Here is a 138,185-nt window from a genome sequence, read left to right on the forward strand (position 1 = left end):
AACCGGGGCTCCCGGGAGGGTGGAGAGGCCGGTGGGGTGACGCTGCTAACCGCCGAGTTGCTGAGGGGCGGTGGGGTTACCACCGTGGCAGGCTGCCCCCCAAACGACCTGCGGAATTGCTCCAGCACCATGTCCAACGTCCGGTCATGGTGTTCAACCAACGTTTGGACCCCCTCCATCAGCCCACAAAGTAATCCCTCGTACATACCAATGGAGGCTCCTTGGGAGGACATGGTGTTGCGCAGCTGGCCCGGGTTGGCTGGGTCAGTCATGGCCAGTTCGTACTATCTGGTATGAAGGGAAGACCCAGATACAGACCACGTTGAATAAACAATAGTTTAATGTTCCAAACAGGGGCAGGCAATAGACAGGTCAAGGCAAGCATGGGTCAGAAAACCCGAGGTGGGGCAACGGTACCAGACGGCTGGCAAGCTCAGGGTGAGGGTAAGGCAGAGATTGGTAATCCAGAGGGGGGGCAGAGGTACCGGTCGGCAGGCAGGCTCAGGGTCAGGCAGAGTGGTCAGGCGGGCAGGCTCGGAGTCAGGACAGGTAAGGGTCAAAACCGGTAGGGCGAGAAAAGAGAGACTGGAGACACAAAACGCTGGTTGACTTGAACAAACAAGTCGAACTGGCACAGACAGACAGAAATCACAGGTATAAATACCCAGGGGATAATGGGGAAGATGGGAGACACCTGGAGGGGGGGTGGAGACAATTACAAAGACAGGTGAAATAGATCAGGGTGTGACAGCAGCGATACGCCATCCCATTTGGTTTGCGCTTAGTGGGACTACTATTTGTTTTTCAACAGGACAATGACCCAACACACCTCCAGGCTGTGTAAGGGCTATTTGGCCAAGAAGACGAGTGATGGAGTTCTGCATCAGATGACTTGACCTCCACAATCACCCGACCTCAACCCAACTGAGATGGTTTGAGATGAGTTGGACCGCATGGTGAAGGAAAAGCAGCAAACAAGTGCTCAGCATTTATGGGAACTCCTTCAAGACTGTTGGAAATGAAGCTGGTTGAGCAAATGCCAAGAGAGTGCAAAGCTGTTATCAAGGCAAAGGGAGGCTACTTTGAAGAATCTAAAATCTAAAATATATTTAGATTTGTTTAACACTTTTTTGGGTTACTACATGATTCCATATGTGTTATTTCATAGTTTTTATGTTTTCACTTTTATTCTAAAATATTACTTCTACAAAAGTCTTCACACAGTGTTTTTTTCTCTCTGCTCTTGTTTTCCTTAACATGATGTCGGCGGGCAGAGCTGGGAGGGTCGTCGGCGAAATTGGACACACCTAGGCTCGGGTGTGTCCCAGGGATAAATACACCTTCCCCTCATACATCAGACACACTTGTTTTGGTTGTGTCATTTTGGGGTTTCTATGTGTTCATTTGTTTTGCCACCTCAACACCCCTCATTTTCACCCTCTATGCACACATCCATTCACTTACACTACCGACTACACTCTCCATTGTTACTTGGATATACAGTAGTTTACTTTATTTAAGAAATATATTTTTGATATTCCGTTATCTCCGTGTTGTCTCCCTCTTTGGAACGGGCTACGAGCAGGTTCGTAACAGTATGTGGATAAACGTCTTATTCTGCAGTGAGAGATTGTTGTAATCCCAGAATTCCTTGACCCACACTGTGAACGCTCCACTGTCCTCGTGTGTCCCTCCCTATTCTGTCACCCATTTTGCCTGTTGATTGACTCGTGAGTGGCACTGTGTTATGGAAGTAGGAGGAGACTAACCAATCCTCCACCACTTCAGTGGCCAGCCAAGTAGAACCACGCTCTACTAGACCCACCAAAACCCATCTAAAGACCACTTACACCCTGCTCAGCACACTAACCCAACACTAACGTTAACATAAGAGGGATGTGGAGAAAAACTTTAATAGACTGAGGTAGCTGCTGTTGCGTGCCACGGAGGCTAGTAGAATCAAATCCCCTGGGTCCTTCAGGTCTGGGAGCATGGTTTAACCTCTGACTCTGGCGATATGCACTCCAACGGCTCGTAAAAATACGGTATGTAAATAAAAGACTAGCTTCGACTGGATGCAGGTGGAGAATATTCCTCCCTGTCTATCTACTTCCCTCTAGTCTCCTTCCTACACTCACCTGGTGGGAGGGAAAGGCCTAGATTCTAGAAGTGTAACTGGTTTATACCTGCATGCAGCCTAAATTACTCCTATATGAAGGGAAAGTATGTATGCCTTGGTCTCCAAATCTCATTTGGCATTTGGAGGCTGAATCACACCAGGGAAGAGAGGCACAGAGGGGAAGAGGAGGAAGAGGGGAAAAGAGGGGATAAGGAGAGAGCCATGGAAAGAGAGAGAAAAAGACGAATCGTGAAAAATGAGTGGAAATTTGTCACGCCCGTTGTTGGAATGAGACCAAGGTGCAGCGTGGTAGGCGTACATTTGACTTTTATTAAAAATGACACCGGAAAAACAACAAAATACAAAAACGAACGGAAAGCTATATGCAGTGCAGAAACTACACACAAACAAGATCCCACAATCACAGATAGGAAAAAGGGCTGCCTAAGTATGATCCCCAATCAGAGACAACGATAAACAGCTGCCTCTGATTGGGAACCATACTAGGCCAACAAAGAAATAGAACCATAGATATGCCCACCCAAGTCACACCCTGACCTAACAAAATAGAGAATAAAAAAGGCTCTCTAAGGTCAGGGCATGACAGTACCCCCCCAAAGGTGCGGACTCCGGCCGCAAACCTGAACCTATAGGGGAGGGTCCGGGTGGGCATCTCCTCTCGGTGGAGGCTCCGGTACGGGACGCAGACACCGCTCCGCTTGAGGCTCCCACCACTTTCGTGGAACCGGACCGTGGATCGTCGCCGGAGGAACTGAACCGTAGATCGCCTCCGGAGGCTCTGGACTGGGAACCCCTGCTGGAGGCTCTGAACTGCCGACCGTCGTTGGAGGCTCTGGACTGCAGACCGTCGCTGGAGGCTCTGGACTGCTGACCGTCGCTGGAGGCTCTGGATTACCGACCGTCGCTCGAGTCTCTGGACTGCCGACCGTCGCTCGAGGCTCTGGACTGCCGACCGTCGCTCGAGGCTCTGGACTACCGACCGTCGCTGGAAGCTCTGGACTGCCGACCGTCGCTCGAGGCTCTGGACTGCCGACCGTCGCTGGAGGCTCTGGACTGCCGACCGTCGCTGGAAGCTCTGGACTGCCGACCGTCGCTGGAGGCTCTGGACGCCGGACCGTCGCTGGAGGCTCTGGACTGCCGACCGTCGCTGGAGGCTCTGGACTGCCGACCGTCGCTGGAGACTCTGGACTGCCGACCGTCGCTGGAAGCTCTGGACTGCCGACCGTCGCTCGAGGCTCTGGACTGCCGACCGTCGCTGGAGGCTCTGGACTGCCGACCGTCGCTGGAAGCTCTGGACTGCCGACCGTCGCTGGAGGCTCTGGACTGCCGACCGTCGCTGGAGGCTCTGGACTACAGACCGTCGCTGGAGGCTCTGTACTGCAGACCGTCGCTGGAGGCTCTGTACTGCAGACCGTCACTGGAGGCTCCGGGCCATGGATTGTCACTGGAGGCTCCGTGCCATGAATCGTCACTGGAGGCTCCGGGCCATGGATCGTCACTGGAGGCTCCGTGCCGTGGATCATCACTGGAGGCTTCGGGCCGTGGATCACCACTGGAGGCTTCGGGCCGTGGATCACCACTGGAGGCTTCGTGCCATGGATCACCACTGGAGGCTTCATGCCATGGATCATCACTGGAGGCTTGGTGCGTGGAGCCGGCACTGGGCGTACCAGGCTGGGGAGATGCACTGGAGACTGGGTGCGTGGAGCAGGCACAGGGCATACCAGGCTGGAGAGATGCACTGGAGGCCGGGTGCGTGGAGCAGGCACAGGACGTACCGGGCTGGGGAGACGCACTGGAGACCGGATGCGCGGAGCTGGCACAGGATATACTGGGCCGTGGAGGTGCACTGGAGGTCTGGAGCGTAGAGCTGGCCCAACCCGTCCTGGTTGAATGCTCACTTTAGCCCGGCAAGTGCGGGGCGCTGGCACAGGACACACTGGGCTGTGAAGGCGCACTGGTGACACAGTGCGTAGAGCCGGCGCAGGATATCCTGGACCGAGGAGGCGTACTGGAGACCAGGAGCGCTGAGCTGGCACAACCCATCCTGGCTTGATGCTCACTTTTGCATGGCAAGTGCGAGGAGCTGGTACAGAGCGCACCGGGCTGTGGATGCGCACTGGAGACACATTGCGTATCTCCGCAAAGCATGGTATCTGAACCGTGACCAACTCCTCATTGTAATTACAGGGAGTTGGTTCTTGTTCCCACCTTTGCTCCACTCGCCACCCCGTGTGCCCCCCCAAAATGTTTTTTTGGAGGCTGCCTCTCGGGTTTCCGTCGTCTCCTTGATTCCTGGTCTCGTCGCCGTTCCTCTCTCGCTGCCTCCGCCTGCTTCCATGGCAGGGTCTTGTCCCCTGCCATTACCTCCTCCCAGGTCCAGGATGTCCTCCATTCCTGAGCACGCTGCTTGGTCACTTGGTGGTGGGATCTTCTGTCACGCCCGTTGTTGGAATGAGACCAAGGTGCAGCGTGGTAGGCGTACATTTTACTTTTATTAAAAATGCCACCAGAAAAAACAACAAAATACAAAAACGAACGTAAAGCTATATGCAGTGCAGAAAGCAACTACACACAAACAAGATCCCACAATCACAGGTGGGAAAAAGGGCTGCCTAAGTATGATCCCCAATCAGAGACAACGATAAGCAGCTGCCTCTGATTGGGAACCATACTAGGCCAACAAAGAAATAGAACCACAGATATGCCCAACCAAGTCACACCCTGACCTAACAAAATAGAGAATAAAAAAGGCTCTCTAAGGTCAGGGCGTGACAAAATTGCTCAAGATTAAATAGAGAGAGAGATGGAGGAAACTGGATATTGCATACTAACTGTAGATGAACTGGGGAAGAGGGGAATGGAAATAAGTATTCAGGAAAAAGAGTTTCAGGGACGGATGTTTTGGGCAGAATGAATCCAGAGAGGTCACAGAGGGATATAGAAAAAAGATAGAGAGTAGTTGTTGGAGGGATGAAGGAAGAGAGAGAGACTAAAGGGAAAGAGACAGGGAAGGAGAAGAGAGAGAGACTAGAGGGAAAGAGACAGGGAAGGAGAAGAGAGAGAGACTAGAGGGAAAGAGACAGGGAAGGAGAAGAGAGAGAGACTAGAGGGAAAGAGACAGGGAAGGAGAAGAGAGAGAGACTAGAGGGAAAGAGACAGGGAAGGAGAAAAGAGAGAGACTAGAGGGAAAGAGACAGGGAAGGAGAAGAGAGAGAGACTAGAGGGAAAGAGACAGGGAAGGAGAAGAGAGAGAGACTAGAGGGAAAGAGACAGGGAAGGAGAAGAGAGAGAGACTAGAGGGAAAGAGACAGGGAAGGAGAAGAGAGAGAGACTAGAGGGAAAGAGACAGGGAAGGAGAAGAGAGAGAGACTAGAGGGAAAGTGACAGGGAAGGAGAAGAGAGAGAGACTAGAGGGAAAGAGAGAGAGGGGAGGAGAAGTGAGAGAGACTAGAGGGAAAGAGATGGGGAAGGAGAAGAGAGAGACTAGAGGGAAAGAGATGGAGAAGGAGAAGAGAGAGAGACTAGAGGGAAAGAGACAGGGAAGGAGAAGAGAGAGAGACTAGAGGGAAAGAGACAGGGAAGGAGAAGAGAGAGAGACTAGAGGGAAAGAGACAGGGAAGGAGAAGAGAGAGAGACTAGAGGGAAAGAGACAGGGAAGGAGAAGAGAGAGAGACTAGAGGGAAAGAGACAGGGAAGGAGAAAAGAGAGAGACTAGAGGGAAAGAGACAGGGAAGGAGAAGAGAGAGAGACTAGAGGGAAAGAGACAGGGAAGGAGAAGAGAGAGAGACTAGAGGGAAAGAGACAGGGAAGGAGAAGAGAGAGAGACTAGAGGGAAAGAGACAGGGAAGGAGAAGAGAGAGAGACTAGAGGGAAAGAGACAGGGAAGGAGAAGAGAGAGAGACTAGAGGGAAAGAGACAGGGAAGGAGAAAAGAGAGAGACTAGAGGGAAAGAGACAGGGAAGGAGAAGAGAGAGAGACTAGAGGGAAAGAGACAGGGAAGGAGAAGAGAGAGAGACTAGAGGGAAAGAGACAGGGAAGGAGAAGAGAGAGAGACTAGAGGGAAAGAGACAGGGAAGGAGAAAAGAGAGAGACTAGAGGGAAAGAGACAGGGAAGGAGAAGAGAGAGAGACTAGAGGGAAAGAGACAGGGAAGGAGAAGAGAGAGAGACTAGAGGGAAAGAGACAGGGAAGGAGAAGAGAGAGAGACTAGAGGGAAAGAGACAGGGAAGGAGAAGAGAGAGAGACTAGAGGGAAAGAGAGAGGGAAGGAGAAGAGAGAGAGACTGATGTAGCAGAGTGAGAAGTAAAAGGTTCCTTTAATACGAGACTGAATAGATCTGAGTACACAGCCCTGAAGGACACACTGTTAGAGGAGAGAAAGAGAGGGGGATGAGGAGAGATGCAGAGAGTTGAAAGAGGGGCAGAGAGGAGGAGAACAAATTCCAATGGTCCTTACTTTCTCTGTTCCTACTGTGACTGATTCAATCTGTATCTCCTCCTCTCCATTCGGTCCTGATGGAACCACAGACCACAAAAGGTTGTTGTGGTGGTTGTCTGTCCTCCTCTCCTTCCATCCATCCATCCATCCCTCCTTCCCCTCCTCTCCCCTCCTATATCCCTTACCCACTGCACTACCTCTTCTCTGTACCTCCCTCCCTCCTGTAACAGGACAGGGCTTGGTTGGCCTGGTGCCCGGCTGGCTGGCTGGCTGGCTGGCTGGCTGAGACAAATGGCCCAGTCTGGCTGGGACTGGGGATGGCGGGCGGGATGGAGGGAGGGAGGGAGAGAGGGAGGGAGGGGTCCTAGGGTGTGGGGAAGTGTGCTGGGGCATTGATTTGCTATTCCAATGATCCCTGCTTACAGTGAATTACACTTGGCTGTACTCAGGCTTAAGTGTGTATAAATAATCACCCAGATTTGCCAGATAATGTATTGTCCACATAACAAAATTACCAAGCCTCTGTCTGCTCCCCCAAAACATCAACAATAAAACAGTAATAAAAGTGCAGTGCATTACGACTGGATGGGAAGTTCCATCGTGTATAGCTGTTTTTGACACACTTGAGTTGAAAAGGCACAGTGAGATACTTAACAGTTAGTTCAAGTGATGACCTTGGTAAAAATTCTGTTGATGCAGAATTTTTGTATTTTCTTTTTCTTACTCTCCGGAATTTCCCTTTTCTCTTTTGAGTGTATCACTTTATTTTTCATTTGGATTGTTTCTCCTCCGTTTGCCAGCCCCTCAATTTAGGGTGGGCATTCTTTCTTTACATCTTTCACAAGTGAATGTAGAGTAAGAACTGTCAGACCAAGCACACATAGCTACAAAACATTGTAATGTTTGTGTGAATATTCAAGAGAGAAGTGAGCTGCATTTGGCAGGTAAAGCGATAGGGACTCAAGCCGTAGTACTAATGTGAGTGTAATCTTCTCTACACAGCACTATATATCATACAGCCTGTGTGTTTGCGAATAGGCCCCTATGGAGCAAGAGGCAGAGATTAGAGCAGGAGAGGCATGTTTAACACAATGAGACACAGAGACAGCAGCCAAACACACACGTACACACACACACACACACACACACATACACAAACACACACACGCACACATACACAAACACACACACATAAACACACACACACACACAGCACTTTATCAGTCTGGATGATGCCAGCCGAGCAGCAGGGGAAAACGGCAGCGGAGGAGAGAGAGAAAAGGAGAGGAGGAGAGGAGAGGAAGAGGAGAGGAGGAAAGGAGGAGAAGAGGAGGAGAGAGGGAGAGCTTGGGGTTTACCTGGTGCCAGGGTAATTGCTTTGGCAACTGCCACTGTAATCACACTAAAAAGCTGCCTCTGGATCTTCATTTGAAAATGCAGAAAGGAGCAAGATCAAAAGAGGGACGAAGGGGTGAGGTAGAAGTGGAGAATAAGAGAAGGGGAGAGAGAGGGGACATAAACAGGTAAGGGGTGAGATAGAGGTGGAGAGTAAGAGGAGGGGGAGAGAGAGGGGACAGAAACAGGTAAGGGGTGAGGTAGAGCTGGAGAATAAGAGGAGGGGGAGAGAGAGGGGACAGAAACAGGTAAGGGGTGAGGTAGAGGTGGAGAATAAGAGGAGGGGGAGAGAGAGGGGACAGAAACAGGTAAGGGGTGAGGTAGAGGTGGAGAATAAGAGGAGGGGGAGAGAGAGGGGACAGAAACAGGGAAGGGGTGAGGTAGAGGTGGAGAATAAGAGGAGGGGGAGAGAGAGGGGACAGAAACAGGTAAGGGGTGAGATAGAGGTGGAGAGTAAGAGGAGGGGGAGAGAGAGGGGACAGAAACAGGTAAGGGGTGAGGTAGAGGAGGAGAATAAGAGGAGGGGGAGAGAGAGGGGACAGAAACAGGTAAGGGGTGAGGTAGAGGTGGAGAATAAGAGGAGGGGGAGAGAGAGGGGACAGAAACAGGGAAGGGGTGAGGTAGAGGTGGAGAATAAGAGGAGGGGGAGAGAGAGGGGACAGAAACAGGTAAGGGGTGAGGTAGAGGTGGAGAATAAGAGGAGGGGGAGAGAGAGGGGACAGAAACAGGTAAGGGGTGAGGTAGAGGTGGAGAATAAGAGGAGGGGGAGAGAGAGGGGACAGAAACAGGTAAGGGGTGAGGTGGAGGTGGAGAATAAGAGGAAGGGGAGAGAGAGGGGACAGAAACAGGGAGAAAGTGGGAAAACAAGACAGGAGAAAGATACGGATGAGAAAAGGTGCAAAGACAACAGGAAGATGGATGAGTGAACCTAAACGACGTCAGTAGGCAATTAATTAACAGTGTGTGTGTGTGTGTGTGTGTGTGTGTGTGTGTGTGTGTGTGTGTGTGTGTGTGTGTGTGTGTGTGTGTGTGTGTGTGTGTGTGTGTGTGTGTGTGTGTTAACAACAGATAGAGGTGTGTTTGTGTCTGGTGATAATCAACCTATCCTCGTGTCAGACACCAGCAACACTAATCACATACAACACTAACTAATGGAAAGATACAGAGAGGAAGCTGGCGGGGGGAAACCTACAGCCTGATATTCTAGTACGCTAAACAATAAACCAAGATCAAAGTAAATTGGTTCTCCTTGAAGGAAAGGTTCTGTCTGCAAAGGAAGGGTTTTCCTTCCTGTCGGTATTATTCCCATGTCAGAACTGTTGAGGGGATGACTATGAATGTCTTGTCCTTCTAACCTGAGAATAGAGCCCCCTCCTCTGACCCCATCTGTTGTCTTTGACTGAGACATTAAGTTCCAGGCACATCGTTGCCTTGTTTTGTATCACATTCCCCACATCCCCAGTGAAAGTTGCACCCTTGATATAATGAGTCTGCAGCACTAAATAGATGTATTGATGGCATTGATTTGATAGGTCATTCAACAAATCTTACAGGTTGTTTAATAGCTGCGTTAAGGTTATGGTGGTAAGTTAACCCCAAACAACAGCATGGAGACACCCTACACTTCCATGTAGGTATTTCAAGGTTGACATCGTTCTCTAAACAAAAATACAGCTCACTCTAAGATTAAATAGGGAAAAACGACATTTAAAAAGTCCTAAACAGAAATTTAAACACACAATCCTAGACAGCTTTTCTCTCTGGAGGCTCATATGAGCTCCCCAAACCAAGACTGCTCTGAAGTGAGTTAGCTCAGAACACAGCCTACCACAGAGGGAACAAAATCAAGTAAATTACTGAATAATTGAATGGCAAAATGAAACTGCCTGTGCTTTGGAGCGGATCGATGGCCGCCGCTCGCCGTTTGGTATTCACAGACGCTCCCCTACCCTCCCCTCACCTCCCCTGTTCTCCCCTCCCCCGTCGAGACTGGGACCATTCTCAAGCTGATGGAGCGGGATGGTGGGAACCAACCGTAACCCACGACGTACACAGTCACTTCCCCCCCGTTGTTGGGTCACTTTGCTGTTCCTTCACCATTCCTTACTATCTCAACCTTCCCATCCTCCCTCCCACTCCTTCTCCACCCTCACACTTCTCCTCCTCACTTCCTCCCTCCCACTCCTCCTCCTCCTTCCCCTCTCACTCCTTCTGCTCCTCCCTCCCACTCCTCCTCCTTCCCTTCCCTTCCCTCCCACTCCTCCTCCTCCTCCCTCCCTCCCACTCTTTCTCCACCCTCACACTTCTCCTCCTCCTCCTTCCCCTCCCACTCCTTCTCCTCCCTCCCACTTCTCCTCCTCCCTCCCACTCCTCCTCCTACCCTGCCCTTCCCTCCCACTCCTCCTCCTCCTTCCCCTCCCTCCCTCCCTCCCTCCCTCCCACTCCTTCTTCTCCTTCCCCTCTCTCACTCCTTTGCCTCCTTCTCCACCCCTCCTCTCCCCTCCACTCCTTCTCCTCCCTATCACTTTTCCTCCTCCCTCCCACTCCTCCATCTCCTCCTCCACCTCCTCCCTTCTACTTCTTCTCCTCCTCCTCCTCCCTTCCACTCCTCCCCTCTCCTCCCATTCATTCTCCTCCTCCTCCCTCTCACTCCATCTCCTCCTCCTCCCAATAATTTGCCTCCTCCCACTCCTCCTCCTCCCTCCTCCCCCTCTTTCTTCTCCTTCTCCTCCTCCTCCTCCCTCCCACTCCTTCTCTTACTCCTCCTCCTCCCTCCCTCCCTCCCTCACACTCATTCTTCTCCTCCTCCCTCCCACTCATTTGCCTTATCCTCCTCCTCCCTCCCACTCCTTCTCCTCCTCTCTCCCACTCCTTCTCCTCCTCCTTCTCCTCCTCACTCCCACTCCTCCCCCTTATCATTCTCCTCATCCTTCTCCTCCTCCTCCTCCTCCTCCTCCTCAGTTCCATTAGCCCATCTCTATGACGTTCCGAGCTAGCGCTTCCTGGCGGAATGTTAGTTTCTCCTAAATAAAGGTGGGGAGCGGCAGCAATCTATCTCTGAGAGGCTTATGGTAGCAATGGCTGGACGGGCTATGAGGTTGAACAAACCTCTGAAAGGAACTAACAGATGAGATATTAAAGGAGGGAGTATTGGAAGAAAGGAGGAGTAGAAGAGAGGAGGGGAGAACGAGAGTGAGTTTAGCTTTTCCCTTGACTGTGAGTGTAAATGCTGTCAGTCTTCATAACTATTCTCATATATCTACTAGAGGCGTCTGTATGCCTGGGTCCTCTGCATAACAAGTAGAATCAGTACTGTATCTCCCCAGCCTAATGCTAGGCTATCACTACATATATCTCACTCTCTGTTTTACATTTGTCTATTGTCCACACGTGCGTGCGTGCGTGCGTGTGTGTGTGTGTGTGTCATACCAGTATGTCTCCGGTTCAGTGTGTTAGGGTGTAAGGGTATTAGTGAGCATGTATCATGTGTAGTCATGCGTAGTTTACCTGTGAGAGGGACCCTGTTTCCATGTACACTGAGAAAAAAAAATAAAGGTTCTTATATGGTTCTTCTTCAGCCCTTAAGGTTCCTTGGAGAGCTCTTGCCCGATAAAGAACCTTTGAGTTAAGTGTGGGGTTCTTGACGTTCTTCAGAATTCTAAAAGGTTCTTGAAATGTATGGAAGCCTGCAGATGTGTCCCTTTCATAGATGTGTCCCTTGCAGAGACCTCCAAGATGGCGTAGCAGTTAGACGTCTTTGTCTTTGTCCTGTCGTGTCCCTTGTATATATCTTTTTACATCTTTTTCTTTGCATATCTTTTTAAAATATTTTCCTAAACCTCCACTTCTAAATACTCTCCTGCAACCCGCCTCACCCAATGTGGCGTGGATCAGTTTTTTTTCTAAAGTATTTGTATTTACTTCGGATCTGGAATCCCTCAACTGAAGCTAGCCAGCTAACTACCTACCAGCTATCAGTCAGCAAACCATTGCTAGCGGTCATCAGCTAACCTTTAGCTCGGAAAGCTCTCGCCAGTTCGAACAACGTGACTCAAACCAGAGCATAACGGACCTATTACCATTTGTATTTTTTCCCCCATATCCCCGGATTCCTACCGCAAACTCTGAATATTTTAATCTGGATCTTTGCAACTAGCTAACCGCAATCCCGGGTGACTACTCATGGCTAGCGTTTCCATCCCGGAGCAAGCACCAATTAGCCTGAAGATAGCCCGGCCAGGGCTCCTGTGCTACCACCGAAGCCCACTCCTGGGCTACAATATCCGGACCCCTTCTACTGCCGGTATGGGGCATGGAACACCGCCAATCCTCTACGACTGAAATACCGACATAATCTGCCCGAGGATTCCAACAGGCCCCTCAGGCGCGACGTCCACTGAAGGCCCATTCTGCTAACCACAGCCTACTAGCTACCTAGAGCTACTTGGAACCCTACTAATTCCACGACTGCTCCATCGACGTCACCGCACGAAGAGGCAAAAACAGACTTACCCCCATCGCGACATCCCCCAAATTCTAACTTGCTAGCCCCGGTCTCTTAACTGCTAGCTTGCGTGCCCCGGTCTCCTAACTGCTAGCTTGCCTGCCCCGGTCTGCTAACTGCTAGCCCCGGTCTGCCAACTGCTTGCTTGCTAACCCGGTCTGCTAACTGCTAGCTTGCCAGCCCCGGTCTGCTAACTGCTAGCTTGTTTAGCCCCGGCCTACTAACTGTTAGCTTGTTAGCATCAGCCTGCTAACTGTCTGAATCGCCGTGTCCCCAGTCAGCCCAACCACTCACTGGATCCATATGTTCACTTGGCTACGCATGCCTCTCTCTAATATCAATATGCCTCGTCCATTACTGTCCTAGTTAGTGATTACTGTCTTATTTCACTGTAGAGCCTCTAGCCCTGCTCAATATGCCTTAACTAACCATGTTATTCCACCTCCTACATATGCGATGACATCACCTGGTTTAAACGTCTCTAGAGACTATATCTCTCTCATCATTACGCAATGCCAAGGTTTACCTCCAATGTTCTCGCATCCTACCTTACCTTTGTCTGGACAATATGCCTTGAATCTATGCTATCGTGCCCAGAAACCTGCTCCTTTTACTCTCTGTTCCGAACGTGCTAGACGGCCAGTTCATATAGCCTTTAGCCGTACCCTTATCCTACTTCTCCTCTGTTCCTCTGGTGATGTGGAGGTTAATCCAGATCCTGCAGTGCCTAGCTCCACTCCCACTCCCCAGGTGCTCTCATTTGTTGACTTCTGTAACCGTAAAAGCCTTGGTTTCATGCATGTTAACATTAGAAGCCTACTCCCTAAGTTTGTTTTGCTCACTGGTTTAGCACACTCTGCCAACCCGGATGTCTTAGCTGTGTCTGAATCCTGGCTTAGGAAAACCACCAAAACCCCTGCAATCTCCATCCCTAACTATAACATTTTCCGCCAAGATAGAACTGCCAAAGGGGGCGGTGTTGCAATTTACTGCAGAGATAGCCTGCAGAGTTCTGTATTACTATCTAAGTCTGTACCCAAACAATTCAAGCTTCTACTTCTAAAAATTCACCTTTCCAGAAACAAGTCTCTCACTGTTGCCACTTGCTATAGACCTCCCTCTGCCCCTAGCTGTGCCCTCAATACCACATGTGAATTGATTGCCCCCCATCTATCTTCTGAGCTCGTGCTACTAGGTGACCTAAACTGGGACATGCTTAACACCCCGGCCATCCTACAATCTAAGCTTGATGCCCTCAATCTCACACAAATTATCAATGAACCTACCAGGTACAACCCCAAATCCATAAACACGGGCACCTTCATAGATGTCATCCTAACTAACTCGCCCTCCAAATACACCTCTGCTGTTTTCAATCAAGATCTCAGCGATCACTGCCTCATTGCCTGCATCCGTAATGGGTCTGCGACCAAACGACCACCCCTCATCACTGTCAAACGCTCCCTAAAACACTTCTGCGAGCAGGCCTTTCTAATCGACCTGGCCGGGGTATCCTGGAATGACATTGACCTCATCCCGTCAGTAGATGATGCCAGGCTATTATTTAAAAGTGCCTTGCTCACCATCTTAAATGAGCATGCCCCACTCCAAAAAAAATGAACTAGGAATAGATATAGTCCTTGGTTCACTCCAGACCTGTCTGCCCTTGACCAGCACAAAAACATCCTGTGGCGTTCTACATTAGCATCGAATAGCCCCCGTGATATGCAACTTTTCAGGAAAGTTAGGAACAAATATACACAGGAAGTTAGAAAAGCTAAGGCTAGCTTTTACAAACAGAAATGTGCATCCTGAGGTACTAACTCAAAAAAGTTCTGGGACACTGTAAAGTCCATGGAGAATAAGAGCACCTCCTCCCAGCTGCCCACTGCTCTGAGGCTAGGAAACACTGTTACCACCGATAAATCCACTATAATTGAGAATTTCAATAAGCATTTCTCTACGGCTGGCCATGCTTTCCACCTGGCTACCCCTACTCCGGTCAACTGCCCTGCACCCTCCACAGCAACCCGCAAATGCCCCCACCATTTCTCCTTCACTCAAATCCAGACAACTGATGCTCTGAAAGAGCTGCAAAATCTGGACCCCTACAAATCAGCCCGGGCTAGACAATCTGGACCCTCTCTTTCTAAAATGATGTGCCAAAATTGTTGCAACCCCTATTACTAGCCTGTTCAACCTCTCTTTCGTATCGTATGAGATTCCCAAAGATTGGAAAGCTGCCGCGGTCATCCTCCTCTTCAAAGGGGGTGACACTCTAGACCCAAACTGCTACAGACCTATATCTATCCTACACTGTCTTTCTAAGGTCTTCGAAAGCCAAGTTAACAAACAGATTACCAACCATTTCGAATCCCACCTTACCTTCTCCGCTATGCAATCTGGTTTCAGAGCTGGTCATGGGTGCACCTCAGCCACGCTCAAGGTCCTAAACAACATCATAACCACCATCGATGAGAGACATTACTGTGCAGCCGTATTCATCGACCTGGCCAAGGCTTTCGACTCTGTCAATCACCACATTCTTATCGGCAGACTTGACAGCCTTGGTTTCTCAAATGATCGCTTCGCCTGGTTTACCAACTACTTCTCTGATAGAGTTCAGTGTGTCAAATCGGAGGGCCTGTTGTCCGGACCTCTGGCAGTCTCTATGGGGGTGCCACAGGGTTCAATTCTCGGGCCGACTCTCTTCTCTGTATGCATCAATGATGTTGCTCTTGCTGCTGGTGATTCTCTGATCCACCTCTACACAGACGACACCATTCTGTATACTTCTGGCCCCTCCAGATGAGCTTCAATGCCATACAACTCTCCTTCCGTGGCCTCCAACTGCTCTTAAACGCAAGTAAAACTAAATGCATGCTATTCAGTCGATCACTGCCCGCACCTGCTCGCTCGTCCAGCATCACTACTCTGGACGGCTCTGACTTAGAATGGACAACTACAAATACCTGGGTGTCTGGTTAGACTGTAAACTCTCCTTCCAGACTTACATTAAGCATCTCCAATCCAAAATTAAATCTAGAATTGGCTTCCTATATCGCAACAAAGCATCCTTCACTCAGCTGCCAAACATATCCTCGCAAAACTGACCATCCTACCGATCTTCGACTTCGGTGATGTCATCCATAAAATAGCCTCCAACACTCTAATCACAGTGCCATCCGTTTTGTCACCAAAGCCCCATACACTACCTACCATTGCAAACTGTACGCTCTCGTTGGTTGGCCCTCGCTTCATACTCGTCACCAAACCCACTGGCTATAGGTCATCTACAAGTCTCTGCTAGGTAAAGCCCCGCCTTATCTCAGCTCACTGGTCACCATAGCAGCATCCACTCGTAGCACGAGCTCCAGCAGGTATATCTCACTGGTCACCCCCAAAGCCAATTCCTCCTTTGGTCATCTTTCCTTCCAGTTCTCTGCTGCCAATGACTGGAACGAACTGCAAAAATCTCTGAAGCTGGAGACTCATATCTCCCTCACTAGCTTTAAGCACCAGCTGTCAGAGCAGCTCACAGATCACTGCACCTGTACATAGCCCATCTGTAAACAGCCCATCTATGTACCTACCTCATCCCCATACTGTATTTATTTATTTATCTTGCTGCTTTGCACCCCAGTATCTATACTTGCACATTCATCTTCTGCACATCTACCATTCCCGTGTTTAATTGCTATATTGTAATTACTTTGCCACCATGGCCTATTTATTGCCTTAACTTACCTCATTTGCACTCAGTGTATGTAGACTTTTTGTTTTCTTTTGTTCTACTGTATTATTGACTGTATGTTTTGTTTATTCCATGTGTAACTCTGTGTTGTTGTATGTGTCGAATTGCTATGCTTTAACTTGGCCAGGTCGCAGTTGCAAATGAGAACTTGTTCTCAACTAGCCTACCTGGTTAAATAAATGTAGGCTATAAAAATAGTATAAAAATAAAATAAAATAGCACACAGCAAATTGGCCAGTGTTAACTAGTGTTTATTTTTCAGTGTAACATTGATAACGTTGATTCAAGAGGTAAATTAATAGTCAGTGGTGTAAAGCAATGGTGTCAAACTCATTACATGGAGGGCCTAGTGTCTGTCGGTTAACGTTTTTTTTCCTTTCAATTAAGACCGAGACAACCAGGTGTGGGGAGTTCCTTATTAATTAGTGACCTTAGTTCATCAATCAAGTCCAAGGGAGGAGCGAAAACCCGCAGACACTCGGCACTCCGTGGAATTAGTTTGACGCCTGTGGTGTAAAGGAACCCCAGTAGTGGTGTTAATAACCAGAGTTGAACCAGGCCACTGCATTAGAGTTAAACTAGGCCCTAAACAGAAAACCTTTTTAAATATGTATTCAATTGTCTTACAGTTGAAGTCGTAAGTTTACATACACCTAGGTTGGAGTCATTAAAACTCGTTTTTCAACCACTCCACAAATTTCTTGTTAACAAACTATAGTCGGTTAGGACATCTACTTTGTGCATGACACAAGTTATTTTCGAACAATTGTTTAAAGACAGATTATTTCACTTATAATTCACTGTACCACAAATCCGGTGGATCAGAAGTTTACATACACTAAGTTCACTGTGCCTTTAAACATCTTAGAAAATTCAAAAAAATTATGTCATGGCTTTAGAAGCTTCTGATAGGCTAATTGACATAATTTGAGTCAATTGGAGGTGTACCTGTGGATGTATTTGAGGCCTACCTTCCAACACAGTGCCTCTTTGCTTGACATCATGGGAAAATTAAAAGAAATCAGCCAAGACCTCAGAAAAAAAAGTTGTAGACCTCCACAAGTCTGGTTCATCCTTGGGAGCAATTTCCAAATGCCTGAAGGTACCACGTTCATCTGTACAAACAATATTACGCAAGTATAAACACCATGGGACCACGCAGCCATCATACCGCTCAGGAAGGAGACGCGTTCTATCTCCTAGAGATGAATGTACTTTGGTGCGAAAAGTGCAAATCAATCCCAGGACAACCGCAATGGACCTTGTGAAGATGCTGGAGGAAACGGGTACAAAAGTATCTATATCCACAATTAAACAAGTCCTATATATCGACATAACCTGAAAGGCCACTCAGCAAGGAAGAAGCCACTGCTCCAAAACCACCATAAAAAAAGCCAGACTACGGTTTGCAACTGCACATGGGGACAAAGATCGTACTTTTTGGAGAAATGTCCTCTGGTCTGATAAAACAAAAATAGAACTGTTTGGCCATAATGACCATCGTTATGTTTGGAGGAAAAGGGGGAGGCTTGCAAGCCGAAGAACACCATCCCAACCGTGAAGCACGGGGGTGGCAGCATCATGTTGTGGGGGTGCTATGCTGCAGGAGGGACTGGTGCACTTCCCAAAATAGATGGCTTCACGAGGAAAGAAAATGATGTGGCTATATTGAAGCAACATCTCAAGACATCAGTCAGGAAGTTAAAGCTTGGTCGCAAATGGGTCTTCCAAATGAATAATGACCCCAGGCATTCTTTCAAAGTTGTGGCAAAATGGCTTAAGGACAACAAAGTCAAGGTATTGGAGTGGCCATCACAAAGCCCTGGCCCCATCCTATAGAAAATTTGTGGGCAGAACTGAAAAAGCGTGTGCGTGGAAGGAGGCCTACAAACCTGATTCAGTTACACCAGCTCTGTCAGGAGGAATGGGCCAAAATTCACCCAACTTATTGTGGGAAACTTGTGGAAGGCTACCCGAAACGTTTGACTCAAGTTAAACAATTTAAAGGCAATGCTACCAAATACTAACTGAGTGTATGTAAACTTCTGACCCACTTGGAATTTGATGAAAGAAATAAAAGCTGAAGTAAATCAATATCTCTACTATTATTCTGACATTTCACATTCTTAAAATAAAGTGGTGATCCTAACTGACCTAAGACAGGGAATTTTCAGTAGGATTAAATGTCAGGAATTGTGAAAAACTGAGTTTAAATGTATTTGGCTAAGGTGTGTGTAGATATTAACATTTTAATGACCACATATTCACTTAGGATCTCACTTCGTAAAGGCCACAGGACTGAAATTGAATGAATGCAACAACCATGTCTCTGTCACCTGCAAACACAGTCATAGGTGGTACTGGTAACAAAAATTCACCCTGGGAATTATGCAAATAAGACTTAAAACCCTACAGCAGGACTATTCAATTCCGGTCTGGAGGGCCAAAACATTTATGGTTTTGGAAGAACTATTTATGGTTCTTCAGAGACACTAAAATGGTTCCCCTATGGCATCACTCTCAATAACCATATTTGGTTCCATCTTGCACCTTTATTTTTAAGAATGTATTATGTATATCAATAATGGGTAGACCCCTCTCCCTCTCTGTCTCAGCGGGATGTAAGCTATGGGCCCCTATCCCTCTCTGTGTCTCTCAGTGAGACAGAAAGTAGGCTGGGGGCCCAGGGCCCTGAGTGTCTGTGTTCTAATTGCTGTTCTGGCGATCCAGTGAGGAGGGCCAGCCAGTACCGAGGGGAGGGCTGTTCCTTTACCACACTGATTTATTGGACAATTTCACAGCAGTGTCTGCAGTAATGGGACAGGATAAATGGCTGACCCCTCTCTGACTGAGATAACTCCAGGGGAAGAGGAGAGCATGCTGGCCTGCCTCCCCACTTGGTGTGTGTGTGGCAACTTTCCTTCCCTACTCTGTCTATATAACCCCCACTAATTCTCCATCTCTCCTTTCTTTATCCCTCCCCTACTATCCTATCATGAGCAATTTGCTCCCACCCCATGTCATCCTCTCTATCTTCCTCTCTCTATCCCTCCGTGTGTGTGTGTCTTTCTTTCACTCTCCACAGTCCACTATCACTCGGTATTTATCTATTTTCTCCCTCCTGTCGGTCCTTTCTTTCTCTCCCCCTTCTCTCCCCCCTGCTGCCCACCCCTTTATTCAACCCTTCCTCCTGGGCGTGTGCGTGAGTGTGTGCGTGCATGTGTGGGGTGATCCCAAGCCTTTTATGGCTTGACCTGTATGGGGGCAGGTAGATTGCAGGTTGCACTACACATTTCCATATCTGTCTGTTCTCTGTCCATCTGTCCTATGCTCTGCTGTGAACAGGCGATGTCTGGCCGCCTCTCAACAGGTCCTTCACTCCGTGTGAACAGGCGATGTCTGGCCGCCTCTCAACAGGTCCTTCACTCCATGTGAACAGGTGATGGCTGGCTGCCTCTCAACAGGTCCTTCACTCCGTGTGAACAGGCAATGTCTGGCCGCCTCTCAACAGGTCCTTCACTCTGTGTGAACAGGAGGTGTCTGGCCGCCTCTCAACAGGTCCTTCACTCCGTGTGAACAGGAGATGTCTGGCTGCCTCTCAACAGGTCCTTCACTCCATGTGAACAGGAGATGTCTGGCCGCCTCTCAACAGGTCCTTCACTCCGTGTGAACAGGAGATGTCTGGCCGCCTCTCAACAGGTCCTTCACTCCGTGTGAACAGGAGATGTCTGGCTGCCTCTCAACAGGTCCTTCACTCCGTGTGAACAGGAGATGTCTGGCTGCCTCTCAACAGGTCCTTCACTCCGTGTGAACAGGAGATGTCTGGCCGCCTCTCAACAGGTCTTTCACTCCGTGTGAACAGGAGATGTCTGGCTGCCTCTCAACAGGTCCTTCACTCTGTGTGAACAGGCGATGTCTGGCCGCCTCTCAACAGGTCCTTCACTCCGTGTGAACAGGCGATGTCTGGCCGCCTCTCAACAGGTCCTTCACTCTGTGTGAACAGGCGATGTCTGGCCGCCTCTCAACAGGTCTTTCACTCCGTGTGAACAGGCGATGTCTGGCCGCCTCTCAACAGGTCCTTCACTCCGTGTGAACAGGCGATGTCTGGCCGCCTCTCAACAGGTCCTTCACTCTGTGTGAACAGGCGATGTCTGGCCGCCTCTCAACAGGTCTTTCACTCCGTGTGAACAGGCGATGTCTGGCTGCCTCTCAACAGGTCCTTCACTCCGTGTGAACAGGCGATGTCTGGCCGCCTCTCAACAGGTCCTTCACTCCGTGTGAACAGGAGATGTCTGGCCGCCTCTCAACAGGTCCTTCACTCCGTGTGAACAGGAGATGTCTGGCTGCCTCTCAACAGGTCCTTCACTCCGTGTGAACAGGAGATGTCTGGCCGCCTCTCAACAGGTCCTTCACTCCGTGTGAACAGGAGATGTCTGGCTGTCTCTTAACAGGTCCTTCACTCCGTGTGAACAGGAGATGTCTGGCTGCCTCTCAACAGGTCCTTCACTCCGTGTGAACAGGCGTTGTCTGGCCGCCTCTCAACGGGCATTTACACTTGGGGTAGTGAAGTGCAGTCTGGGAGGAAGGAAACATGCTCTCACTCCTTATCTCCCTCTCTTCATCCCCACCCCTCTCTCTTTCAGTTTTAATTTACCTCTCATTTTCTCCCTCCCTCCCTCGTCTCTCCTCCTCTCTCTCTTTTCCTCACTTCATCTCCCTCTCTTTCTCTCACTTTAGCCTCTCTCCCCCTCCCCTCCCCTTCCCTCTCTCTGTCTTTTGGCCCAGTGGTTAATGGGAATCAAATGGCATCTCCCGTGGCGTGCGTCAGACTAGCGGGCCGTGAGTGAGGGGCGGTGGGTAGGGGAGTGCCTGTCTGCTTGTGTCTCCACCACGGGACGCCCACGGCAACAGATGACCCATCACTGCAGAGACAGAGCCATGGCAACACATCTTATTAGACCAACAGGGACCATCTGATAGAGCTATTAGTGTAGGAATGACAGGGTAAGGGCCGTTCTGAGCTCTTTATCTGTTGTGGCTCCAACATGGAGGACTGCTGTGCTGAGGAAGTGGTTGTCATGCTGTGGGAACTGGGATGGTCTGGCACTGACTTAACCTACTTAAACTTACTTTACAGTCAACAACCTTATTGTACTAAATTATTAGAGGCCAAATGAGATAATAGATACTGTGTTAAAGTTAGGATATATTGATATGTGTAAAGGATGTGACTTTAGAGAGGGGGGTTCAACAGTGATGATAACTTGTGGTCATTTTTTGAAAAACTCCTCTGGCCTCTGCCAGTATGTAACCTTTGACCCTCCTCCCCAGTCCACACTGCATCTGCCAGCCTTACAAAGCCACACAAATATCCCACACATCACATGTCTCTGCATGGGGACCAGCAGATAGCTGCTTATCTACATCACGTGTCTCTGCATGGGGACCAGCAGATAGCTGCTTATCTACATCACGTGTCTCTGCATGGGGACCAGCAGATAGCTGCTTATCTACATCACGTGTCTCTGCATGGGGACCAGCAGATAGCTGCTTATCTACATCACATGTCTCTGCATGGGGACCAGCAGATAGCTGCTTATCTACATCACGTGTCTCTGCATGGGGACCAGCAGATAGCTGCTTATCTACATCACGTGTCTCTGCATGGGGACCAGCAGATAGCTGCTTATCTTCACTGTTGTGTAAGGGGCTGAAGTCTCCTCTCCCAAAGTGACCAGGAAGGAAATACACTCTGGCCAGGATAAACCTTCTCCCTCCCTCCCTCCCTCCCTCCCTCCCTCCCTCCCTCCCTCCCTCCCTCCCTCCCTCCCTCCCTCCCTCCCTCCAGACAGCCTAAGGGTTGTTAAGGACCTGCTAGTGCTCAGCAATCTGCTGGAACTAAAGGAGCTCCTCCCCACCCCACTGCCCCCTTTAACTCTCATACACGCCTGGAGTCTGACTGCTGCTGCTGGTCATACACACACATGCTGCACACATAACATATCATTAAAATGCTGATATATAAGCATGAAATCAAATATCCTGTTCTCCTGAAATCAAATCTGTTATATACATGTATTTTATAAGGCTTGGTTTCCCCCATAGTGGACGGTAATGAGAGACAGCAGAGGAGACCCGTGGTCAGGTCCCATGATGACATCACACTACTCTCTGATCTTGGCACATACCCATACACACACCCATACACACACGCACAACAACGCACGCACATGCACAACAACGCACGCACGCACAAACGCACGTACGCACACATGCACACACACACACACACACACAAAAACACATTTGATTACAAATATAATCAGCAATGATGATACCATGTTAACATTAATCAGTGTTTCATATGCACAATACCTTAAGTCGTGTGTGTGTGTGTGTGTGTGTGTGTGTGTGTGTGTGTGTGTGTGTGTGTGTGTGTGTGTGTGTGTGTGTGTGTGTGTGTGTGTGTGTGTGTGTGTGTGTGTGTGTGTGTGTTCATCTGGAGTCAATCAAGTCCATACATTCTCTCCACTGACAAACTTCTACAGAAGTGATGTGAGCTTGAGTGATGTACTCACTTTAGCAGACAGCCTTTTACAGGTCTGGTTTCGTTCTACTCACACGCTCTCACACACACACAGCAGGATGTGCGAGCTTAAACTGCAGAATGGATTTCAGTGTTTCTAGTGTTTTATCTCAGCAGGAGTGGAGAGCTGAGGTAAGATGGCCTAACAACATGTCTCTCAGTGTTACCAACACAAAGACCTGGCCAAACCAAGGCCAGCAGCCAAATCAATTACAGACCTGACCAAACCAAGGCCAGCAGCCAAATCAATTACAGACCTGACCAAACCAAGGCCAGCAGCCAAATCAATTACAGACCTGACCAAACCAAGGCCAGAAAATCTAATCAAACCAAATCAATTACAGACAGGACCAAACCAAGTCCAGCTACCAAATCAATTACAGACCTGACCAATCCAAGGCCAGCAGCCAAATCAAGTATAGTACTCTGTACAACAATACAAGTTACTGTACTTGTCAGCGAATGCTAGGAGTGGTGGTAGGAGTCAGGCACAGAGAGCAGAGGTAAGGAAAAATGTATTTATTCCTTAAATACAAAAAAAAACGGTCGACGCCAACACAACCGGCAAGAATAGCGAAGTGCCCAAATACAACGGGTCCACAGTACGCATATAAAACAACACAAGCAGATCGCCAGCACATCCAACAACAAAAACACTCTGACGAAAATAATCCCGCACAAACCTGGGCGGGCTAAACAGGCTTAAATAACCATAAATCAAGAGACACAAATAAGGAACAGGTGCAAACAATAAGACACACCAAACGAAAAAGAAAAAGGGATCAGCGGCAGCTAGTAGGCCGGCGACGACGACCGCCGAGCGCCACCCGAGCAGGCAGGGGAGCCACCTTCGGTGGGATTCGTGACAGTACCCCCCTCCTGACGCGCGGCTCCCGCGGCGCGCCGCCACCAGCCTCGAGGGCGACCCGGAGGACGAGGCGCAGGGCGATCCCCATGAAGGCGGTGGAATTCCCTCAGTAGTGAGGGGTCCAAAATGTCCTTCCTAGGTACCCAGCACCTCTCCTCCGCGCCGTACCCCTCCCAGTCGACGAGGTACTGTAGGCCCCCCACCCGACGTCTGGAGTCCAGAATGGCGCGTATCTTATACGCCGGGGACCCCCAATGTCCAGCCGTCTTGGACGGCTCTCCAAGTGTCCTTCGAGCGCTGCATCCACTCCTCCACCGCAGGAGCCTCGGTCTGGCTCTGGTGCCATGAAGCCAGGACCGGCTGGTAGCCCAACACGCACTGAAACGATGACATATTGGTTGATGAGTGACGTAGGGAGTTTTGGGCTACCTCTGCCCATGGGACGTATCTCGCCCACTCCCTGGGCCGGTCCCGGCAATACGTCCTTAGAAACCTACCCACCTCTTGGTTCACTCTCTCCACCTGCCCATTACTTTCGGGGTGGAAACCCGAGGTCAGGCTGACCGAGACCCCCAACTGTTCCATGAATGCCCTCCAAACTCTGGACGTGAACTGGGGACCCCGATCAGAAACGATGTCCTCGGGCACCCCGTAGTGCCGGAAGACATGGGTAAACAGGGCCTCCGCAGTCTGCAGAGCCGTAGGGAGACCGGGCAACGGGATGAGACGGCAGGACTTCGAGAACCAATCCACAACGACCAGGATTGTGGTGTTCCCCTGAGATAAGGGAAGGTCGGTGAGGAAGTCCACTGACAAGTGCGACCACGGCCGCTGTGGAACGGGGAGGGGGTGTAATTTCCCTCTAGGCAGGTGTCGAGGAGCCTTGCTCTGAGCGCACACCGAGCAGGAGGAAACATAAAACCGCACGTCCTTTACCAAGGTGGGCCACCAGTACTTTCCCCTCAGGTTCCGCACTGTCCTCTCGATCCCAGGGTGACCCGAAGAGGGGAGATTATGGGCCCATCGAATCAATCGATCACGGACACCAAGCGGCATGTACTGAACACCTGCCGGACACTGAGATGGTGCAGGTTCCAACCGTAACGCCCGCTCGATCTCCGCGTCCACCTCCCATACCACCGGAACTACCAAGCACGACGCTGGGAGGATGGGAGTTGGATCGATGGCCCTCTCCTCGGTGTCATATAGGCGGGACAGTGCGTCGGCCTTCGTGTTCTGTGAACCTGGCCGATAAGAGATAGTGAACCGGAAACGGGTAAAGAACATGGCCCACCTGGCCTGACGTGGATTCAGTCTCCTAGCTGCCCGGATGTACTCGAGATTACGGTGGTCAGTCCAGATGAGGAAAGGGTGCTTAGCCCCCTCAAGCCAATGTCTCCACACTTTCAGAGCCTTGACCACAGCTAACAACTCCCGGTCCCCCACGTCATAGTTCCGCCGGCCCGAGCTTCCTAGAAAAGAAAGCGCACGGGCGGAGTTTGAGTGGCGTGCCCGAGCGCTGTGATAGCACGGCCCCCACCCCAGTCTCGGACGCGTCCACCTCCACTATGAATGCCAAAGAGGGGTCCGGATGAGCCAGCACAGGAGCGTCGGTGAACAGCTTCTTCAGGCGACTGAACGCTCTGTTCGCCTCTGCTGACCAGTGCAAGCGCGCCGGACCCCCCTTCAGCAGTGAGGTAATGGGAGCAGCCACTTGACCAAAGCCCCGGATAAACCTCCGGTAGTAATTGGCAAACCCTAAGAACCGCTGCACCTCCTTTACCGTGGTCGGAGTCGACCAATTATGCACGGCTTTAACGCGGTCATCCTCCATCACCACCCCCGAGGTGGAAATGCGATACCCCAGGAAGGAAACGGCTCGTTTGAAAAACACACATTTCTCAGCCTTAATGTACAGGTCATGCTCCAGCAGTCGCCCAAGCACCTTGCGCACCAGGGAGACATGCGCGGCGCGTGTGGCGGAATAGATCAGGTTGTCATCAATATACACCACCACACCCTGCCCGTGCAGGTCCCTGAGAATCTCATCAACAAAGGATTGAAACACGGCTGGAGCATTCTTTAACCCATACGGCATGACGAGGTACTCATAGTGGCCCGATGTGGTACTAAACGCGGTTTTCCACTCGTCTCCTCCCCGGATACGCACCAGATTGTACGTGCTCCTGAGATCCAGTTTCTTGAAAAAACGCGCTCCGTGAAATGATTCCACCGCCGTAGCGATGAGAGGTAGCGGGTAACTAAACCTGTAACGGCTGTCTTCAGAAATGGACCAAAATGCGGCGGAGTTAGTGTTCAACATAATTATTTCAACGGAACACAGTACAATTTAACAAAACAAGAAAACTGACAGCCAACACAGTCCTGTCAGGTGCAACCACTGTGACAAGAACAATTACCCACGAAACACAAAGGAAACGTAGGCAACTTATGTGTGACTCCCAATCAACCACAACCCTCTCTACAGCTGTGCCTGATTGGAAGTCACACGGCCAAAATCAATGAAACAATAAAAAACACACACTCCCTTCTGCCACGTCCTAACCCAACTACACCCTCTACTGGTCAGGACGTGACAGTACCCCCCCCTCAAAGGTGCATACCCCGAAATGCACCTACACAAAACACAGAGAAAAAAAACGACAACAAACAAACAAAAAATCCCCTAAACAAAAAGGGAGGGAACTGTGCTACACCCTCCCTCCCCAACCCACCTATCCTGGAGGTGGCTCAGGTGCGGGACGTGAACCTCGCTCCACCTTCGGCGTCGCCCACTTCGGTGGCGCCGATAGCTGCGCCGGACAGACGGGCCACTCGGGCTGACCCTGGCAGACGGACCACTCTGGCTGGGCCGGAGGACAGGCGGGCCACTCGGGCTGGGCCGGAGGACAGGCGGGCCACTCGGGCTGGGCCGGAGGACAGGCGGGCCACTCGGGCTGGGCCGGAGGACAGGCGGGCCACTTGGGCTGGGCCGGAGGACAGGCTGGGCCACTCTGGCAGATCCGGCACGGCGGGCCACTCTGGCAGATCCGGCACGACGGGCCACTCTGGCAGATCTGGCACGACGGACCACTCTGGCAGATCCGGCACGACGGGCCACTCTGGCAGATCCGGCTCAGGATTCACCAGGCTGGGTAGACAAGAAGGAGGCCTGGCTCTGGGCGCAGGCCCTGGACTCACCAGTCTGGGAAGACCCGCTGGAGGCCTGGTTTGAGGAGGTGGCACGGGTTTGACCAGGATGGGGAGACCCACTTGAGGACTGGTCCGTGGAGGAGGCATGGGCTTGACCAGGATAGGGAGACCCACTGGAGGACTGGTCCGTGGAGGAGACACGGGCTTGACCAGGATAGGGAGACCCACTGGAGGACTGGTCCGTGGAGAAGGCACGGGTTTGACCAGGAAGGGAAGACATGCAGGAGGCCTGGTTCTGGGCGTAGGCACAGGACGTGCAGGGCTGGGAAGACATGCAGGAGGCCTGTTTCTGGGCGCAGGCACAGTCTTTACCAGACAACCAGCACGCACCTCAGGACGAGTATGGAGAGCTGCCTCAGGTGACATCATTCCCACGACACGCTCATTAGGGCGAATGCCGTACTTTATGCACCACACTAGCAGCTCTCTCATCTCTCTCTCTTCATTTCCCCATTAACCCCGTCACAGTCTCTGCCTCATACCCCTCGCTCACCTCCAATGTCATCCCGACTGGCTCTGGTTCCGACCTCAGCTCCACCGACTGTCCCGTGTGCCCCCCCCAAAAAACATTATTGGGGCTGCCTCTCGCGCTCGTTGCGCTCTCTCTCCTCGTAATAGCGCCTCTCCGCTCTCGCCGCTTCAATCTCCCACTGCGGGAGGCGATAATCCCCAGCCTGAGTCCATGGTCCCTCTCCGTCCAGGATTTGTTCCCAAGTCCATTGGTCCATAACGCTGTACTCCTGCTGCTCCTTCCTCCTCCGCCGCTTGGTCCTGGTTTGGTGGGTAATTCTGTAACAACTGTCTTCAGAAATGGACCAAGGCGCAGCGGGTATGTGGATACTCATAGTTTTTTAATAAACATAAGTAAAGCATCCACAGGCAAAACAATAAACAATACTCACAACGACAGGACCAGTCTTGCAGGCACACAAAACGCAATGCAAGAACAACTACCCACAACCCCAAAGAAAAACACACACTCCTATATAGGACTCCCAATCAAAGGCAACTCAACACACCTGCCTTCAATTGGGAGTCCAATCACCCACACAACATTTAACAAACACAAACCCCCTGCCACATCCTGACCAAGACTAACACAATTACACCCTCTGCTGGTCAGGACGTGACAAAACCCTACTGTGATGGAATTTAGACGTCGATAATCAATGCACGGACGCAGACCTCCATCCTTTTTCTTCACGAAAAAGAAACTCGAGGAGACGGGTTACATGGAGGGCCGAATGTACCCCTGTCTCAGAGATTCCGTGACATATGTCTCCATAGCCAACGTTTCCTCTTGTGACAATGGGTACACGTGACTCCTGGGAAGTGTAGCGTTTACCTGGAGGTTTATCACGCAATCCCCTCGTCGATGAGGTGGTAATCGGGTCGCCCTCTTTTTACAGAAGGCAATAGCCAAATCGGCATATTCAGAGGGAATGCGCACAGTGGAAACCTGGTCTGGACTCTCCACCGTCGTCGCACCGATGGAAACTCCTTTACACCTGCCTGAACACTCCTCTGACCACCCTCTGAGAGCCCCCTGTTTCCACAAAATATCAGGATTGTGATTGGCCAGCCAGGGAATCCCCAGCACCACCGGAAACGCAGGCGAATCAAAGAGGAAGAGACTAATCCGTTCCCCATGATCCCCCTGCGTTACCATGTCCAGTGGCACCGTGGCCTCCCTGACCAGCCCTGACCCTAATGGTCGGCTATCTAAGGAGTGCACGGCGAAAGGTTGGGCCAACGACACCAGGGGAATCCCTAGCCTTAACGCGAGCCCACAATCCATAAAGTTTCCAGCTGCGCCTGAATCAACTAGCGCCTTATGCTGGAAAGAGGGAGAAAACTCAGGGAAAGTTACAAGTACAAACATATGACCAACAGGGAGCTCTGTGTGAGGTTGGTGCTTACTCACCTGGGGTGAACGAGGAGTGCTCCGCCTGCAATCCCGATTCCCAGAGGAGCTCCCCCAGCACCGGTCGGCAGCGTGTCCTCTCCGACCACACCGGGTACAGGAGGAGCCTCCTCCTCCGGTTCCCCTCGATGCGGCCCCCCCTAGCTCCATAGGGATGGGAGCTGGAGGGCCTGGAGGTGGAACCAACAGGGCCCGGTCTGGACGCCCACGGGCAGCCAACAGGTTGTCGAGACGAATGGACATGTCAATTAGTTCATCCAGTGAGAGGGTAGTGTCTCGACAGGCTAGCTCCCGGCGGACATCCTCCCGGAGGCTACACCGATAGTGGTCCATCAGGGCCCTGTCATTCCACCCCGCTCCAGCAGCCAAGGTCCGGAACTCCAGAGCAAAGTCCTGTGCACTCCTCGTCTCCTGCCGCAGGTGGAACAGCCGTTCACCTACCGCCCGGCCCTCCGGTGGGTGGTCGAACATGGCCCGGAAACGGCGGGTGAACTCGGGGTAGTGATCCCTTGCCGAGTCTGGGCCATACCACACTGCGTTGGCCCACTCCAGGGCACGTCCCGTTAAGCAGGAGACGAGGACGCTCACGCTCTCCTCTCCCGAGGGAGTCGGACGAACGGTAGCCAGGTACAACTCCAACTGCAGCAGGAACCCCTGGCACCCAGCCGCCGCTCCATCGTACTCCCTGGGGAGAGCCAGGCGTAGGGCCCCGGGTCCGGACGCCGGCGGAGGGGTAGCTGGTGGAGGGGGAGTAGGTGCTGGGGATGCGGTAGGGAGGCCACTCCTCTCCCATCGGTACATCCTCTCCATCATCTGATCCATCGCTGAACCGATTCGGTGGAGAATGCTGGTATAACGGAGGACCCTTTCCTCCATCGATGGGAGAGGAGGTGCGGCTGCTCCTGCTGACTACATAACGGGTGCGGGATTCTGTCAGCGAATGCTAGGAGTGGTGGTAGGAGTCAGGCGCAGAGAGCAGAGGTAAGGAAAAATGTATTTATTCCTTAAATACAAAAAAACGGTCGACGCCAACACAACCGGCGTGAATAGTGAAGTGCCCAAATACAACGGGTCCACAGTACGCATATAAAACAACACAAGCTCTCCAGCACATCCAACAACAAAAACACTCTGACGAAAATAATCCCGCACAAACCTGGGCGGGCTAAACAGGCTTAAATAACCATAAATCAAGAGACACAAATAAGGAACAGGTGCAAACAATAAGACACACCAAACGAAAAGGAAAAAGGGATCAGCGGCGGCTAGTAGGCCGGCGACGACGACCGCCGAGCGCCGCCCGAGCAGGCAGGGGAGCCACCTTCGGTGGGATTCGTGACAGTACTCATTTGACTTCTACCATGGACTATTATGAAACAGTAGCATTCAGATTTTCTCAGGCTCTGAAACCCTCTTTAATGCTTAATTAATGAGAGATTGCATGAAAGAGAGAGAGAGAGCTGCCAATGGCTCACCTAATGGCATTGATTGCGGTTGTTAATTGCCAAGAGCCATGACATCAACACTGAATAGAGAAAAGCACCAGTAATTGTTATAACATCCCAAATTATGGATACCATTATGACATCACAAACAAGTAAGAATCCGTCATGGATACCATTATGACATCACAACGGATATCAAGATGACAACACAGATGTGAGAACAACCAGCATAGCCACCATTATGAAACTGTTGACAACCATGGCCGCTATTATCATGACATCATATTATATGACTCACACTTCACTCAGTCACACACATTGTCACAGCTGATGGCTAAGCAGAATATCAATCAACCAATCGAGCGCATGTAGCCATGATCCTACTTCTCTAATAGAACCAAAGACCTTCCTGCAGGTTTCAGCTTTCATCGTCTTTTACTCTGTTCTGTCCTTCATTTTCCCCCTTTTCTCTCTCCTTTCTCTTCTCTCCAGACTCTGGCACAAAGCTCAAGCCTACAAATCATTTTTTATGCAAAAATAGGTATTGGATTCCTTTAAGACGGGGCAGGAACCAAAGTTTAAAAACAGCCGTATCCTTCCAACAACCTTCACTCAATTAGATTCCCTATAAAAAACCTTGCTAATGGTGCCTAAAGAGCCATCTCTCTTGTATGCACACACACTGTCTCTCTACCACTCCCATCCTCACACGCACTCACACACACACTGTCTCTCTACCACTCCCATCCTCACACTCACTCACACACACACTGTCTCTCTACCACTCCCATACTCTCTCCCTTCTCCCTCCCGCCTCTCTCGCTCTGGCCTGTCTCCCATTCCCTCACACACATGCTCTCTCTTTCTCAAGCGTTCAACCACCACACCTTCAAACACACAGACACTCACGCACACATGCACAGAGGATATGGGCCAGATGCAAGGCTTGGATCAGGGGCAATGTGATGCACTTAACACAGTGGGACCAGGCTGTCTTCTGCCCTTGATGTCAGTGGAGCTGTCCACACTTGAACACACACATCACAACTGACCTCATTGGTTAGTCCTGCACTCTCAACCAATCATTAAAGAGTGATTAAGAGCTGAGAGCCAACCACACAGCACAACTGGCTCTAAAGCTTCATATGTCCACCAATCACAAAACCACTTGAAAAGCAAAGTGATAAGCCTGCTGGAAAGCTTTTTACAATTGTTGAAATGTTAAGTGTGCTGTAGATTGAACATGTGAATAATACTTTGTTGATAGTAAGGTGTTCAGGAACGAGGAACCACCTACATCATCACTCCACTAAATTCCCCTTTCTTTCTCTCTCCATCACTTACCTACTCCCCCCACCCATTTCCTAATTTCTCCTTCTCCATCTGTTTTACCCATTCCACCTCTTTCCAAACCCTCATGCTCCCCTCTATCTTGCTTCATCTTGAAACCAACTCTCATCTTCCTGTAGCCTAATAGTTTAAATGGATCAGATCTCTTTCTCTCCATCTTTCAAAGTTCCGATAGATTAACTTTCACTTCATCTATCTCCTTCTCTCTCCCCCCACTCTCTCTTCCATAGTTCAGATGGAGCCAGCTATTGTTCACTGTGGAGTCTGAGGCCGATAAATTGTGTCCATAAAACACACAAGGGAGAGAACACACTCAGTCACTTACTCACAGAAAAATACATAACACATTGGTAAGTCACCGACACACAAACAAAATGCCCCTATTCATGAGATTCATTTTGTGTGTGTGTGTGTGTATGTGTGTGTGTGTGTGTGTGTGTGTGTGTGTGTGTGTGTGTGTGTGTGTGTGTGTGTGTGTGTGTGTGTGTGTGTTAGAGGTCGACCGATTAATCGGAATGGCCGAATAATTAGGGCCGATTTCAAGTTTTCATAACAATCGGTAATCAGTATTTTTGGCCACCAATTTGCCGATTAAAAAAAATAAAAAAATTGGGAGGACATTTTTTTTTTTACACCTTTATTTATCTAGGCAAGTCAGATTAAGAACACATTCTTATTTTCAATGACGGCCTATGAACGGGGGTTAACTGCCTTGTTCAGGGGGGATTCGGGGATTCGTTTTTGCAACCTTCCGGTTACTAATCCAATCCAACGCACGAGGAGCCTGCATGGCAGGCTGACTACCTGTTACGCGAGGGCAGCAAGAAGCCAAGGTAAGTTGCTAGCTAGCATTACATTTATCTTATAAAAACTATCAATCTTAACATAATCACTAGTTAACTACACATGGTTGATGATATTACTAGTTTATCTAACGTGTCCTGCGTTGCATGTAATCGATGCGGTGCCTGTTAATTTCTCATCGAATCACAGCCTACTTCGACAAACGGGTGATGATTTAACAAGCGCATTTGCGAAAAAAGCACTGTCGTTGCACCAATGTACCTAACCATAAACATCAATGCCTTTCTTTAAAATCAATACACAAGTATATATTTTTAAAGCTGCATATTTAGTTAATATTGCCTGCTAACATGAAATTGTGTCACATCTCTTGCATTCATTGCACGCAGAGTCAGGGTATATGCAACAGTTTGGGCCGCCTGGCTCGTTGCGAACTAATTTGCCAGAATTTTACGTAATTATGACATAACATTGACATAACATAACTCGAAAGCATTCATTCAGACAGCACTTTTGTGCGTTTTGCCAGCAGCTCTTCGCTGTGTTTCAAGCTGTTTATGACTTCAAACCGGGTGGGTATAATTTGTGGAACGTTCCAACAGGAATCTATTCCAAAAACTTCGTAAATAACAAGGTTGCCAAAAAACAACGCATACAAAGTTGTATAACGGCAGAATAAGATATCGGGTAGTGAGTGGTCTATTTCATTGCGTTTTTCACTCATCACGTTTATTCCGAAAAATGTCTGTCCTCACTCTGGTTGCCTATAGACAAACATTAAGAATAAGCTACGTGGTGAGTTGATGCCTATTTGGCAGCTAGTTAGCTAGGTTTGTATGCGTTGCTACTTTGTATGCGTTGTTGGTTGGCAACCTTTTACTTTACATTTTTTGGAACAAATTCCTGTTGGAATGTTCCACAAATTATACCCACCCCTTCAAGCCTGTCAACTCCCAAGATTAGGCTGGTGTAACCGATGTGAAATGGCTAGCTAGTAGAGGAAGGGAAACAACTACTCCAAGTCTCAGAGTGAGTGACGTTTGAAACGCTATTAGCGCGCACCCCGCTAATAGCGTTTCAAACGTCACTCGCTCTGAGACTTGGAGTAGTTGTTTCCCTTCCTCTACATGGGTAACGCTGCTTCGAGGGTGGCTGTTGTCGATGTGTTCCTGGTTCAAGCCCAGGTAGGAGCGAGGAGAGGGACGGAAGCTATACTGTTACACTGGCAATACTAAAGTGCCTATAAGAACATCCAATAGTCAAAGGTATATGAAATACAAATCGTATAGAGAGAAATAGTCCTATAATTCCTATAATAACTCCAACCTAAAACTTACCTGGGAATATTGAAGACTCATGTTAAAAGGAACCACCAGCTTTCATATATTCTCATGTTCTGAGCAAGGAACTTAAACCTTAGCTTTTTTACATGGCACATCTTCTCCAACACTTTGTTTTGCATTATTTAAACCAAATTGAACATGTTTCATTATTTATTTGAGGCTAAATTGATTTTATTGATGTATCATATTAAGTTAAAATAAGTGTTAATTCAGTATTGTTGTAATTATCATTATTATAAATAAAGAAAAAATTTAAAACAATTGTCCGATAAATTGGTATCGTCTGTTTTTGGCCTGCCAATAATCGGTATCGGCGTTGAAAAATCATAATCGGTCGACCTCTAGTGTGTGTGTGTGTGTGTGTGTGTGTGTGTGTGTGTGTGTGTGTGTGTGTGTGTGTGTGTGTGTGTGTGTGTTTTTTTGTGTGTGTGTGTGTGTGTGTGCGTGTGTGTGTGTGTATAGAGATTTTAGTGTCCTCATGGCCATGTCTGCCTTTTTATTAATCATCTATGAATGGACTAACAAGATCAGGGACAATGATTCAGTACTCAATGAATGGACTAACAAGATCAGGGACAATGATTTAGTACTCTATGAATGGACTAACAAGATCAGGGACAGTGATTCAGTACTCTATGAATGGACTAACAAGATCAGGGACAGTGATTTAGTACTCTATGAATGGACTAACAAGATCAGGGACAATGATTTAGTACTCTATGAATGGACTAACAAGATCAGGGACAATGATTTAGTACTCTATGAATGGACTAACAAGATCAGGGACAATGATTCAGTACTCTATGAATGGACTAACAAGATCAGGGACAGTGATTCAGTACTCTATGAATGGACTAACAAGATCAGGGACAATGATTCAGTACTCTATGAATGCCTCTTATCTAACTAGCTGTGATTAATTTCTCTAACATGGATGTCAGGCATCAGGTAACACTCACACAGCATGAGGCCAACTCTTCACCGGGAAACATGAGCACTGACAAACACAGCAACAGCAACATCAACAAAGACATCATCTGTAACTGCAGTAATGCTCCGGTCGTTGGGTCCCTAACTGTGCTCCTATGTGTTTGTGTGTGCGGGTGTTTGTACATGTGCACTTGTACGTGAAGTGCGTGCATGTGGGTGCATGTGCTTGTACGCGCGTAGTGTTTGGTGTGTGTGTGTGTGTGTGTGTGTGTGTGTGTGTGTGTGTGTGTGTGTGTGTGTGTGTGTGTGTGTGTGTGTGTGTGTGTGTGTGTGTGTGTGTGTGTGTGTGTGTGTGTGCGCGTACAGGGACTATGGGGTGCAGGATAAGGGAAGCGGAAGGCTGGCTGTGGGCCAGGGTACCTAGGAGGAAAACATTGGGCTTATCAGAACAAGCACATGGCCCCAGCTCTACTCCCCTCACTCACTGTCAAAGCTGCCATGCCCATACACTAACCTCTGAAAGAGAGGGTGAGGGAGAGTATGGCAGAGGGGGAGGATGAAGGGATATGGGGTCAGAGAGAGGAGGATGGCGGGGAGAGATAGAGGGGGAGAGCAGGAAGGGGGGGTGGAGGTAGATCCAGAGAGATAGAGGGAGAAGGAAGAAGGATAGAGGACAGAGAAAGAGAAGAGGGGGAGGTATGGATGGATAGAGAGATGGAGAAAATAGAAAGATAGAGGGAGAAATGGAAAAGGGCATTAGAAAGGGGGGGAAGGGAAACTAAATGAAAGAGAAGTTGAGTTAGAGAAAATATTAACAGCAAAAGAGAAAAACAAAAGGAGAGGAACTGTGACGATTGTCGTAGAGAGTAGACCAAGGTGCAGCGTGTTAAGTGCTCATGATAAACATTTATTTAAACTCAGAACACTAACGCAAAACAACAAATAACGGAAAACGAACGTCACGTTCTGCAGGCTTTACAGAGCTGTGCACAAACAAGATCCCACAACACCAGTTGGAAAAACCCCTACTTAAGTATGATCTCCAATTAGAGACAACGAGGACCAGCTGCCTCTAATTGGAGATCATCCCAAACAAAACCAACATAGAAATACAAAACTAGAACATGAACATAGAAAACAAAACGTCACGCCCTAACCTACTCTACCATAGAAAATAACAGCTTACCATGGTCAGGACGTGACAGGAACAAAATAAAAAGTCATTCAGTCTGTGAAAGAGTATGTGGAAGGATGAGGTGACTACAAAGACCAAGAGCATCAAGGAGAGAAATAATAAGTGAATGAGAGAGAGAGAGAGAGTGTGAATAAGTGATGAGAGGTCAGGGTTGGTAATGTGTGGCGTAGGGAGTGTCAGCATGTTTCTGTCTAATGAGAAGCCAGGTCAGTGGAGTGTGGAGGTCAGCATGAACTTCCCTAGAGGAGCTTGGACTCTGTGCTAAAGTCACCATATTACCTTACTAATCACTCTGTCTCCATCTCAACTGTCAGAGAGCAAGGGAGGGAGGGAGTGGCTGTATGTGTGTGTGTCCTCGTATAATTGCATGTGTGTGTGTGTGTGTGTGTGTGAATGTGCATTTGTGGATGTGCGTGCATGCGTGTGTGTGCGTTCCTGTGCGTACAACCTCACGTGTATCCTCTGAAGTGGTGTGTATAAATGAGTCAAGCCTGTGCGTTTGTGTCTGCTCAGCCATTGTAAATATTCTGTCTGGATGAGAACAGCTGTCCCAGTCTAACAGATGAAGTCTAGCCGGAGCCACAAACCCAATCTCCAATATTTATACCTGTTCATTTGCAAGTCCCCGCGCAGGTAGCTGCTGTTACTATAGCGACCACCGAAGAGGAGAGTTTGGATTTCTAAAGTCAACTGTCAGTAGGATAAAGGTACTACAGGGAGGCTGGTGGTGTCCATATCTATAGCTGTAAAGACACAGTGACCAACACCTCACTAGGCACAGATGTCAGTTCTACATCTAGTTATGTACATTTGGCTGAGTAGTCAACTAACGTGAATTCAATGTGAAATCCACAAAAAATGTCACCTTGTCATCGGATTTAGTTTAAAAGTTGAGAGAAAAAAATGACGAAATGCCCGTTGATTAGTTTTTGCATAAACAATCATTTTTCCATGTTGATTCAACGTCATCACAGATTTTTGGGGTTGAAATGACGTGGAAATAACATTGATTCAACCAGTTTTTGCCCAGTGTGTAACGGAGACACTGTCAGTCGAGAAGCACAGGCAGGTGAAACGTTTAATAAAACAACCAACATGAAACAAGACAACATAACAATGGCGAAATTGAATGAACACAGGAACAATACCGACTGAGGAAGGAACCCAAGGGAGTGACAGATAAAGGGGAGGTAGTCAGGAAGGTAATGGAGTCCAGGTGAGTATCATAATGATCTGTAGGTGTGCGTAATGATGGATCCCAGGACCGGTGGTTAGTATCCCCGGCGACGTTGAACGCCAGAGGGGAGGAGTGGGAGTAGACGTGACACAGTGGGATAGTGACCCAAAATAGTTTTTTAGATGTTGTTTGGGTGGTTGAAGCAATGGGCTGGGATCCCTTGCAGGTTGAAGGGAAAAGGAGTGGAGACAGGGAAGAGAAGGGTCCTGAGATGGCTGCTATAAACATAAAGGTTTCTTTCATCAAGACATGAGTTACAGCCTCATGAGGCTAGACCAACTTTAATCTTATTCACTCACTCATCCTCCTCTCTTCCTCTCCTCTCTCTCTTTCTAACTTCCTGCTATGTAGAAACAACATTTTATTCACTCTTTTTACTCTCTCCCACCCACCCCCTTCCTCTCTTTTATTTCCCCATCTCTCTGTTTCCCTATTTCATCTCTCTCTCTCCCCCTCCCCTCTCCCTCCCTCCTGCTCCCTCTCTCCATCTCCCCTCTCTCCCTCCCTCTCCCCAGTGTGTCTGGTTTTATGAGTCCAGAGGATATCAGGTGGGCTGATCCTTGATGGCTTCACCATGTGTGAGTGGGCTATAAATCTAGCATCACTAGCCTCTCCACTAGTCAATAGAAGCCCAGGCAAAAACATCCTCACAGGTAACCACATACGCCCTGTGGGATACAGACAGAGAGGGAGAGAGGGATGGAAGGAGGGGGAGAGGGGTAAAAAGAGAGAGGAGGTATGTGTTGAGGAGTACAGCTAAGGGAGTGTATGTTTCTTAAACCCCCTCCAGATCAGTCCCAGAGCAGTGATCCTGTGGTCAGTTAGGGGCTGTGGTAGTGGACGAAGTATCACCTTTCACCAGCAGGGGGCCTCGGCTGTCACTCTGACAGGACCTCAGGGGACCCCACGGATGACAGGGATGACCTGCGGAGCACAGTCAGGCCAGAGAGAGACATAACTGAACACACACTCCAGGCCCCGATTTGACAATGTAACAGAGTACTGAGTGTAGTGGTAGTGAGCCCCCCCCCCACCACACACAGGTGCATTGAAGGGATGGAAACATTCTCTTTTAATTTTGGTCACATCGGGCGCAAGCATACTCCCTCACACACTCTCTCTCTCACTCTCACTCTCTCACACACACACACACCTCTGTTTGTGATCTTTCTCAATGCCACGCCTCAACAGATTCAATCAGTGGGGAGCCTTTGTTTGTCCTCCTTTCTGCCATTTTATTTCCCTTTCCTCTCTCTTTCCCCTGCCTGACTGGAAAAAAACACAGAGACAGGCCTGGGACTCACGGCAACAACACAGAGAGACAGGCCTGGGACTCACGGCAACAACACAGAGAGACAGGCCTGGGACTCACGGCAACAACACAGAGACAGGCCTGGGACTCACGGCAACAACACAGAGACAGGCCTGGGACTCACGGCAACAACACACAGAGACAGGCCTGGGACTCACGGCAACAACACACAGAGACAGGCCTGGGACTCACGGCAACAACACAGAGAGACAGGCCTGGGACTCACGGCAACAACACAGAGACAGGCCTGGGACTCACGGCAACAACACACAGAGACAGGTCTGGGACTCACGGCAACAACACACAGAGACAGGCCTGGGACTCACGGCAACAACACACAGAGACAGGTCTGGGACTCACGGCAACAACACACAGAGACAGGCCTGGGACTCACGGCAACAACACACAGAGACAGGCCTGGGACTCACGGCAACAACACACAGAGACAGGCCTGGGACTCACGGCAACAACACACAGAGACAGGCCTGGGACTCACGGCAACAACACACAGAGACAGGCCTGGGACTCACGGCAACAACACACAGAGACAGGCCTGGGACTCACGGCAACAACACACAGAGACAGGCCTGGGACTCACGGCAACAACACACAGAGACAGGCCTGGGACTCACGGCAACAACAAACTCCAAGATTATGGTTATATGTGGGTGAAACAAGAGTGTGTGTGTTTGTGTGTGCGTGTGTTCAGGAGGAAATGAGTGTGTGAGTTACAGTGTGTTGTCTGTGTGTTGGTCCAGGTGACAGAGTGTGTGTGTTTGTGTGTGCGTGTGTCCAGGAGGAAATGAGTGTGTGAGTTACAGTGTGTTGTCTGTGTGTTGGTCCAGGTGACAGAGTGGGTGACTTGGAGTTGTGTCTCTGTGCTCAGATTGGACTGGCCCTGAGATTTATACACAACCTCCTCAACACCCTCTCTCTCTGTCTTCAATAGACAGACACACATATACACACACATATATTCACACAGCTATACACACTGCTGAAGTCTGGAAATCTTAACAATGCCCCAACTCACTGTCATAAACACTTAGAACAAATGTCAGGAAGAATCCGTTTATTACAATTGATGAGGTAACCCATACCCCAAAAGTTGTACTAACAGATACAACGAGAGAGAAAAGTTGTCACTCTCTACACTGGTATGCCATTAAAATGTAATTCAAACTGACATACATTTTTCCCCAGAATGGTTTTGAATGACAAGAGCTAGAGTCTCTTAAAAGCCATACATTTTTAATGTTGGGATGTGCCTTACAATAAACAGGTCTGTGTTCATGGAGTATGAACCTGTCTTTATCTGTTTCCAAGGTGATGTTTACAATGATACACATATGGGGAATCCTTCAGAGTCAGATCAAACAGCTTTTTTTCCTAAAATCCCCAAAGTCCACTTAGGACCACGTCTCCCTCTCTCTTGCGCTTTCTCTTTCATTCTCTGACTGTCTATTCTCTCCCCCTCTCTTCTACTTGTCACTTTTTCCTCTCTACCCGTTTGTCTTTCTCTATCTCCATCTCTCCTCTGTCTCTCCCTCCCTCTGTCTCTCTCACATAAAGTATGCTGTGCTCTTCTGACTTTTATATGACAGTGGCATTTTCTGCTGGGGCTAAAGAACAACACACAGAGCTGTTAAAGTGTCAGCAGCCATCTCTCTCTCTCTCTCTCTCCCTCTCTCTCTCTCTCTCTGTAATGTCGTGTGTGTAGGTGGCAGGGAAGTCAGGCGCAGGAGAATCGAACTTGGTATAAATGGAGTAGTTTAATAGACTTAACAAAACTCCAAAACCAAAGTTACATAATAAATAAAAGTGGGTTCAAGAACCCGTCGCGCACCAATACATAATACACGAACATACAAAACAAACCATCTCTGACAAGGACATGGGGAACAGAGGGTTAAATACACAACATGTAATTGATGGGATTGGAACCAGGTGTGAAGTAAGACAAGACAAAACCAATGGAAAATGAAAAATGGATCAGTGATGGCTAGAAGATCGGTGACGTCGACCGCCGAAAGCCGCCCGAACAAGGAGAGGGACCGACTTCGGCAGAAGTTGTGACTCTCTCTCCATTTCTCTCTCTCTCTTTCTCCAGTAGTACCCCTAAACCACACTTGACTACACCTCACACTCAGTGGTGTAAAGTACTTAAGTAAAAATACTTTAAATTACTACTTAAGTAGGTTTTTGGAGTATATGTACTTTACTATTTCTATTTTTGACAACTTTCACTTTTACTTCATTACATTTCTAAAGAAAATAATGTACTTTCTAAATTTTCCCTGACACCCAAAAGTACTCGTTAAATGTGGAATGCTTAGCAGGACAGGAAAATTGTTCAATTCACGCACTTAAAGAGAAAATCCCTGGTCATCCCTACGGCCTCTTATCTGGCAGACTCACTAAACACAAATGTTTTGTTTGTAAATGATGTCTGAGTGTTGAAATGTGCCCCAGGCTATCCACCAATTAAATCAACAACAAAACCGTGCCGTCTAGTTTGCTTAATATAAGGAATTTGAAATGATTTATACTTTTACTTTTACTGTTGATACTTAAGTATATTTGAGCAATTACCTTTGCTTTTGATACTTAAGTATATTTAAAACGAAATACTTTTAGACTTTTACTTAAGTAGTATTTTACTGGATGACTTTCACTTTTACGTGAGTTATTTTCTATTAAGGCATCTTTACTTTTACTCAAGTATGACAATTGGGTTTTTCCACCACTGCTCACACTCAGCTACCAGTCCCTCTAACCCAGACATTACCATACCAGTCCTTCTCAACCATACTCAACTGCAATCAATGACTCGGAACCATGTTGAAGCACACGCTGATTGTCATTGAACCACTCTGGACCAGAAGAAGTGGTCAAACAGAGCTTAAGAGCGTAGCAGTGGAGTGATGTCTCCCTGACTCACAGACATGGGTGTTTGTGCATCAGTAAATGAGTGCGGTTGGCGGGTGGTAGGTAACAGTCCATTACCGTCCAGCCAGCCATTCCTTCTGCACCAGTGGGTCTGAAAACTTACTCATGCACTCTCTCATAATGCTTTAATTACCAACGCTCTAATTACCAACGCTCTAACCAACAACAACAAAACACACACAATTAAGATGCTCACTCTTGTGTCCCATTTTTCTTTCTTTCTCTAAACCTGTGATCTCCTATTCCCGTAGACTTTGAAAATGTGGTGCCTGTGTGTTTGTTCCCACGGCGATAAAAGATGGACTCGCCTGGGAGAAGAAAAAAGAAAAGACACAATCCCATTACATAGGAGTGGTCATGACAACTGGTCTGCTTAAAGACGGAGGGAGGAGAGGGGAAGGAAAAGAGAGGAAGAGGGAGAAGGAGGAGAGGGGAAGGAAAAGAGAGGAAGAGGGAGAAGGAGAAGGAGGAGAGGGGAAGGAAACGAGAGGAAGAGGAAGAGGGAGAAGGAGGAGAGGGGAAGGAAAAGAGAGGAAGAGGGAGAAGGAGGAGAGGGGAAGGAAAAGAGAGGAAGAGGGAGAAGGAGAAGGAGGAGAGGGGAAGGAAAAGAGAGGAAGAGGGAGAAGGAGGAGAGGGGAAGGAAAAGAGAGGAAGAGGAAGAGGGAGAAGGAGGAGAGGGGAAGGAAAAGAGAGGAAGAGGGAGAAGGAGGCGAGAGAAGAGAAAAAGGGGACGAAACATTTAAGAAAATATTAGGAAAGAAATCAGAGATGAAGATGGAAGATGGCTGCTGAGTGGCGCAGAGGTCTAAAGCACTGCATCTCAGTGCTAGAGGCTTCACTAGGCTGTATCACAACCGGCCGTGATTGGGAGTCCCATAGGGCAGCGCACAATTGGCCCAGCATTAAATAAAGGTCAAATAAAAAATAAATGAGATGGAAATGAAGAGGTGAAGAGAGGGAAGTTAATAGAATAACAGAAGGTGGGAAAGAGAAAATAATAAATTAGGGAAATAGAGATGGTAGTACATAGAGAGAGAGATGTTGAGAAGAGGGGGACAGTTAGGGAAAGGAGGAGAGTGGAAGGGACTTTTAGGGGCACTATACTAATGCAAGCGCAGACGCAGACGCACACACACACACACACGCAGTTTGGTAACATAACCCCCCATGTGTCTAACCATATGTTTACACAGCCTGGTCCAATTACAGTGAATTAATATATGAAATCTGCCAACCTCATAACTACATTCATTTCCCTGCTTCCTTCCTCGTCTCTCTTCCACAGGACAGACAAGGCTTTCTGACAGACAGTCTGAACCCAATCAACAAGGAAAGCCTGCAATCATTCTCTCTCTCACACTCTCTCAGCTCAAACTATTTACACAATTTGGGAGCAATTTGAGCAGAACCTAGCAGAGATCCGAGTCACCCAACATAGCAGTTAACTGCTAGGTATGGAATAGGATCTTACGTAAGAACACTGCATGAAACATCACACAGGAAAGGACTAGAGGAGTCATGCCCCATTTAATCTGAGGCATCTCTGTATAACATCTCATTGAAATGCCCCTCAATTTCATCCACTTGTATGATGGAAATACATCAGATGTATCTTTTGTTCCGTCACATGGAATGAATAGCACAGATAGCAGGACATTCGGCCACCAGCGATCCTTTCAAACACATGAAGCCTCTGATGCCTGGGGTCATGATGGCATGGCACAGCTAGACAACTCACACCACAGCAGCAACACACAGTGGATTCAGATATGAACTCTACAGCACCTCTAAAACTCAGTGTGAGTTGTTATTGTTGTTTAGTGTTGGTCAGGGGGTGAGGAGGCGGGCAGGCAGGCGGGCAGGCAGGCAGGCGGGCAGGCGGGCAGGCAGGCAGGCAGGCAGGCGGACAGGAAGATGACGAGTGGCTCCTCTTTGTGGTAATAACACCCTGCAAGCTCTTTATCTCCCCAGAGCAAACAGCCTAATCAATATGCAGCGTGTGTGTGTGTCTGTGTGTGAGTGAGAGACAGAGAGAGAGAAAAAGAGAGAGATAGATAGAGAGTTGTTGGTATGTGTCCTTGAAAAATCAACTATTTCCTGTCTCATAAAAACTGCTGTTGACAATTTGACATTGGCCAGACATTCAACTGTTTGTGTGTATTAACAGCAGGTCATCCTTTTCCCAGACTATAAAGTGCCCCAGACACAAAGATGAGCCAGAGAACACAGGTGTGTGACGCTCTACCTGACCTGAGCACATTAACACACACAACTCTTAGAGCTCCCACTAACACCAGACTACACACTCACACAGTGCTTTTAAGTCAGCCTACTGTAATGGAATAGAGAAGCCATGATGTTACTGGGAAGTGACTGATTATGTCATATAGAAGATAATGGTGATGTCAAAGAGGAGTTAGGAGTCATAGTGGTGATGTCATAGAGGACCTAGAAGTGATGTCACAGGGAAGATAGCTAATACTTCATAGAGGAGTTAGTTGTGATGATGTCACAGGCATGATTGCCATGATATCATAGAGGAGCTAGCAGTGATGTCACAGTGCAGATGTGCTCATAGGCGCAATTTCCGACATAGGAAATGTATGCCTTTCCTACGCACTTCTCAGTAGTTGGTATTCAGACGTACCTTCTGGTGGTGCATAACGGGCTGTGCAGGCATGGTTCCCTTGCAGTGGCGGATTTAGGCATAGGCGACATGGGCAGCCGCCCAGGGCGGCATCTTGCCAGGGGCTGCATGGGGCGCCCGCACAAAACAAACAAAAAAATACTAATATTCCGAATGGTGACATTTGCACGATCGGTTTTCTATCGCTCATTTGCACGTCACGTGAATGATATCATGTCACCGTGTGGGACTGTGGCTCAATTAACCTTGTCAGAGTGGGTGCCCTGATTCTAGTTTGTGAGCTAGGCAGGCTACTGCCTGGGAAGGTCTCCCACTCAGAAGTACGAGATGGGGAGGGGGTAGGTTGACCTCAGGTCTCCCCACTGGAAGCCCGAGGTAGGGGGAGGGGGGAATCTATTAAATAGGGCACCTCTAACTTTATACAGTACTAATGCAATTAGTAATGCAATTAGTTGTGAAATGTAATTTGTGTGTTTCTTGTTTGAAGTACAATAGTGTAATAATCAGGTTCTCTTCTTTACAAGTGTGTTATTCTATTTGTGTATTTGTGTGATGTAGGATTTGTGCAATTTAGTTTTATTTGTGTGTTTTATGTTAGCAATAGGGTAATAGTGTAATAATTCAAATTCTTTTTTTTATTTGTATTTATATACTACCATTTGTTTCTATTTGTCTTTCTTACTTATTTTTGATATTTATGAGTCTTATTTTTGTATATATTTTTATATTTATATAGTTTAAAAGGTTATGATTATTTATTTGTGTTGTTCCAAATGTCTGAAGGGGGGGGTTCGCCCAGGGAGCCATACAAGCTAGAACAGCCACTGTTCCCTTGCATGCGCTGAATATATTTGATTCAACCACTGAAAACCCTCCCCTTGCTGGCCAACACATTTTTTCTGGGTTTTCATTCAATAGGGTTTTCAGTACATTTATCTTAAGCCATCCATTTAAATATGGGGTACCTAGAATTAGAATTCTGTGGACAGATTCACTAGAATACAATGAGGGATCAATAAAAAAAAAACATCTAAACATATGCATATTCGTCTTTGTTTCAGCACCAACTGGTATCTTAAAAAATACTCTGATCTTGTAGATTATTTAGGCACATTCAGGATAAAGAAAGTATGTATGAATCACAATAACAGGTTTGGAGAGCCTTTACGCTCAAAATATATTGATGAATGTCACGGATCCCCCCGGTACTGTTGCTCATTCCGTGCAACAGTTCCGGAGGTCTACGTCACCGGCCTCTAGGTGTCACTGAACTGTCTGATTACGCACACCTGGTTCTCATTCCCCCTGATTAGATATTGTATATACAGTTGAAGTCGGAAGTTTACATACACTTAGGTTGGAGTCATTAAAACTCGTTTTTCAACCACTCCACAAATTTCTTGTTAACAAACTATAGTTTTGGCAAGTCGGTTAGGACATCTACTTTGTGCATGACACAAGTCATTTTTCCAACAATTGTTTACAGACAGATTCTTTCACTTACAATTCACTGTATCACAATTCCAGTGGGTCAGAAGATTACATACACTAAGTTGACTGTGCCTTTAAACAGCTTGGAAAATTCCAGAAAATGATGTCATGGCTTTAGAAACTTCTGATAAACTAATTGACATAATTTGAGTCAATTGGAGGTGTCCCTGTGGATGTATTTCAAGGCCTACATTCAAACTCAGTGCCTCTTTGCTTGATATCATGGGAAAAATCAAAAGAAATCAGCCAAGACCTCCACAAGTCTGGTTCATCCTTGGGTGTGTCACGTCCTGACCAGTAAAAGGGGTTATTTGTCATTGTAGTTTGGTCAGGGCGTGGCAGGCAGTGTTTGTTTTGTGTGTTTCGGTGTTTAGGTTCTATGCTATCTATTTCTATGTTTATATCTAGTTTTCTATTTCTATGTTGGGTTTTTGGCAATGACCTCCAATTAGAGGCAGCTGGTTGTCGTTGTTGTCACAGAAGTTGTCATGGAGAGAAGAGGACCAAGGCGCAGCGGGATTGTGGACACTCATGTTTATTAAATAAAACACGTAAAGCATCCACTTGAAAACAACAATAAACAGTACTTACAACAGCAACAGTCTTGCAGGCACATACAATGCAGTGCAAGGACAACCACCCACAACCCCAAAGAAAAACACACACACCTATATAGGACTTCCAATCAAAGGCAACTCAACACACCTGCCTTCAATTGGAAGTCCCAATCACCAACACAACATTTAACAAACACAAACCACCTGCCACATCCTGACCAAGACTAACACAATTACGCCCTCTGCTGGTCAGGACGTGACAGTACCCCCCCCTCAAGGTGCAGACCCCGGGATGCACCTAAAAAAAGAAAAACACAAGAAAATCCCCAATACCCCAACAAAACCAACAAACAATAACCCCTAAACAATATCAGTGTGGATGACGGATCACCAGCTCAAGCTGAACCTCGGCAAGACGGAGCTGCTCTTCCTCCCGGGGAAGGACTGCCCGTTCCATGATCTCGCCATCACGGTTGACAACTCCCTTGTGTCCTCCTCCCAGAGTGCTAAGAACCTTGGCGTGATCCTGGACAACACCCTGTCGTTCTCCACTAACATCAAGGCGGTGACCCGATCCTGTAGGTTCATGCTCTACAACATTCGCAGAGTACGACCCTGCCTCACACAGGAAGCGGCGCAGGTCCTAATCCAGGCACTTGTCATCTCCCGTCTGGATTACTGCAACTCGCTGTTGGCTGGGCTCCCTGCCTGTGCCATTAAACCCCTACAACTCATCCAGAACGCCGCAGCCCGTCTGGTGTTCAACCTTCCCAAGTTCTCTCACGTCACCCCGCTCCTCCGCTCTCTCCACTGGCTTCCAGTTGAAGCTCGCATCTGCTACAAGACCATGGTGCTTGCCTACGGAGCTGTGAGGGGAACGGCACCTCCGTACCTTCAGGCTCTGATCAGGCCCTACACCCAAACAAGGGCACTGCGTTCATCCACCTCTGGCCTGCTCGCCTCCCTACCTCTGAGGAAGCACAGTTCCCGCTCAGCCCAGTCAAAACTGTTCGCTGCTCTGGCACCCCAATGGTGGAACAAGCTCCCTCACGACGCCAGGACAGCGGAGTCAATCACCACCTTCCGGAGACACCTGAAACCCCACCTCTTTAAGGAATACCTAGGATAGGATAAAGTAATCCTTCTAACCCCCCCCCTTAAAAGATTTAGATGCACTATTGTAAAGTGGTTGTTCCACTGGATATCATAAGGTGAATCCACCAATTTGTAAGTCGCTCTGGATAAGAGCGTCTGCTAAATGACTTAAATATAAATGTAATGTAAATGTAAGATGAGCACTTTACCCGCTGCGCTTTGGTCCAATCCTTACGACGCCTATGACAGGGTGCAATTTCTAAACGCCTGAAGGTACCACGTTCATCTATACAAACAATAATACGCAAGTATAAACACCATGGGACTACGCAGCCATCATACCGCTCAGGAAGGAGACGCGTTCTGTCTCCTAGGCATTAACGTACTTTGGTGCGAAAAGTGCAAATCAATCCCAGAACAACAGCAAAGGACCTTGTGAAGATGCTGGGGGAAACAGGTACAAAAGTATCTATATCCACAGTAAAACGAGTCCTATATCGACATAACCTGAAAGGCCGCTCAGCAAGGACTCAGCCACTGCTCCAAAACCATCATAAAAAGCCAGACTACGGTTTGCAACTGCACATGGGGACAAAGATCGTACTTTTTGGAGAAATGTCCTCTGGTCTGATGCAACAAAAATAGAACTGTTTGGCCATAATGACCGTCATTATGTTTGGTGGAAAAGGGGGGACGCTTGCAAGCCGAAGAACACCATCCCAACCATGAAGCACGGGGCTGGCAGCATCATGATGTGGGGGTGCTTTGCTGCAGGAGGGACTGGTGCACTTCACAAAATAGATGGCATCATGAGGCTGGAAAAGTATGTGGATATATTGAAGGAACATCTCAAGACATCAGTCAGGAAGTAAAAGCTTGGTCGCAAATGTGTCTTCCAAATGGACAATGACCCCAAGCACACTTCCAAAGTTGTAGCAAAATGTCTTAAGGACAACAAAGTCAAGGTATTGGAGTGGCCATCACAAAATCCTGACCTCAATCATATAGAAAATTTGTGGGCAAAACTGAAAAAGCGTGTGCGAGCAAGGAGGCCTACAAACCTGACTCAGTTACACCAGCTCTGTCAGGAGGAATGGGCCAAAATTCACCCAACTTATTGTGGGAAGCTTGTGGAATGCTACCCGAAACGTTTGACCCAAGTTAAACAATTTAAAGGCAATGCTACCAAATACTAATTGAGTGTATGTAAACTTCTGACCCACTAGGAATGTGATGAAATAAATAAAAGTTGAAATCAATCATTCTCTCTACTATTATTGTGACATTTCACATTCTTAAAATAAAGTGTTGATCCTGACAGACCTACGACAGGGAATTTTCAGTAGGATTAAATGTCAGGAATTGTGAAAAACTGAGTTTAAATGTATTTGGCTAAGGTGTACGTAAACTTCCGACTTCAACTGTATGTGCCCTCTGTTCAACATTGTTTGGTCGGTTAATGTTCCCATGTCTGTTGGTCTTGTGAGTACCTGTGTGTTGTGGTTTCGGCTTTTGTGCTGCGTGTATTGTGTACTCGTTATTACGGGTCTCATCCCGTGTATTGTACTGCACTTGTTAGTACAGGTCTTGTCCTGTGTGTTGTTATTACGGGTCCCTTCCCATATATTTATTAGAGGTATAACCTTGCTCTTTAGTTTGGGTTACATTCCTGTGTTTTTGTATACGTGTTTGTTTTGGGCTTCGTCCCCGTGCCTTTCATGGCATGTTGTACTTTTGGGTGGAGTATTAAATTCCGCTATTGCGAATTCCTGCGCCTGTCTCCAATCATTTATACAACATGACAATGAATCAAAAACAGCGGTTTGATTCATCCTGAAAGTTGTCATATTCAAGTATAATCCATAAAATATTGGAATGTGGAAAAAAAGAGTACAATAAGGGTTGAACAATAGTCTTATAAATCTCCTCTATTTATGGAACTGTATGACAACGGTCCAGTCGTCATGAACCGTGCACCAGGCTCCAGATTTAACCTGCTACATGTGGTCTGAGTTTCAGAATGATTCAAATAGGCTACATGTCCCAAATTATTGTAAAACATTAACCTAACTTGATCCAGTAATGCTAGCGACCCTCAGGAACAACTTCACAGATGTGACAAAGGAAGGAAATGTAAACGGAATGGAATGATGCAAAATGTAAGCGACAAATTGAAGAAAACAAACACTAAGTGACAGTTGTAAATGTATGTGGGTATTGGTGATTGTGGCTCCCGATGGTGGCTAATATTTAACATAATACAAATTGTAAAAGAAAATGGAGAAAAGCCCAGGCATATAAGCAAAACATTCTAAAGCACATACATCAACTCGGCAGGTTCAGCCCTACAGAAACCTATAGTTTGGGTCTCCAAATTTAATCCACGCAAATTGAGGACACACAAATAACATTTGCAATAACGGCACAGCTATTTATAGCCTACTAAACTGTGGAAAAGGGGCCGCAATGACTGGTTTCCCATTTGTCTTGAGGGATCATAAGGAAAAATCATCTATAACAATTGCTATGTGTATTTACAATCCCCTTCTCCAAAAATATTATTAATTTAGTCTCTTATCAAAAGCTCTAAGCAATTTCTTAATTGCAGAGCATGGAGAATGCTATGGGAAAAAATAAGGTAGATGTTTTTTCCACTTGGAACAGGCATATTCGCTCGACCTTAATTATGGTTTCCTTAGAATGAAGGTGGTGGAATTATGAGGGAATTAAGTCAAGGTCAGTAGACACACCTTCATTTCTTAGATCTCCATCCGAACTAATAGCGAGCGGGTGAATAGCATGCTATTCTCATTCCCAGTGCCGATTTTAGCATGTAAATCTTGGTGGGGCAAACAAACAAAAAAATGGGGGGACAAATGCCAGCAAAGCCACTACACAACACAACACTACACTAAACAATACATTAAATGGACTATAACGTTGACAAACGGTGCCCACAAACTGTTAGGGTCTACATAAAGCTGTCCCAACAGCAGTCCCAACATCTTACCACTGTTACACCTGGCTATCAGCGGAGCCTTGTCTGGCAGCGAAACTGATCATTCAGCCTCATTTACTGCCTTTTAATAAAACATAGCTGATATGGCTGACTTGCTTAAACAAATGTGGTTTCTATTGACAATTGATATGTACAAACTATGGCATAAGGGAACGATGAGCGGATAAGAGGCAATCTGTAATTTCAATTAAGACATTAATGAGCGAGCTAGGACAGACGTAGTGAATATAACTATTTGTTCAGCACTTTTGAAATGTACAGCGACAGAATTCAGAACATGGGTTGTTCTTACCGTATTCTCCCTGTACACCAAGTCAGAACCATAGGATAAATAAAGTGGGCATATAAGCAGACAATGAAAGCTCTTACAATATTCAATGATTACATTTCTCTAAAACAGGCTATAGGCTATATGTGCACCACCAAGTCAGAACAGTAGGCTAAATTATGAGGGGAAAAGGGACCAAATTATTAGGGTGTGGCACATGGGCTGCTAACAGCTTACTACACAACATACACTTAGTATTACCTTCTTAGCAAATGTATACATATCTCCCTGGCATATTACATAATTTATGCAGCAGCATACAATACATTTTTGGACTCACCTTGTTGTGCTGTGCTCACTTGAACAGGAAGGTGGCGAGATGGTTCTTCGTGGGCAAATTTTGTCATCAAACTTTATCATCAAAGTCTGGCATTCTCTGGATTTATGGTGCTTTCAAGACATCTGGGAACTCTGAAAAAAACAAGGTCGAATCATGATGACAGTGATCTTCAGGTCGGAGCTCTAGAAAGAGGCCCGAGTTCCCGACTTGGAATTCCAAGTTGGATGACCATTTTAGTCCAAGTTCCCAGTTGTTTTGAATCAATGAAGTCTGTGATTTCCGAGTTTCCAGTTGTTTTGAAAATGGCACAATTCATGCTGGATTGACAGCATGGCCAATGTTGAATCCTTATCCATTTAAGCTTGGAAAAGAGACCCTTAAATGTAGACTTGGACCACACATCCACGCCACTGAATAGCAGGCTAGTGATTGCTTTGCAATGCTTGCAGTTAACCACTGATTCCTTCCAAACCACTCATTGTTAAATTTGCGATTTCCAATGGCCGATGAGCACTAATACGTTTTATCTATAATTTCTCTTCATATGACAAGGTTTGAAAAGGATTTGCCAGTAGATTGTCACTTAATTCATGATGATGACTGCTAGCTAAGATATTGAAAGTGTGATGTTGACATGATCAGTCCAGTCAAAGCTACTGTAGATATAACTTGATTTGACGTCACTTTATCTGTGGCAAATGACCTTGAGCCTTCTTGGATGGGCACTTCTAATGTAACTATGGCAGCACCCAAGGGGCTTGAATTTTCGATCTCTCCCGTAGATCTTGCGGTGATGCAGTGTCCCCATGAGTGACAGAACACTGAGCCAATCACAGCGCAATTAGAGAACATTACAAACCCCTACGCTCTGTATTTTCCGCTGGCTGCCCCACCACCACAGAAAGCACTGAGATAATGCAGGTGTTTCAGCTTTTGGAGCTGCCTTACTCAAGAAAGTGAAAAAGCGACCATGTTTGTATGCGGCTTTATTAACTCAGTTATTATACATTTTTACATTGTTTGCAAACTGATGTGACAAGTATTAATGGCAAAATAATATTTTGCTTAACAGGTGGGGCTCAAAACAGGTGACGGGTTGCCACTGCTCATTCTTAAGTTAAATGTCAGAATACGCATAAAGATAAAAGTAGATAAAAAGGGAATTACTGTATGTTCCCTTTACGTGCGCTTAACTCAGGTTGTAATAGACTTCATGTTGCTGCCTGCTGTTTCATCACTGGAGAGCCTGCCATGTCATTACAGAGAACCCTACAGAAATGTTAAAACTAGTAACCTGCTCAACTTGAAGCCTTGATTCAATCTTTCCCATCAACCCAAGAATTTATCTTCGAGATGTAATTTTTCCAATGACATGGAGGTTCCGAATTCTGATTCAATTGGAAAATGTAGTTGCATTGAGGGTGAGATTAGAGCAGAATGACATTTCCAGCAAGATTGACTGTGTAAGGGGCACTGGAATCTGAGAGACAGATGTAGCAGGATAGAGGAGGGAATACAGTATGTCCCAACCCCAATCTAATATCCAAAATCTGTCGATCTGAAACACATTTACACACACAACGATCTCCCTGATACAAATACATACAAAGTCCCTACTGTGCATATCCATTGTTCACATAGTTGAAGGGTTAACTTTATCAGAAACTGTAATTGAATCTTCCACAGTACTTTAATCATCCTTCCTGATATAAGTTTGAGATGACCAGGGGTGCAACTTACAGCGGGGACATGTCCCCCCACATTCTGAAATTGCATTTTTGTCCCACTCAGTTTTATCATTGGAATGTGATACAAAAGGAGGCTCGGTGTGCTTTAGGACCATGTTTATCTGACTGGATGAAAAAAAATATATAATAATAATAATTATGTCTCACCCACTTCTAAAACCAAAGGTGCGCCCCTGGAGATGACAGTAGAAGTGTTTGACAGTTCAAGCCATTGAAGGTACAGCCTCCATCATTACCACAAGAAAGCCAGCTCCAGGGGCATCATAGCTTGTTGGCTCTTTCAATTACTATACTGTACCATACCGGGGCTTTTCCATTCACTGCCTTGTGTCTACTATAAATAGCTCTACCTTACATACACATTTGTGTCCCTCTCAAACACTCACAGAAACACATCTCTCCTTCATTACTCATCCTGCCTAGTGTCAGTGTGACTAAGTCTCAGTGGTGGAAAAAGTACCCAATTGTCATACTTGAGTAAAGGTAAAGATCCCTTAATAGAAAAGGACTCAGGTAAAAGTGAAAGTCAACCAGTAAAACACTACTTGAGTAAAAGTATTTGGTTTTAAATATTCTTAAGTATCAAAAGTAAATGTGATTGCTAAAATATACTTAAGTACCAAAAGTAAAAGTATATATCATTTCACATTCCTTATATTAAGCAAACCAGACAGCACGATTTTCTTGTTTTAATTTACGGATAGCCTGGGGCACACTCCAACACTCAGACATAATTTACAAAGAAAGCATTTGTGTTTAGCGAGTCTGCCAGATAAGAGGCAGTAGGGATGACCAGGGATTTTATCTTTAAGTGCGTGAATTGAAATTTTTTCCTGTCCAGCTAAGCATTCCAAATGTAATGAGTACTTTTGGGTGATAGGGAACATTCATGGAGCAGAAAGTACATTATTTTCTTTAGGAATGTAGTGAAGTAAAAGTTGTCGAAAATATGAATAGTAAAGTACAGATACCCCAAAAACCTACCTAAGTAGTACATTTAAGTATTTTTATTTAAGTACTTTACATCACTGCCAAGTCCCTTCCCTCCTTCTGATGACTCAGACATTCTGAATCTCATGTAAAATTAACCCGATTAAACAATAAGCATTCTGATATAACTTATACCCTGAGAGAAGAGATAGGAGAGAGACATAGGAGAGATAGTAGAGAGAAAAGAGAAAGACGGAGAGAGAAGAGGGAGAGGAGAGAGAGAAAGGAGAGAGAGTTCTGATCAGATGAGAGTGGCCATGTAAAGTGATCAAAGGCAAATGTATAGTGTGTCCCTGTGGTGTGCCCACTTGTCAGGGGTCTATTGTACACAAGGGGCACTGCAACACCCCCACACATAGCCAGGACCCTAAACACACACGGGGGACACATCCCCTGTCTCTTCTGGCTGCACTCTTTCCCCCTCTCCCTCATTCCTACTATCCCAGAGCAAAAGAATTTCTCATGTCAGGTTAGAAAACTGTCAGAGGATATTGAGGCTCTCTGATCATACAAACACATTACACACTTCCTCTGACCTTCTCAGGGAAAATAGAGAAATCCTACACCAAATACCATGTCTTCTACAGCATTTTCTCAATGACAAATGTTCAGCTCCATTTTCTGACCAGATATTGCTTCTGTTGGGTTATTTTTCAAATCTCTCCCTTACTTGCGATATGGAATCCATTTATTTTATTCTTGCCAGCTAGGGGACAGGGCAATTTGGCTGGCTGGAAATGTCTGTCTAGACTGTAGCCTCCCCAGCTCTCCATCCAAATCTAGTTTATTTGAGAAACACAGCATAGTTGCCACAAGGCCTAAACCTGCAAGACACATTAACTAATTAACCTTGACACACCCAGAGCTTACCATAGACAGGGCCATAACCAAGGTTTAACCCTTGTGTTGTCTTAAGGTTCAAAAATGACCCGTCACTATGTTTAACAGCAGAGAAAACCCCCTAAATTATATTTTTTCAACTTAAAATTTGATGACTTTTCCTAGTGACCCCAACATTACAAAAAGTGAAACATCGCCTTTGTTCATATTTCCATGAAATCTGTACACCACCAGGGTACAAAGATTGTCTTAGGGTAATTTTTGAGCCGGCAGTTATAAAATCATTTACACACCACATAGACACTCTCACACACACACACACACACACACACACACACACACACACACACACACACACACACACACACACACACACACACACACACACACACACACAAACAATGAGAAATTGAGATTGTGTGCTACTGATTGAACTCAGACAAAACTAAAACGTTCTTGTGCATGTGCAGCATCTCCCCTCCATGACTCAAGTTCACAGACAAAACAAAAACAATTTCAGACAAAATAAAGAGTTCTTGAAAGCATTGTTTACTAATGGGTAATGCAGTCAGAGGCTATAAAGGTGCTGCAGATGACAGTCCCCCCAGTTCTCTCTTTGCTGAGGCCATGAGTGCACGTTTCAGTGCCCAACAGGTCGTAGATCAGATTTTTTCAGATGTCCAGGAGGAACAAGAGAGCAATGATTTAGAAGAGGAGGAGGTATCTGAAGAAGAAGATGGGGAAGAATACAACCCAGAGCACGATGCATTATCTTCAGATGAAGAAGAAATCCCCCAAGCTGAAAGAGGCATTTTTGTCAAAGAACAGCAAAATAACATGGTCCTTCTCACCATATGACAGCAAGGGCAGGATGGCAGCACAACATTTCATAAGGATGACCCCAGGGCCCACAAGACATGCAGTTTCCCATGCCCAGGACATCGCCTCAACATTCTACATGTTCATCACACCAGCCATCAAAAAAATCATCCTGGAGATTACAAATATGGAGACAACTGGAAAAGGATGGATGAGATTGACCTGCGTGCCTGCATAGGGCTGCTAATCTTGGCAGGTGTGTATAGGTCCAGAGGCGAGGCTACATGCAGTCTCTGGGATGCAGAGAGTGGAAGGGCGATTTTCCGTGCCACGATGCCACTGAAAGTCTTTCACGCTTTCTCAAGAATGCTACGATTTGATAACCGTGAGTCAAGACCTGCGAGATGTGTGAGAGACAAACTGGTGGCCATAAGAGAGGTCTGGGAGAAGTGGGTGGAGCATCTGCCATACCTCTACAACCCTGGGCTTGAAGTAACAGTGGATGAGGAACTGGTTCCATTCAGAGGTACATTTTTATTTTCATATCTGTTAATGTAAGTGATTTTCACTGTTAATTTTATGTATTGTTGTAATATCATTGATTTATGTGATTGTTTTCTGTGACACTGATACTAATTACTGATAGTAATTAATATCTATTGTCAAAAGGTCGCTGTCCTTTCCGGAAGTAAAAAAAAAGTATATGCCCAGCAAGCCAGCAAAGTATGGCATCAAGATATGGGTGGGCTGTGACGCACAATTCAGCTACGCTTGGAAGATGCAAGTCTACACAGGGAAACCGACCAGTGGAGAACCAGGGGATGCGGGTTGGGCTTGATGTGACAGATGGACCACCACTCTAGTTTCTTACCTCCCAAAGAGGAACAAGAATGTGGTCCTCCTAAGCACACTGCACAAAACGGCTGAGATCAGTGATCATGAGGACAGGAAGCCAGCTATTATCCTGGACTACAACCACAACAAAGGAGGCATGGACAACCTGGACAAGGTGATTGGAATTTACAGCTGCAGGAGGATAACTGCCCGCTGGCCCCTGGTCATCTTCCATAACATCATTGATGTGTCCTCATACAATGCCTTCGTGATATGGAACAAGATCAACCCTACCTGGATGCCTGACAAGCAGAACAAGAGGGTGTTCCTGGAGCAGCTGGGAAAGGCACTTGTAACACCTCACATTCAAAGAAGGGAGCACCTCCCCCACACAGCAGCCTTTGCAGCGCTTGTGAAAGCTGTTCAGGGGGCTTAATCTTGTCCTTATCCACCTGAGGCTGCAGCTGGGGCAGGCAAGAGGAAATGCCAATTCTGCCCCCCAAAAAAGGACTGTAACACAAATACTATGTGCTGCACATGTGAGAAATACATCTGCAAAGTCTATGCACACACACTTGCATACTGTCCTACATGTGCTAATTAGAGTTGATTGATTTATGTTCTTCACATTTTTGTTTTGTATCTATTATCTTATTTTGTTGTTTATACACCTTGTGGGTGGGGGCAATGGTTAAAAAAATGGGAGAAGACTAGTATTTTGTAGAATTACTCATTGTACAGTATATAAGAATATTTCACTGTTGCCAAAAATGTTCAAGACTGTTATTGTTTCCCTTCAATGAAATGCATTCAAAACTACTTTCTGCACAAGTGCCATCTCTTGCTAAAACAATGTTTACACCTATGCAGTACCTATAGCAATAATAACAATAATACACCTAAATTCAATTCAGCTGCTTTATTTTAGGGGTTTATAGTGAAGGCGTGTCATTTTTTACCCTTAGGACAAGGGGAGTATACAGAATGTTAAGACTACACAAGGGTTAAGTTAAAATGATTCAGACTGACACGCAGCATCAGCGACTGCGCAGTCAGTTGTATCGATGCATTGCATACAATCAAATCAACTCTTTATATCGATATCTATATTCTCAATTGCATAGCGTTCAGAGAGACTCATATCTCCCTCACTAGCTTTAAGCACCAGCTGTCAGAGCAGCTCACAGATCACTGCACCTGTACATAGCCAATCTGTAAACAGCCCATCTAACTACCTCATCTCCATACTGTTATTTTTTTGATGCTCCTTTGCACAGCAGTATTTCTACTTGCACATTAATCTTTGGCACGTCTATCACGCCAGTGTTTAAATTGCTAAATTGTAATTATTTCACCACTATGGCCTATTTATTGCCTTATCTCACCTCATTTGCACACACTGTACATACCTTTTTTTCCATTGTGTTATTGACTGTATGCTTGTTTATTCAATGTGTAACTCTGTTGTTTGTGTCACACTGCTTTGCTTTATCTTGGCCAGGTCGCAGTTGTAAATGAGAACTTGTTCTCAACTAGCCTACCTGGTTAAATAAAGGTGAAATAATAAAATAAAAAATATTTGTATTATAAGCATTACTAATCAAGCACCACACAGACAGACATCAATTATCAGTGATGTCGTGGTAAAAAAAGGTTGGTAATGGTTAAACTTGAGAGCGAAAAGCACCGATAAACAAAAACGTATTATTTAAAAAAAAAAAAAATGTACACATGGTTTGCGATTGTGAGGCCGGTTGGACGAACTGCCAAGGCATTTAAAACATTATGGTTTTAAAATGAACATTCATTTATCTGGCAGCAGCCCTAGTGGACTTTCCCAGTCAGCATGCCAATTGCACACTCCCTGAAAACTTGAGACATCTGTGGCATTGTGATGAGTGATAAAACTGCACATTTAAGAGAGGCCTTTTATTGTCCCCAGCACAAGGTGCACCTGTGTAATGATCATGCTGTTTAATCAACTTCTTGATATGCCACAGGAGTCAGGTGGATGTATTTAGGCAAAGGAGAAACGCTCACTAACAGCGACGTACATTTTTATTTTATTTTTTTAAATAAGCTTTTTTTGTGAGAATGGAACATTTCTGGGATATTTTATTTCAGCTCATGAAACCAACTACATGTTGCATTTATATTTTTGTTTAGTATATTTACAGACCTGAACATAGACAATCAACATTTCAACTAGGTTTAGATAAATTGCTGGCACAATGACAGTGAAATGAAAAAAAGACGACACAGAACTTATACAAAACAGCTTCTTTATTCAATTACAATATACACACTTTAAAATATGATTTTGATGGTGCTTTTAAAATGTCATTTTTTCTTTAATTTAAAAGTGTCGATGTACCGGTATGTGTTCATCCAAAAAGTCATTGAGCTGCTTAGGACCTGTCATATACCAGCATTCTTTGCACAGGAGTGTAGTGTCCAATAGAAGGGCTTCATGGAGATTAAATAGATCTATATAGATTAGATATCCTTTCAGTAAACATCCATGGGATTCCATGTAGACTTGAGTTGGTCCAGGAAACTACTGGTCCTAAAGCCTACATGAGGAGTGTGCAATTTATAGTCTTCTACACTCAGGCACACAAGGGCACTTGGTATTCTGATCAGTTCAGTCAGTAATGCATAGTCATAACGATACAAAGGGAAGAAAAAAAATCAAGTGCACCCAAATACATTTCTTTAATTATTTTTTGTTGTTGTTTCTATAAATAGATAGTTCCATTAAACAGTTCGATGGATTTTCATATTTGAACTGTAAACGTTTAAAGGTCACATGTTTCTTATCTTGTAGATAAACTACAAAAGTGCTTTCAGAAAAGAAAACATTTAGCTGAGCTCCAATGACTTGGCAGAGTGTCAGACTTCAGTCCCCTTGAAGGAGTAAAATCAATATATTATTTATTATTTACTTTTTGGCCAGTGGAATCCTTCCATATTCATAAGGAGGATGGGGCTGTATTTTAGTACAGCTTTGAAGAAGGTAAGTGGATCCTTGACCTTTGTCTAAGTACCACTTCTACCTGCAGCAATTTGGTAAGGGGATGAAATAAGGGTTTAATCAGGGGTTAGCTGGTGAAAGTTTAGGGTTAGAGGTCAGTGGTGAGGACAGGTGTAACCCCGTGTATGAGCAGGGTAGGACCCAGATCCTTGGTGAGCAAGTCCAGCTGGCGCAGGTAGGCCGTGTAGCGGCGCGTGTCAGCCGGGGGGCGGGGCAAATACAGGAAACGCACAGCCGGAGGGGGACGGGCCTGCTCCAGGATCAACCTATTAACCGCCGACAGATACTCATCCGACAGCCTTGTGGCGTTGCTAGGGAAGCTATTCACATAGTCGTCGTCTCCTTCCTCCTCCTCCTCAAACAACCCCATCTTTCCCAGCCCCTCCTCCTCCTCTCTCCGTGATTGGTGGGAGGGCCTCTGCTTGCCCGCCTCACCCTGCCTCTGCCAATGTAGCGCCACCTGCTGGTCCCAGGGCACTGTGTACACGTTGGCTTTGATCCTCAGCTCCTTTAGCAGCTGCCCCAGCTTCGCTTCAGAGCCCCGCAGGCTCCGCCCTTCCTCCACACACAGAAAGAGGCGGAGTCTAGCATGGCGCCAGGCGCGGACCATGTTGAGGACACAGGCGAGCTGGAGCAGGAAGAGGGAGCAGGTGTCTACGTAGCTGGAGCTGTCTGGCCTCAGCAGGTTGACGGGCCACACGTCCACGTACAGAGCACCCTTCCCTGGGGATGAGGAGATGGTCGAGGCCCGGTCGAACTGGTGGAAGTAGCGGGCTAGCGCTACATTCTTCAACATCTTCATGGCGTCTGCGATCACCGCCACGTATTCTTGGGGTCCCATGACTTTTCCGTTTTCTCCGTTGCCATCAATGGACGCCCGCAGGGCAGGGAAGTGGTAGGGCGGGCGTTCGTCCTCGGGGTCCTGAGTGGGGACGGTGGCATCTGCGAGGTTGTGGTCAGTGAGTTTGTCTTTGGGGGTGCAGTCATCATAGAAACCCAGGACCAAGGTGTTGGGCCTCATCCCACCTAGAAAGACAAAGGGATGGAAAGAGGGAGAGACGAGTCAATGGGTATGATAGTAAAGTCAAAGGGCCAGTTACAGCTAATAGAGAACATGGTATCAGAGAGTAGTGAATGGACTCACTGACCTAGGCCAGAGATGAAGAGTAGATGTTGGACTCCGTGCCGTACTGAGTCAGCCAAGGTGAGGTTGACAAATGCCTTGATGTTGAGGTGGTCCACCAGAGACAACCATGAGTCATAACGACACTGGAGAGGGTCGGACGGTAATGTGTCTGAGAGAGAAGGGGGGGGACAGAGAGCGAGAGAGAAACAAAACATAAATATCTATACAAACATTTTGGCCAGGGGCCATTATCTGCCAAGTGCTCTTAGAGAATAAGAGATGAAGTTCTTTCTCTGTATAGTGACCTGATTTGGCAGTGTGCCACAGAAGAACATAAGCTCCAGACAGAAGAGACACGAGAGAGAAGCCCCACCCTCTTCAACATATAGATCAATGAATTGGCGAGGGAACTAGAATAGTCTGCAGCACCTGGCCTCACCTTACTAGAATCTTAAGTCAAACATCTACCATTTGCTGATGATCTGATGTTTCTGTCACCAACAAAGGAGGGCCTACAGCAGCACCTACAATCTTCTGCACAGATTTAGCCAGACCTGGGCCCTGACATTAAATCTGAGTAAAATGGTGTTCCAAAAAAGGTCCAGTCGCCAGGACCACAAATACAAATTCCATCTGGACACCGTTGCCCGAGAGCACACAAAAAACTATACATACCTCAACCTAAACATCAGTGCCACAGGTAACTTCCACAAAGCTGTAAATGAGCTGAGACACAAGGCAAGGGCTTTCTATGCCATCAAAAGGAACATAACATTTGACATACCAATTAGAATCTGCCCCCAAAAATACTTGAATCAGTTTACTTTATGGTTGTGAGGTCTGGTGTCCTCTCACCAACCAATAATTCACAAAATGGGATAAAACACCAAATTGAGACTCTGCATGCAGAATTCTGCAAAAATATCCTCCGTGTACAACGTAAAACACCAAATAATGCATGCAGAGCAGAATTAGGCAGATACCCGCAAATGATTAAAATCCAGAAAAACATGTTAAATTCTACAACCACCAAAAAGCAAGCGATTCCCAAACCTTCCATAACAAAGCCATCACCTACAGAGAGATGAACCTGGAGAAGACTCCCCGAAGCAAGCTGGTCCTGGGGCTCTGTTCACAAACACAGACAGACCCCACAGAGCCCTAGGACAGCACAGCAACACAATTAGACCCAACCAAATCATGAGAAAACAAAAAGATAATTACTTGACACATTGGAAATATATATTTTTTTTAAACTGCAAACTAGAATGCTATTTGGCCCTAAACAGAGAGTACACAGTGGCCTGACCCAAACTTAAGGAAAGCCTTGACTATGTACAGACTCAGTGAGCATAGCCTTGCTATTGAGAAAGGCCACAGTAGGCAGCTTGTCTTCTCTTGAGAACCAGGTCTATGTGCATGTGTACACTGCCCACAAAATGAGGTGGAAACTGAGCTGCACTTCCTAACCTCCTGCCAAATGTATGACCATATGAGAGAGACATATTTCCCTCCGATTACAGAGATCCACAAAGAATTCAAAAACAAACCCAATTTTGATAAACTTCCGTATCTACTGGGTGAAATACCATAGTGTGCCATCACAGCAGCAAGATGTGCGACCTGTGGCTACAAGAAAAGGGCAACCAGTGAAGAACAAATACCACTGTAAATACAACCCATATTTATTTTCCCTTTTGTACTTTAACTATTTGCACATCGTTACAACACTATATAGACATGACATTTGAAATGGTTACTCTTTTGGAACTTTATGAGTGTAATGTTCACTGCAAATTTTTATTGTTTATTTCACTTTTGTTTATTATCTACAGTTGAAGTCAGAAGTTTCTTGTTAACTTTTTGAGGAAAGGGGGGCAGTATTGAGTAGCTTGGATGAAAAACATGCCCAAAGTAAAATGCCTGCAACTCAGGCACAAAAGCTAGAATATGCATATAATTAGTAGATTTGGATAGAAAACACTGACGTTTCTAAAACTGTTTGAATGATGTCTGTGAGTATAACAGAACCCACATGTCAGGCAAAAACCTGACAAACATCCAACCAGGAAGTGGGAAATCTGAGATTTGTAGTTTTTCAAGTGATTGCCTATATAATACACAGTGTCTGTGGGGTCATTTTGCACTTCCTAAGGCTTCCACTAGATGTCAACAGTCTCTTAGAACTATGTTTCAGGCTTCTACTGTGAAATGGAAGAGAATAAGAGCTGATTCAGTCATGTGTCTGGAAAATTGGCTTGAGCTCAAACATGCGCGCGCCCGTGAGAGCGAGCTGCCTTTCAATTCTAAAGACAATGGAATTGTCCGGTTGGATTATTATTGCAGATTTATGATAAAAACATCCTAAAGATTGATTCTCTACATCGTTTGACATGTTTCTACGAACTGTAATGGAACCATTTTTACTTTTCGTCTGGAATAAACTCACGCGCTTAGTGAATTTGGAGTGCAGGACTAAACACGAACAAAATGGAGGTATTTGGACATAAATATGAACTTTATCGGACAAAACTAACATTTATAGTGGAACTGGGATTCCTGGGAGTGCATTCTGATGAAGATCATCAAAGGTAAGTGAATATTTATAATGTTATTTGTGACTTCTGTTGACTCAAATGGCAGGTATCTGTATGGCTTGTTTTGATATCTGAGCGCTGTACTCAGATTATTGCAAAGTTCGCTTTCGCCGTAAAACTTTTTTGAAATCTGACACAGCGGTTGCATTAAGGAGAAGTGCATCTATAATTCTGTGCATAACTCTTTTATCAAAGTTTATGATGAGTATTTCTGTAAATTGATGTGCTCATTCACCGAAGGTTTTGGAAGGAAAAAACTTTCTGAACGTCACGCGCCAATGTAAAATGGTGTTTTTGGATATAAATATGAACTTTATCGAGCAAAACATACATGTATTGTGTAACATGAAGTCCTATGAGTGCCATCTGATGAAGATCAAAGGTTAGTGATTCATTTTAGCTGTATTTCTGGTTTTTGTGACGCCTCTCCTTGCTTGGAACATGGCTGTGTGGTTTTTCTTGTCTAGGTGCTCTCCTAACATAATCTAATGCTATGTTTTCACCGTAAAGCCTTTTTGAAATCAGACAATGTGGTTGGATTAACGAGAAGATTATGTTTAAAATGGTGTATAATACTTGCATGTGTGTGAGAAATTTGAATTATGAGATTTTTGTTGTTTCGAATTTGGCGCTCTGCTATTTCACTGGCTGTTGGCGAAGTGGGACGCTACCGTCCCATATGTCCTAGAGAGGTTATTTACAAACTATAGTTTTGGCAAGTCGGTTAGGACATCTACTTTGTGCATGACACAAATAATTTTTCCAACAATTGTTTATAGACATATTATTTCACTTAATCACAATTCCAGTGGGTCAGAAGTTTACATACACAAAGATGACTGTGCCTTTAAACAGCTTGGAAACTTCCAGAAAATGTCAAGGCTTTAGAAGGTTCTGATAGGCTAATTGACATCATTTCAGTCAATTGGAGGTGAACCTGTTGGATGTACACTGCTCAAAAAAATAAAGGGAACACTTAAACAACACATCCTAGATCTGAAAGAAAGAAATAATCTTATTAAATACTTTTTTCTTTACATAGTTGAATGTGCTGACAACAAAATCACACAAAAATAATCAATGGAAATCCAATTCATCAACCCATGGAGGTCTGGATTTCGAGTCACACTCAAAATTAAAGTGGAAAACCACACTACAGGCTGATCCAACTTTGATGTAATGTCCTTAAAACAAGTCAAAATGAGGCTCAGTAGTGTGTGTGGCCCCCACGTGCCTGTATGACCTCCCTACAATGCCTGGGCATGCTCCTGATGAGGTGGCGGATGGTCTCCTGAGGGATCTCCTCCCAGACCTGGACTAAAGCATCCGCCAACTCCTGGACAGTCTGTGGTGCAACGTGGCGTTGGTGGATGGAGCGAGACATGATGTCCCAGATGTGCTCAATTGGATTCAGGTCTAGGGAACGGGCGGGCCAGTCCATAGCATCAATGCCTTCCTCTTGCAGGAACTGCTGACACTCCAGCCACATGAGGTCTAGCATTGTCTTGCATTAGGAGGAACCCAGGGCCAACCGCACCAGCATATGGTCTCACAAGGGGTCTGAGGATCTCATCTCGGTACCTAATGGCAGTCAGTCTACCTCTGGCGAGCACATGGAGGGCTGTGCGGCCCCCCAAAAAAATGCCACCCCACACCATGACTGACCCACCGCCAAATCGGTCATGCTGGAGGATGTTGCAGGCAGCAGAACGTTCTCCACGGCGTCTCCAGACTCTGTCACGTCTGTCACGTGCTCAGTGTGAACCTGCTTTCATCTGTGAAGAGCACAGGGCGCCAGTGGCGAATTTGCCAATCTTGGTTTCCTCTGGCAAATGCCAAACATCATGCACGGTGTTGGGCTGTAAGCACAACTCCCACCTGTGGACGTCGGGCCCTCATACCACCCTCATGGAGTCTGTTTCTGACCGTTTGAGCAGACATGCACATTTGTGGCCTGCTGGAGGTCATTTTGCAGGGCTCTGGCAGTACTCCTCCTGCTCCTCCTTGCACAAAGGCGGAGGTAGCGGTCCTGCTGCTGGGTTGTTGCCCTCCTACGGCCTCCTCCACGTCTCCTGATGTACTGGCCTGTCTCCTGGTAGTGCCTCCATGCTCTGGACACTACGCTGACAGACACAGCAAACCTTCTTGCCACATTGATGTGCCATCCTGGATGAGCTGCACTACCTGAGCCACTTGTGTGGGTTGTAGACTCAGTCTCATGCTACCGCTAGAGTGAAAGCACCGCCAGCATTCAAAAGTGACCAAAACATCAGCCAGGAAGCATAGGAACTGAGAAGTGGTCTGTGGTCTCCACCTGCAGAACCACTACTTTATTGGGGGTGTCTTGCTTATTGCCTATAATTTCCACCTGTTGTCTATTCCATTTGCACAACAGCATGTGAAATTTATTGTCAATCAGTGTTGCTTCCTAAGTGGACAGTTTGATTTCACAGAAGTGTGATTGACTTGGAGTTACATTGTGTTGTTTAAGTGTTCCCTTTATTTTTTTGAGCAGTATATTTCAATGCCTACATTCAAACTCAGTGCCTCTTTGCTTAACATCATGGGAAAATCAAAAGAAATCAGCCAAGACCTCAGAAAAAAAAAATTGTAGACCTCCACAAGTCTGGTTCATCCTTGGGAGCAATTTCCAAACGCCTGAAGGTACCACGTTCATCTGTACAAACAATTGTACACAAGTATAAACACCATGGGACCATGCAGCCATCATACCGCTCAGGAAGGAGACCCGTTCTGTCTCCTAGAGATGAACGTACTTTGGTGCGAAAAGTGCAACTCAATCCCAGAACAACAGCAAAGGACCTTGTGAAGATGCTGCAAAATAAAGTGATCTAACTGACCGAAGACAGGTAAATTGTACTAGGATTAAATGTCAGGAATTGTGAAAAACTGAGTTTAAATGTATTTGTCTAAGGTGCACGTAAACTTCCGACTTCAACTGTATTTCACTTGCTTTGGCAATGTTAACATATGTTTCCCATGCCAATAAAGCCCTTGAATTGAATTGAATTGAGACACACAGAGAGGTTGGGCTTGTCAATACTGGAGGAGCTCGGTCACCACTGAAAGCCTTGTCAAGATAAAAAAAAAGTGACACTATACCAGAGAACAGCCTGATCACAGGACACCATATAACACTACACACACACACACACTAAGTGGCCAGTTTATTAGGTACACCCATCCAGTACCAGCTCTGACCCTGCCCCCTCTATGAATCCAGAACAGTCTGAATTCTTTGGGGCATGAAAACGTTGCTCAATTGGTATCAAAGGACTTGACCGAGGGACCTGACCTGTGCCAGGAAAACATTCCCCACACACCACCAGCCTGTACTGTTGACACCAGGCAGGATGGGGCCATGGACTCATGCGGCTTATGTCAAATTCTGACTCTGCCATCAGCATGATGCAACAGGAACCGGGATTCGTTGGACCAGGTAATGTTTTTCCACTCCTCAATTGTCCTGTGTTGGTGATGGCGTACCCACTGGAGGTGCTCCTTCTTGTTTCTAGCGGAGAAGAGTGGAGCCTGGTGTGGTCGACTGCTGCAATAGCCCATCCGTGACAAGGTCCGACGAGTTATGAATTCCCAGATCCCGTTCAGCAGTGGTTCCCAAACTGTGCGGGCGCGACGGGTCGGTGCCGGATGTTCTTCAATGCTGGAAGGGGGTCCTGAATGAAAAAGTTTGGGAACCCCTGGCACACACCGTTGTACTGCGCCGTTATTTTCCCATTTGTGGCCCACATGTTAGCTTGCATGATTCTTGCCATTCTCTTTCGACCTCATCAACGAGCTGTTTACGCCCACAGGACTGTCGCCTTTTGTTTGTTGCACCATTCTCGGTAAACCCTAGACACTGATGTGGGTGAAAAGCCCAGGAGGCCGGACGTTTCTGAGATATTGGAACAAGCGCCTGGCAGCGACTGTCTGTAGGAGCGGACTATTTTCGCGAACGAGGTGGTGTACCTAATAAACTTCACACTGGTAAGCAGCCTGGCTTACCACACACATAACTTTAGTTACTGTACTAGCCAAGTCAGAGACATACTTTTTCAAACATTGGTTTGACATCAACTCAGTCAAACAATTCCCCTAGACATTCACCAAGAAGCCTGAACTGAAATGGATGAGTGGGAGGTATTCAGCCACTCTTGGGGAATAATGGAAGTGAAATGTGAAAGGCTTCTTTATTCTTGAAAAGCCAACGTCTCCGTATGCCCTCTTACCCAGGTCTCCTAGCAGTACATGTCCCAGGACATAGAGACCACTCTTCTTGATGTCATTGATGAAGGTGATGAGACCTACACTGCTACGAGGGTTAGATACCATCAGCAACACCTGGGGTCTCCAGAACTTCACATGGTCCTTACGCACATCCAACATCAACAGGTACTTACGCACCTGGGGGGAAGAAATACAAGAGAAAGACCGAGAGAGAGAGAGAGACAGGTTACAACAGAGCTGTATACTGTATTCTCTATAGCAGTGGTTCCCAACCGTTTTGGGTTAAATGTACGACCAACTGAATTTTGCTCTGCCCGAGGGAGTACCCATGAACTACTCCCTTGTGTATTTTGGTCTCATGAGCCTTCACAATTACCCCATGGATAGGCCAAGTGTCCTCAGGGGTCCTAGTACCCATGGTGGGAACCACTGCTCTATACTGCACACACAATAGTTATCAGGACTGGATGACTGGAATGCTAAGTGGTAACAACACACAGACGTAGAATCTTAATTTGACCTATATTGTCACAGCAAAATACTTTTAGTCCGGTAGTTAGGCTATTAGCCGGCCAAAAGTAGGCTACATGAAAAGTGCAATACTGTTAAGATGTTAATGTGGGCTTTCAGTGAATTTATTTAAATCCCAAAGCTCATCTGCATTTCCTTCGGTGCAGTAAAATTCTCAGCAACAAAAGAGTGATCCTACATGTGTACAGTAGATTGGTTGCCAAGGCATGTTGCTACTACTGTAGACTAGTGGCCAGATGATTTGGCAAACTCCCCAGTTGTTCATTGTTATTTCATACATGTTCATGTCATATACATTATGTATGGTACAACAACAAACCACAGAGGAGTTGGCTAAATCACAGATCTGGTTACTACCGGCAACTAGAAACATGGTGTATATCGCTAAAGTTCGACACTGAATAAAACCATTCCTTTACTCTCCTCTGACACACACGTTCTTGTGCACCCCCCACACCAAGCTCCCTGTCTGCAGAGTGTGTGTCTGTGTGGACTAGTCAGGATTCCGCCAATGCAGAAACAAATTGGATCCACAATCAGAATCCCATTAAGACATGAGACTGTGGCAGAGACTGCAGACCAGGGAGTGTGTAGGAGGGGTGTGTGGTGGTCATGAAGAGATAGTTGTCATTAAGGAATGGGAGCGTCGCCGGCCTCCCGCCATACTCCCATTACACAAAATCACAGAGCTGTAATTATATCTACAGTACTAATGTTGAAACATTCTAAGTCTGGAACATAAACCTGCCTCTCCTATATCCATTCCTGTTACCTAGCCAACCATAGAGATAATTAGCAAATACTAGGTCCAAATGGCCACCAACCTACAGATATTCAAGATAATGGGTCTATTAAAATCCTCTGAAAACATTGTTCCTTCCACCCTTCCTTGGAGTGATCACTGAAGGGGCATGGCTGGATATGTGAAAGATGTGTAGTCGATTCTAGGTTTCATTAAGATCAGTGATTACTTTACGGGAGACTAAGATAAAAGTATTTTAATAACTAAACACTACGATAAAAAGTACTGAAACCATGCTTATGACCAGACAACCTCATCTGAATAATTAGTGTGTGTGTATGCATGTGAATGCATGTTTATACGAGTGTGTGCATGTTTGTGTTTACATACTGCTAATGATGAGAACGCTAAACACTCATAATAACACAATCATTATCATCATAATCATCATTATCAAAGTTTCTGCTAAACAGAGAGAGGTCCTGGAGTCAATGTGCTTCTGCCTCATCCACTCATCTACCGCTCCATCTCTCCCTCACTCTGTCTCTCTCCATCACCCTCTCTCCTGATCCATCTCGGTCTTCTGATCCATCACTTCTTTTCTCAATCACTCCTCTCCATTGCCCTCTTCCATTGCATTTCCAACTTGGATTATTTTAGCAATCTATAACCTCTTCATTTCTATCACTCCTTCAATACTATCAGCTTGCATCTTCCTTGGCTGGATCACATGAATCCCTTCTTCGTCTTTCCTCAATGTCACCCAGTTGGCACCGATCCATACTGAGCACTGCCGAAACATGCACCCTCGTAATCCCCAGACACACACACACACGTTAGTTTAATCTAAGTGGGCCAGTCTCTCTGCGTTTCCCCCTCTCTCTGGGGACGGGGAGGAGAGGAGGAGAGAGGGAGCAGTGGAGGAGAAAGGCTCAATAAGTTAAGTGGCTGTAATAATGCTCCTGTAGCAGCCTAGCTTTTGACAGGCTCCTGGCACTTCGCTGCCCTGGCAACCATCCCCTTGGCAACGGTCCCTCCTGGCAACACTACCCCCCTCCTTGAAAATATGGTGTGTAGAGCAAACGGCTTGTAGAATAGAGGACAAATATACAAACACTTGTGAATAAAAGGCTTGGGCAGTATACCGTATATACACACACCTTATACAGGGTATTTCAAAATAGCCACGGGATGCTTTTTCAATACCGTCAAAACTATTTCTTTGAAGTTTTTCAATAAATGTTTATATTTATAGCTACTTAAGTATATACCTGCAGTCAACTTGTGCAATACGTTAGGAGATAAAGCAAATCGCGTTCTTCATTTGACCTGGCCCATTATTTTACATTATGAAGCTTCCCATAGTTGAGCCACTTGTTTGTAAATAACAACGGGAGAAAGCGGGAGCAGGTGACTGAGGTGAGTACAGCAGTGTATTGACAGTGGTTGCATTTTATATTGAAAGTCATGACAACAGTAGAGCAACGCTATTTGGCTGGCAGTCACACGGAGCTTAGAATGAAAAAGCAAGGTCTATTTTGCAAAAATGATGCATGGCCATCATATTTCTAATGTTTATCATAGAAAGAATGTAGCCAGCTGCATTTCCTATGTTTTAAAGTTAATCTAGCATTTTACTGGAGAGAAGTAGGCTGGTTACACTGAGAAAAGTACCAGAGAAAAGTAGCTACACATCAGTCAGAGCGAAGTCTGCTGATAGAATGCCCGTTCCTGAATTTTCATTCGAGTGGAGAAGTGCAACTGAAGTACAAAATTAGTCTGATGCCGAACAGAAATTACAACAAGAAGCATTTTAGAGCTACGTTTACAAAACGCAGCCAAAACTGTATTTCTTATGCATTTTATATTGTTTTCCTGTGTGACCGAATTCTGCATTAATGCGACCCTTAAGTTTAACTAGCTAGACATCTAAGTAAGTGGCTGAATTAATAAGGTGACAGGGCATCATACTGTGTTAGCTTTCTGCTATGTTTGAGAAGTCAAAGCCCTTTGAATGAGTTCTGTACAACTGCCACTGTTATCTTGATTCTCTGACGTTTTTTTCTTCTTCTCTGTTCTCAGCCCGTCTGCTCCTTCCCCTCGTCAGAGCAGAGCAAGCAGGCCCGTTGCCCTAGCGAATCCAGACTCCACACATGTACGGATGCTGCACTAGCGACAGTACTGTTGTTGTTCCTTCAGACAAGCATGCATAACAAATGGGTTCAATTGCACAATGTTGCTCATTCACATTCGCTTGTAAATGTCCAAACTCACCAAAAACGACATTGAGTAACTCCTACCTATATATGTTTAACTTTATGAGCTAGATTGCCTGTCTTTGCAATTCATTTATTTTCGTTTGCGCTCGTTAACATACAGTACTTAGCTAGCAGCCTCCATGGAAATTCGCTATTAATTGTGCAAATTTTGTTAGCATTCTGGTAATAGACGCCCAATGGGCTTTTATGCGGTTTTGTGTACTAAACCGGTAATACCGTAAATCCCGAGATGAGAAGTGCAGTATAACGATATGAAAATCTGGACACCGCTCAACCCTACTGGATGACAATGTTCTGCAGACTGATGTAGCTGAGGAAGTGTGTGTGTGTGTACACACACACACACACACACACACACACTGTACTGTGTACCTACCTGGTGGAAGATGAGAGCCTGGCTGATATACCCCCAGCTGCTGGTAGGGCTGAGGTAGTGGATGAGCAGCAGTAGTAGCAGCATGAAGGCGATGGAGGCTGAGGCGTAGATAGAGTTAATCAGGAACATCATAACAGCACAGCCCACGATGCCCAACACACAGGTGTGCCACGTGAAGTAACGGAAGGTGGGCCTGGAGGGAGAGGGGAAGGGTTTACACACACACACTCGTAAATGCATTTGCAAATTATCTTAATTTCTCTCTCACTTTCTCTTGCTCACGTGAGCATTCTAAGTGAATGTAAAGCTCTAAGCATGAGGAGGTGGGAGGTGAGTCGGTATATAGAAAGTAATGGGGTTATTTATCTGCTGTGTTTTTGTGAGCAGTCTTAATGACTTTAACTGCATCTATAGAAAATGTATATAGTTGGTGTGTAGCGTCCATGCACATGTGTGTTAATGTGTGTGAGTTTGAGCGAGAGTAAATTAGTGTGTGTTAGTTAACCTCACTAGGGTAGGGGGCAGCATTCAGAATTTTGGATGAAAAGCGTGCCCAAAGTAAACTGCCTGCTACTCAGGTCCAGAAGCTAGGATATGCATATAATTGGTAGATTTGGATAGAAAACACTTTAAAATAGTGTCTGAGTATAACAAAACTGATATGACGAAAATCCATCCAGGAAGTGCCTTTATTTTTGAAAAGCCTGTTTTTCCATACAAAGACTTATGACGCAGTTCACAATCCCTATGGCTTCCCCTATGGCCAGTCTTTAGGCATTGTTTCGTGCTTTTACTCTGAAAAATGAGGAACACCACTTTCAATGAGAGGACAGTGGAAATTTTCAGACGAGTCCTGCGCGTGACCAGGACAGTGCGTTTCTTGTTTTTCCTTTTCTATTGACGAAGCTATTGTCCGGTTGAAATATAATGCTCAAAAAAATAAAAGGGAACACTTAAACAACACATCCTAGATCTGAATGAAATAAATAATCTTATTAAATACTTTTTTCTTTACATAGTTGAATGTGCTGACAACAAAATCACACAAAAATAATCAATGGAAATCCAATTTATCAACCCATGGAGGTCTGGATTTGGAGTCACACTCAAAATTAAAGTGGAAAACCACACTACAGGCTGATCCAACTTTGATGGAATGTCCTTAAAACAAGTCAAAATGAGGCTCAGTAGTGTGTGTGGCCTCCACGTGCCTGTATGACCTCCCTACAACGCCTGGGCATGCTCCTGATGAGGTGGCGGATGGTCTCCTGAGGGATCTCCTCCCAGACCTGGACTAAAGCATCCGCCAACTCCTGGACAGTCTGTGGTGCAACGTGGTGTTGGTGGATGGAGCGAGACATGATGTCCCAGATGTGCTCAATTGGATTCAGGTCTGGGGAACAGGCGGGCCAGTCCATAGCATCAATGCCTTCCTCTTGCAGGAACTGCTGACACACTCCAGCCACATGAGGTCTAGCATTGTCTTGCATTAGGAGGAACCCAGGGCCAACCGCACCAGCATATGGTCTCACAAGGGGTCTGAGGATCTCATCTCGGTACCTAATGGCAGTCAGGCTACCTCTGGCGAGCACATGGAGGGTTGTGCGGCCCCCCAAAGAAATGCCACCCCACACCATGACTGACCCACCGCCAAATCGGTCATGCTGGAGGATGTTGTAGGCAGCAGAACGTTCTCCACGGCGTCTCCAGACTCTGTCACGTTTGTCACGTGCTCAGTGTGAACCTGCTTTCATCTGTGAAGAGCACAGGGCGCCAGTGGCGAATTTGCCAATCTTGGTGTTCTCTGGCAAATGCCAAACGTCCTGCACGGTGTTGGGCTGTAAGCACAACCCCCACCTGTGGACGTCGGGCCCTCATACCACCCTCATGGAGTCTGTTTCTGACCGTTTGAGCAGACACATGCACATTTGTGGCCTGCTGGAGGTCATTTTGCAGGGCTCTGGCAGTGCTCCTCCTGCTCCTCCTTCGCACAAAGGCGGAGGTAGCGGTCCTGCTACTGGGTTGTTGCCCTCCTACGGCCTCCTCCACATCTCCTGATGTACTGGCCTGTCTCCTGGTAGCGCCTCCATGCTCTGGACACTACGCTGACAGACACAGCAAACCTTCTTGCCATAGCTCGCATTGATGTGCCATCCTGGATGAGCTGCACTACCTGAGCCACTTGTGTGGGTTGTAGACTCCGTCTCATGGTACCACTAGAGTGAAAGCACCGCCAGCATTCAAAAGTGACCAAAACATCAGCCAGGAAGCATAGGAACTGAGAAGTTGTCTGTGGTCCCCACCTGCAGAACCACTCCTTTATTGGGGGTGTCTTGCTAATTGCCTATTATTTCCACCTGTTGTCTATTCCATTTGCACAACAGCATGTGAAATGTATTGTCAATCAGTGTTGCTTCCTAAGGGGACAGTTTGATTTCACAGAAGTGTGATTGACTTGGAGTTACATTGTGTTGTTTAACTGTTCCCTTTATTTTTTTGAGCAGTGTATGATCGATTATGACAAAAACAACCTGAGGATTGATTATAAACATCGTTTGACATGTTTCTACGAACTTTTATGGTACTTTTTAGATTTTTCGTCCGTCTGTTGTGACCGCGCTTTGTCCAATGGATTACGCACCAACAAAACAGAGGTTTTTGAATATAAAGAGGGACATTATCGAACAAAATTAACATTTATTGTGTAACATGGAGTCTTGGGAGTGCAATCATATGAAGATCAAAGGTAGGTTTTATCGCTATTTCTGACTTTTGTTACTCCTCTTCTAGCCTGCTAACTGTAATGATTTGTCTGCTGGGCGCTGTTCTCAGATAATTGCATGGTTTGCTTTCGCCGTAAAGCCTTTTTGAAATCTGACACAGCGGTTAGATTAACAAGAAGTTTATCTTTAAGCTGGTGTATAACATTGTATCTTTTATGTGAGTTTATTATGAGAATTTCTGTTTTGTTGAGTTTCACGCTCTGCAATTTCACCGGATGTTATTTGAGACAGTGGATTACTGAACAAAATGCGCTAAACACGCTGAGGTTTTTGGCTAGAAAGAAGGACTTGATCGAACAAAACAAACATTTATTGGGTAACGGAGTTTTGTGAGTGTAACCATATGAAGATCAAAGGTAAGTGATAAATTTTAATCGCCATTTCTGACTTTTGTTACTCGTCTACTTGGCTGGTTACTGTTTAATGATTTGTCTGATGGGCGCTGTTCTCAGATAATCGCATGGTTTGCTTTTGGCGTAGTCTTTGAAATCTGACACCGTGGTTGGATTAACAAGAAGTTCATCTTTAAACCGATGTATAACACTTATGTTTCATTATTTTTTATAATGAGTTTTTCTGTTTTTGAATTTGGCGTGTGAGTGAGTGAGACAATTGAGACATGGATTGTGTGTGTGTGCGCCATTCAGAGGGTGAATGGGCAAGACAAAATATTTAAGTGCCTTTGAACGGGGTATGGTAGTAGGAGCCAGGCGCACCGGTTTGAGTGTGTCAAGAACAGCAACGCTGCTGGGTTTCACGCAACAGTTTTCTGTGTGTATCAAGAACGGTCCACCAACCAAGGGACACCCAGCCACCAACCAAGGGACACCCAGCCACCAACCAAGGGACACCCAGCCACCAACCAAGGGACACCCAGTCAACTTGACAACTTTGGGAAGCATTGGAGTCAACATGGGCCAGCAACCCTGTGGAAAACTTTTGACAGTTGAGTCCATGTCCCAATGAATTGAGGCTGTTCTGATGGTAAAATGGGGTGCAACTCAATGTTTTATGCATCTACTGCTGTACATATTCTTAGTTTAGCGTGTGTAAATTCCCCCGGTGTACATACACTCAGCAAAAAAATAAAACATCCTCTCACTGTCAACTGCATTTAGTTTGAGCAAACTTAACATGTGTAAATATTTGTATGAACATAACAAGATTCAACACCTGAGACAAACTGAACAAGTTCCAGACATGTGACTAACAGAAATGGAATAATGTGTCCCTGAACAAAGGGTGGGGGGGTCAAAATCAAAAGTCAGTCAGTATCTGGTGGCCACCAGCTGCATTAATTACTGCAGTGCAGCTCCTCCTCATGGACTGCACCAGATTTACTAGTTCTTGCTGTGAGATGTTACCCCACTCTTCCACCAAGGCACCAGGAAGTTCCCAGACATTTCTGGGGGGAATGGCCCTAGCCCTCACCCTCCGATCCAACAGGTCCCAGACGTGCTCAATGGGATTGAGATCCGGGCTCTTTGCTGGCCATGGCAGAACACTGATATTCCTGTTGTGCAGGAAATCACGAACAGAAGGAGCAGTATGGCTGGTGGCATCGTCATGCTGGAGGGTCATGTCAGGAGGAGCCTGCAGGAAGGGTACCACAAGAGGGAGGAGGATGTCTTCCCTGTAACGCACAGCGTTGAGATTGCCTGCAATGACAACAAGCTCAGTCCGATGACGCTGTGACACACCGCCCAGACCATGACAGACCCTCCACCTCCAAATTGATCCCACTCCAGAGTACAGGCCTCAGTGTAACGCACATTCCTTCGACGATAAACGCAAAATCCGACCATCACCCCAGGTGAGACAAAACCGTGACTCGTCAATGAAGGGCACCTTTTGCCGGTCCTGTCTGGTCCAGTGACGGTGGGTTTGTGCCCATGGGCGATGTTGTTGTCGGTGATGTCTGGTGAGGACCTGCCTTACAACAGGCCTACAAGCCCTCAGTCCAGCCTCTCTCAGCCTATTGCGGACAGTCTGAGCACTGATGGAGGGATTGTGCATTCCTGGTGTAACTCGGGCAGTTGTTGTGCAGGTATCACACGTGGTCTGCCACTACGAGGACGATCAGCTGTCCGTCCTGTCTCCCTGTAGCGCTGTCTTAGACATCTCACAGTACGGACATTGCAATTTATTGCCCTGGCAACATCTGCAGTCCTCATGCCTCCTTGCAGCATGCCTAAGGCACATTCACGCAGATGAGCAGGGACCCTGGGCATTTTTCTTTTAGTGATTTTCAGTCAGTAGAAAGGCCTCTTTAGTGTTCTAAGGTTTCATAACTGTGACCTTAATTGCCTACCGTCTGTAAGCGTCTTAACAACCGTTCCACAGGTGCATGTTCATTAATTGTTTATGGTTCACTGAACTAGCATGCGAAACAGTGTTTAAACCCTTTACAATTAAGATCTGTGAAGTTATTTGGATTTTTACAAATTATCTTTGAAAGACAGGGTCCTAAAAAAGGGATGTTTCTTTTTTTGCTCAGTTTATGTATGGATATAATTTTGATACTGCTACAGTGCTTTTTGGGTTGTTAATTGGATTCGTCCGCCATTCTTGATTTATTTTCTTACATTCTAGCTGTTTGACATTTGACTGCATTGTTAGGAGCTTGTAACATAAGCATTTCGCTATGTCGCTATAACACCTGCTGAACTGTGTACACGACCAATAAACTTCGATTTGATTCGATAAAGGTCAGCCATTTTGGTCAGGGAGTTGGTCAACCATGGTGTGATAAGATAGTGTAAAATAATGAATTGAATAATTGATCTGCACTTTGTTTGTTAGCTAGCTAGCCAGCCAGTTTTAGAGGACTGCCAATATTAAGCCAACATTCCATTCAAACAAAGCAGTCAATCCACAGCCATACACCAGCCGAAATCAGCTAATGATAGGATTTAGACAAGTTGTAAATGCAACAAGTACTGTTCTTGTATCATATAATAGCACTCACAGCTTTCCAAGAAAACAAACATTGAGGGCTCTATTTCAACGGTAAATCTAAGTGCAGGAAACAGCGTTATAGTTTCAGGGGTGTCAGAAATATTTTTGCCATTTTCACCATGGAGCAGGTTCTGATTGGCCAGTGAGGGGGCAAGCCTCGACACACCCACAACTTGTTTATTCATCTAAACCCAGCCCTTTCGCTCCAATGCCAGCAAGTCCGCTGACATTTGTGATTGTTGTGTATTTACGGTCTTTATGTATTGCCTTGGAATCTTCTCCAATTCTAACATTTTTTATTTAACCTTTATTTAAACTAGGCAAGTCAGTTAAGAACACATTCTTATTTACAATGATGGCCTAGGAACAGTGGGTTAACTGCCTTGTTCAGGGGCAGAATGACTAACTATAACGTTAGTTTGTTAAATGGCTTACAGAAATGAAATAAAATGTAGACCAATTTTGCTAAATATGTTAACTTGAACCCATTTGCAGTCCACATTCTTCTAAGTAATTGCATGGCTTCAATAGCATTCACACTGATATAGAGGCTAGGCCTACTGTAAATTGCATTATGTCTGAGTATGGACATGCCAAACACTGTCAATAAGCAAGATTAAATTCATTATTGAAAAGGCCTAAAAAGACAACATAAAACAAATTTTAAACAAAACAACTTGTTTTAAATTGCCGATGTCAGACTTACAGGCACCACAATTGCTCCCCGCTGGCATAGAATGTTAAAACAACGCAGACTATGGAGGATGTTCACAGTAGCTGGACAAAGATCCAATATAGAGAAAGAGAGAACGTTCACTCACTGTTATAGTGCTCTCAAATAGGTCTATGTTTATGAATATAATCTGAACCATTTTACAATCAGATCGCATTCAAACATATCCAGAAGTTGATATTGCATGCGCACCACATATGTTGTAACCATAAAACCAGAAAGGTGAATCATTCTAATAAGATCGGTTGTAATAAAATAAGAAAAACAAGCACTTTTTTAAACAATAAATGTAAAATGTAATGATATCATAAAAATGGCCAACATAAAAAAACATACATTCATGTTGAACCAGACGTTGTTATAGCAGGCCGAAGGCAGGGCTTGGGTTGTGAACATATGAAATGGAAAACACGCAATTGTTACAGGTTACTTCTAAATACGAGGGTCACCGAGGTTCTCATCTGTCGTCTCGGGATGGGCATGGACATGTAATCTACATCATGGACGGGGTTTTACGTACGTCCAATACCTGACCTGAATGGCCAAAATAATGAGGGCCTGCCAACAACGCATAGATAAGGGAATGTCTGCACACTGTTTAACTCCTCTCAAACGTTAGATTTTAATAAAGGGTCGGTGATTAAGATTTATTTCCAAGCGATCTCAGGAACCAAACCCTTTATCGACAGTCTTGACTATTTGGCGACTGCATTGGGCAGGACAAAAAAAAACATGTATTGAGAGGGGATGCTATGCCAAATAAAACGAAATAAGAAAAACAAAATGGTTTTTATGTATCTAAATAGGAACTATACAGGCACCAAAAGCCCATTAGGCTACTCTTGTTCCATATGTGCATATGGGCAGTGTGCGTCACGGCTGGATAGGCTGAGTTTCTGCTGTCAAAATTCATGATATAACCAACCAAGTTCCCGCTAAAACCAGGTTTTGGTTGGTGTTAAAAATCCATATCGGCGCTGCCTGAAATTAGCACTTTGGATCACCTCTAACATTTCCACCCCACCCATGCAAGCTGAGCGCAACCGAGCTGATATAAGAACCTGCCGTTAGGGCTGGGAAATGCCAGTGCGTAAGTTTTTACATGACGAAATCGCAAGCTAACCTGCGTATGACAACTAGCGCCACCTTAACGCCAGCCGAAAATAGAGCCCCGACACATTTACGGTCCGTTTACATACATTTTAAGAGGCTATTTATACAGAACATGTGTATAAAACCCGTATAAATAATTATATGACAATATTTTAAGTTGACAATTGTATTACACAATTTCTGTGCATTCGGGAGGTATTCAGACCCCTTGACTTTTTCCCCTCACCATTCTACACACAGTACCCCATAATGACAAAGCAAAAACAAGTTTAGAAATGTTTGAAAATTAAAAATACCTTATTTACATAAGTATTCAGATCCTTTGCTAATAGACTCGCAATTGAGTTAAGGTGCATCCTGTTTCCACTGATCATCCATGAGATGTTTCTACAACTTGGAGTCCACCTGTGGTAAATTAATTTGATTGGACATGATTTGGAAAGGCACACACACTGTCCCGCTCAGCCCAGTCAAAACTGTTCGCTGCTCTGGCACCCCAATGGTGGAACAAGCTCCCTCCCGACGCCAGGACAGCGGAGTCAATCACCACCTTCCGTAGACACCTGAAACCCCATCTCTTTAAGGAATACCTGGGATAGGATATAGTAATCCTTCTAACCCCCCCCGCCAAAAAAACAGATATAGATGTACTATTGTAAAGTGGTTGTTCCACTGGATATCAGAATGCACCAATTTGTAAGTCGCTCTGGATAAGAGCGTCTGCTAAATGACGTAAATGTAAATGTATATAAAAGGTCCCACAGTTGATAGTGCATGTCAGAGCAAAAACCAAGCCATGAGGTCAAAGGAATTGTCCATAGAGCTCCGAGAGAGAATTGTGTCTAGGCACAGATCTGGGGAAGGGTACATTTCTGCAGCATTAAAGGTCCACAAGACCACAGTGGCCTCCATCATTCTTAAATGGAAGAACTTTGGAATCACCAAGACTCTTCCTAGATCTGTCCGCCTGGCCAAACTGAGCAATCGGGGGAGAAGAGCCTTGGTCAAGGAGGTGACCAAGAACCCGATGGTCACTCTGAAAGAGCTCCTGAGTTCCTCTGTGGAGATGGGAGAACCTTACAGAAGGACAACCATCTCTGCAGCACTCCACCAATCAGGCCTTTATGGTAGAGTGGCCAGACAAAAGCCATTCCTCAGTAAAAAGCACGACAGGCCGCTTGGTCTTACCCAAAAGGCACCTAAAGACTCAGACCGTGAGAAACAAGATTCTCTGGTCTGATGAAACCAAGATTGAACTCCTTGGCTTGAATGCCAAGCATCACGTCTGGAAGAAACATGGCGCCATCCCTACGGTGAAGCATGGTGGTGGCAGCATCATGCTGTGGGGATGTTTTTCAGCGGCAAGGACTGGGAGACTAGTAAGGATCGAGGGAAAGATGAACAGAGCAAAGTACAGTGAAAGCCTGCTCCAGAGTGCTCAGGACCCCAGACTGGGCGAAGGTTCACCGTCCAACAGGACAACGACCCTAAGCACACAGCCATGACAATGCAGGAGTGGCTTCAGGACAAGTCTATGAATGTCCTTGAGTGGTCGAGCCAGAGCCCGGACTTGAACCTGATTGAACATCTCTGGAGAGACCTGAAAATAGCTGTGCAGCAACGCTCCCCATCCAACCTGACAGAGCTTGAGAGGATCTGCAGAGAAGAATGGGAGAAACTCCCCAAATACAGGTGTGCCAAGCTTGTAGTGTCATACCCAAGAAGACTCAAGGCTGTAATTGCAGCCAAAAGGTGTTTCAACAAAGTACTGAGTAAAGGGAATGGCCTTACTGAAGAGCTCAGTGACTTTCAACGTGGCACCATCATAGGATGCCACATTTCCAACAAGTCAGTTCGTCACATTTCTGCCCTGCTCGAGTTGCCCCGGTCAACTGATCACCATATGCAATGCCAAGCATGGTGTAAAGCTCACCGCCATTGGACTCTCGAGCAGTGGAAAAGTGCTCTCTGGAGTGATGAATAACGCTTCACCATCTGGCAGTACGACGAAGGGGTTTGGTGGATGCTAGGAGAATGCTACCTACCCAATGCTTAGTGCCAAATGTAAAGTTTGGTGGACGAGGAATAACGGTTCGGGCTACGCCCATTAGTTCCAGTGAAGGGATATCTTAATGCTACAGCGTACAATAACATTCTAGATGATTCTGTCTTCCAACTTTATGGCAACATTTTGGGGAAGGCCCTTTCCTGTTTCAGTATGACAATGCCCCCGTGCACAAAACGATGTCCATACAGAAATTGTTTGTTGAGATCGGTGTGGAAGAACTTGACTGGCCTGCAGAGCCCTGTCCTCAACCCCATCAAACACCTTTGGGATGAATTGGAACACCGACTGTGAGCCAGGCCTAAACGCCCAACATCAGTGCCCGACCTCACTAATGCTTGTGGCTGAACGGAAGCAAGTCCACGCAGCAATGCTCCAACATCTAGTGGAAAGCCCTTCTAGAAGAGTGGAGGCTGTTATAACAGCAGATGAGGAACCAACTCCATTTAAATCCCATGATTTTGGAACGAGATGTTTGACGAGCAGGCGTCCACATACACTACATTACCAAAAGCATCACATGCCTTATTTGTATTTTCCGTCATAAGTAAAATCAGGATTATGCCTCTACCACCATTCATTCCAATTAGACTGGTTTGGATTTCTCCCTGACCAATATGTCTGCCATTTTCATCCCAGAGGGTTTTTGACATAGCCCCTCTAGTAATTGAATAGGATACATGTTTGAGTGAGTGTAAGCGTGTGTATACGTAAATGAGTGTTTGGTAGTTAGTGTGTGAGAGAGAGTGTGTGTATACAGTGCTTACAGAAAGTCTACACCCCCTTTGACTTTTTCAACATTTTGTTGCTTAAAGTGGGATTGAAAGAGATTAAAAGAGATGTAATTTTTTGTAATCAACTTACACAAAATACTTCATAATGTCAAAGTGAATATAAAATTCTACACATTTTTACTAATTAACAAAAGTATTTTCAAGTATTGAGATGGCTGCATCATGGTATGGGTATGCTTGACATCAGCAAAAGAGAGGGATGGAGCTAAGCACAGGCAAAATTCTAGAGGAAAACCTGCTTCAGTCTGCTTTACACGAGACACTGGGAGAGGAATTGACCTTTCATCAGGATAATAACCTTACAACACAAAGCCAAATCTACAGTGGCGTTGCTTACCAAGAAGACAGTGAATGTTCCCGTTTTGAAAGTTGACTTAAATCTGCTTGACAATGGCAAGACTTGAAAATGTCTGTCTAGCCATTATCCCAGCACTAATTTAGAAAATAATGGGCAAGTAAGCGGGGGCGGCAGGTAGCCTAGTGGTTAGAGCATAGGGCCAGTAACCGAAAGTTTGCTGGATCGAATCCCCGAGCTGACAAGGTACAAATCTGTCGTTCTGGCCCTGAACATGGCAGTTCCCCAGTAGGCCATTATTGTAAATAAGAATATTGTTAAATCAAGTTTGAATAAAATAAATATTTAAATTGCACAATACAGGTGTGCAAATATCTTACAAGACTTATCCAAGAAGACTCAGCTATAATCACTGCCAAATGTGTTTCTAACACGTATGAATGACATGGGTGAACACTTATGTAAACAAGTTATATTAATGTTTTATTTTTCATTCATCTTTAAAAGAAAAATGAATATTTCTTCCACTTTGACATGAGTATTTGCTGTAGATTGTTGACAAAAGAATATACAATTAAATTCATTTTTATTCCCACTTTGTAATACAATCAAATAAGAAGAAATCCAAGGGAGGTGTACGTGTGTGTGTGATGTACGTGTGTGTGTGTGTGTGTGTGTGTGATGCGTCTAAGCTCCCCCACGGGGGCAGGTGCAGAAAAGGTAGGGTCATTGATCACGTAGTGACCCTAATCTCCTGCAATAACATCTTCAGCAGATAAACAGCTATTAAGGATAGCTACTGTCATTTCCATCCAAATGAACAGGCCTGGGCCCAGCTGGTAGTGCTAGGCTACGCTAAAAGACAGCTTCATTAACAGAGTGGAACACACCCGAGCACTAAATGCTTCATAGCCCCCACTAAAACGTGATGGGGAGAGAGATGGAGAAGACTGGCGCAGTCGTTACCCTTCTCTCCATCACTAGAGTGAAATGGCTCTTCTTTTCCCCTATTTGCTCAAACTTTCTCTCCCCACTTTCCATTTGTGTTATTGCCAATTTCACATAATTTGTCACCCCCAATGTCTTACTTCTCAATCTTAACCCCCCCCTCCTCTCACAATCCCTCTTATCTCTATCCACTCCTCTCTCTCCCTCCCTGATGGAGAGAGTGTTATGTTAAAAGCTCACCCTGCCTGTGCTCCCTCTCCTCCTCCCTTTCTTTTGCTCTCTGTAATCCCTCTCTCATTAGTGTCAGTGTATCGCTGGCACTCCCCATGTCTCCCCCTTCTTCCCACCTCTCTCGTTGCCCTCAACCCAATCATTTCCCAATGACTGATGTCACTTTGCTGACATCAGCAAAAACAAAAAAATTGTCCACCATCAAGTACTTAGGGAGAGAGAGAGGGGACTCGGCGGCCAGCCAAAAGACACGTCATGATTAGAGAGGACATAACTGTGCTACTGCCAACCATCACCTTAAAAACACCCCCGCTCTGCAAACACACACTTAGTTCCAAGTGCACACAAAGTTGGCAGATCTAGAAGTACGTCAGTGAGTGCTCATTCAGACATTACGTCAGTCATATCATTCAGAAGGGTCTCTCACTGTAATTAGAGTAACCTTCACAAAACGTACGCTAAGAGTGACAGAATACACTCAGACTCACTGCATGTGTAGTTAATAACAGAGCCTGGGCTTCAAGTCTTACCCAAAAACCTAGCCTGTCTAAGCCAGTCAGCCCAGTCCTCTAAAGCCAGTAGTCAGTCCCATCAGTAGTGAACATACTGCCCCAGAGGAGTGCTCTGGAAAACTGGAGCCAGTCACTGAAGTAGCTGCAGGCAACAACCCCTTTACACACACATTCAGAAAGATGAAGAGGAGTGTGTTGGACACAGTGGACACATTAATGGGACAGTTAAAAAATAAATTAAATATTTTCACACCCCTACACACACACACTTAACAAGCAGAGCTCTTCCGCTACATCATAATTCAGCAGTCCCCTCCCCTTCCCATCAGCTAAACAACCGTGTGCCAAATTTAGGGGAAAGGAAATATTTCTGCTAAATTAGTTATGCTAATTACAGAGCAGTTCTCAGGGGAGAGCAGCGCTAAATGGCTTTAAATGATTTTCGCCTGGAAAGAGGTGCAGGGAACACAATCAACAACAACAACACCCAGAACCCGCCCTGCGACAACAGCAACATGCTAATATAATTAAGGAAGTGCACCACAGCAGCTAGCCAACCACGTGCCTTATCAGCCCCCAGCTGAATTTGTCGACCAATAAGGAGGGCGATACGGAGAGAGGGAAAAGTTTGGGTAACATACACACACAAAACTTTTCTAACTTTATATACCCTTGACACATGGACAAGCACAGATATGGACAGAGAAGTACAGGGAGGTAGGAACTTCTAGAGATAGTTTCCCCTTTCTGAAAATTGTGTTGTGATACACAGATGTGTCCACACACCAACCCAATCACACATCATTAACAGCACACAGAGCTGCACGACATGATTATCTAGGTACTCTTCGCTCTAAGACTAACTGAACTGTGCTGCCTGCTTGAGTGAAAGGAGGTGGGTCTTGGTGTGTGCGCGCGCTGTGGATATTGCAAGTCTATACCGCAACTTCAATTAAAATGTGATTAATTGTGATTACATCAACATTTGAGGATTCACCGTATTCAACACACACACACTATTCTTCAGTCCTTCTCAGATGTGCAGCTGGGAGCGCTGTCCAGTTTATGTCTTAATTAGCACGTGGCCACAACACCCAGCTGGTGCACACTGTGGAACACTAACTCTCCACACCATCCAACCATCAGATAGACAGAGCATGCCGTGATGAGACCTAATGTAGCGTAAGCTACTGAAAATGGGCCTTTTACAAGGTGAAATCATGACAGGAGTGTTTGATTCGTATTAAAATAGATGAGTTCAGACAGACTACTTTAGGAAACTTTCTGAAGAGACATACCGTATAGGCCTATAGAGATAATCAGCCGACTCACACGTGCACACCAGTAAAGCACCCGTCAATCAAAGCCACCAGCATACAGACACAAGCAAATATTTCTCCTTTCCAGAAAAACATTAAAAAAAACCTTTGCCTACCTTTCCAAAAGCAGGCTATAAGATAGTGAATTGACAAGGAAAGTATGAAGCGGACAGCTGTGATATAGCATGAAGATGAAATTGACCATTATTAAAATAGAAACAAATACACGCAGCATGTCCATAGCCTATTTATCAGCGACGCTGATCATCGAGGGGGAGTGTTGGAAAGACTTTTTAAAATACTGCAAGGAACTATTAGAATTTGAATGGATGTAAAACAAACTTAAAAAAGGACTATGTTGACGAAAAGCTGGGCACTAACTAAGAAGTTCATAAGATAGTGTAAGTGCAATTCCTCAACGCTGTGTGCATAGGGTTGTTGTCCTGTTAGAAGGTGAACCTTCGCCCCAGTCTGAGGTCCTGAGCGCTCTGGAGCAGGTTTTCATCAAGGATCTCTACTTTGCTCCGTTCATCTTTCCCTCGTTCCTGACTAGTCTCCCAGTCCCTGCATTTGAAAAACATCCATACTGCCACCACGCTTCACTGTAGGGATGGTGCCAGGTTTCCTCCAGACGTGATGCCTGGCATTCAGGCCAAAGAGTTCAATCTTGGTTTCATCAGACCAGAGAATCTTGTTTCTCATGGTCAGAGTCCTTTAGGTGCCTTTTGGCAAACCAAGCAGGCTGTCGTGCTTTTTACTGAGGAATGGCTTTTGTCTGGCCACTCTACCATAAAGGCCTGATTGGTGGAGTGCTGCAGAGATGGTTGTCCTTCTGGAAGGTTCTCTCATCTCCACAGAGGAACTCTAGAGCTCTATCAGAGTGACCATCAGGTTGTTGGTCACCTCCGCCAGCTCTTCTTAGAGTATTGGTGGTTCTAAACTTCTTCCATTTAAGAATGATGGAGGCCACTGTATTCTTGGGGACCTTCAATGCTGCAGAAATCTTTTGGTACCCTTCCCCAGATCTGTGCCTTGACACCATCCTGTCTTGGAGCTCTATGGAAAATTCCTTCAACCTCATGGCTTGGCACTGTCAACTGTGGGACCTTATATAGACGGGTGTGTGCATTTCCAAATCTTATCCAATCAATTGAATTTACCACAGGTGCACTCCAATGAAGTTGTAGAAACATCTCAAGGATGATCAATGGAAACAGGATACACCTGAGCTCAATTTCAAGTCTCATAGCAAAGGGCCTGAATACTTATGTAAATGTGATATCAGTTTTACATTTTTAATACATTTGCAAAAATATCTAAAAACCTGTTTTTGCTTCGTCATTACAGGGTAGTGTGTATAGATTGATGAAGAAAAAAAACTATTTAATCAATTTTAGAATAAGGCTGTAAAGTAACAAAATGTGGAAAAAGTCAAGTGGCCCGAATACTTTCTGAGCGCACTGTCCACACACACAAAACGCTGTCACTCCCACACAAATCCCTCACAGACTCAAACACTGCATATGGCACAGGAGCCTGCTGAGGGGAGAACGGCTCATAATAATGGCTGGAATGGCACCAATCACCTGGAAACCCATGTGTGCTGTATTTGATACCATTCAACTCATCCTGCTCCAGTCATTACCATGAGCCCGTCCTCCCCAATTAAGGTGCCACCAACAACCCCCCCCCCACACACTTGCTGCTGCTACTCTGTTCTTTATTTTACTCTTAATAATAACAATAATAATATCTATCCTGATGCCTAGTCACTTTACCCTGCCTTCATGTACATATCTACCTCAAAATACCTCGTACCCCTGATCTGGTACCTGTACATAGCACCATTCTACTGTACTTTATGTTATTCCTCATGTTAATTACTATTTCAGTTTGTATTATTCTTTTTTAACTCTGCATCGTTGGGAAATGTTCTTAAGCAAGCATTTCACTGTAAAGTCTACACCAGTTTTATTTGGCGCATGTGATAAATACAGTTTGACTTAGTACCTGAAGTTAGGAGCTGAGGCCCACTCCAGAGCCAGACAGGCCAGGTCCACAGCTGCATAGACCAGCAGGAAGAAGATGGTTACAATGCTGGCGATGGTGTTCAACTTCCCTGTGAACAACACCAACTATAGATAGAGAAAAGAGAAGAGTAAAATTGTGATTAATGAACCCATTTCATTGACGGGAGAGAGAAAGAGAGAGAGAGAGGACGGAGGGAAGGAATAGTTTCTCCTCTGACCTCTACAATGCTAAGTCAGTCTCCCTAGTTGAGCCCTGAGAGGATCTTTTACAACAGCATTAATTAGCTATTAACTGAGCCCTCAGCCACAGGCCAGCATGGGCAAATTCTGGGCCTGCCAGTGCACCACACAATCATCTGTGTGTGTGAGAGATTAGGTCATTCGTCTTCATGCTGTATGCTCAGTTCATGTAGCGTGTACATGATACTGCAACATTTCCCCAGCTTTTTTCTACTCACCCCTCGCTCCCTTTCGTCTGAGATTGTTTAACATGGAGTGAGATTAGATTATCATTCGTGTCATCAGTGAATCATTGAAATGGCTGAGAGCGAAAGAGAGAGCGTGCGAGGGATAGAAAGAGGGCCAGGACTAGTGAGTCAATGAGCTCTGATACAGGCTAACGATTTCCTCTAATTACTCCCCCACTCCAGCGGAGAAACGGAGCGAGGGATGAGAGAGGAAGAGAAAGACGAGCCATTTAGCCTTTCTCACTTCTTGAAGAGTATCTGACTAGCCAGTCATTAACGAGCTCTCTCCTCTTTGCATCTTTACCCTCCCATCTCTTGCCTCCTCTCTCACCCCTGGTCTCCCTCCCTCTTGGCCATTTCTCAGTAACCTCAAATGACTTCTCTTCTCCATCTACCTTTCTCCTCTACTCTCTCCATCTCTTTCCTTCATCTGACCTGATCAGATTATTGAGCATGTGAAATTAGACCTAATCTATCCTCTGTGTGTCTCACCTGTACTAGGAACCAGGAGAGGAGGACAGACACCCAGGGGTTCCCATTGTCTTACCTGTACTAGGAACCAGGAGAGGAGGACAGACACCCAGGGGTTCCCATTGTCTTACCTGTACTAGGAACCAGGAGAGGAGGACAGACACCCAGGGGTTCCCATTGTCTTACCTGTACTAGGAACCAGGAGAGGAGGACAGACACCCAGGGGTTCCCATTGTCTTACCTGTACTAGGAACCAGGAGAGGAGGACAGACACCCAGGGGTTCCCATTGCGAGATGTCTTCTTAGCTGGAGACAACACTGTGCCTGCAGAGAGCATATGTGAGAGCAAGAGGGAGGTCGTGAAGGAGCAAAACGGAGGGGATTAAAGTTAAGGACCACATTTCACAGTTAATACATGAAATTAATTAAATTAGGAGACTTTCAACTCAAATCAATGCAGCCAAGAACAGGGGATGGAGAAAGGGAGGAAATAAAAGGAGAGGATAGGAGAGAGGAAGGAAGGAAAGGTAAAAGAGGGAAGACAAAGCAGATAGTTTTAAACTGGGTGAGATGAGGTGTGTATATGTGTGTTACACTATATTAGGCAGTGGGTGTAGGACAGTGACAAGGTGATGCCGCATGCAGCAGGTATGAATGACACACACATGATAAGAAATTAATTTGAAGTTAGACAGCTTTAATCAAACAGTCAACTAGGCAGAGACAAAAAAAACAGAAACTAAAATCTCTTTTTAACCCCTGAAAAGCATTGCTAGCAATCCAGAGCTGAGTCATTGTCAGTTTGGTTCAGTATGGTTTTGAGTCATCTCCCCTGCTCCAGCTGCCCACTACAGGGGAACCCTGCTTAATATCGCTATTCATCTCCCCTATCCACACACAACGCCAGTGAGAGGGGAGACAGAAGAAGCTATAAAGAAAAATAATGAGGGAGAGAACAAGAGAAGAGGACATGGGTGTACCCACCAAACAGGTCATCCCGTGCCAGGGCGTAGAGGATGCGAGACGCCCCTATCAGGTTACTCATGGCAGCAGACATGGTGGAGGAGTACACACCAACGGTCACCAACGGGTTCCACACATTAATGTCCCGCAGGAAACTGTAGTCCCTCTGGAGGAGAATACTGAGAGAGAAATCAGATTATATACACATTCAAATTAAACACTTGTTACCTATGAAGAGTGAATGGTAACACGCAAACAAACATCTACATGAATAGCTGCAAGAGGAAAGGGGTGAGACAGCGGGTGAAAGAAAGACAGATGTTTCTACTTTATTTGCCGTGTGTTATCTTAATACTTGAATAAGAGATGGAGAGAGAAATCAGAGAGTGAAAATGGACACCCCTCTCTGATTGTGCCCTGCCTCACTCCACCCCTTTCCCACACAACGGAGCTGCAGAAATGAAAATTAGTAAAGCAAGTCTGCTCCTCTCCCCACCGCTCTTCACTCACCATATCTCCCTCAACCACTATTTCCTCCTTCTCAACATACCGTTTCTCCCACCCCCTCCATTTCACCAGTTCTTTCTACCCCTCTCACTTTCAATCTCTCCCTCGCTGCCCACCCCAGTGTCCATTCTCTCGCTCCCCTTCTCCCTCTGCCCACCCCAGTGTCCATTCTCTCGATCCCCTTCTCCCTCTGCCCACCCCAGTGTCCATTCTCTCGCTCCCCTTCTCCCTCTGCCCACCCCAGTGTCCATTCCCTCGCTGCCCACCCCAGTGTCCATTCTCTCGCTGCCCACCCCAGTGTCCATTCTCTCGCTGCCCCTCTCCCTCGCTGCCCACCCCAGTGTCCATTCTCTCGCTGCCCCTCTCCCTCACTGCCCACTACTGTGTCCATTCTCCCTCGCTCTCCACTGTAATTAAGACTCGCGTCACGTTCTTTCAGGTCGTCTGGTTTAAATACTTATCATCATGGCCCTATTAAATATTGTTCCGTCCAGCAACACATTTGAACACCATTTTTTCACACAAACCCAGATAGAGCCACACACGATAAATTAATATCTCCCCTGAAAATTAGGAAATGCCAATGATTGGTTTGTGTGTGTTACTTGATGTGTGTGTGCGATTGTTGGTCTGTGTTATGAGTCGGGTGCCACAGTAAAATGTTTATGAGCCATTGCTTTAATCAGGCTCTCTGACATATGCTTAATAGTGATTCACTTCGAATGGTCCTTTCCACAAGCAACACACACACACACAGAATAGCAAAAAAATAACACTCATTTGAGTGTATGCTCGTGTGGTGGTTGGACCATTGAAAGTGACTCTGTTTTCTGTGTGTGTGTGTGTGTGTGTGTGTGTGTGTGTGTGTGTGTGTGTAATGGAGCTGGTCAGTGCTATTCCCTAGTTATTAATTCCTGTGACGTGTGGCAGGTGCAGTATAAATCTGAACGGGCTTGACATTTTCAAACCTGCACTCCAAAACAAAGCCATCATATAGAGGTGACAGCCATGCAGAGAGAGCAGAGGAGAGAATATGTGCATTTGTGTGTGTTCATGCACAGTTGGGTACTTTCATATGGTCATTTTTATGAACATGTCTGTGTAGGCTATGCATTTGTAGAAGCATGTGTGTATACGGTTGTTTTTGAGTGTGTGTGTGTCCGTCCTGGTGTCCCCTCCATCCCATAATGCAGATTATTGATCGGATCATGAAGCTGGAATGAGCTTTGCCATGGAAATAAAGAACAGAACGAAGTAAAGCACCTGACAGAAGAAAATAGGTTTTTTAAGAGGGGAATGCAGTTAAATGAGTGAAAGAGCCTGGAGAGATTGGACGCTCATTCTCATTCCACACCTCATCTGTTCTTTCCCTCGTTTGTTGATCCCCTCAATCATACTCTTATTTGTTTATGCATACATTCATGTTCTTTTGCCATTTGTTTCATTTTTTTTTTTTAAATACGCTTCAGAACCAACACAGAGGGGAGGGAGGCAGATAGGCCATACAGACAGAGAGAGACAGACAGAGAGAAACAGACAGAGAGAGACAGACAGAGAGACAATGTGTGATGGTTAAGTGCTCCCTGGGGGCTAGGCTGTGGCTGAGGAGTATAAAACTGGATCAATATCTAACAAGGCCTGCAGAGCTCCTCTCCCTCTCTGCTACCCTCTCTCATTCTGTCTCTACTTCACCCCTCTCCTATTCTATATTGTTTGGCTACATTCTCATTCCTGATACTATGTTGATGTGGTTTATTGTTGAGGGTCTCCAGTAGCTGTTGCTCATGCAGCAGCTACTCTTCCTGGGGTCCACGGGATTACAGAGGACCTTCTCCAGCTCTCTACCTGTGTGATGGCAGTGACAGGACCAGTTGTAGTAAGGGTAGGAGGGTGAAGTACTTGGAGATTTGGAGCGTTGTACAGTCTACCAGTGGACAAGACCGCTTTCACCACGCTACTGCCATGGAAAGACAGACAGACAGACAGACAGGGGGAACAAGAGAGAGATATATCTGTGTTGGAGAGACAGCAAGCAAATAAAGTGAGGATGGAAAGAGAGCTAAGGACATGCACTCTGTAGTGGGGTGATTGCAAGGGAACAGAGGTATGAGACAGAGGGAGAACAGACAGACTGAGAATGTTGGACTTGTTGCCTCAATGTCTGGACAAGAGACTAGTACTACGAGCCAGCGAGTGTGTGAGTGTGTGTGTGTGTGTGGGGGTACAACGTTCTCTCACACACACTAATAAAAGCCATATGGGGGGCTAAAAAGCAGAAGAAAAAGCAAAGAGATAGCAGAGCCTTGTGGGACTGCACAGCTTCCCCACACACACCAGGCTGCATGTTGGAGATAGCAGAGCCTTGTGGGACTGCACAGCTTCCCCACACACACCAGGCTGCATGTTGGAGATAGCAGAGCCTTGTGGGACTGCACAGCTTCCCCACACACACCAGGCTGCATGTTGGAGATAGCAGAGCCTTGTGGGACTGCACAGCTTCCCCACACACACCAGGCTGCATGTTGGAGATAGCAGAGCCCTGTGGGACTGCACAGCTTCCCCACACACACACACACCAGGCTGCATGTTGGAGATAGCAGAGCCTTGTGGGACTGCACAGCTTCCCCACACACACCAGGCTGCATGTTGGAGATAGCAGAGCCCTGTGGGACTGCACAGCTTCCCCACACACACACACACACCAGGCTGCATGTTGGAGATAGCAGAGCCCTGTGGGACTGCACAGCTTCCACACACACACCAGGCTGCATGTTGGAGATATCAGAGCCCTGTGGGACTGCACAGCTTCCACACACACACCAGGCTGCATGTTGGAGATAGCAGAGCCCTGTGGGACTGCACAGCTTCCCCACACACACCAGGCTGCATGTTGGAGATAGCAGAACCTTGTGGGACAGCACAGCTTCCACAAACAGGCTGCATGAAGGAGATGGCAGAACAAAATGAATAAATGAATTTAATTATTCAGTCAGTAATAAATACATAAGCTTCAATAGCAGGATGGGATTAGCCAACAGGTCACTGATGCACAATAAACACAGGTGCACATGCACACAAGTCACTCAACCAGAGACACACACATTCACCACACACACACACACACACTACAATGCCACTCATCCATAGAGGAGATAGAGATACACACAACCACTTTGCAGTTAGTCATACACAAATACACGCCAAAGGTCACTCATTCAGGAAATAAACACACACACACCCTCTCTCTTCACTTACCCAGAGAAAGAGAATGACAGTAAGACACGCAGATCATTCGGGTCCCTAACCAAGATGCAGACACACGCTAAGCTGAGTGTATATTGGGGGATTGGGCAGGACTTGGCTGTGGGCTATCTGTCACCACTAGCTACCCTGTCAGAAAGGGTTAACAGACTTCTCATCTCTGGACATTCGACCTTCCTTCTCCATCATATTTTACATTGGGCTCCCATACACCTTCTCAGACCCATCTAGAACATACACACACCTGTAACCTATTTAGGTATGCATCAGGTATCGTTCTCCCAAAAGGAAACACTATTGGAGATCTGAATACCCATTCTTAACCTCCCTGACATTCATGTTAAGTGAACACAATGCCTTTACCAAGAATGTAGAATAACTAGCTGAAGAGGAGAGCAATTCATTTTGGCCTTATTCAAAAGGTTATACCGTTTCTGTATCAGTAAGGCACAGGCAGCTCAATTCTGATCTTTTTCCAACTAATTGGTCTTTAGACCAATCAGATATGAAAAAAATCTGATGCGAAAAGATTGATGTGATTGGTAAAAATATCAAATAGCAGGAAATGATCAGAATTGGGCTGCCTGGGTAAATGCAGCCTAAGAAACCTCTCGACATCATGTTAGAGTCAAACACAAAGTGAGCTCCTCATATTGTGAGATGGTGTGACCGCCACCTGTTGGATATTTCAGGATACTGCTACCATGTTACTCCATTTCTGACTAACAAAAGGGGAATAACGTCTAACTCAAAAAGCTTCTAGTTGTTCCTCCTCAGTGAGAATCACTGACCCAGACCGTGATCGGCCTTCAACTGCTTTCCCGTCAACGATGTGTTGTTGCTATGGCAATGTTTGGAGTCTCCGTGGTGACGATGGGGGTGTTTGGCATTTAGCAATGTCTCGTTGATGTGACGTTGACTGATGGCTTTAATACACATTCTTCCTATTTAATCTCAGTAATCTATTTAATCTGTCTCTTAATGACATGAACCCGGGATGGTGGTGACAGGTTCACTTTAAAAGTTAATATCATAAATATGATAAAAGTGAAAAGTTTTTAGTTTGGTGACAGATGCACTAGCGACATGGGTTTTTCCTGAAAAGTGACTTGAATAGGAAAAACTTTGGGACCTTTTTTGGGTCCTACAACTGACAGCCACATGTTACTTTCAACAACAAAAAAACATGGCATATTGTTGATAGACATAATCTGTGACCTTCCTTGTGACAAGGGTGTAATTGTTTCGTAATGTAATCGGCATTTATGAAGTTTACCTCTAGTCAAGGATGTTATACAGCCCTTCTGGTGATTGAGGTTATAATCAATGTGGAATTCCCTGGCCAGAAATAAAAAGTTTATGTTTCCAGTAACAGGCATGATGAAATGGTGGCTTTACCCCTGGTCAAGTTCCCATTATCCTCTTCAACGCGTTACTGTACTCTATGTACAACTGGAGGAGCAGTCAGTAGTTACTGCACATATGAAAACACACTAAGACAGTTCAGTAAAAGGTTTAGATATGGTTTTGAGACACCATCAAGTACTATAAAAGGACCTTGGAGGTAGTATCATTCATAAACCCTGTACATTTCCTCCATTCAGTCTAAGACCAATAAAGGCACACTCCACTGCATGCCAGGCCTTGTCCAACATAAATAAAGCAACACTAAACCACAGCAGATAAGGACACAGCTAGATAACAACCTGACTGAACCTACTGGAGAAATAAAAGCATTCTTACTATCCTTTTGTTCATATGCTGAAGTATGGATCGAAATGGACTCGTACATGTGCCTATGTACATGTGCCTATGAGTCCTGAATGCCACTTCCCTCATGATCTAGATGGTGTAGAAATCAACCACCTAGGATATCATGATCCGGTGTCTCAACTACTACATCATCCATCACTGAACACGTTTACATGCACACAGTATTCCAGATAGTAGCACATATCATGCTTAACCTCTCTTGGGTAGGGGGCAGTATTTTCACGGCCGGATGAAAAACGTACCCAAATTAAACGGCCTACTACTCGGGCCCAGGAACTGGAATATGCATAGTATTAGTAGATTTGGATAGAAAACACTCTGACGTTTCTAAAACTGTTTGAATGATTTCTGTTATACTCACAGACCTCATATGGCAGGCAAAAACCTGAGAAAAATCCAACCAGGAAGTGGGAAATCTGGTTCTTGTAGTCTTTTCAAGTCATTGCCTATCTAACACAGTGACTTAGGGTTCATTTTGCACTTCCTAAGGCTTCCACTAGATGTCAACAGTCTTTAGAACCTAGTTTCAGGCTTTTGCAGTGAACAGAGAGCGAACAAGAAGGCTGGGAAGTTGGTGACTCAGAAAATTACATGAGTTTTGTGGCGCGCGTTCACGTGATGAGGTAGCTGTGTTCCAAAACGTTTTTCAAAACATTGGAATCGTCCGGGTTGGAATATTAAAGTTTTATGTTAAAAAGGCCCTAAAGATTGATGCTATACAACGTTTGACATGTTTCAACGAACTTAAATATAACTTTATTAACTTTTTGTCGTGAAATTTTGGGCGCGCTTCCTACATTTGGAGTAGCAAAGAACAAGGAGGTATTTGGACATAAATGGACTTTATCGAACAAAACAACATTTATTGTGGACCTGGGATTCCTGGAAGTGCCTTCTAATGAAGATCAAAGGTAAGTGAATATTTGTAATGCTATTTATGATTTTAGATGACTCCAAAATGGCAGGTATCTGTATTGCCTGGTGTATGTTTGAGCGCCATATTCAGATTACTGCAAAGTGTGCTTTTCCCGTGAAGCTTTTTTGAAATCTGTCACAGCGGTTGCATAAAGGAGATGGTCATCTATAATTCTTTGAATAACAGTTTAATATTTTATCAACGTTTATGATGTGTATTTTTGTAAATTGTTGTGCTGATTCACCAGCAGTATTGGAGGCAAAATATTTTCTGAACATCACGCGCCAATGTAAAATGCTGTTTTTGGATATAAATATGAACTTTTTCGAACAAAACATACATGTATTGTCTAACATTGAGTCCTAGGAGTGTCATCTGATGAAGATCGTCAAAGGTTAGTGCTTAATTTTAGCTGAATTTCTGGTATTTGTGACCCCTCTCCTGCTTGGAAAATGGCTGTGTGGTTTTTCTTGTGTTGTACCTGTCCTAACATAATCTAACTTTATGCTTTCGCCGTAAAGCCTTTTTGAAAATCGGACAATGTGGTTACATTAAGGAGAAGTGTACCTTTAAAATGGTGTAAAATAATTGAAAGTTCTCAAACATATGACTATGACATTTTGTTGTTTTGAATTTGGCGCTCTGATTTTTCACTGGCTGTTGAATAGTGTGAACCGTGGGTGGGACGCTAGCGTCCCAAGAGAGGTTAAGGTCTTATTCAGGATAAGCTGTTTACATGCACTTTTGATATCCCGCTCACGAGTATCCCTGAACCCATGAATATTCCTCATTTAAGTTCATATGGGTTAAATGGAATAGTAAGTGAAATGTAGACACCATCTGTAGGTCTATAACCTCTCACATGTAGAGTAATATAATATTAACTCCTGTATAATTATGCATTTCTTGTAGTAGGCCTAAAATTATACAACAAATGTTAATTGTGTCTTGAGAACAGGAGTTGAGAAATAGGATTTCTGTCTTTCAGCATCTCTTGAGAAAATGTGAATGTACGTGGAACTTATCTTTTGCAATTATGCAAACCAGATAAAATATGCACCCAAGACGAACTGAAGTCTTATCAGAAACAGTTTATCGTTTTCTCAGTTTTTCATTTCCATAAAACCAGTCAAACTGATGACATTTGGACATTTTGCACGGGAACAATCTTTCCACTGTTCTGGAGTTATTGCATTTTCTCCCCGGTCCCTAAATGAAACAGACAACTTTACCGTGTTAACTGGATTATACCGCATTCATTCTATCGATTAAAGACATTCTGGTGAGCAATACTTTTTTTGGTCTTCTGGGCAACCAGTTATGACAGAAGAGAAGCTGCATGTATCTAACTATAGTTGACAAATGGCCTACCAAATGTTGGAAATTATAAGCAGAAACGTATCTAAATTAGGGGTGAAAGTAAGCTATACTGTCCAGTGGACTACGGTGTATCAGCAAAATACATTCTTATGGAATTATTATGATGGATGGAACTGCGCAGGTATAGCCTACTTTAAGTGATTTGTTTGATAATCAGATGAAAAAAAAAAAAGAATAATCACAACACCCATGATACGTGAAACCGAGCCTGCACACAGCGAAAAACAACAGTAAACGGGATAAGATATTTACATGCCACAGTATCCCATCTAACATCAGCATATCCCAGGCATCTTATCCAGGTTTCTCATAACTGGGATAAAAGCTTTTTGGGGGTTATTGTAAAAGAGATATGATGTTACACTCAAAAAACTAAATACTTGAGTATCCTGAATAACGAGATATTGGTGGGCATGTAAACATGGTCAATGAGTTAGTATATTTCTAGCTGCTAACGTCTGATCTACTCTTACTTCCTCATACCACTTCTTCTCGTTTCTATTTGTGGTGTAAAATATGTCACATGACTACTTCCACATAACTTAACAATGGATGCCCCCGGACACACAAACTTTTTGTTATTCTATCCTCATGTGGACCTAAAATTGATTTCCATTCAAAATCCAATTTTTCCTAACCTCTTACCCTAATTGTAACCTTAACCCAAAGCTTAAAATAGCCTTTGTTCTCATGGGGATGTGGGAAATGTCCCCACGGTGGAACATTATTCTTGTTTTACTATCCTTGTGGGGACTATGTCTTTAGATAGAAGAACCAAGCCACACACACTTCATGTGAACAGGGTCTCATTGCCTCCATTGAAGCAGCCCTCTCGTAAAGTCATGTGATTAGCAGGTGGGGCCAATTTGACTCAAACACACACTAAGATTAGCCTACAACTACAACTGTTTCAAATGAAAACATTAATGACGACAACCACACACAACTACAACCACATCAATTTCAGGAGGGGAAACGGTGAAACAGGCAGAGGGGAGGACAGGGAGGAGTATAATTTATGGCTGTATTGATTTCCAATGCTCCTTTATGGGCCTTTTATGTCAGTTTAGCACTTTGGCAACACTTGCTTTAGTGCCACATCAATACTGCACACTGGCACTGAGCTAGAGACGGGAGTGTGAGTGAGAGAACGCGCGTGAGAGTAGGAGAGAGATTGAATTGTAAATGTGAGTCTTTCATTGAGTGCAAATTTGAGATGAGTTTGAATTGGATCGGGGTGTGCGCACCTGTACGTGAACATACAGTGCATTTGGAAGGTATTCAGACCCCTTGACTTTTTCCACATTGTTACGTTACAGCCTTATTCTAAAATGGATTAAATAAAAACATTTCCTCATTAATCTAGACACATTACCCCATAATGACAAAGTGAAAACAGGTTTTTCAAAATATTTGCAAATTCATAAACAGAAATACCTTATTTACATAAGTATTCACACCCTTTGCTATGAGACTCGAAATTGAGCTCAGGTGTAACCTGTTTCCATTAATCATCCCAGAGATGTTTCTACAACTTGGAGTCCACCTGTCAGTGGTGTAAAGTACTTAAGTAAAATACTACTTAATTCGTTTTTTGGGGTATTGTTGACTACTTTTAACTCACTACATTCCTAAAGAAAATTTACTTTTTACTCCATACACTTTCCCTGACACCCAAAAGTATTCATTACATTTTAAATGGTTAGCGTGACAGAAAAATTGTCTATTTCACACACTTATCAAGAGAACATCCCTACTGCCTCTGATCGACTCACTAAAAACGTTTCATTTGTTAATGATGTCTGAGTGTTGGAGTGTGCCCCTGGCTATCTGTACATTTAAAAAAACAAGAAAATGGTGCCGACTGGTTTGCTTCATATAAGGAACTTGAAAAGATGTATACTTTACCTTTTGATATTTATGTATATTTTAGCAATTACATTTACTTTTGATACTTAAGTATATTTAAAACCAAATACTTTTACTCAAGTAGTATTTTACTGGGTGACTTTTACTTGAGACCTTTTCTATTAAGGTATCTTTACTTTTACGCAAGTATGACAATTGGGTACTTTTTCCACCACCTGTGGTAAGTTCAATTGATTGGTCACGAAACTTCGTCAGCCGGTGATTGTCAAGCAAATAACAGTCGGTCTCACGGCAATTGACCGTTAATTAACAAATACATTTAGCATTTCCGGCTTCCACACAAGCCATTGATGCAGACCTTTGGAACATCTACACCTTCACAATATATCCATTATTTATTTTAGACAGGTCTAACGAAGCATGATATGAAGAAAATGTAGTCTATTTCAGAAGAACAGAATAGCATACTCTGAGTTGTCCTTTGGTCCTGATCTGGCAAGGCAAATTGTCTTTGGGCAACAAGTTTATTTAGCTGACAAGATTTGCTTAGAATTCCGAGGCATTATTTTATAGTATGTTGAATACAATTGACCACAGCTGAATAAAATAGACTGGAGGGAGTGTGCACATGCGGCTATTGTGTGTTGAGCGGTTAACAAAGAAATAGGTATTCCTATATGGTTAATTTAGAGTTATTTATGTAACTTTAGTTCTACAAATGTTGGGCTATACGTTTGGATTTTTAATACATTCTAAGGCTGCATGACGCGACTAATGATGATTTGAAAAATGTTGCTTGAAAGACATGAGCTCTGCTTTGTTTTTTGTGTGCAGGCTGTACACTACATCAGTCACTCATTCACAATTTGACAAGCAGTTGATAATGCCTAGAATTTCATGGCGGCGTCCCCTTTGTGTGGCCGTAATGCACCTTAAAAAAATCCATGTCTTCTGCTGCGTTACGCGCTTCTCCCCGAGTGATGCACGCTCCATCACGTGATTGGGTCGTTGTCACAGGCCACAAGTGAAGACACATCGGGGACGCAACTACGTGTGTCCTTATCCAATTCCAAGGTGCATATTGAAGAGATTGGAAGAACTGTCCACATTTACTTTGTCAGCCAACAATACGAGTAGGCCTAACGAACAGCAAAAACACTAGCCTGTCAATCTACTATCCCCCATGAAACGCATGCCAGCTTATGTATGCCAGTTAGCCTCTACACCCTTTGTAAAGCAGATTAATGTGATTAATTTTAAGAAGTTATTTGGCCACTTTAGTTGTGATACAAACCTTATAAAAAACATATAGGCCCATGGGCTAGGCTACATGACGTGTGCGACTAAGATTAAAAAATGTAGCAAAAAAAAGGCATTGTTTCTTATGCTGGGCATCATTCCCAAGAGATAATATATAATTCACAAGTGATAGGATAATATTGTCACTATTCTTGATTGAATCTTGTCTTTACATACAGTGAGGGAAAAAAACGCATTTGGTCCCCTGCTGATTTTGTACGTTTGCCCACTGACAAAGAAAGGATCAGTCTATAATTTTAATGGTAGGTTTATTTGAACAGTGAGAGACAGAATAACAACAAAAAAATACAGAAAAACGCATGTCAAAATGACTTGCATTTTAATGAGGGAAATAAGTATTTGACCCCTCTGCAAAACATGACTTAGTACTTGGTGGCAAAACCCTTGTTGGCAATCACAGAGGTCAGATGTTTCTTGTAGTTGGCCACCAGGTTTGCACACATTTCAGGAGGGATTTTGTCCCACTCCTCTTTGCAGATCTTCTCCAAGTCATTAAGGTTTCAAGGCTGACGTTTGCCAACTCGAACCTTCAGCTCCCTCCACAGATTTTCTATGGGATTAAGGTCTGGAGATTGGCTAGGCCACTCCAGGACCTTAATGTGCTTCTTCTTGAGCCACTCCTTTGTTGCCTTGGCTGTGTGTTTTGGGTCATTGTCATGCTGGAATACCCATCCACGACCCATTTTCAATGCCCTGGCTGAGGGAAGGAGGTTCTCACCCAAGAGTTGACGGTACATGGCCCCGTCCATCGTCCCTTTGATGCGGTGAAGTTGTCCTGTCCCCTTAGCAGAAAAACACCCCCAAAGCATAATGTTTCCACCTCCATGTTTGACGGTGGGGATGGTGTTCTTGGGGTCATAGGCAGCATTCCTCCTCCAAACACGGCGAGTTGAGGCCAAAGACTCCATTTTGGTCTCATCTAACCACAACACTTTCACCCAGTTGTCCTCTGAATCATTCAGATGTTCATTGGCAAACTGTGCTTTCTTGAGCAGGCGGACCTTGCGGGCGCTGCAGGATTTCAGTCCTTCACGGTGTAGTGTGTTACCAATTGTTTTCTTGGTGTCTATGGTCCCAACTGCCTTGAGATCATTGACAAGATCCTCCCGTGTAGTTCTGGGCGGATTCCTCACCGTTGTCATGATCATTGCAACTCCACGAGGTGAGATCTTGCATGGAGCCCCAGGCCGAGGGAGATTGGCAGTTCTTTTGTGTTTCTTCCATTTGCGAATAATCGCACCAACTGTTGTCACCTTCTCACCAAGCTGCTTGGCGATGGTCTTGTAGCCCATTCCATCCTTGTGTAGGTCTACAATCTTGTCCCTGACATCCTTGGAGAGCTCTTTGGTCTTGGCCATGGTGGAGAGTTTGGAATCTGATTGATTGATTGCTTCTGTGGACAGGTGTCTTTTATACAGGTAACAAACTGAGATTAGGAACACTCCCTTTAAGAGTGCGCTCCTAATCTCAGCTCGGTACCTGTATAAAAGACACCTGGGAGCCAGAAATGTTTCTGATTGAGAGGGGGTCAAATACTTATTTCCCTCATTAAAATGCAAATCAATTTATAACATTTTGACATGCGTTTTTTTCTGGATTTTTTTATTGTTATTGTGCCTCTCACTGTTCAAATAAACCTACCATTAAAATTATAGACTGATCATTTTTGTCAGTGGGCAAACGTACAGAATCAGCAGGGGATCAAATACTTTTTCCCCCTCACTGTATACTAAATAATGTGTGAAATTTGATTTAGAATGGACCATTATCATGCACCTGTATTGAAACAGGGTCAGCGGGGAAAAATACATGTCATCTACAGTGCCTTGCAAAAAGTATTCATGCCCCTTGGCCTTTTTCCTATTTTGTTGCATTACAACCTGTAATTTAAATTGATTTTTATTTGGATTTCATGTAATGGACATACACAAAATAGTCCAAATTGGTGAAGTGAAAAAAAACTTGTTTCAAGAAATTATACAAAATAAAAACGGAAAAGCGGTGCGTCCCTATGTATTCACCCCCTTTGCTATGAAGCCCCTAAATAAGATCGGGACTAAGTGTCACACAATCTAAGTGTCACATGATCTCAGTATAAATATATATTATATACACACACACACACACACGTTCTGAAAGGCCCCAGACTCTGCAACACCACCAAGCAAGCGGCACTATGAAGACCAAGGAGCTCACCAAACAGGTCAGGGACAAAGTTGTGGAGAAGTACAGATCAGGGTTGGGTTATAAAAAAATATCCGAAACTTTGAACATACCACGGAGCGCCATTAAATCCTTTATTAAAAAATTGAAAGAATATGGCACAACAAACCTGTCAAGAAGGGCCACCCACCAAAACTAACAGACCAGGCAAGGAGGGCATTAATCAGAGAGGCAACAAAGAGACCAAAGATAACCCTGAAGGAGCTACAAAGCTTCAGAGCAGAGATTGGAGTATCTGTCTATAGGACCACTTTAAGCCATACACTCCACAGAGCTGGGCTTTACGGAAGAGTGGCCAGAAAAAATCCATTGCTTAAAGAAAAAAATAAGCAAACACGTTTGGTGTTCGCCTAAAAGGCATGTGGGAGACTGCCCAAACATGTGGAATAAGGTACTCTGGTCAGATGAGACTAAAATTCAGCTTTTTGGCCATCATGGAAAACGCTATGTCTGGCGCAAACCCAACACCACAAGAACACCATCCCCACAGTGAAGCATGTTGGTGGCAGCATCATGCTGTGGGGGGATGTTTTCCATCGGCAGGTACTGGGAAACTGGTCAGAATTGAAGGAATGATGGATGGCGCTAAATACAGGGAAATTCTTGAGGGAAACCTGTTTCAGTCTTCCAGAGATTTGAGACTGGGATGGAGGTTCACCTTCCAGTAGGACAATGACCCCAAGCATACTGCTAAAGCAACACTCGAGTGGTTTAACCTGTTTGGGATAGGGGGCAGTATTTTCACGGCCAGATAAAAAAAACGTACCCTATTTAATCTGGTTACTACTCTTGCCCAGAAACTAGAATATGCATATAACTAGTAGATTTGGATAGAAAACACTCTAATGTTTCTAAGACTGTTTGAATGGTGTCTGTGAGTATAACAGAACTCATATGGCAGGCAAAAACCTGAGAAGATTCCAGGCAGGAAGTGGAATAGTCTAGTCAAAGCCAATACATCAATCCAATTGAGAATCTGTGGTATGACTTAAAGATTGCTGTACACCAGCGGAACCCATCCAACTTGAAGGAGCTGGAGCAGTTTTGCCTTGAAGAAGGGGCAAAAATCTCAGTGGCTAGATGTGCCAAGCTTATAGAGACATACCCCAAGAGACATGCAGCTGTAATTGCTGCAAAAGGTGGCTCTACAAAGTATTGACTTTGGGGGGGATAGTTATGCACGCTCAAGTTCAGTTTCTGTCTTCATTTCTTGTTTGTTTCACAAATAACACATTTATTTTCAAAGTGGTAGGCATGTTGTGTAAATCAAATGATACAAAGCCCCAAAAAAATCAAATAGGGGGTGAATACCTTCGCAGGCCACTGTTTGCACTTAAAATAGTGAACTGAGGACACTTATCCCCGTTGTTTATTTTCATGCCAGCCATGTAGGCTATACTCCTGTTGTAAAGATAAGTAACATGCTTCATTTTAAGAAAGCTTAGAAATAAATATAGTAGGCCTAGCCTAAAGAAAGCTGATCCTCCTATTTTTAGTAGAGGCCATCACTGTTTTATCACGCAATTGCATAGCCTATTGAAATGTTGCACAACATGAGCTCATGGGACTTATGAAGTGTGATTAGATTTTCGAATACATTTGCATTGATGTCAGAGTGATTAGATGGATAGAGTGCTGAGTACCAGGCAGTTAGCAAGTTTTGTAGGCTACTAATGACCATCAGCAGCATTACAGCTTGGAGAAGCCTAATTACCGTGACTAAACGGTTATGTGGAATTTGACTGCCTTCATGACACGTGACCGCCTGGAAATACTGTCACAGCAACAGTCCTAGACATGATTTGGGAAGGCACACCTGTCTATATAAAAAGGTCCCACAGTTGACTGTGCATGTCAGAGCAAAAACCAAGCCATGAGGTCAAAGGAATTGTCTGTATAACTCAGAGACAGGATTGTGTCGAGGCACCGATCTGGGGAAGGGTACCAAAACATTTCTGAAGCATTGAAGGTCCCCAAGAACACGGTGGCCTCCGTCATTCCTAAATGGAAGAAGTTTGGAACCACCAAGACTCTTCCTGGAACTGGCTGTTTGGACAAACTGAGCAATTGGGGGTGAAGGGCCTTGGTCAAGGAGGTGACCAAGAACCCAATGGTCACTCTGAAAGAGCTCCAGAGTTCCTCTGTGGAGATGGGAGAACCTTCCAGAAGGACAACCATCTCCGCAGCACTCCACCAATCAGGCCTTTATGGTAGAGTGGCCAGACGGAAGCCACTCAGCTAAAGGCACAAGACAGCCCGCTTGGAGTTTGCCAAAAGGCACCTAAAGGATTCTCAGACCATGACAAACAAGATTCTCTGGTCTGATGAAACCAAGAGTGAACTCTTTGGCCTGAATGCCAAGCGTCATGACTGGAGGAAACCTGGCACCATCCCTACGGTGAAGCATGGTGGTGGCAGCATCATGCTGTGGGGATGTTTTTCAGCGGCAGGGGCTGGGAGACTAGTCAAGATCGAGGGAAAGATGAACAGAGAAAAGTACAGAGAGATCCTTGATGAAAACCAGAGTGCTCAGGACCTCAGACTGGGGCGAAGGTTCACCTTCCAACAGGACAACGACCCTACACACACAGTGGCTTCGGGACAAGCCCAGCCAGAGCCTGGAATTGAACCCAATCTAAAATCTCTGGAGACCTGAAAATAGCTGTGCAGCGACGCTCCCCATTCAACCTGACAGAGCTTGAGAGGATCTGCAGAGAAGAATGGGAGTAACTCCCCAAACACAGGTGTGCCAAGCTTGTAGCATCATACCGAAGAGGACTCTAGGCTGTAATCGCTTCCAAAGGTGCTTCAACAAAGTACTGAGTGAAGGGTCTGAATATTTATGTACATTTGCACACAAAAAAAATTCACCAAACCCGTTTTTGCTTTGCCATTCTGGGGTATATTGCGTAGATTAATGAGGGGAAAAAACGATTTAATCCATTTAAGAATAAGGCTGTGTTGTAACAAAATGTGGAAGTCGTCAAGGGGTCTGAATACTTTCCGAATGCACCGTACGTGTTACAGGTGTGTTCATCTACATAGATTATGCCCAAACGTGTGTGTGTGTGTGTGTGCGTGTGTGACTGACCGGTCACAGGAGCAGGCCACCATCAGACTGAGGAGGTTGTAGATTATGAAGGTGAAGATGACAGCTGTGATGGTTCCTCGAGGTATGGAGTAGCTAGGGTTCTTCAGGTCACCTGGGACACAGCACAACACCAGGTCAGACACACACGTCTCTGATCTCTTGGATAACTCCTGAACAACCCCTTTGAAAACTGAGCAGCTAAATTGAAATTCCATCTCTCCACCCATTGATCAAACATCCATTTCTTACCTGACATGTTGGATCCGGCCATGATGCCTGTGCACCCGTTAAACATGACAGCAAACACCGTAGCAAAGGACATCATGGTTCCTGTTGTGTAGTCCACAGCATAATCAGCTAGGGAAGGGGGGGATTTAGAAATCAATTCAATCAGCTCCATGTCCGAATCCACCCCAAATTCAGATATTAACAAAAAACATGGAATTGATGAACATACATGCCTCTTGGAATTCAAAAAGTACAGAAGTGCCATATCTCGCCATCGCAGGTTCAACTATAGTTTGTGTTACATATAAAAGCCATTGACTTTTAACCCACTTCTCATTGCCACTGTAAAGCTTACCCTCCAAACAAAGTGTGTCATTTTGTTGCCAACAGGGTCTTTGAAGGTGCTGTGTGTGTCAGTGTGACTGAGTTATGGCGATTAGCAGGGTAATCATGAGGTTGATTTCCACACTGAAAATAAATCCCTCAGCTCAGTGAGGTTGGTATGTTATGGTGGAAATGGGGAGCCAAAGGATATTTACGATACCCACTAATTACAACTAAATAATGAATTACCTTTTTCACTGCCAGCAACCCTGGTAAACATTGAGCAAAACAAGAGGCTTAAACCTATAATTGGTGTGCGTGTGTCTAAGATAATAAACAAGTAAATTCTGCCACCATAAAGTATGCATAACTGACATTACTAGCCTGTTCAACCTCTTTCGTATTGTCTGAGATCCCTAAAGATTGGAAAGCTTCCGCGGTCATCCCCCTCTTCGAAGGGGGAGACACTTGACTCAAATTGTTACAGACCTATATCCATCCCGCCCTGCCTTTCTAAAGTCTTCGAAAGCCAAGTTAAACAGATCACAGGCCATTTCGAATCCCACCGTACCTTCTCCGCTATGCAATCTGGTTTCCGAGCTGGTCATGGGTGCACCTCAGCAACGCTCAATGTCCTAAACTATATAATAACCGCCATCGATAAGAGACAGTACTGTGCAGCCGTATTCATCGACCAGGCCAAGGCTCTCGACTGTCAATCACCGCATTCTTATCAGCAGACTCAATAGCCTTGGTTTCTCAAATGACTGCCTCGCCTGGTTCACCAACTACTTCACAGAGTTCAGTGTGTCAAATCAGAGGGCCTGTTGTCCGGACCTCTGGCAGTCTATGGGGGTGCCACAGGGTTCAATTCTCGGGCTGACTCTTTTCATATCAATGATGTCGCTCTTGCTGCTGGGGATTCTCTGATCCACCTCTATGCAGACGACACCATTCTGTATACATCTGGCCCTTCTTTGGACACTGTGTTAACAAACCTCCAAACAAGCTTCAATGGCATTCAACACTCCTTCCGTGGCCTCTAACTGCTCTTAAATGCAGGTAAAACTAAATGCATGCTCTGCAACCGATCGCTGCCTGCACCCGCCCGCCCAGCATCACTACTCTGGACGGTTCTGACTTACCTAGGTGTCTGATTAGACTAAACTTTCCTTCCAGACTCACATTAAGCATCTCCAATCCAAAATTAAATCTATAAATCAGGTTCCTACTTCGCAACAATGTCCTCACTCATGCTACCAAACATACCCTTGTAAAACGTACTATCCTACCGATCCTTGACTTCAGGCGATGTCATTTACGAAATAACCTCCAACACTCTACTCAGAAAATTGGATGTAGTCTATCACAGTGCCATCCGTTTTGTCACTAAAGCCCCATATACTACCCACCACTGCGACCTGTATGCTCTCGCTGGCTGGCCCTCACTACATATCCGTCGCCAAACCCACTGGCTCCAGGTCATCTATAAGTCTTTGCTAGGCAAAACCCCCACCTCATCCCAGCTCACGGGTCACCATAGCAACACCCACCCGTAGCACGCGCTCCAGCAGGTATATTTCACTGGTCATCCCCAAAGCCAACACCTCCTTTCCTTCCAGTTCTCTGCTGCCAATGACTGGAACGAATTGCATGTCACTGAAGCTGGAGACTTACATCTCCCTCACTAACTATAAGCATCAGCTGTCCGAGCAGCTTACCAATCACTGTACCTGTACACAGCCCATCTGTAAACAGCCCACCCAACTACTTCATCCCCATATTGTTATTTTTTTGTTACTCTTTTGCACCCCAGTATCTCTATCCCATGTGGAACTCTGTTGTTGTTTTTGTCACACTGCTTTGCTTTATCTTGGCCAGGTCGCAATTGTAAATGAGAACTTGTTCTCAACTGGCCTACTTGCTTAAAAAAATTGTTTAAAAAATTATAATTATAACATGAGACAACACTCACATGCTTATGCTCACACTAATAATGCTTTGCTATATTAAATTCTTTAAAGATGCACTATGCAGAAATTGCTCCGCCATTTCCTGGTTGCTAAAATTCTAATTACAGTTTGTGAGAAAACAAACAAGCATAGTGTAGAGAATCTTGTACCATCTAAACTGCTGTGAAATATACATTCCATAAACCAAAAATATTGTATTACCAGCTGTTTGAAGCGGGTGTAGAAAACTGAAAGCAAATGACGAATGAAACTTAAGAGCGTGAAGCATAGAAATAGCGCACATAGAACACATCTACTGCTTCTTAGACTTGCTTTCAATGCAAATTACAGATCTATTACACACACTTCTATGTGAATTTGGTAGGGGCACCCAAAAAGTTACATATTGCAGCTTAAATCAAGTGCAATTCTATTTAGAATGACACATTCATTAAGCACACAGATTTATATTGGTGCACAGCACTCACACATGACGACCCCCCCCCGCCATCGCGCAGACAGACCCCCTTTCTCACCATCCAGGTTGCCCAGGAGTGTGTTCAGTTTAAAGCCGGTGAAGTTGGCCATGGTCGGTGGCTGTGGCCCCGTGCTGTTGTGGATGGGCGGAGCGGCGGGCAGGAGGATGGTGCGTGGGCGCACGGCAAAGAAGCTGATAAAGATGGTGGCCAGCACCAGCATGACCACCAGGAAGATGATGAAGGAGGCTTTGGCGTAGATCTCTGCCCCCACCAGACACACAAGCAAGCAGAGGAGGAGGATGCCGGTGGCATAGAGCAACGACCACCAGTACCCCGCTGGCAACACCTGGAGGGAACCCGCTGGGCTCACCCCATCTGGAGAGGGAAAGGAGAGATGGGGGTGAGAAGAGGAGGTGAGGTAAGTGAGGGGGTTTGTAGGTTAAAAGGTGAGGAGGTTGATGAGAAGATGAGGGAGTGAAGGAATGAGGTGATAGTTGAAACAGACCATGAAAAGGTCAAAGGGTTGTAATCCAATTCCATTTAAATTGTTCAGTTTGATTCAATAAGCTTTCAAAATGGGCATGTCATGCATGAGTAGACATTGTCAAAGCAGATTAGTTTTACATCAAATACAATATACTAAAAAAGTAGTCTGGCAATATAAACAGAGCACAGGTTGGTATTTATTGGGATGACTCATGTACTGGAGGCAGCTCTGCAGGGTTGTCACTAGCTGGCACAGCAAAAAGCAATACAATCAGATTTTAAACCTAACCTTAACCACACTGGCAACCTTATGCCTAAGCCTTACCTTTATTAAGATCAAAAAGTAATTATTTGTTTTCATAAATGTATACAATAATTGCCAATTTCGAATTTGCCACTGGCCCATCTAATAGAAATCACTCAGCTCTGCCTCCAGGACAAGATTCATCCGAATAAATATTGACCCACAAACAGAGCAGGAAGAGGGTTAGAGAGTATGGCTGTATACCTTCTGGAAGCCCGAAAGTTGCTACTATGGCCTCGACCAGACCCAGGATATAGAGGGCACTGCTACACACATTAGCCAGGAAGAACATGACGCCTAGACTGCCCCCAAACTCTGGCCCCAACGCACGACTTATCATGTCTGGGGGAGGAGGGGGTTAAGGCTGGGATACACAGGAGTTAAGAGTGAGTGTGTATGTGGACACTATAATGAAGTGAAGGCCTTTAAACTGTGAACGTCATCAGGCACTGAAAGAAATAGGCCCAGGCACAGATTCCCATCCTCCTCTCACACACTCACCATGTGTCTTACAGATAAAGTGAAAACAATACCAGCCATTCACTGACACACACACAAATATCTATACATTGAGGAATGCAATGCTACATTAATGAAACTGAAAGAGCACTGTAAGGTGGAGTGTGTGTGTACAGCAAATGGGCCTGAAATGACATGTCTATACATCTATCATGTACAGCTGTGTGTGTATTGCTGAGGAGGATACAGTAGGCCCCTCCTGCGTCCAGAGCTCCATTGGTTGAGATGGCACACACAGACAGCACGGTCATACTGATGATGAAGTAGGCCACTAAGAACATGGCTATGGCCTGATACAGCCCACACTGGCCCACCACGAAACCTGACGGGAGAGGAGAGAACACAAGGACCACACTACGGTTTAACATTTCAAATCATCTCAAAGTCTCTAACAGGAACTGGGTTTGGTGGTTTAACAACTTCCTTACAGCAAGTTGGACCTTGGAATTTACAGTAATTGTCAACAAGAACATGCAGTGGGGAATTCTCATTGGCTTTCACCTTCACTATACAGTTGAGACAGCAGTTTGACCCTCCTCCCCCAATGCGAAGTCACACAGTAATTATTCATCAAAACACCATGCCAAGGCATCCAGTTATGTTTAAGAAATGTTTTTCAATGTCACACACATTCAAATCAGTTTAGACTGACAATAGCCTATGGCAAAATACCAAACTTCTACAATGCTACCATTTCCTTGCAACATTCAACAATAGGTCAAAATGCAGAACAAGTTACTTCATGCTTTTAACCAAAACAGAAGTCATCCAATTCACTGTACACCACTCCTATGCATTGGAACAGAAGTGCCATATTGTTCCATATAAGGTATAATGCAGTGCTTATGTTATGTGGAATGGCATTCTTGTCTCTCAAACTAGTGGCTGTTTAACGTTTGCGTGTCTACACCCCAGCAGCTGAGGTATCATGAGACAGGGAGCAAGACAGAGTGGAACACACCAAGGCAAGCGAGAGAACACTCACAGACAGTCCACTGTACTTACCGTGAGAACTCTGATAGAATAAAACACCTCTGAACAAAGAAAACAGATGAGAGACATTGAGGAATGGTGATTGTGTTTGTAAACATATCTTCAGATGAATTGTGAATACATTAGGGATAGGGATGTCATTATTGCCATCAGAGATATTGGACCTCCGAGCTCTGCATCATGTGAATGTGATTAATGGCTCGAGACTGAAGTTATAGCGCAAGTAAATAATCAATTTCTTGCAAGAACTACATTTTACTCCATATTGTTAATCCACTTGAAACTACTATATTCCTCCAGTAAGAAAATTGTTGTCGTACATATTTACACATGTATCATCATGACTATGACCCCATAACAATCCATTCCCAATGTGTCACGGGATGCACTCACTACAGTAGGCTCTACCCGTTAACCTACTTTTATCTCCACACCCTTGTACTGTAACACACCAAGGGACTTAAGTGGCAAAAGGGTAATTCCACCAAGTGGAACTTGGTCAACAAGAAAAAAAAACTTGATTTCACCAAATTTGAAAATCCTGTCATAAAGAGCACTTTCAACACGTTCCCATCTCGAGGTTAAAAACAAAAATGACTATAGTAAGTGCCAAATAAAGATCTTAAATCATCCATAAATCCCCGTGTGACAGAGGGAATGGAAGCTTGTTGTGTGCATCAGGGAGGTGCAAATAAATGCAAGCTTCACAAAAAAATGGTTTAGACAGGTTAGACATTTTTATCTATGACTAAAAGGGTTGACGTGCTCTGCCGACCAGCTCGGTTTTCCATCACAAAACACCAGAAAATGGCCAATGAGAGTCGAACCAGGTAAACTGCTTTTACACTACTTAAAAAGCAATATGTGCAACATAATAAAACGAGAGTTCAATTCACGTAACAGGATTGACCTTAAAATGGAGGGACAGATGTAAATAAATCACTACCGAATAAAACAAAAAATACATGGGTTTCCATCGCATTTTCAACTCTACTGATGGTTTTCTAAAAATGTTAAATAATAATATAGCGAGTGTGCCATCTCCAGTATTGGCACTTGTGTTGTAGCCAACAGCGCAGCGCAAGTATAGCCTACATGATGTGGGTATTATTGACAAAATAGATTATTTTGACAAACGGCAGCCAAGTATCGATGATCATGTCACCAGAATAAGCCCCGCGATATTTATTGGAAATGAGCATTAATCTCATCACATTGCACTTTCACCACCCTGTGAAGTTCATCGTCATTTATTTTATTTGTAGTCTAATAAACTGCATGCCTTTCCGATTAGTTTAACTCGTCATCGCGTGACTCCCAAGTTTACTTCGATTAGATGCTTATTATAGCAATATTTGCGAATAAAATCGTTTCCACCTACATCTTGCACAATTCATTTTACCGAAACAAAAATATCCCACCTCGTCTAACGTATTTTGTTTTGTCGACATTTGCAAAGTTTCCCGAAAAGTGTGTCTCCATCAGGCCTGTCATTACATTTTTCAATCAGGAATGTTGAATAAAATTATATTTTAACGTAAAAATATAATTGTATTTAACATTCTGGCTTGTAGAGGTCGTGAGAGTTACTAGTAACTTTCCAGATTCAAACGCTAATTTCTGCCCGATGTAGAATTCAATGCAAGTCAACTTCGGGTTTCCAGGCAACAACTGGCTCAAAGTTACCAACACAGGCCTATAATAAAGCTATTTTGTGGACATTGTAATAAATAACAGTAGGCTATAACGTTACTCACCAATTCGTAGGAAGACCACCACGCTGAACATAGACAGCAAGGTGGGTATCACCACACCAAAGAATGTGGAGAGCTTTTTGGGCCGGCTGTGGTGCGCCGACTTCCGTCTGGAAACTGCCGGGGACTGCTCCACAGCCTCCCTGGCAAGACACGGCTGATGCTCCCCCGACTGCTCATTTACACTCGTGGAGAGGCGATAGTGCAGGAGTGGTGTCCTCTCCGACATGGCAAAGCTGCTGTTGGCTAGTACGACTAACCAGAACTTAAAAACACCCTGTCACCAATTGTGTCGGTTTTATCAACTAAACTAGTTTCTAGAATTCACTCTCAAACATAGAAGCAAAAATCAGTGCGCATGACTTTACTACGACATTGTTTTCTCAAATCATGTAAACAGACGCTGAACAACATTGTCACGCTACAATCGGAATGCTAATCAATATAGTTTGCCTACCTCGATATTAGAAATACAGTTTCTCCTCGTGTGGCCTAACCCCACTTGAAATCAGAGAAAACACTATATTGTAGTGGGCCTACATTACAAACCCCACACTATCGTAAAAGTTGTGCGTCGCATTTGTTGGAACTTTCCAACAATCCGTGAACATTGTGAAGCTTGAGCCATTTAGGTCACGTAATCATACAGCAAATGTTCAAAATAAAAGTCCCCCCTCAAGTAACCTAACGTAGCAGGGGTAAAATAAAGACCTGAGCGGAGTTTTCAGTGGAAGGGAACTTAGGTTGAAGATACTGTATCCCTAAAAACTGAATGCATCCGGTTGTTACCATCGCCAGAACAACCGAATGCATCCAGTTGTTACCATCACCAGAACAACCGAATGCATCCGGTTGTTACCATCGCCAGAACAACCGAATGCATCCAGTTGTTACCATCGCCAGAACAACCGAACGCATCCAGTTGTTGTTACGGAGTCTAGTTGATAGGTAATCGACTAGCCGGACTGTTCCCCGGACTCCGCGTGTAGGGATTTGTACAATGCATGAACAAGGCTATTGAACTAGACATTGGTGTCTGTCTTTATTACTTTATCCAATATATCATACAGAAACATGGTATCAGAAGTGGCTCGAAAACCATACGTTTGTTATTTTTGTAGCTAAGTACAGTATAGGCGCGGTTACGTTCCATATGCGAACACTCGCCGATTCCTACTCACAACACTGATCAACTAGTTGTTAGCTGGTTAGCTAGCATCACTACCTACCTCGATGACTGAAGGCAAAGAAGTCTCCTATTCCATCGCTATGGCAGCGAACATTCCGCCACCTAATCCCATGGTTCTCACAGGGGACTGGAATACTAATTGGGACAATTTCAGGGATGAATTCGAGGACTATGCGCTGGCGACCGGTCTACATGAGAAACCCAACGAGGTACAAGCGGCAACTCTGAGGAGTTTAATGGGCAGCGAATGCAGGCATATCTACCGGCACAATCTCACCCTCACAGCGCGACAACAGTGTGATGCAAAGGCTATATTGGATGCATTGGAGAATTACTTCAAACCCGCCAGAAACGTAATTTACGAGCGGTTCGTTTTCGGAAGCTGCAAACAGGAAGAGGGTGAGTCAGTACACAACTTTGTAACCCGTTTGAGAGAAAAATCCGCCACTTGTGAATACGGGGGATTGAAAGATGAATTGATTCGTGACAAAATAGTACTGGGAATTGCAAATGAGGATACACGCCGGCGTCTACTGAGAGAGAGAGGCTTAACATTAGTAACTGCCATCGAAATGTGCCGCACTGCTGAAGTCACTGACATGAGAATGAGAGCAATGGAAATCGAAACCCCACGCTCCGACGTTGACACTGTTCACGCTGTTGCTAGGCAGACATTCAGGCAAAACCAATCAAGGCAGAGTAATTCACCACGAACGGTGAACACAGAGAGCCCAGTAGCATGTATATACTGTGGGAATACGCACACACGTGGCAAAGAGCACTGCCCTGCCTATGGAAAACCATGCAGAGCTTGTGGAACTAATAATCACTTTGCAAAAGTGTGTCTCAAAAGCAAAAGAAGGGTGAGTGAGGGCAAGATTCACTGTGTTGATGATGTCACTCAATGTTCAGGGCTGAACAGTGAAAGTAACATTTACATGCATGAATCCATTGGGGCTGTACACTCAAGAGGGAAGAAATGGTTTGTGACACTACGATTACACAACAAGCAACAACAATGTCAACTGGATTCCGGTGCTACATGCAACGTAATGAGCTACAAAGACAAAATCAATCTGGCACCTGACACGCATCTATTGCCCAGCGATACTAGACTAAAGCTGTACTCAGGAGAGCTAATGAGCTCTATGGGCACCTTTGAGACCGAATGTGTTATTCGGGGACGCAAACACAAGCTGGAGTTTGAGATTGTGAAAACCAGTCAACATCCTCTCCTCTCAGGCTCTACATGCGAACGCCTGGGACTGATGCAGTTCACTGTACCAAATGACCTGCACATTGTGGATCATGTCCAGCATGGACCCCTGTCCAAAGAACAACTACTCAACAGATATGACGATGTATTCAACATGCCCGTTGAATCAGTGCCTGGTGAGGTACACTTTGAAGTGGATGAGAGCATCACTCCAGTCCAGTGTGCTCCTCGCAATGTGCCCATTGCAATGAAAGTGGCTGTGAAGGCCCAGCTGGACAAGTATGAGGCCGATGGCCACATGACATCTGTGACCGAACCAACTGACTGGATCAGCAATATGGTCATAGTGAAAAAACCAGAGAAGCTGAGGGTCTGCATCGACCCAAAGCATCTGAACCAAGCATTGAAACGATCCCACTACATCATGCCGACACTAGAGGATGTCCTCTACAAGCTTCCCAAGGCCAGGATTTTCACCTTGGTGGATGCCCGAGATGCATTCCTTCAATGCAAGCTGGACGAAGAAAGCAGCTTCATGACTACCTTCTGGACCCCCTGGGGTCGGAAACGCTGGCTCAAGCTCCCGTTTGGTGTCTCAGTGGCACCTGAGGTATACCAACGCAAGCAGCACGAGTTACTGGCTGGGCTCAAGGGCATTGAACCCATCGCTGATGATGTCCTGATCGTAGGCTGTGGTGACACAGACGATGAAGCAGAACGCGACCACGATGTGAAGCTCCTGGCACTGATGGAGCGCTGTCGAACAGTTAAGCTTCGTCTTGGCCTGAAGAAGCTACAGTTCAAGGTGAAAGACGTCCACTTCCATGGCCACATTCTTTCGGCAAAAGGCCTGAAGCCGGACCCAGACAAGGTCCGAGCGATCCTCGACATGCCAAACCCATCTGATGCAAAAGGAGTACAGCGTCTCATCGGTTTTGCAAACTATCTTGCAAAGTTCATGCCACACCTATCAGCAGTCTGTGAGCCTCTGCGCCGGTTGCTGGACAAAGACACACCATGGCACTGGCTACCCAAGCACGAGGCAGCGGTGCAGGAGATGAAATCTCTGGCTTCATCCATGCCAGTGTTGCGCTACTACGACGTCACGAAGCCTGTCACAATCCAGAGTGACTCCAGTCAAAGGGGACTTGGATGCTGCCTTATGCAGGAAGGCCAACCCGTTGCGTTTGCCTCGAGAGCGCTCACCCCCACCGAACAGAACTATGCACAAATTGAGAAAGAGTGCCTCAGCATCGTCTTCTCTTGCCAGCGATTCCATCACTACTTGTATGGTCGAGAGCTGGTCACCGCTGAAACTGACCACAAACCACTCATTGCCATATTCAGTAAACCTCTCCTCAACGCGCCCAAGAGGCTTCAAAGCATGCTCCTGACTCTGCAAAACTACAGCCTGAAGGTCATTTACAAGCCAGGACCAGAGATGTACATCAGCGACACACTGAGCAGGGCAACGGCACAATGTACAGGCAGAGGCACTGCCTATCAGCGGCAGGCCATCTGTTCGCTACAGCAGGAACAACAAGATGTTCAACAGATCAATCAGGCAGACTACTTAAACGTCACAGATCACCGCCTAGCCCAGATCAGGCAACACACTGACAAGGACGAACACCTACAATCACTGAAGTCCATGGCTCTCGCAGGTTGGCCATACCTGAAAGAGGAGACACCTTTCACAGTGAGAGAATACTGGACCTTTCGAGATGAGATCAGCGTGCAAAATGGCGTCTTGTTCAGAGGTCAGAAGGTCATTATTCCCAAATCACTACGTCCAGAGATGCTTACCCGCATACACTCCAGTCACGTTGGAGGTGACGCATGCTACCGCCAGGCTCGTGAAACATTATACTGGCCAAACATGCAAGCAGAAATTAAAGACTTTGTCAGCAACTGTACCACGTGCAACGAAGTACGCTCATGAACAGCAAAAGGAAACCATGATGTCACACGAACTGCCCACAAGGGCCTGGCAAATCGTCAGCATGGACTTATTCAGCCACAGACAAAAGGACTATCTTCTCATTGTGGATCACTACTCTGACTTTTGGGAAATTGAACTGCTCCCTGACTTGTCTGCAGAGACGGTCATAAAGCGCTGCAAGGCGCAGTTTGCCAGGCAAGGTCAGCCTGACAAGGTAATCACGGACAATGGCCCACAATTCACTGCACAGTTCAAGCGTTTCGCCTCAGAATGGGAGTTTGACCATGTAACCTCCTCTCCAAGACACCCAAAAGCAAATGGCAAGGCAGAGTCAGCTGTCAAGATTGCAAAAAACCTGTTAAGCAGGGCCGCGCGACAGCAACGACCCATGGAAAGCGATCTTACAGTGGAGGAACACACCCACCGAAAACATGGACAGCAGCCCAGCACAACGCCTTCTGTCCAGACGTCTGAAGACTACCATCCCCGTAGCTAACAAGCTACTTGAGCCCCTGCGTCATGGTTGGCGTCACGGACAAACCGCGTCGCAGAAAGCAGCTCGCTAAGTGCTTCTACGACCGGACTGCTCGAGACCTACCAGAACTGGAGGTGGGTGAAACGATAAGGATGAAACCGCTGCCGGGAGACCACACAGGACTTTGGAGGCTGGGCACGTGCCTACAGAGAGTTGCACCACGCTCTTACCTGGTGGATGTTGGTGGCTCCCTCTATCGTCGCAATCGGGTGGATCTGCGCATAGCAGAGCGGACAAACCAGAACACGCCATACACTCACCTAGATGAGATGGATCACAGTCCAGGCCTAAGGGTAAGAGGTGCAGAATTGAGACATGAGCCAACTGAAGGTGAGGCTTCTACCCCACCAAGCTCTCCAGCTCGTGGCCCTAATCCTACCCCTGTCAGAGCCAATACTTACTCACGGGTGGGTCGGCTGTGCAAGCCACCGGACAGGCTTACTCTGTAAGCAAGAGACTGTGTTAACTTGTCCTCCTGTTTATAAAAATAAACATTTAAAAAATAAAAATAAATAAAAGAAAAGAAAATAAAGAAAAAAAGAAAATTTAAAAAGAAAGGAAGATGACAACTGAAGTAAAAAGAAAATGTCATGCGTTCTTAATTGTTATGACTTGATTGTTAAGAATTTAATGTTATGCTGTTATGTTTGCACTTTCTATTGAAAAGGATGATGTTACGGAGTCTAGTTGATAGGTAATCGACTAGCCGGACTGTTCCCCGGACTCCGCGTGTAGGGATTTGTACAATGCATGAACAAGGCTATTGAACTAGACATTGGTGTCTGTCTTTATTACTTTATCCAATATATCATACAGAAACAGTTGTTACCATCGCCAGGACAACCGAAAGCATCCGGTTGTTACCATCGCCAGAACAACCGAACGCATCCGGTTGTTACCATCGCCAGAACAACCGAACGCATCCGGTTGTTACCATCGCCAGAACAACCGAACGCATCCGGTTGTTACCATCGCCAGAACAACCGAACGCATCCGGTTGTTACCATCGCCAGAACAACCGAATGCATCCAGTTGTGGCCTACACCGTTAAGGGTGAGTTTAAAGTTGCTTAAACATACATTTATTGAAAATACAAACAATATATTATTGAAATCAAATAACATTTTTTTTTTTATTATAATGATGATGTTTTACATTATAGTCCCCTGTAAAAAACAACAACAATAACAACACAATAACGACAACAGTAAATGGTTTTTAACTACTATCAACTCGTAACAGAACAGGATTTAAAAGTTTTGAAGTGAACATTTTCACATTGACCCTGTCTAGGGGTAACTTTGGATGGGGCCACAGTGTCCCCTGACCCCGCTTATCTCAGTGCCCAGTCCACCCAGTTGTGCTGCTGATCCAGTTCTACTGTTCTGCCTGCAGCTGAAGACCCCTGACCTAATTCACCAGGTGTGCTACCTTGTCCCGGACCTGCTGTTTCGACCCCTTCTCTCTCTCTCTCGCTCTCTCTCTCTCTCTCTCTCTCTCTCCTGGCCTTGCTGTTTCGACTTCTGAATGCATGGCTATGAAAAGCCAACTGACATTGACTCCTGAGGTTTTGAACTGTTGCACCCTCAAAATACTTTTTTTTTCATTATAGCTCTACACATCAAATGTATATTGTACCATTTAAACTATAGAAGTTGTCAGCCCTGTACATCTGCTTGATATTGTATTTTGGAATCCTCAGACCCTTTAATAATGGGATCTTGTGTCATGTCATGAAGAATTGTGTCATTAGGGTATTTTTTAGAACGCTGTAAATAAGGCCTCTATTGATAATGTCAATTTTACACTTATTAGGACAATCTTCCTGGTATGACACTGGATCTTATTAGTAGGGGGTCAAAGTATACTAAAATACCTCTGTTTATTGGTGACAACTTCTCTAGTTTAAATGGTGCAGTAGAAATTAGATGTGGATAGCTATAATGAAAAAAAAAGTGAAAGTAGGTCAACTAACAAAAAAGTATCTAATGTGGTTAATCTTCCTGGTATGACACTGGATCTTATTAGTAGAGGGACTGATGATTCTAAAACATCCCCCTTTATTGGTGATCATTTATAGAGTTTTAACAGTACATTAGCAAACAGCTGTATAGGGCTGTAATGAAGGCCTCTAATGAGAATGTATTTTTTGGTCAGTGGTCACAGTAGCTTTCTGCTGATAAAAGATACTTTTGCGGTCAATCTTAATGGTATGAAACTGGATCTTATTAGTAGAGGATCTGAAATACCCCCCTTTAATGCTGATGACTTCTATAGTTAAAAATACATGTTATAGAATCAAACATCTGTAGATCATCGATCACATTTATTTCATAAAGCCCTTCTTACGTCAGCAGTTGTCACAAAGTGTTTTACAGATACCCAGCTTAAAACCCCAAAGAGCAAGCAATGAAGATGCAGAAGCACAGTGGCTAGGAAAAACGCCATAGAAATCAGGAACCTACTGTAGGAAGAAACCTAGAGAGGAACCAGGCTCTATATTTTTTGTCTTTTCAATAAATGTATGTTTAAGTGACTTTAAACTATATATGTTTTGTCGTTTTAAATCAAAAAACGTCCTCTAACAGTCAAGTAACATTTTTTCAGGGGCACTTTGTTATTAGAAAATTAGCGTATGATTATGTGAAGTTAATGGCACTAGCTTTGTGATGCTGGCCGTGTTCGAGAGCATCAAATCCATGATGCATTGTGGGTAAATGGTGACTGACTGACTGATCCACAAAGTAGTTATTTAGTATGCAAGGTGATTTGTAGATCAGTCAGTCGGCAATTGCCTCCGTTTACTTAAAGCCCATTGTCTTCAAGTAAACGGAGGACTTTTATTTTGAAGCTATTTGCTCTATTTGGGACCCGTTGATGTTGCTTATTGGCACTGATTTCACGGAGCTCAATCCGTTGGCTAGATTTATCATGTGACGCCAGGATTTTCCAGATTGTCATCTGATCATATGAGCCAGCCCGTTCGTCCAATCAACTCTCTCCAATTTGTAAATGCACTTTGGTTATGTCTTAAAATATTACATTGTAACAACCTCCATGTCTTACTTCCTTATTACTGGAAACTGTATCGATACGAAAATTGACACCTGTTTAGACTCAACAAGTGACATTGTATCGTTGTAATAAATTAGCCTACAGTAATTCCGTTGCGGTTAGCTAATCCTTCTATTTACCATGGAATTGCAACCTAAAAACGGCCAAATAAATCACTGAGTCCAACACTGATACCCAAAATGCACACTCTTGGATTAGATTTAATCTTATACTGATGTAGTCTATAAATAGAAACCAAGGGTAGGCTAACTGTTATAACATTCCATGTAACAGTCTGTATCATGAAAGTAAAAAAATACAGAAATAATAAGAAAAAAAAAATCGACAAGGACACTTTAATATCAATCATTATACCCAGAGAGAGATACATATAGAATATGACACACAAACTCTTTCTCCCTCTCTCGACATTTTCATTCAGTCTTTTGGCTCAACTTTTTCCAACCCACTCATTCTTCAAAAGTATGCCTTTGATTTATATTCCTCTTCCATTCTTCCAATCAGTGCAGTAATCCATTTTAACCAACTATATTTCCACCATGGATGTTTCTTTCCCTCCTGACATGGCTGTGAAAATCCATGCATGTTAGGCTACCTTTACTCTGTTGATATTCCCATTTGAGAAAATAATATAGCACGTCTTCTTCCAATTTGGCACTGAGGGACTTTAAAGTCAGGGCAAAAAGTCTTTAGAATTGTCTAATCTAATAAGAGCATAGGTCCAGTCTCTTTGGTATTGGTTTCTCGAATAGTGCCTGCTTCTGATAGAGCACAATAGTAATGGCGTCTTTTTGTAGACACGAACTCTGCCATAGCTCGTTGGCCAAAGCCTATGGGGAAATGAATGGGGCTTTTGTAGGGTTTTTGGATAAACGCTGAAAATAAGGTCTGTGGTAAACACAGGTTTAGGAGACATAAACGTTTTGTTCTATGAGATCATTTTCATTAGCTAACGTCACTTTTTCTGAATTTTGATGCATTTTTTAAATCAAAACTAGCACATAATGCACGTAAAGGCTTCAAAATGCAGAAATGTCAGGTTAACTGACTGATATAATCTCATAGAACAAAACGTATAAGATCTCCTAAACCTGTGTTAACCCCATTCTTTCCACATTTCCCCCATATGAATGGTCGAACGAAACAGAAGTAACTCATTCCTAGTTTTTAGGACTACAAGCTGGCGAGCTCTATAGAAGACAGTTGTAGCCTACCTACTCAGATTGCACCTTCTCGTCAACAGGTACGGCACATGTCATAATGTATATCACCAGAAAGGGGCGAAACACTGCCATGTAGTACAGACAGCCTCCACCAGGGAGTGCTAGTGCAGTCTTCTGGTCACTCTAGATTCCTCAACCAGTTCAGCCTTGATAAAATGGGAGAGAGAGAAGAAATCCCAGGCTATTATCCCTGATCACCGACAACGGCGAGACAGCCTATAAGGAGGAGGTCAGACACCTGGCAGTGTAGTGCCAGGACAACAACCTCTCTCAACGTGAGCAAGACAAAGGACATGATCGTGGACTACAGGAAAAGGAGGGCCGAACACGCTCCCATTCAAATCGAGGGGGCTGCAGTGGAGAGGGTCGAGAGCTTCAAGTTCCTTGGTGTCGACATCACCAACAAACAAACTACCAAAAACACCAATACAGTCGACAATGCCTATTCCCCCTTAGGAGACTGAAAAGATTTGTCATGAGTCCCCAGAATTTTCTAAAAGTTCTTCAGCTGCACCATAGAGAGCATCCTGACTGGTTGCATCACCGCCTGGTATGGCAACTGCTCGGCATCCGACCGTAAGGCGCTACAGAGGGGAGTGGGTATGGCCCAGTACATCACTTGAGTGACTCCAGTCACCCAAGTCATAGACCTATCTCTCTGCTACCACATAGCAAGCGGTACCGGAGCGCCAAGTCTAGGTCCAAAAGGCTCCTTAACAGCTTCTACTCCCAAGCCATAAGATTGCTGAATAATTAATCAAATGGCCACCAGAACTACTTGCATTGACACCCCCTACATGTATATATTACCTCAATTACCTTGACTAACCTGTAATCCCCACATATTAACTCGATACCGATACCCCCTGTATATAGCCTCGTTATTGTTAAGTTACTGTGTTACTTTTCTTAACTATATTTTCTTAAAACGGCATTGTTGGTTAAGGGCTTGTAAGTAAGCATTTCACGCTAAGGTCTACACCTGTTGTATTCGTTGCATGTGACAAATACAATTTGATTTGATTTGGTCCAAGCAATATTGTCTCTGAGGTCCAGGGCGAGCCTCTCCAGCTTGCCCCGGAGCAGCCTGCCGTACAGCTGCAGCACCTGGGTCTGCTGGCTGGGACAGCCTGGGTCTGGATCTGTCCCCCTGTGGACCAACAGACACACGGTCAAGTGTTTGTGAGAGGAGATTGGGAGAGAGAAAGAGAGAGAGAGAGGGCTGCCATGAATGAAAGAGAGTGAGTGTGTGTGTGCCTCTGTCTGTGCATGCGTGAGTTTTTGTGTATGAGCGTGCATGTCTGTGCGTCTCACTGTGATGTCCAGGTTGGTGACTGTGCAGGTAGTTTGTGATTCCATGCACCAGTCTCTCCAGCAAAGATGACTGACAGCTGAGTTTTGTCCTTGTCCTCACTCTTCTCACACCGTCCAACAACACTCCCAGAGCCCCTCTCACCTCAGTGTGCTTCTGCTGCAGCTAGGGAGGCACACACAATTGATTTGCAACTTTGACTTTATGTGTTATAGAGCATTATAGATTATAGAAACACTTACAGATTTGTGATCCCAGGATGCCTTTAGAATCCTGACACAGGGTAGCTGAAGGGAGGAGGGGAGTTGGTCTGAACCACTACAGCCAACCTGTATGGATCAAATAAACATAAAAGATACATAAAACAGATAAGATAGACACAATGTGTAGATTTCTGTGTGATTGACAAGTCTCTCACCATGGCAACCTCCAGGTTGTTCATGTTTCACCTTGTGCGTACGTCGCACACAAAGTTGAGTGATCTGGTCTGGAAGTTGGGTACCCCAGAAGAAAACATGTACAACAGCAGGAGCAGAAGTCCTAAAGAAGTGAAGAGCAGATATTTCTTTGGCCTTCATGAGTACATTCAACTGTTATTGGTTCAGCAATCTCATCCCTCCAATCAACGGCAATTAGTTCAGTATTTTTTACTTTGACGATTTCTTACAAATGTTTATTGACTTTACATAAAATAATACTTCCTTAAAGCCCCCTGCAAGCATGCAGCTCCCCACAGGACTGCCACACAGAAGAAATACCAACCCGTGCTGAGACTCATGAGATTGAACTTCACTCAACTTTACTAGAATTTTGCCCGTTAGTTTACACTATCAACATTTCCCTCTAAGGTGGGAATTGTGATCGAATCAACATAATATTAGCCCCTTTCAATGCAACATACCAATACAAGTCTGTGACTTTGTTTTAGGCAGAGTGCATCAGAGGAGGATTCTATTGCATTGACAGGCATGAGCTATCGTGAGTAGGTGTGGTGTTTTGAGATCAAAGTGTTTAGCCGCGTGTGCACATTTATTCATATTCTTTGCTAGTTAGTGAGTTATTAGCCTAGCTAATTTCTGGTCAGCAATGGAGGAGTGACAGAGACTCCTCTGGCCGTTTTAGTAACATCAACAACCAAATCTGCACAGTTTTTCACAAATAACTAGCCTGGTTTCCTAAGTCTCCCATCCAGTGTTGAGATGCGCATCTCCTTGATAAAATTCCATCTGTTTCTTTCGGCTTCCATTACTAATAGGTCACACACCTTGTTGTGCCTATTTATGCGGACTCCTTGGATCGACGGGCATTGACCCAGGATGTGTGAGCAAGATTCATACAGGGCTGCCAGCACCTGCAAGAGGAATCCATCTCCGGGCTTCCCCTTGCAAGTATCCATGTGGGATAAACGTTGGCCCTCAACTTAAGTCCTTCGCTGTACTGACCTTGCTTGAATACCACTGTGGAGGGATTAGCAAGGCCTGGAGGGATTAGCAAGGAAATGTGGAAATGGATCAGCCTGGCAACTCAAGGTATGGGGACGCAAGCCTTTGGTAATTACAAGACCAGTACTGGATTGGGCACTGCGGCGTCACTAAGCCAGTTGTGTTGTTGTTAAGGGAGGGCATTTAGTGTCGCTCCCACAATCTGTCAGACATATTTCATTGAACTCCGATTCATTAAATGTGCTGTGAGTTATCCTCCGGGTACACTCATCTGCTGAGTGCCACAGCCAGTGGATCTTTCTGGCCTTGATCAATGGAATCTGGTGGGCCAACTTCACGATGCCAGGCCTCCTGTCTCAGTGTTTCTCATCCAGCAACCTGTTCCAGGTGGGAAGTGGAGCCATTCCTTCACCATGGTTCTTTTCATGTACAGTTGGAGTCGGAAATGTACATACACTTCGGTTGGAGTCATTAAAACTCATTTTTCAAGCACTCCACAAATTTCTTGTTAACAAACTATAGTTTTGGCAAGTCGGTTAGGACATCTACTGTGTGCATGACACAAGTAATTTTTCCAACAATTGTTTACAAACAGATTATTTCACTTATAATTCACTGTATCACAATTCCAGTGGGTCAGAAGTTTACAAACACTAAGTTGACTGTGCTTTTAAACAGCTTGGAAAATTCCAGATAATGAGATAATCATTTGAGTCAATTGGAGGTGTACCTGTGGATGTATTTCAAGGCCCACCTTCAAACTCAGTGCCTCTTTGCTTGACATCATGGGAAAATCAAAAGAAATCAGCCAATCACCTCAGAAAGAAAATTGTAGACCTCCACAAGTCTGGTTCATCTTTGGGAGCAATTTCCAAATGCCTGAAGGTACCACATTCATCTGTACAAACAATAGTACGCAAGTATAAACACCATGGGACCACGCAGCCATCATACCACTCAGGAAGGAGACGCGTTCTGTCTCCTAGAGATGAATGTACTTTGGTGCAAAAAGTGCAAATCAATCCCGGAACAACAGCAAAGGACCTTGTGAAGATGCTGGAGGAAACAGGTACAAAAGTACCAATATCCACAGTCAAACGAGTCCTATATCGACATAACCTGAAAGGCCGCTCAGCAAGAAAGAAGCCACTGCTCCAAAACCGCCATAAAAAAGCCAGACTACGGTTTGCCACTGCACATGGGGACAAAGATCGTACTTTTTGGAGAAATGTCCTCTGGTCTAATGAAACAAAAATAGAACTGTTTGTCCATAATGACTATCGGTATGTTTGGAGGAAAAAGGGGGATGCTTGCAAGCCGAAGAACACCATCCCAACCGTGAAGGACGGGGGTGGCAGCATCATGTCGTGGGGGTGCTTTTCTGCAGGAGGGACAGGTGCACTTCACAAAATATATGACATCATGAGGAAGGAAAATGATGTGGATATATTGAAGCAACATCTCAAGACATCAGTCAGGAAGTTAAAGCTTGGTCACAAATGAGTCTTCCAAATGGACAATGACCACAAGCATACTTCCAAAGTTGTGGCAAAATGGTACTGGAGTGGCCATCACAAAGCCCTGACCTCAATCCTATAGAACATTTTTGGGCAGAACTGAAAAAGTGTGTGCGAGCAAGGAGGCCTACAAACCTGACTCAGTTACACCAGTTCTGTCAGGAGGAATGGGCCAAAATTCACCCAACTTATTGTGGGAAGCTTGTGGAAGGCTACCTGAAATGTTTGACCCAAGTTAAACAATTTAAAGGCAATGATACCAAATACTAATTGAGTGTATGTAAACTTCTGACCCACTGGGAATGTGATGAAAGAAATAAAAGCTGAAATAAATCACCCTCTCTACTATTATTGTGACATTTCACATTCTTAAAATAAAGTGGTGATCCTAACTGACCTAAGACAGGGAATGTTTACGAGGATTAAATGTCAGGAATTGTGAAAAACTGAGTTTAAATGTATTTGACTAAGGTGTATGTAAACTTCCGACTTCAACTGTAACTCTAATTCTGTGTACACCTATTACTATGACATAATTAACGGGGCACCACTTGCTACAAATCAGCAAGAAACTATAAAATAGTTACAATCATAACTACAGTTCATTTATAATTCTGAGGCAATTAAATTATTAAAATGACAAGGCAATGCATTCCTGGAGACAGTAGATATTTTATAAAACAAATCAGGTTTATTTAGAAATAACCAGGGTAAAGGCCTCCCGTGTGGCGCAGTGGTCTAAGGCTGTGCCACTAGAGATTCTGGGTTCGGGTCCAGGTTCTGTCGCAGCCGGCCGCGACTGGGAGATCCATGGGGCGGAGCACAATTGGCCCAGCGTCGTCCGGGTTAGGGGAGGGTTCAGCTGGCAAGGATGTCCTTGTCCCATCGCGCACTAGCAACTCCTGTGGCGGGCCGGGTGCAGTGCACACTGACACGGTTGCCAGGTGTACAGTGTTTCCTCCGACACGTAGGTGTGGCTGACTTCCGGGTTAAGTGGACATTGTGTCAAGAAGCAGTGCGGGGTTGGGTTGTGTTTAGTAGGACACACGGCTCTCGACCTTCGCCTCTCCTGAGTCCATACGGGAGTTGCAGCGATGAGACAAGACTGTAACTACCAATTGGATACCACGAAATTGGGGAGAGAAACAAAACAAAACAGGAGAATACCAGAAAGCAACCAGTAACCAAAAAATCCAAGCACTCATAGATAACTTTCTGGACACCACATCCACTCACAGTAAAGAAGGCATCAATCTAGCAGTAAAAAACATCAACAATATATTCAGGCATTTTTTTTAAATAACCAGGGTAAAGCAATTCAATGTACAGGATGAATGAATAGTGGATATTGTGATTGCATAATGATGTATTAATGTGATAGGCTACAGAATTAGAGTTACAAACAGGGAATGGGGATTAGAGGGCCTAAGATCAAACAAACATTTATTCTTTATATTTCAGAAAGAAACAAGGCAGGGATTATAGGAGAAATATAGATAGTAATAATAAAAGTCGTAGTATAATGTGTTGTTTTACAGAGTCAGCCATAGTAGTATAATGTGTTGTTTTACAGGGTCAGCCATAGTAGTATAATGTGTTGTTTTATAGGGTCAGCCATTGTAGTATAATGTGTTGTTTTACAGAGTCAGCCATAGTAGTATAATGTGTTGTTTTACAGGGTCAGCCATAGTAGTATAATGTGTTGTTTTAGAGGGTCAGCCATAGTAGTATAATGTGTTGTTTTAGAGGGTCAGCCATAGTAGTATAATGTGTTGTTTTACAGGGTCAGCCATAGTAGTATAATGTGTTGTTTTACAGGGTCAGCCATAGTAGTATAATGTGTTGTTTTAGAGGGTCAGCCATAGTAGTATAATGTGTTGTTTTACAGGGTCAGCCATAGTAGTATAATGTGTTGTTTTACAGGGTCAGCCATAGTAGTATAATGTGTTGTTTTACAGGGTCAGCCATAGTAGTATAATGTGTTGTTTTAGAGGGTCAGCCATTGTAGTATAATGTGTTGTTTTACAGGGTCAGCCATAGTAGTATAATGTGTTGTTTTACAGGGTCAGCCATAGTAGTATAATGTGTTGTTTTAGAGGGTCAGCCATTGTAGTATAATGTGTTGTTTTAGAGGGTCAGCCATAGTAGTATAATGTGTTGTTTTACAGGGTCAGCCATAGTAGTATAATGTGTTGTTTTACAGGGTCAGCCATAGTAGTATAATGTGTTGTTTTACAGGGTCAGCCATAGTAGTATAATGTGTTGTTTTACAGGGTCAGCCATTGTAGTATAATGTGTTGTTTTAGAGGGTCAGCCATAGTAGTATAATGTGTTGTTTTACAGGGTCAGCCATAGTAGTATAATGTGTTGTTTTACAGGGTCAGCCATTGTAGTATAATGTGTTGTTTTACAGGGTCAGCCATTGTAGTATAATGTGTTGTTTTACAGGGTCAGCCATAGTAGTATAATGTGTTGTTTTACAGGGTCAGCCATTGTAGTATAATGTGTTGTTTTACAGGGTCAGCCATAGTAGTATAATGTGTTGTTTTACAGGGTCAGCCATTGTAGTATAATGTGTTGTTTTACAGGGTCAGCCATAGTAGTATAATGTGTTGTTTTACCGGGTCAGCCATTGTAGTACAATATGTTGTTTTACAGGGTCAGCCATAGTAGTATAATGTGTTGTTTTTTATTTGTATGAATTTTTTATTTAACCTTTATTTAACTAGGCAAGTCAGTTAAGAACAAATTCTTATTTACAATGACGGCCTACCCCGGCCAAACCCGGACGACGCTGGGCCAATTGTACGCCGCCCCTATGGGACTCCCAATCACATCCGGATGTGATTCAGCCTGAATTCGAAACCAGGGACTGTAGTGACGTTTTACAGGGTCAGCTATTGTAGTATAATGTGTTGTTTTACAGGGTCAGCCATAGTAGTATAATGTGTTGTTTTACAGGGTCAGCCATAGTAGTATAATGTGTTGTTTTACAGGGTCAGCCATAGTAGTATGATATGTTGTTTTACAGGGTCAGCCATAGTAGTATAATGTGTTGTTTTACAGGGTCGGCCATAGTAGTATAATGTGTTGTTTTAGAGGGTCAGCCATAGTAGTATAATGTGTTGTTTTACAGGGTCAGCCATTGTAGTATAATGTGTTGTTTTACAGGGTCAGTCATAGTAGTATAATGTGTTGTTTTACAGGGTCAGCCATACTATGTAATACTAAGGCTGACCCTGTAAAACAACACATTTCACTGCACCCATCTGGTGCATGTGGCAATAAAAAAAATTATATATTTTTGCACAGATACCAAACAACATACTTTCCCTTGGACAAGTGAGCCTGTTCATTTTCAGCAACATATAGCTGTCATAGGGGTCGTTGAATGGAGACCAACGCGCAGTGTGTATAGTGCTCATTCTTTTTCTTTAATGAATAGACGACCGATAACAGTCCCGTCAGGTACACTAGACTAAACGGAAACAACTACCCACACACCCCAAAGGAAAACAGGCTGCCTAAGTATGGCTTCCAATCAGAGACAACGAAAGACACCTGCCTCTGATTGGAAACCATACCCGGCCAAAACATGGAAACCAACACATAGAAATAGACATCTAGAACAATCCCACCTAGAAACAGAAAACCAAAACCACCCAAAACAACCACCTGTGTAAGGGCTGTCATGAGAGAGAGACCAAGGTGCAGCAGAGGATGTGTTCATCATTAGAATTTTAATTCAAAAACAAGAGAACACTACAAAAATGAACAGAAAACGACAGCAAACAGTCCTGTTTGGAAAATACTCAAAACAGAAACAATTACCCACAAAACCCAAAGGAAAAACATGCTCCTTATGTGTGACTACCAATCAGCAACAACGAGCTTCAGCTGTGCCTGATTGGGAGCCACACACGGCCCAAAACAAAGAAATACAAAAACATAGAAAAAGGAACATAGAACGCCCACCCAATGTAACACCCTGGCCTAACCAAAATAAAGAACAAAAACCCCTCTCTATGGCTAGGGCGTTACAACCTGTCACGCCCTGGCCACTCCACTATGGCAAATGACCTCTTACAATGGCCAGGATGTGACAATAGCTTACACATCTTGAATACAAAATCACACACACATCTCAACACTTTCAACCATGTCATTTTCAATCTGTTTATGCTGTTTGCTTGAGAAAATTAGAGAGTGTGAGGTACTTTCGCATGCAGTGTATTGTTCGCCAATGGAGAAGTTCAAAACAAATCACGTTTTATTTGTCACATTCGCCATATACAACAGGTGTAGACCTTACCGTGAAATGCTTATTTACAAGCCTAACTAACAATGCAGTTTAAAGAAAATACGACTTAAGAAAATATTTACTAAATATACTGAAGTGAAAAAAAGTAGCACAATAAAATAACAATAACGAGGCTATATACAGGGGGTACCAGTACCAAGTCAATGTGCGGGTGTACAGGTTAGTTGAAGTAATTAAGGTAATGTAGGTAGGGGCGAAGTGACTATGCATAGATAATAAACAGTGAATAACAGCAGTGTAAAAAAAGGGTGGGGGTGGGGTCTTATGGCTTGGGGGTAGAAGCTGTTAAGGAGCCTTTTGGACCTAGACTTGGCTCCCCGGTTCCCCTTACCGTGCAGTAGCAGAGAGAACAGTGTATGCTTTGGGTGCCTGGAGTCTTTGACAATTATTTGGGCCTTCCTCTGATACCGCCTAGTATAGAGGTCCTCAGTTCACCTCAGCGCCACCACAGACTGGTCTACCCTGGTTGCCTGACTCTACTAAGACCTCTGCTGCGACCACCATCTGATCCTGCTAAAATGAAGCATGACAAATAATTACCTTGGTGTACATTATATTATCCAAGACTATAATCAGTGGTTTAATAATTGAAATGACCATTATTCCCAGATCCCAGACTGTAGCTTTAAGCTGCTGTCATGTAGATACTATAGACCTACATATCAACTCAAGATGGAACTTTTTATCTATTCACTGATTGTTACAATATACTGCAAAATTCACCTGAGCTCTGTAAACTGGGCTTCCCTGGCTGTCTGATCCTGCTGGGACACATGTCACCATCTAATGCTGCTAAGACATGATGAGCATTGTGTTGTGTAGTGTGTACTGATTGTGCACAATGAGTCATGACAGTGAAGCCTGTAGAGCTGTCAATGCTGTGTCAGTGTGAAAAGTAGGGAATTAGCTGAAACTGACAGATCAATAACGTTACATTGCTATTCTGGCTCTAATGAAAAGAACTCACATTGTGCTGTCAAAAAATGTAAAAACAACAATCTTTAATCGTTTGGCCGCTGGTTTCATCATTTGATTCAGGTCTAGTGTAATTAGGGCAAAAATAATAGATGAAGTTAGTGAGCTTGCTAGCTGACGTTAGCCAACTTTTGGCTAGCTCTAATTGTACATCAACTGGCGAAAACTAGCCAAGTTCATTTACTTCTGTTGAAACGGGACAAAACAAAGGCTACAAAACATTTCCATTCACACAACAGCAGTTAGATACTGCTACCTGACAGATACTGAGATAGCTAGAGGCTAGAGCTGAATTGGCTGTGGTAGCTACTAGCTACAGTAGCTACTGTGAAACATTAACTAATGTTACAGGTCAGTTAGCTACACTATTAGCTCAGCACTGTGAATCTACATTTTTCCTCTTAAGTCAAACAGTAGTTACCTTTTATCAGTCAAATAAAAAGTAGCCAGTTTCTGCTCTGCTTGCTTTTACAACTCTGAGAAAAATCGCAACACAGACAGCACCTGCCTCTATTCATCTCTCCTGTGATGGTCCTCTAGGCCAGCGTTTCCGAAGCTTTGCCTTCACACTCTCTGGTGTCTGCACAGTCCTAAATCCAGCCGACTTAAACCGCCGAACAGCTACCCGACTGCTCTGAGGCATCCACATGGTCCTAAAGCACACAACACCTATTTTTGTACCCCAGTGCAATGATAAAACTGGAGCTGGGACAAAAATGCAATTTCAGATTGTGGAGGGGTCAAGTCCCCCCGTCCCCAGTGAAAGTTGTGCCCCTGTATCATACTAATTTGAGTATCCCGGATTTATTTTTACTATGTTACGTCTAGTCTATGAGACCAGGCTACATGAACTGCTCACCTCTCCGTCTAAGATTAGGGCGCCCAGTTTTGACTGCGCTTTGTCAAACAACAACTGTTGCCGACGGAAGTCTGCCAATTTTTTCTTTCATCTCTTATTTCCACTCATAGCCATAGGCCTGCTTCCCGCTGCAGCGCTCTGCCCAACTTCTCCTCCCGCATTTTCTGTATTTCCGGTGCCGAAGACTCAATCAGTGCAGGACTCTGATCCACACCCCTCAAAGGGTAATGTGATGGCCCAGATTTCAAAATCTTCATCCACCCCACGTTGGCCTAGACCGCAGCCCGAAGTTTGGTGCAGGCCCAGTGTCACCTAGATTCATCATTCACAACAGGGGCTTCCTCAAGACCACCTTTCGAATTGCCAGAGTTAATTAAAAATAATGCCATTGTTGATTAGATGCTTTTTCATTATTAGGCTATTTTCTCTTGAACCATATGGCCTATACATTCGAAACTAATGGACAATATGGGCGCAGATATAACAAAAATGAATACTATATACACTATCATTCAAAAGTTTGGGGTCACTTTGAAATGTCCTTGTTTTTGACAGACAGCTACTTTTTTGTCCATTAAAATAACATAAAATTGATAAGAAATACAGTGTAAACATTGTTAATGTTGTAAATTACTATTGTAGCTGGAAACGGCTGATTTTTAATGGAATATCTACATAGGCGTACAGATGCCCATTATCAGCAACCATCACTCCTGTGTTCCAATGGCACGTTGTGTTAGCTAATCCAAGTTTATAATTTTAAAAGGCTAATTGATCATTATAAAACCCTTTTGCAATTACGTTAGCACAGATGAAAACTGTAGTGCTCATTAAAGAAGCAATAAAACGGCCTTCTTTAGTCTAGTTGAGTATCTGGAGCATCAGCATTTGTGAGTTTGATTACAGGCTCAAAATGGCCAGAAACAAAGAACTTTCTTCTGAATCTCGTCAGTCTATTCTTGTTCTGAGAAATGAAGGCTATTCCATGCGAGAAATTGCCAAGAAACTGAAGATCTCGTACAACGCTGTGTACTACTATCTCTCTGAGATATCCCTAAGCCATATCTCAGACTGGCCAATAAAATGTGTAATATTAAGATGGGCAAAAGAACACAGACACAAGACAGGATTTCGGGAAAACAGGGGAATTTATGGAAACTTACTGGAATTTGTCATCCTTATAGTTAAACCTAATAATGAACTATGGAGAGAGAATGAGTTGGGTACTTACCTTGACTCAGTATAAAGAATGGAGGTCAATGAGGAGAGGACGGTGCAATGACTAACAATATAGTATTTTATTATTATTATTATTCATTTCAAAAATATATTGTCACAGAGATCCAAATTACACATACTATATTTTATGAATTAAATATACAGTATATGAGATGGATATTGAAAAGATAAACATATGTGTTGCTGCTCTATGGTTTAGTCTGAGTGGGAGTGTCTATAGAATAAATTGTATTGTTCACGTAACATATTTTCCTAGCTCCAGCAGTGCAGTAAAACCTAACAGGCAAATCCCAAAAATAAAAATAAAGGATTTTAGAAATATTAGAACGAGCAATGTCAGAGTCCGGAATATAAATCTATACAGTATTTATATGATGGTGGGTATAGACATTATGGACACTATATGAATAGACAAGGTGTGTACAGCAGTAGTTACTATATATAGGATGAGTCTTGACTAGAATACAGTATATATACTGAACAAAAATATAAACGCAACATGCAACAATTTCAACGATTTTGCTGAGTTACAGTTTATATAAGGAAATCGGTCAATTGAAATAAATTCATTAGGCCCTAATGTATGGATTTCACATGACTGGGCAGAGGCCCACCCACTTGGGAGCCAGGCTCACCAATTGGGGAGCCAGGCCCAGCCAATCAGAATTAATTTTCCCCACAAAAAGGGCTTTATTACAGACAGAAATACTCCTCGGCTCATGGAATATAGGATCAACTCTTTATATGTTGCATTTATATTTTTGTTCAGTATACATATGAAGTGGGTAAAACATTATGTTAACATTATTGAAGTGACCAGTGTTCAATGACTATGTACATAGTGCAGCAGTTTCTAAGGTGGGCTGAGTAAGCACCCGTGTCGAGGATCAGCGTAGCGGAGGTGTTGTTGCCTACCTTCACCACCTGGGGTCGGTCCTTCAGGAAGTCCAGGACCCAGTTGCACAGGGTGGGGTTCAGACCCAGGGCCTCGAGCTCAGTGATGAGCTTGGAGGGCACTATGGTGTTGAAGGCTGAGCTGTAGACGATGAACAACTTTCATACATAAGTATTCCTCTTGTCCAGATGGTATAGGGCAGTGTGCAGTGCGATGGTGATTGCGTTATCCAAGCATCTGTAGTGACGGTATGCAAATTGTAGAGGGTGTAGGGTGTCAGGTAAGGTGGAGGTGATATGATCCTTATAACTAGCCTCTCAAAGCACTTCATGTTGACAGAAGTGAGTGCTACGGGGCGATAGTCATTTAGTTAAGCTACCTTTGCTCTCCGGGTACAGGAACAATGGTGGACATTTTGAAGCAAGTGGACACAACAGATTGGGATAGGGGGAGATTGAATATGCCCATAAACACTCCAACCAGCTGGTCTGTACATACTCTGAGGACGAGGCTAGGGATGCCGTCTGGGCTGGCAGCCTTGCGAGGGTTAACACGCTTAAATGTCTTACTCATGTCGGCCACGGAGAATGAGAGCTCACAGTCGTTGTGACTGTGTTTTCCTCGAAGCAGGCGAAGAAGGTGTGTAGCTTGTCCGGGAGCAAGGCTGATGTTCCCTTTATAATCTGCGATTGTCTGGAATCCTTGCCACGTGTCTCGTGTCTGAGCCATTGAATTGCGACTCCACTTTGTCTCTGCACTGACATTTTACCTGTTTGATTGCTTTACGGAGAGCATAGCTGGACTGTTTGTGCTCATCCATGTTCCCAGTCACATTTCCGTGGTTAAATGTGGTGGTTCGCGCTTTCAGTTTTGCTCTATCCACAGTTTTTGGTTTGGATACGTTGTAATCGTCAAAGTGGGAACAACATCGTCTATGCACTTCCTGATGAACTCAGTCACTGAGTCAGTATATACGTTAATGTTATTCTCAGACGCAACCCGGAACATATCCCAGTCCGAGTGATCAAAACAATCTTGAAGCATATATTTCGATTGGTCAGACCAACGTTGAACAGTCCTTACCACGGGTACTTCCTGTTTCTCTCAATTTGCCCTACCTGAGTCGGATGGAGATGCCCTTGGACACCAGGGTTGGGGTCAATTACATTTAAATTCCAGTCAATTCTCTTCAATACTTTTAATTTGGAATTGGAATTGTGTTTTCTTTCTGATTTAACTGCAATTGAAATGGAATTGACCCCAACACTGTTGGACACTGAATTTAGGTACGTTTCTGATTAGGGGTTCACAGCGAAGATTGTTATTCTGAATTTTTTTTTCCCCTTTCCAGGGTATCTGCAGGTAACTTGAAGTTGAATTTAAGACTTTTTAAGACCTTTTTAAAGCAACTAAGGAATGGAATTTAATACAAATGTTGGGGACTGCACACACCACACACCTTATAATATTCCTCCAGAAATGAGCCCATCTTGAAAAAAGTTGTATTTTTAGGGGTGTCTCTTTCACCTAAGGCTATAGCCTACAACCAAAAAGTCTAATAAAATAATGCACTCATTCAGTGAATCATGTATCAAATGGCTATACTTCGACGAAAGGTAGCTAAGCAGAAGGGCTCTAGACTGACTTTATCCAGTGCCAAGTAAGACATAAAAGAAGTTAGCTATTTCATCTAACGTGTTCAGGAAATGCATGATGGACATTTTGATTTGCAACATGTCAAAATAGAATCCAGAATAATTGGGTATCTTTTTGGCTCTTTAGAGATGGATGTGCCTGCATGTTTAGTGTTCTAGCCTATATGCTACATAATTTACCACCTGAGGAAGTAGGAACTCAAAACACATTAGCTAGACCACTAACTCTGAATATAATATTGTTGTTAGATAGCCATGCAATTGATCTAACAGTAAATTAAATGTCCAACACATATGTTCCATTGGTAGGCCTATAGGCTACTTGATGTATTCACAGCAAATGGCACGCTCCACTCTGTTTTGCTGGGGCATCATCTCAAATACATACTCTGCTAGACAGGGCAGATACTTTCATTATAGTAAGCAGGTTAGTGCACATTACTGTTGACCAAATAATGGTTTTAGAACCAAAAAATCTACAGGAATGTTCTGTAGCCTAATCACTGAAATTACCGATGTAAGCAAAATTGCTTTCATATGAGGTAAGAGGAGGTAATTTTTGGTTCATCGTCCCACCTCTTGTTAGTGTTGTCATCTATCAAATTGTATAGGCTACCTTGCAGACCCGGTGCCAGGATAGTGACTAAGGGGGCATTTGAAATCGGTGATTGGGCACAATTGTGGCGGGTTCTTGCATTGGAATAATATTGAATTCTGCTTATATCACGCTATACCACAAACATTAAGTTCAAGTGCAGAGACCCTGAGACCATTGATTGAGTGCTTTGAAGTGACAGGTTGGCACGACATCTGTAGCCTATCTCAAATTTACTGTATCAGCACAATGGCCAGCACCCTACACACTAAAGCAAGGCCATTTAGGTAATGAATATAGGCTACAAGATATTTAGGCTGTTTACAATAGGTGATTTACCCTATGTGAATGCAGCCGTACACACATCTGTTTTACCAAAAAAACGCAAACTAAATGCTGAAAGTAGTAACCTAGTTATTCATGCATGCGAACAAAAATACTGAATAGCAGTTTGGCTTAGAATACCGACACAACTGTCAATGCAAACGAATGAACGCGAACAGAACAAAACAGTAGTACCAAGTAGGCCTAGTAAACAAAATATCTGATCGATAAAGGCATGACACAATCTATATTTAGGCTAGTTACATTAACAGCAAATAAACACAATAAATAAAAGGCAAATGGAGATCCAAATAACCAAAACATAGCCTACAAACTACTGCTGAGATGCAGCCATGCACAGCTGTCTTGACAAACAAATAGGCCTATAGGCCCGCTTATAGGAAAACTATGCCGCTCACGAGTAAAGCAACAAGTTGTGATATGGCACAATACACTTCTGTGGATCAAATTTCACCCACGTAATCAATTAAGCAATGCCAGCCTACCATAAACCCATTTCCAATATTTACAGTTCCATTTACAACCAAAACCAACAACCAAGAAAAATGTATCTATTTCTGTGATGAAACATTACGATATGTAGCTATACCCAGGGGCGTCATTTGGGTTCTTGCATTGGAATTATATTGAATTCTGCAGTACGAATACTCCAGACACTCTCTCCCTATGAACCCGTTGCTATTAAATGTATTTTTTTTTGCACAGAAAACCTGTGGCTAGGGTAGGATTCTAGGTTAACCTGGGCTGACTCCTATGTTCCAAGATCGTCAGGACCAGTCAGAGGTGGAGGATGCTGTGGAGCGATTATCCTGGTGGTGCTTGTGGAAGGGTGGGTAGGCCCTGCTAGCGGAGCTAGCTGGAGCTCATCGCTGCTGACCTTGCCAGCGGGCTCTGTGGTTTGATGCTGCTGCTCATCGTTCTCCTTCTCCTTTTGGAAGTGGCAGATTAGCTGGTACAAGCTAGCAATTAAATGTTTTAACCATTATTTAACTAGGAAAGTCAGTGAAGAATAATTCCGGATTTACAATGATGGCCTTCCCTTCAGGCTAAGGCTAAAAACACTAACGCTTTTTACAGCTAGCAAAGAACCTAACTAAACTCTGTAGTGGTGGGGCGTGAGGCAGAGTTGATTGAAGCAGCTTCAACTGTAAACTTGACCCCGCCCTTATAAATCAAAATCAAACTCAAAGGAGTCATACCTAACCACCCCAATGGCTTTCCATAGCCCCCCTACACACACTGTGGCGTGCTCGGTCCATTGTGCTGATACAGCGCAGCAGAGATACAGATTTTTCGCCAAACTGTCACTCAATCATTTGAACTTTTTTTGGTATTTGTATATAGGGACATAAAACTAAAACTGAGGGGGCACAAGTTTCAACTGAGGAAGCTAAGCCACCTTTTGCCCCCTCGTGGAACTGGGCCCGCTACCTCGTGCTCTCCTGTCTCTCTTCTGGCAACGGCCTGACTCGCACTGGCACACGCACATGACATGCACACACAGAGGCGCGCCTCAAGTATTATTTGATGTTCATTTTAAAAATGATTTATTGCCGCAGTGGCAACAACTAAGCAGCAGCATAATATAACGGAAATACTGTAGTCATCTCCGTCACATTTTTGGGTTAAGAGATGGCTGAATTATTGAGAAATCAGGAAATCTGATTTTACCTGTCCATTGGCCTATGGACTTAACCTTTTAGGGTCATCAAAGACATTACCACGATGAACCATGTTACGTTTGGCATTGATATCTTAAAAAACAAGGAAACTATTAGCAATTCACTTTTTTATATTTCTTAGATAATTTATTTTCCCTT

At 44.9% G+C, this 138,185-nt stretch overlaps 1 protein-coding gene across 1 annotated transcript; it reads right to left on the bottom strand.

The window, feature by feature from the left end:
- Window positions 1–58,301: 58,301 nt before the first annotated feature.
- LOC106613052 (solute carrier family 12 member 9) lies at window positions 58,302–112,662 on the bottom strand. Its single transcript, XM_045724701.1, has 13 exons — window positions 112,034–112,662; window positions 109,471–109,605; window positions 108,969–109,106; window positions 108,032–108,349; window positions 105,241–105,348; window positions 104,992–105,103; window positions 88,673–88,830; window positions 87,930–88,012; window positions 86,731–86,855; window positions 70,970–71,162; window positions 67,044–67,218; window positions 60,219–60,365; window positions 58,302–60,096 (listed from the first exon to the last, which is right to left on the bottom strand). The coding sequence occupies exons 1-13, from the start codon at window positions 112,257–112,259 to the stop codon at window positions 59,159–59,161; spliced, it is 2,856 nt and encodes a 951-aa protein (XP_045580657.1). The 5' UTR covers window positions 112,260–112,662; the 3' UTR covers window positions 58,302–59,158.
- Between the last annotated feature and the right edge of the window lie 25,523 nt (window positions 112,663–138,185).

Source organism: Salmo salar, chromosome ssa09, assembly GCF_905237065.1.
Source record: "Salmo salar chromosome ssa09, Ssal_v3.1, whole genome shotgun sequence".
NCBI classification, from domain to species: Eukaryota; Metazoa; Chordata; class Actinopteri; order Salmoniformes; family Salmonidae; genus Salmo; species Salmo salar.

Excerpts from the sequence above, each read along its gene's own strand:
- LOC106613052 (XM_045724701.1), bottom strand. The coding sequence starts at position 112,259 with ATGTCGGAGAGGACACCACTCCTGCACTATCGCCTCTCCACGAGTGTA. Across the intron at positions 108,350-108,968 it reads AACTTTCGGGCTTCCAGAAG|ATGGGGTGAGCCCAGCGGGT; the intron begins GTATACAGCCAT and ends TTCCCTCTCCAG. Across the intron at positions 71,163-86,730 it reads GCCTCAGCTCCTAACTTCAG|GCCCACCTTCCGTTACTTCA; the intron begins GTACTAAGTCAA and ends CTCTCCCTCCAG.